General features: G+C 41.5%; 2 protein-coding genes across 5 annotated transcripts in view; both read right to left on the reverse strand.

Annotated features, from left to right (window-relative positions):
* Nucleotides 1-63008: 63008 nt before the first annotated feature.
* On the reverse strand, nt 63009-112648 carry LOC108125262 (BTB/POZ domain-containing protein 7). 4 transcript variants are annotated; one of them, XM_070283033.1, is made up of 5 exons: nt 112495-112648; nt 92757-92798; nt 65925-66487; nt 63371-65866; nt 63009-63317 (listed from the first exon to the last, which is right to left on the reverse strand). In XM_070283033.1, exons 3-5 carry the CDS (start codon nt 66336-66338, stop codon nt 63177-63179), a joined length of 3051 nt encoding a protein of 1016 aa, XP_070139134.1. In that variant the 5' UTR covers nt 66339-66487; nt 92757-92798; nt 112495-112648; the 3' UTR covers nt 63009-63176. The 4 variants fall into 4 exon arrangements, with proteins under 4 accessions (XP_070139134.1, XP_070139136.1, XP_043067257.1 ...); XM_070283035.1 differs by having other exon boundaries at nt 63009-63285; nt 92645-92798; XM_043211322.2 differs by having other exon boundaries at nt 92645-92798.
* A 31486-nt stretch (nt 112649-144134) lies between these two features.
* The window catches only part of LOC138927796 (uncharacterized), a 1089-nt gene continuing 1044 nt past the window's right edge, over nt 144135-144179 (reverse strand). The window contains exon 3 of the mRNA XM_070283126.1: nt 144135-144179. This exon is cut by the window's right edge and continues 55 nt beyond it. Coding sequence (XP_070139227.1) covers nt 144135-144179 — 45 coding nt within the window.

A 144179-nucleotide genomic window follows, 5' to 3' on the forward strand; every position in this document is an offset into this window, starting at 1 on the left:
GGCAGCGGGGTCTAATTTTTTGGATGGCCAAAATTGAGAAAGAAAAATATGAATGTTTAATTAGAATGAATAAATATTGAAAAACATATTGGTTGATCTCACTAACGTCATTTATATAGCGAACAGATTACAATTTTTAGCAATCTGCTCGAGTAATTCAGCGTGATACTCGTGAGAGCATCATGTTGAACATTAATGACCCTGTCATGGCGGCGCTCATGCTCAGCACAATATCGATTCATGGACGCCACCATTAACTAAATTTTCATTGGCTTCGGACAGGGGCCGCCATTTGCATTTTCATATAGTTCTCAGTGGTCGTTACAAGGGAGTTCAGAGTCACCTCCTCAGAGATAATTCACTTGCAACGTTTTCACCATGTGGTTTGCACAGTCTGAATCTAAGTGGCGTTGAAGCCGAGGAATGCTGACCAGAAGTCATAACTTTCTTTGGAAGTATTCAAAAATTATACAACATATTCAGCTCGAGTCCTCAAAGGTGGTCGATTCTGAAAAACAATCGCACAGCATGTCCACCACTCGTTAGTCTGCAGGAGTAGATTGTGTGAAGCCATTTGCTGTTCATATGCCTGGGTTGTTGAAGGCCATTGACGATATTAGCTGTTTAAATCTAACTCCTGAAACAAGGACTGATCTGCAAGGTCTCAGAACATAAATGAAGTCTTTTGAGTGTACTGTTTTGGCTTCCATTTGGTACAAAGACCTAACAGCTTTAAACCATCGAAATCTTGTTCTCCAGGCAAGGAATGCCACATTGGATGTGGAGACTGCAAACATTAAAAGTCTCATTGGTGAAATGAAAGCATTGAGGGATCAGTCATTCTTCGTGAATGTGAAATTGTCGCTGTAAATGGTAATTTTTCGGACACATTTCAAGAGAAGAGACGTAAAATAAGAAAGCGCCAGTTTGATGAGTCGACTTCAGATGTAGCTCTCCCAACTCCAGAGATTCAGTTTAAACAAGGAGTATTTTATGTTCTTTTGGACTGCTTGATAGGCAACATGACCAGACGTTTCGATGCTTTAAACTCCATTGAAGTCAAATTTGGTTTTTTCTGGAGATACCGAGATCTCAATCGACAGGATCTGAGACAACAAGCACGATCATTTTGTGAGACCTATCATGGAGATGTCTCTATCGACTTAATCAAAGAAATCATCCATCGGAAGGCTATTCATGAAGCAAATTTAGGACCCGATATTCTTCCACCCTTACAACTACTGAATGAACTTCATAAAGTAGAGATGAAAGTTCTGTTTCCTAACATCTGCATCTCACTAAGAATGTACTGTACGATTCCCGCTAGTGTAGCTGAAGGTGAACGTTCATTCAGTCTCTTAGCTCGGATAAAAATTTTCTTGCGTTGTACCATGAGTCAAAAACATCTAACAACCCTTGGCACACTAGCACTTGTATCAGGACTTGCCCGTAATCTCAATTTTAATGCAATCATTTCGATGTTCGCTGAACAGAAAGCTCGTAAGGTTTTTTTGGATTAATTAGTTTTCACTACTCTTGTCGTCAGTTAGTCGTTTATATTGAATCAATCTACCAAAGAAGATATTCAACCAAAGTTCAACCAAAATGTACCAAATACGTTCTGATATGTAAATAAACGAACTATATATATCGGAACCACCCAGGTGATTTTATTAGTATCCATCTCAAAATGTCATTTTTATCTTTATCATCCAACTAGCCTGTAATGTGCAACGCTTCAGCGTAATTTAAATAAGAGACGAAAACGAAAAAAGGCCCGTGAAGAATCCCGGCCGATCCCGGTCGTTCCGACATATATACTGCGTACAAAGAAAAGAAGGGTGGGTGCAAAGTTTCAAGTCGATAGCTTTAAAACTCAGAGACTAGTTTGCGTAGAAACAGACAGACGGACGGACGGTCAGACGGACAGACGGGCATGCTTATATCAACTCAGGAAGTGATCCTGTTAAAAAATATATATATACTTTATAGAGTCGGAGATGTCTCCTTCACTGCGTTGCACACTTTTGGACAAAAATATTATACCCTCTGCAAGGGTATACAAATTGGAGAACTAAATTAGAGTAGTAAGTTAGCTTATGGTATTTAAAGATAATAGTTAGGAAACTTCTGGGCTGCTCGCTGTTGTCCAGCAGGGAGATGGCCAACAGGTTCGGGTGATTATGAAGCCTCTGCATATAGCGTGCGCTGCTTCTTTGGATCTCGTCCTTGACCCAAGGAAAATTGAGAACCTCGTGGATGGTGCGATTGTCATGATAGACATGGGCCCCAGTGGCGATTCGAAGGGCTCTATTTTTGAACCTTTGTATAGTTCGGACATGCCGTACGTCCAGATTGGACCTATTATGGCCTTGTAAATGAGAAGTTTCGTGGACGTTCTCAGCTTTGATCTCCTACCCATGAGCCAATAGAAGGATCAAAGTCTTTGATCAGCCTGTTTCCTCTTCCTAATCAGATGGGGCCTCCAGGTGAGCCTCCTGTCTAGGGTGAATCCCAGGTACTTGGGATTGTCTTCCTGCGGGATTGGGGAGCCGTTGAGGTTAACTGGAGGGCAGTTGCCTTTGCAGAGAGAAAATGTTTTGGCAGTGGACTTTTCATTATTGACGGCAATGTTCCATCGCTTTTGCCAGTCGCTGAGCAAGTCAGCTGCAATTGCATGGTTTCGGCTGCCCCCATGGCGCTATCGGCGTTGGTAAGGAAGGCGATGTCGTCTTCATAGGTTGCTTCGAGAAGGTCAGGCCTCTGGAGAACAGGGAGGTCGGCCATGTAAGCGTTGTACATCAACAGGCCAAGAACGCTGCCTTGGGGGACACCAGCGTGAGCTTCTCTTAGACCGGAGATGGCCTCGCTGCATTAAAGACTTAAGAAACTGGAAGTATGGTCGGGGTAGGCAGTCTTTAATTTGTATAGTAGACCGGGATGCCAGACTCCGTCGAACGCCTGCTTCACGTCCAGCATGACGGCCATACAGTACTTCCTGGTTTCAAAAGCGTCCAGGATGTACTGCACCACCCGATGGCACTGCTCTGAGGTACCGTGTCGCCGCCTGAAACCAAACTGGTGGTCAGGGATCAGTCCAGCCTCGTCAAATACTGGCAGTGCTCTGCTCAAAAACACTCGTTCTAGTATTTTGGAGAGCATTGGTAACAAACTTATTGGTCGGCAGGACGAAAGGTTCGCTTCTGGGCTCCAAAAGTGGATGTCCCTGTCAGTGGCTCTTGGGCGGTTAGAGGGCCTTGGTGCTGCTTCAGAAGCTGCCGCCTGGATCTGGGCGGTTAACTCTTCTACAGCGGTGTCGATGTCAATCGGGGAGTCAAGTGTCGGGCTGGGGTCGGTAACGTTGTTCAGGTATGATTGGTACTTGTCAACGTCTGTTGTCTTGTAGATCAGCATTTGCGGGCTGACCTGAGCAAGGCTGGGGTGAAAAGTGACACGGCGAAGGCGCTGTGGTCCGAGAAGAGGTTTTCTTCTCTCTCGCCTGAATTCCGTCAGAATCCAGTCCTCCGGAAATTGCGAAGTCTAGGACATCTGGGATTTTGTGTGGATTCGTAGGCCAGTATGTGGGTGCACCGGTCGCGTGACAGCTCAAGTTTCGGGACTGAATCTGCTTGTATCAAAGGGCCGAGCCCTTTGAGTTCCTATTCCTGGAGCCCCACCAGGGGTGCTTGGCATTAAAGTCCCCTCCGATTATAAACTTGGGCCCGAGGCAATCCAGTAGCAAGCCGAATTCCTGTTCGTGGATGTTGGGCCTGGGGGGGGCAATATGTTGCAGCGATTGTTATGTCACCATTGGTAGTGGAGATTTTAATTTGGGCACCCACTGCAGCACATTGCACCCACTTGATGCAGCTGCGAATAAGGATGGCCGCGCCCCCGCTACCTCTACCGTTCGAGTGGTTAGCGGCAATGAGGTCGTATCCTCTAATAGTCTGTTGGTATGATCTGTCTAATAGTATGATCTGTTGGTAAAATGCGTTTCTGATATGAGGAGAACGTCTGCTTGGTGGGTCCTGCAATACAGCTCGACCTCTGGCCTTCTTTTAACCCGTTAGGCAGTTAGCATTCCATATGGTTATATCTAATCGCGTATGCATAAGGATTTGCAAGACCATCTCCATCATGCGCTTAAACATAGATTCCATCCTAGCCAATAGGGCGTCCATTGGATTACTGGGAAGACTGTGATCGGGATTGGGGTTGGAGTCAGACTGTGGTGCTCCGTTTTTAGCTGCGCTAGCATAGCTGATGTTATGGTTAATTTTGCTGAATTGAGGTTGCTGGCTTCTTGGGGCAGTCTGCTTGGGGGCGAACGTGCTCTTTGTCTTTTTGTAGGCTGGACAGCCCTTGTAAGAGGCCGCGTGTGTTCCGTCGCAGTGGAAGCAGACAGCTGGTTCACTGGAGATTTTGGTGCATTTGGACGATGGGTGCCTATCTTCACACTTCACGCATCTACCGCTTCGTGTTACCAAAGCCCTGGCAGCGATGGCATTGGGGTACATCTTCGAATTTTGTGGGTGGCTCAACCTTAACCACCGTGCTACATAGCCGCTTGACTTGAAAGGCCTCCTTGTTGTTTTTGGCTGCCTCGAGCTTAAAAAAAAAATTTTTATGAAAGGCGGCTTGATGATTGTCGCCGTTTTTCCGCAGATCTCTTGGTCTTCTTGTCATCTTTTTTCTTCATAACGTCAACCTTCATGTCGCTGTCATGATCTTCATCCTCTAAATCAGAAAGAATTGAATAATAGTTCTTTTCAATATTAGCTTTAAATGCAGCTCTGGCTGCTTCGCTGGTGGATGGTTCGTCTTCCATGATGGGCTTCTTAGCAGACTTCCGCTTCTTTTTTCCATGTTCGGAGTCGCTGGAATTGTAATTTTGAAAATTAAAACAGGCCTTCTTTTTCGAAGGCGGCTTGATTTTGATGCAACTGGGGGGGTCTTGCCAGCCCATTTTGTTGGTTTTGCCCGAGATTGGCCGCAAGATTACGTAAATAAGAATGGTTTTATATTTGTTTGGTGTTTGGAACAATTTTTAAATTTTTGTTTTTTATATTTTTTTAAATTTTTATTTTTGTTTTTTATACCCTTGCAGAGGGTATTATAATTTTGTCCAAAAATGTGCAACGCAGTGAAGGAGACATCTCCGACCCTATAAAGTATATATATTCTTGATCAGGATCACCTCCTGAGTTGATATGAGCATGTCCGTCTGTCCGTCTGTCTGTCTGTTTCTACGCGAACTAGTCTCTCAGTTTTAAAACTATCGTCTTGAAACTTTGCACACACCCTTCTTTCCTTTGCACGCAGTATATAAGTCTGAACGGCTTATATCGGCCGGATCGGCCGACTATATCTTATAGCTGCCATATAAGTGATTGATCGGAAATGGTATAACTTTAGTGTTCTTAGAGTTAGAGAGTTCGACATGAGAGCTATATTTGGCAATACATTACGACATGCCAAATTTTTTATAGCTGCCATATAAGTGATTGATCGTAAATGGTATAACTTTAGTGTTCTTAGAGTTAGAGAGTTCGACATGAGAGCTATTTTTGGCAAAACATTACGACATGCCAAATTTCATAAGGATCGGCCGACTATGTCCTATAGCTGCCATATAACTGAACGATCGGAAATGACCCAACTTTCGTGTTTTTCGTGGAATTTAGTACAGATTCTTTGTTTGGTCAGTTGATCCAACCTACCAAATTTCATAAGGATCGGCCGACTATAACCTATTTTTTTTTCTTTTTTGTTGTTGTTTTTTGTGATTAAACAAAAGCCCTTCATTTCGGCGGCGCATTTGATTTCCGCACACTGGAACATTTGAAACCAAAAATTCCAGCGAGATTAGAAAGAGTTCATGTTTGGCTCTGGTATGAACTAGGATTATTAATTTCGCACAAAAATTAAAAAAATGAACCTTTGAAATTTTGTTTTTAAAAATTGCCATTTTTTCAGCCACAAATCAAGTTAAAAAGTAAAGAAGATTTTCACCGATTTGATTTATCCTATTTCATACCAAAGCTATATATGTATGTATAGAATAACGTATAAAAATTTGAAGCCGATTGGATTAATAGATTTTGAGTATCCTCATGCGCCAGTCGCAAAAACACTGTTTCAAGAAAAACGCGTTTAACTTTTAGAGACGGCTCTCGCCGTCGCCTGACGCTTCCACCATAAATCGGCACTATCTTCAAGAGTTTTGGAAATTTTCACTTGAAATTTTAAAGGAACATTCTTGAATAGTTATACAGTGGCGAGCACATGTGGATACATGTTTGTCACTTCTGACTTCAAGCTGTTGTAAAATCCGTAAAAATGAATAAATCCCTTTAATTTTGTTTCCAGTAATATACTTAATATTAAAGGAACTAACATTTAAATAATAAGTTGCTTAAATATACATTTTTTATACCGGCGTATTATAATTTTGTCCAAAAGTGTGCAACGCAGTGAAGGAGACATCTCCGACCCTATAAGTATATATATTCTTGATCAGGATCACCTCCTGAGTTGATATGAGCATGTCCGTCTGTCCGTCTGTCCGTCTGTCTGTCCGTCTGTCTGTCTGTCCGTTTCTACGCGAACTAGTCTCTCAGTTTTGAAGCTATCGTCTTGAAACTTTGCACACACCCTTCTTTCCTTTGCACGCAGTATATAAGTCGGAACGGCCGGGATCGGCCGACTATATCCTATAGCTGCCATATAACTGATTGATCGGAAATGGTATAACTTTGGTGTTTTTAGAGTTAGAGACTTCAAATTTGACATGAGAGCTATTTTTGGCAACAAATTACGACATGTCAAATTTTATAAGGATCGGCCGACTATATCTTATAGCTGCCATATAACTGAACGATCGGAAATGACCCAACTTTCGTGTTTTTGAAGAAATTTGAAGAATCTGGAATTTGGTACAGATTATATTTTTGGTCAGTTTATCCGACCTACCAAATTTCATTAGGATCGGCCAACTATATCCTATAGCTGCCATATAACTGAACGATCGGAAATGGTATTTGGTAGAAATATCAACTTTCTTATTTTTGAAGATAGAAGCTTGGGACTTGTTTTAGATTTTTTATTTTAGTTAATTGGTTTTATTATGATGTGTTCATAAGGATCGGCCAACTATATCCGATGTTTGCGATATATATCCGGTTTTAACTGCAAGGGTATATAAACTTCGGCTCCGCCCGAAGTTAGCTTTCCTTTCTTGTTTTTATTTGAAAGAAGTCAATGTATCCACTTTTGCACGTTTTGGTTTTTCCATGGTTCTAACATTTTTTTTAATGCAAACTTTTTTTAAATGGGGGAGTCCCAAAAATTCCAATGTTATTAACATGTTACATTGTCTTAAACACTGTTAAACTATTTAAACTGAGCGAACTTGCCGTATATCATCATCTTTTGTGCACATAGTACGATGTTTCTCTAATTTCGTTAAAATGAGAAAAATTTCAGCAAGCTTGGAAAATAAAATTGTGAAAATGACTAGTGAGAGCAAGTCAGCTCGGGAAATTGCCAAGGCACTGGGTATTTGTCACCGAACTGTCCTCCAAGTCAGAAAACGTTGCAAGGTTACCGCGCAGCACGTCTTAAATTCTGCAAGGAACACAAGTCCTGGACGGTAGAAGACTGGAAAAAGGTGATATGGTCAGACGAGACCAAAATAAACCGTTTTCAGTCCGATGGTAAGGAGTACTACTGGCACCGGCCCCACGAAAAATTAAAAAAAACATCAGGTTAAGGAAACCATGAAGCATGGAGGAGGAGGCTTGATGGTGTGGGGCTGCTTTACGTGGTGGAACAGTGGCCCGTTGGTGAAAATCGATGGAATAATTAAAAAGGAAGACTATCTTCGTATTTTGGACATCAAAAGTTTTGAACTTATGCAGTGGCCAGCTCAGAGTCCGGATCTTAATCCCATTGAAAATCTATGGGCTCTGCTAAAGAAACGGCTGGCCAAGTATGAGAGTCCACCAAAAGGATTTGATGAACTTTGGGCCAGGATACAAGCGGAATGGAAAAGTATTCCAAATGAAATGTTGCAGAAATTGGTCGAGAGTATGCCCAAACGTATTAAAATGGTAATATTTGAATAAAAACTAAAAAAAAAGCCAAAACGTCCAAAAGTGGATACATTGTTTTTTGTTATATAAAAAAAATATATAAATATAAGCAACTTATTATTTAGTTCCTTTTATATCTAGTAGATATTAATAAAGATTACTGGATAAAGAACAAACATTAAAGAGATAAATTTATTTTTACGAATTTTACTACATCTTGAAATCAGAAAGACATGTATCCACATGTGCTCGCCACATCCGAATTTTGCGATATACCATATATTTGCTTTTAACTGTAAGTCTATATCAACTTCGGCTCCGCCCGAAGTTAGCTTTCCTTTCTTGTTTTAAGGGGGACATCTGAGTAACAGGCGAAAAAAAAGCGGATTTTCTGGAATTTTTTTTGGCCACATAAAAACAGCTAATCGAAAATTTGTAAATGGGGTTTTATTATATTATATTTAAACTACACAATAACATTTTTTTTTAACAAATCGAAAACAAAATGGCGGCCCTGCAGCCCTTTTTCGTAGGCTCTTTTTTTTAAAGGGGGTCCATGGCCGAACACCTAACGTCCCTAATTTTTGATCTAGAACAAAAAATCAAGTTTGGTTAGTTTCTGTATCTCAACGGCTATCGACATACGTAGGATTTTTTCGATATATTCATTTTTTGCAAAATAGTGAGTGATTGAAAAAAATTTTCAATTTTCACGAACAAAAAACGTCACAAAATTGTTGATAAAAAAAAAGGAAGCAAAATAAAAAAAACGTGTGTCGATAGACATAGGTATTTTGAGTATACTGTCAAAATTTGAGATCGATAGGTTAAGAGTTGTTCGAGTTATGTGTTCGGCCAACTCAAAAAAAGTGGTTTCGAGAAAAACGCGTTTAAAGTTTTAAGTACTGTGGGATATACGTGTGAGGCATCGCCGCAGAATGGAAAATTTCGACACTTAGATACTTTGGCCGGACTCTATCTTTAGATATGTTATTTTTAAGACCCAAAAGAATTTTTTAAGCGAAAATAAAATTTTCGATTTTTTCAAAACTCTACTCAGATGTCCCCCCTTAAGTATTATTTTACATCACTTAAAATAATTTTTGACCTTTATAATTCAATTGCTTCTCTTCCGCTTTTTAATACGCCGTTGCATTTTTTCTCCAAAACATATGACTCTATCAGCGGATTAGCTTTTTAGCCACATATACAGCCAAATCCTAAAGTTCCATATTTTTTTTAAGATTTTTTTAAACCTAATTTTCTTTATAGATTTAGCTATTTAAAAAAATTTAAGATTTTGTGTACAATTAATTATTCCCCCTTATAAATTTTTTTTAAATCGAGATCAAATCGGCGACTAGTGTAATATTGGGATAAATAACTAAAAAGACACAAAATTTATAAGTAACATTCTTTTATGTTGTTCTCAGTATTATTTATTTAACTATGTTTGGGATTTCTTAGTACGGTAAGGTCTTAATCTTATATTTTTTACATAACTAACAGTCAAATTGACTGATACGGAGTTAGACAGCCCTAAAAATCGATTGCTGGGTTGGGAGGTCGTTGCGTCTAAGGCGGGATATGCTAGAAACCCGAGTCAATCCCCGAGCGAGAAAATTTGGATGCGAAGACAGTTTTTCTTTGTATGACTCTTTTTGCTTCTGGATTTCGTCTTTCACTGCGAGGATACCCAGACCCCGGTGGATGTTTTCGTTACGAACATACCAAGGTGCCCCTGTAATAGTTCTTAAGATTTTTGATTGTTCGCGCTGTATGATGTCTATGTTGCTGCTGCTCGCGTTCCCCCATAGCTGGGAGCCATACGTCCAGATTGGCTTTAGGACTGAATTATGCAGAGTTACTTGTAGTCCAGGCACAGTGGCGATCGTGAGTTTATGATCCAGTGGAGGCTGCTGGCTTTCAGTTTTAGGTGCATCTTTTTGCATTCGATGTGCTTACGCCAGGTAAGTCGTCTATTAAGGTGGACGCCAAGGTACTGTAACGAACTGTTTTTTCTGCTTCCGCTCGCCACAATTTGCCGCGGCTAGCTCACAGAGTTTCGCGGATCCGTTCCACCGAATTTATAGATTCGACGTGATTGCCCAAGCCTAGAAAATAATACAAGTAGCTTTCCGTTGTGCAGTCTCTTTATTTTCTGCTCTCTCTGTTTACAATTGTGATTTGTGCGGGTTCCCGGGAATGACCCTTGGTGCGTCCTTGGTGACCCTTGGTGTGTCCGTCCTGGAAATCTCCTCCGTTGCTGGTGTTTCCGCTGTTGCTCTCGTTGCCGGGGTTCCTCCTCGTTGATCCGTCGTCAAACCTTCCACCTCTTCGACTCGGTCTGGCCTTCGGCTATGTACTGAAAAGCCTCCACTACGCCGTCGGGGATACGCGCCTACGCGCTGTACCGCCGGGCTCGGGAGTTGGCGGGCTGTAGCCTCCGCTACACCAGGATGAGCGCCGTGCTCTGCGCGCCGGCGACACTGGTTCGGGAGATAGCTACTGACTGTCGCCTCTGCACCACCAGGGAGATGCGCCGTGCATGCGCACCGGCGGACCTGGCTCGGGGTGTGCGGCCTGCAGTAGGCTCCGCTACGCCAGGAGCACGCCGTGCTTTTCGCACCGGCGAGTCCGGTTTGGGAGATGGCTACTGGTGGTCGTCCCCGCAACCCGCTGTGCATGCGCACCAGCGGCTCTGGTTCAGAGTTTGCTGTCTACAGCCGGCTCCGCTACGCCAGGAGACGCCGTGCCTTTTCGCACCGGCGGGCCTGGATTGGGAGTCGCCGAAGTCTTGTCAGTTTCCGACAGGGTCGGAAGTCGCCTGTCCAGGACCGTACGTCACACTTCTCTTTCGGCCGGGCGACCACCTCGCGTACGCGCCAATGGGCCCGGGTCAAGAGCTGCTTGGTGGGTGATCGAAGCCTCCCCGATCGCGTTCCAAAGCGGGCGTGAGTTCCCGAGTTGGCTTATCCGCGTCCTGCAGGACCACGCCTGTTGGTTGCGAGTCAAGAACCCGCGTGGCGTACGCCAGACTTGTTCTTTCCTCACTTCCTTGCAAGGCTACCTGCTTTGACTTGGAATAGCCCACACTCAACTCTGTTACCCTGTAGCTTTTGAGGAAACCAACCGACGCCGATCCTCTCTCGTCCTGTCCTTTTCGTCCTCCGGAGCGAAACCGGGCTCGGGATCTTGAGTTGGCCTGTCCTTTCCGGTGCAGGACCACGCCTGTTGGTTGTGAGTCAGGAGTCCGAGTGGCGTGCGCCAGACTTATCCTTTCTGCACTTCCTAGCAAGGCTACCTGCCGTGGCCAGGAACTGGTCCAACCCGTCTCCTGTCGCCTAGGTCGTTCCCCGTAACTGTCCTCGTACCGTTCTTTCCTTGTCTCGTTCGTTCTCCTTACGTTTGGCTGTCGGACTCTCCAAAGGCGGTCCTTCAACTCAAACAACCGAATCCTTTTTAGAAACGCTCTAACACTTGACTGGCGGACTCTCTACAGGCGGTCCTCCAACTCAACGCTACAAGCTTCCTAAAAAGACTCGTCCCGAGCCGCTCCAATGGGCCTCCTTTTATACCCTCTGGAGCGCCCGTTAATCCTCCTGGATTCTGCTCCACAGATCATGCCACTTTCCCGTTGTCAGGCTGCCGTTACTCCTGCTTCCAAGATCACGCCACTTTCCCGTTGGCGGGCTGCCGTTACTCCTGTTTCCAAGATCACGCCACTTTCCCGTTGGCGGGCTGCCGTTACTCCTTTTCCCGCTGGCAGGTGGCCATCCGTGCGGCCGTTGCCCTTTTCCGTTCGGCCACTGACCCCTGCTGTTGCTATGCGACGTGCCGCTGGCCTCCTCCGCCTCCCCTGTTGCTCCTTTGCTGCTCCCAGTCATGTTGCCCATCCTGACTTTGGTTCATGCTGTTCTGTCGCTCCGGTGGGCCTTGGCGCGGTTCCTCTCTTTGCCACCTCGGTGCCCATTGTGTGTTTTGGACGGCCTGGTGGTGGAACTCGTCCCGTTGTCCTTTCTGGGTCCATTGGTCCCTCTGGTACCTTGCCGCTTCGCTATGCTGCGGTTCTTCTCTCTTCCATCTCTCGTTTGCGGGCGGCTGACTGTGGCTCCACCTTTGTTCTGTGGCCACTTGCCTGTTAAAGGCCTCTTCTTCCTGCGCTAGTTCCTCAAACTCCTCTGCTAGGCCCATCACCTCCTCTAACTACGCGCAGGCGTATGGCCTTATGAACATCTTTATCCTTGGCATGCAGTTCTCGACGAGCCTCTCTATCACTTCTTTCGTGGATTTGCCTAATGGTTTCATTAGTGACTGAAGGTCCACCATGTATTCTTTGAAAGGCTCTCCACGACGCTGCTTCCGTTGGCGAACTTGGTCCGCCAACTTTTCGAAGTATCCTTTCAGCAGGAAGAAATTCTCGAAGCTTGCCTTATACCTCGCCCATGTTGGCCATTCCTCGTCGTTCATGATGAACCATCTTTGGGCCCTGCCCTGCAGTAGCTCTGGCATGGCTCTGGGGATCGTGTTTATGTCCAATCCGTATGTCTTTGCGGACCACGTTACTCGGTCCAGGAACTCTAACGGGTCCCCTGTGCCGTCGAAACGAAACGACCAGTCCCGCACTTGTCTGGCTACTTTGGCGTAATCCACCGGGGCCGGAACATACTTCCTTGACTGCGGCTCTATACTCCTTCCCATCCTTGGATCTGGTACCGCCAGGCTCTCTATAAACTTCTCGGTTTCGCTGGCTGCTCTCTGCCTGGGGGTTGATCTCTGTCCAAATCTTTCCTCTAGGCCGTGCGTTAACGCCAGTACCTCCTCTTCCTTGGATTCGTCGACCCACCTCGCCACTGAGGACCTCATTGCTTCCACAGTCCCGTCTGCTGGTAGACCGAGCTCTCTACACACCTCGCTCAGCTCCTCCTTTCTCAATGTGTAGATCCAATTCTTTCTGCTACGTTATTTTCTAGGCTAAATGCAATCACGAAGTTTGGGCGCCAGGTGTAACGAACTGTTTACTTCGTTAGCTTGAGGGACTTGCATATCGTTTAGTAAAAGCGGAGGGCATGTTTGTCTATTAAGAGTAAACGTTATATGTTAATATGTTAATGCGCCAGTCGGACAGCCACCTTTCCACTATTATAAGATGATTAGCCAGTTGGGCTGTTGCCTGCGTTGAGCATCTGGAGCGACTAAGGATAGCGGTATCATCGGCGAACGTTGACGTTGTTAGTTGTGCGCTCGTAGGAATATCCGCAGTATACAAAACATATAGACACGGGCCGAGTGCGCTTCCTTGTGGAACTCCAACTTCGATGGTGTAGTCGCCCGAAGTAGCTACGTTGCATCTCACTGAGAATACCCTATTGCTGAGGTATGATTCCAGTAGCTGGCGGGTGTATGTTGGCAAATACGTTTTAATTTTGTGCATGAGTCCGATGAGCCAAACTCGGTCGAAAGCTTGGGATACGTCGAGGAAAATAGCACTGCAGTATTCTCGCTGTTCGAAGGCTGAGCGTATTTCGGATTTTAATCTGTTCACTTGTTTGATGGTTCCATGGTTTCTTCGGAAGCCAAATTGCTGTGCCGGGATAATATTGCAAGCTTCCAGATGTGGTATTATGCAGGTTAACAAGCATTTTTCAAACAATTTAGACAAACAAGATAGAAGGCTTATTGGTCTGTATGATGACGGAATTGTGTGGTCTTTTCCAGGCTTCGGTATCATTATAATGATGGATTTCTTCCACTTTTTTGGGAAGTAGCCAAGATTAATGATTTCATTAAATAGTTTGCAGACGACCTCTATAACGCATTTTAGAAGTTCGATCAGCATCTTTGGGTTCAATAGGTCACCACCGGGAGCCTATTTTGGTTTTAGCCCTATTATGACTTTTTCGATTTCGTTCGGCCGGAACGAAGGTGCAAATAATAATAACTTACAATGTTTTCGTCTGGAGAATGTCATGCGTCTATATATTAAATAACACTGGTCCTAATCCCTGAGGTACCCCAGTAAGTATAGTGCGTTGAGTGGACTTCTCTCGGTTTTAAGATATATAAAAACTTCTTTGTGTTATTTAACCATAAAACATTTTTATAAGGTATGTGAGCATTTTCATGTTCTTTAATTAGTGCACCAAGCGATCGTGCCATACTGTGTCGAAAGCCGCTTTTATATCTTAAGTCCAACAGATTTTTTATTACGCATATTTTCTTTTATGTAATTTGTGAGTTTTTCGGAAGGAATTGTGCAGTTTAGTTTGGTCCTGAATCCGTATTGCACGGGAGGAAGTACTTTGGGTGTAACTAAATAATTTACTATTCGGGCTTTGGTTATTTTATCAAATATTTTGGATATGCCTCAAAATATCGGTATTCAAACAATCGGCATTATTTTGCAAAAACAATGATTAAAGATTTTTCATAGAAAACTAATGGAAAAAACCGGGAGGTTTTTTAAACTTATGTAGAGAAAGGTGTTGAAGGGGGGCGTTGTTGTCGCAAAAGACTCCAGGAGTAAGAATTAAATGAGAAGTCGGGGGCTTCTTTTGTAAAATCAAAACAACGCGTTCAGCTTTATTTGGCTGCTTACATGGTACTGCACTTAACTTAGAAAGCATAAACGCTAAACGTAAATATAAACCAGAGCGGACGATCGACGACGGCCGACGAGAGAGGGAGAATGCATAGAGGGGCGAGCGCGGATGCACTCTTCAGCACGGATGAGCTTCTAAGCGCGGGTGCGCTTTTCAGCGCGGATGCGCTCTTAAAATCAGCTGAGCGGCACAACGGCCCCTCACCTAAGCATCCTGCCCCCCTTGCATCCGTTCGGGTTGCAACAGATCCCTCGTCGCTAGCTATGTCGACGAGAGAGCGAGACATCCCGTGTACTCTCTCCCGTGCTCCGTGACAGGTGCTCCTTGGTTACGGGGTGCAGCAGCGTGTGGTGATCCTGACCACACGTCTTACAGCCGTCCCCACGCCGACAGGATCCGTCGGAGTGCTCGTGGGCCAGGCAGCTCGAGCAATACCGGTTCACGAGAACCGCTCGGAGCCGCTTCTCGGCACTAAGGCGTAGGAAGCGCCGACACTTCTTCAATGGATGGATCCCATTGCAGACTCGGCATCGGTAGGATTGTGTACCTCAAGTACATCTGCTCTCCAGTGACTGGGCGTTGCGTGGGCGTGGCGATATCGCGCTGAATATGATCTTGGAATCCAGAATTTGGCCCGGATGAGACGGATCATCAGCTGATTGCCGCCGTGCAGCGTGATGCGATGCGTAAATTAAAGCAGGACTCGAGACAGAATTGTGCTCGCAACCTGAATCCGATTCCAAGCTGATCCGTGTGGGCACCTTTCCCTGATCCAGTGAGTCACCGAGACTGCGGGCAACTCGTGCGGAAAAAACAGACACGCTGCGGGGGTTGGCTGGAGGTAATGGGCCTGTCAGCACCAATCCGAAAATGGTCTCCTGACCGAGAAGCGACCCGCAGATGTTAGCCTTGGAATTACCGAGGAGAATGGACGGAAGAATGTCAGCTCCTAATAACACATCAACTTGGGAGCTCTCAAAGAAGTTGGGGTCCGCCAGGGGAATGTTGGGCAGCCCCTTGAGGCGATCTCGTGAAATCGGATATGATGGCAGATTTCCTGTCAGCTGCGGAAGAACGTAAGCCGCAGTCTCTAATTGTAGCCCTGGTCTAGACGGCGACCGAATGGAGAAATGGCACAATTTAGTAGACTGCGCGGAAATGGTTTGATTAAGGCCGGAAACTTGGGCGTGAATCGTTTTGAAGGGAAATTTGACAAGGTTGAACAGTCGTTCCGTTATGAAAGTCGCTTCGGACCCTGAGTCTATCAGTGCTCGTGCCTGGACGGTGCACTCCAAATGGCACACGTTGATAAGGGTCGTGCCCAGTAGGACGGCTCCTGACCCGGAAGCGAAACACACCTGCACATTCGACTGATCCTCTGAGCCGTTTGCTGGCGTAGGCGGACTTGGAGCGGTGTCGAACGGATTGCCGCGGTGCAGGAGAGTGTGGTGTCGGTTGTGGCAGGTGAAGCAGGTATGAGCTCGTGCATTCTCGCTGCTGGTGCCCTCGGGCAGACCAGTTTAAACATAACTGCTTCCTCCTTATGTAGTCAGAGCGCCCATTTACATCCATTTATAGGAAACGCGGACATAAGCGAATGGGGTGGTTCTCCCTCGAACAGAGATCGCAGCCCTTTTGGCCCGGAACCACTCGAGTCTCGTGTGAAGTGAGCCTCCGAGCAGGGGCAGTAGGATGTCCCGACCATGGCGGAAATTGCACGGATCCACTAGGCCTGACGTCGTCGATGGCCTCCAGAGTGCGATGGCGCTCTGTCAGGAGCTGTCAGTTATCTAATTCCTTCCATGTTGGAATCTCGGCCTTATTATGTACGGATTGCTCCCACATAGAAAGTGTGACCTTGGGGAGCTTTGACGAAACCATAAATACCAGGAGACAGTCCCAAGCCTCAACATTTATGGAGGACATTTCTAGGGCTGTCAAACAACTCTGAATGGTAGCTTGCAGCTCCTTCAGCGCGACCCCGGACTCTTGAGAAATAGCCTGGATGTTGAAAAGGATCTTCAACTGGCTGTTGACTAATAGCCGTCGATTCTCAAAGCGGTCTGTGAGGCTTTGCCATGTGACGACAAACCCCTCATGGGTAAGCGGAGCCTTAGAAACAATGGCGTGGTCGTCACCTTTTGTTTTGGACAGTAAGTGGAACAACTTCTCTACCGGGGTGAGCCGCGAGTTTTGGATGTAAATGGCCGTAAACAAGTCTCTGAAGGTGGGCCACCGAAGATAATCACCCGCAAAGACCTCGGTATCCACTGGAGGTAACCGGCAGCCTGTAGACGCGGGCGTGTGGATATTGACGGAAGCCTGAGTGGATTGGGAGGCAATTTTCTTCCGAAGCTGGGCAATACACCTCGAATAGACGGAGTAACAGTAGCTGTACTTCACTTCCAGCACTGTCGAGGCGGCCGCATTGTCGTCGGACACGGCTAGCAAATCGGAGCAGCTCTCATAGCTCTTCTCCACCTTCTCCCATAGTGCCCGAATTTGGTCATGATGGACTTCGCACATGTATTGGGAGCCTATTTCCGTTTCTGGGCGCCCGGAGTACTTATGTTAGCTTCAAATTGGCTAATTCGATCTGTTGTGGCGATGAACTTTTTCAACGACACTTCGACCGCACTTGGAGCCATTTTTGCAACGGAGCAAGTCTGCCTCTGTGAAGGACCAGGGATTGTATTGATGGATTCGTCACTCTTTGCCCTTGGACTGGCACTGGTAGCCTTAGGCTTCAAAAGAGGCGTCCGCGGAGATGATATTGAGGTCTGTCCAAACGGATGGCTGGGATCGAACGCGGTTTTTTGTCGTCTCCCGTTAGCATTCTCAGAGTCCAATTCGCTGGTCAGCGCTTGTCGACTGACTTGCGCAACAGGTGCCTCGTACGAAGTGGTGGCCGGTCGCACTAATGTGATGAGAACGGTGAGATCGCGGATGAAATGCAATTACAAGGAGCAAGTGCGATCTAGTGGCGCCGATGTCGAAACAAAAGTCGTGTGCGGCACAATTCGAATGTGGAAAGATAACTTCAGGAACCAGAAAAAACCCAAAAGGAGACGAGGTTTGCTCAGATTGTAGGCAGATGTTGCCTGATGCGGAGTAGAAGCGGCACAAGTCGAATGTGGAAAGAAGAACTTCAGGAACTAGAAAAAATCCCAAAAGGAGACGAGGTTTGCTCAGATTGTAGGCGGATGTTGCCTGATGCGGAGTAGAAGCAGCGTTGGAGACACGAAAAAATGGACAAGTACCGAAAAATTTGTGCTCGTTCGAAAAACAAATTGATGACGAACTATCAATGTATATGTATACAAGTGTGGTTCCTACGTAGATATTGAATCCTTAACTCTTTTCGAACTTGCGGAGTCGGACTTAACCTTGGCTTGTATTTAACACAAAAAAAATAAATAATCATAAATAATTAATTTTTGGATAACTGTCGGATTTAATTATTATGGAAGGGTGGAGTTGAAACCTTAATCTTTAATTAATTGGATTTAATTATCCCGAAGCCGGAAAGGTGGAATTAAAACCGCGGCTCTATTCGGACAGAAGGTTGATAATTAAATTTTTAATAATTTTCGATTATTAATTTTTTTTGTTAAAATAATTTTAATTTTTGAGTGGCCGGAACGGTGACTTAAAACAAACCTGGCCCTTTGCTCGAACAGAAGTAATAATTAATTAATTTTGGTGGTTAAAATTATAAATATAAATTTATAATTAATTGATTCCTTTTTTTGAAGGTAGTTGTTACGCAGCCGGTTATGCCGTCGGCACCCTGTACGCACCCCAAGGAAAAAAAACCAGCACCAAAAAAACACACACGGCTTCTAAGGCGGCTAGCTCGAGAATTTACGCGACACAATCACGGGTTTTAGGGTTTTAGAAACTTAACGTTTTTTTTTTTTTTAATTTTATCGGTTATATATTTCCTGAAATTGGAGGCAGAAAATGTTTGGAAATATATGGACATGCATGCAATTAGGGCAAGGGCATGTGGGGCATATGATGGCACAGTGAAACGTCGATAAGTGGACTGTATATGTTAAATTTTATTGGTTATATATTTCCTGAAATTGGAGGCAGAAAAAATATGGACATACATGCAGGTACGGATATAAGTAAGGGCATGTGGGCATATGTTGGCACAGTGGAGCGTTGATAAGTGGACTGTATAATTAGGGGAACAGAAAAGTTATGTGGTGTAAAAAATGACACTGATTGGGGAAAATAAAAACTTCCGGAACTAATTCACACCGGCTGGCCAATATTAATTATGCCTTATTTTTGTCACCACACAATTTCACTGTTCACTTGCGAATTTTTCGCGGATTATTTGCACCAAAAAAAATATATGTAAGTGTGTTTGTATGTATGTGGATGCACATATGCCTCGACCGTTGGCAAGCGAATGGATAACGGGGAGGCCGAAAACGGCGAGGAATATGGGCAGCACACAAAGCGGAGGCGGATGGAAAAATTTGAAGAAAATCTCAAACTGCCGTTGTGTTGGAAAACTCGGGCTTGGAGTTGACACGGAGGGAAAAACAATCTTGCAGCAGTGTGAACGAAATTTAACGAGATTTAACGGTCGGACGATCGACGACGGCCGACGAGAGAGGGAGAATGCATAGAGGGGCGAGCGCGGATGCACTCTTCAGCACGGATAAGCTTTTAAGCGCGGGTGCGCTTTTCAGCGCGGATGCGCTCTTAAGTTCAGCTGAGCGGCACAACGGCCCCTCACCTAAACAAAAGGCTTCCGTTGACTTCATTAAATTATTAGACACGATTTATTCTTCGATGAATATAGCTTAGTTTACTTAGTTAGTTTACAGTTTACTTAGCTTAACATTTTAAATATACTGGAGATACACGCGACTTTCCTCTGCTGATGCTCAATTTCTACCCCTTCTCATTTTCCACGCTTTGTAAGAAAAGTGAGGACGACCACAACTTCATATATTCGGCGACAGTGTTTGTTTTATTTGGACCTTCATTATCTACTACTTTTTCGACAAGGTATCGACCATGTCTCAACTTACGGGTCACGGCGTACGGCCCTAAGTACTTTTTCTTCAACTTCAACCCTGCACCAAACTGCGTTATTTTAATAGTTACTAAATCTCCGAGTTTGTACTCAAACTCTGGCTTCCTTGATTTGTTGAATGACTTGCGATTCTCGTCCTGAATCTTTGCGATGTTCTCCTTAGCTTCCTCTCGAATCATCTCCTTCTCTTTCTGTAACTCATTTAGGAAATCTTCCTCTAACAGCTTTTCTAACTCTTTATCGTACTTGGTCTTCATATTGATCCCAGTAAGAATCTTGAATGGAGCTATCTTGGTACTTCTAGGAGGAGAGGAATTAATAAACTGTTGAACCCTGTCTACATGCTTATACCAAGCTTTCGGGCCTTCCGCACAAAGTTTTGTCAATAGAGTGGTGACAATCAAATTGAGTTTTGTCAATATAGTGATGACAATCCTATTGATCCGTGATTATACGACTTGGGTTACCGAAAACTTTAGCCTGCCTTTCCATTCTATCCACTACTTCGTCAGCGCCAGTACTATTAGTGGGGTAAAGCCACACAAATTTAGAGAAAGCATCGACTACTACTAAAACATGATTGTATTGTTTTTTTGTCATGTCCATGGGGCCAATGTGGTCAATATGATAGGTCTGTAGCGGCTCGTCTGCCTTGTTTATTGCGTTTAAGAATCCCTATTTTTTCCATACTTAGCCTCGCCAACTATGCACTCTACACACGACTTCACTATAGTTTGAGCCTTCTTCTCTAAATCTGGGATGTAATAATCGCGCTGCACCAAGTCAATTGTCTTTTTTACACCAAAGTGTCCTTGTCGGTGAGCTGCGTTGATAATTTCGTTCTCCATGACTGATGGGATCACTATGAGCTCTTTTATAGAATCCTTGTGGAGAACTTCGTGCTTCAGATAGAAGTCATCGTAGGTCTTGTTTCCTCGACCGAATGAATGCAGCATAGACGCTGAGGCTCGAGTATGGACTTTTGAACTGGTTCACGTGCCTCTTAACAAAGCCCAGCATAGCATACGCTTTAGGTAAAATATAGTCTAAGTGACCAGAAAATTTAAATTTGCTGTCGAATAAGACATCAAGGTTTTACACCTCCTCTTTAGCTGATAAATTATAATTACTAAAAAATGAGCCGGGGTCAGAACATCAAGGTCTGCAGGATTTTCTGAAAGAGACAATAAGGGTCGTGAATTTATAACAGCCCCAATATGGCACAGCAGCGTTCGCAGCTCCTCGAATCCAAGAACTGCAGATCCGACAGCTCGGTAAAAATGGCGCTTGGCGGTTTTAACAGCCGCTTCCCACAGACCACCAAAATGCGGAGATCGAGGAGGAATAAAATGCCATTCGATGGACTCCATAGAGCAAAACTCCAGCAGTGCCCGTTGATGCTCTTCGCTTAGAAATAATCGGCGCAGCTCCTTTAGCTCGTTTTTGGCTCCAACAATGTTGGTTGCGTTGTCAGACCAAATATGTTAAGGCCTTCGGCGGGTGCATATAATACGCTTCAAAGCCTGCAAAAAAGACATTGTGGACAGATCCCTTACAAGCTCCAGGTGGACGGCTTTGGTAGCAAAACAAATGAAAATTCTAATGTAACATTTTACTGGAGCCTTATTACGCACTTCCGGCTTATAATAGAACGGTCCACAACAATCCACACCAGTGACTCCAAAGACCTGGGAGCCGCTAACTCTTTGCTCCGGGAGATCAGCCATAATGTGCTCCAACAACCGAGGCTTAGTGCGGAAGCATCGGATGCATTTGTGTATTGCCTTCGTCACGGTTTTTCTCCCCCCAATTGGCCAATATTGGGACCGAATAATTGCCAACAGTGCGCGAGGTCCCGTATGTAAATTTCGCTCATGGAAGTCAACAATTATAGCCTGCGTAACTGGATGGCTTCTTGGAAGTATAATTGGATGCTGACTATCAAAATCCAACGACGAATTTTTTAGCCGACCGTCTACGCGCAAAAGTCCAAATTTGTCCAAGAAGGGAGAGGATGAGGCAAGGGCACTGGATACCGCTATATCTTTTCCATTTTTAAGAGCCTTTATGTCCTCCCAAAAATGCACACGCTGCACTAGCCGCAATAACAGCTGTGTTCCAGATTTTATATCGCTAGCCGTAACATCGTTGTGGTGAATTCGTTGAGAAAACTTGTATACGTAAGCGAAGACCCTCTGCAGTGCTGGAAACGAATTAGCGTACTTAGAAACCGCTGATATATCCACGTACGGAGACTGAATGAGCAGGACTCTTGCACGTAACTCCAGGGTTGATCTCTCAGATGGGACCGCGGTTGGCCACGCCTCTTGGGCTCCAATGAGAAACGGAGGACCGTGAGACCACAGCTTATTCTCAACCAATTCATTGGGAAGAGCACCACGCGACAGGATATATGCTGGGTTCAAAGAAGTGGGAACATACCGCCACTCCATTTTTATACCCTTGCAGAGGGTATTATAATTTTGGTCAAAAGTGTGCATCGCAGTGAAGGAGACATCTCCGACCCTATAAAGTATATATATTCTTGATCAGGATCACCTCCTGAGTTGATATGAGCATGTCCGTCTGTCCGTCTGTCTGTCTGTTTCTACGCGAACTAGTCTCTCAGTTTTAAAGCTATCGTCTTGAAACTTTGCACACACCCTTCTTTCCTTTGCACGCATAAGTCGGAACGGCCCGGATCGGCCGACTATATCCTATAGCTGCCATATAACTGATTGATCGGAAATGGTATAACTTTGACATTTTTAAAGTTAGAGAGTTCAAATTCGAGAGAGCATTTTTTGGCAAAACATTACGACATGCCAAATTTCATAAGGATCGGCCGACTATATCCTATAGCTGCCATATAACTGAACGATCGGAAATGACCCAACTTTCGTGTTTTTGAAGATAGAAAGGTGGAATTTAGTACAGATTCTATTTTTGGTTAGTTGATCCAACCTACCAAATTTCATTAGGATCGGACGACTATATCCTATAGCTGCCATATAACTGAACGATCGGAAATGACCCAACTTTTGTGTTTTTGAAGATAGAAGTTTGGGACATTTTTAGGTTTTGTATTATAATAAATTGGGTTATATTATCATATTCTTATAAGAATCGGCCAACTATATCCGATGTTTGCGATATATATCCGGTTTTATCTGCAAGGGTATATAAACTTCGGCTCCGCCCGAAGTTAGCTTTCCTTTCTTGTTCTAGTTAACTTCTGAATGGTCGAAACTCGATTGGCGACGAAAACATTAAACCGAGAGGGTTCTTCTCGAATCCAAGACAGAGCCACAGCAGAATGGCAACAGCAAAAATACTTTCCAACGTAGACTTTCAACTGCTCTACTTCCGACATAAGTCGAGCCAACAACTCGGCTCCCGATAACTCCAGCTTAGGCACCGTAACAGTCTTTAACGGCGCAACTCGGGACTTCGAACAGAGTAATTAGCTTGCAGATCCTGCGCCCTTGGACACGACATAAACGCATGCCCCATACGCCTCAATGCTGGCATCACAGAATCCATGGACCTCCACCTCGGATTTCGATGTCAGCACCCATCTAGGGAATTCGGCGCGCTGCGTACTAACAAAGCTGCTACAAATCATATTCCAGTCGCAGTGAAGAGCTTGAGGAAGACTTTCAACCCAGGACAACTTCTCACGGCACAGTTTCTGGAGAAAGATCTTTGCCTTTGAAATTACAGGACCAACAAGGCCTAAGGGGTCATAAAGCCGAGCGACTGAAGAAAGCACAATGCGCCTAGTGGGCTTTGAGATTGACTGCATCCCTTCAAAAGAAATTAGCAAGCGGTCAGTTGCAGGATCCCAAGCTAGACCCAGTGTCTTTGTGAAGTTACTGCCATCATCAAACTTTAGGAAAGACTCCCGATCTTCTTTAGGCACCTTATCCAGCACGTCAGCAACATTGGAGCACCACTTCCTTAACCGAAAATGGCCTTTGGCAAGGATCGCGGATGTTTGCTGCATTATGCTAATCTATAGAGTCGCCTCCGGAAAGCAGATCATCCACATAAAAGTCGCGACGCAAAATTTCGGCCCCCTTTGGAAACATTATTTGCTCATCATCTGCCAATTGATGCATTGTCCGAACTGCTAAAAATGAGGCAGGCTTCGTTCCATAGGTGACCGTTTCAAGCTTAAAAACCTGTAACTCATCCTGGGTGGAATCCCGCCAAAGAATACACTGCAGATAGCTGTCCTCAGGAAAAACCCTGACGCAACGATACATTTTAAAAATATCTCCAGTAATGGCCACCCGATGGCATCGGAACCTTAACAGAATATGCAGTAACTTTGGCTGAATAACTGGGCCAGACATCAACACGTCATTCAATGAATATCCAGAAGTTGTGACAGCAGATCCATCAAAGACAACCCTGAGCTTGGTTGTTGAACTGTCCTCCTTTAAAACACAATGGTGTGGAAGAAAGTATTGACCAGTGACGCTCGCATCAGCAGGGACTGGAGACATATGACCCAATGCAGCATATTGCTCCTTTAATTGAGGACGGCGACAGAGCTTCCTTTCGAGGGAAAGAAATCGTCGAACGGCTTGGGGGTAGGACTCTCCCAGCAACTCAGAACCGCATTTTAACGGAAGCTTCACAGCGTAAGCGCCGGTATCCATCCGAGCAACATGTTGCACGAAATGCGCATCGCAATCTAGCTCTTCCTTCGTCCGCTTCACAATAGGCTCGGGGCAGTCTTCGATTTCCCAAAACCGGCGGAGCAGAGAATCCAGCTGATCATCCAGCATTGTTGCGCTCTTCGGAACATCCTTGTGGGCAGTGGAAACGAGTGATCTTCTCTGGACATGTGAACCGCCTCCACACACGACCCATCCAAGTCGAGTTTTCTGCAGCAATGGCAGGCCGGCTAAGAGCTTAATTTGCCCAACACACAACAGCTCATAAAACAGACTGGCTCCGATAAGAAGGTCGATGCGGTGTGGGCGGAAAAATTCAGGATCAGCCAAAGAAAGATTGCCAGGAATATTCCAACTGGAGACATCCAAACTGAAGCTAGGCTGCAGGTCCGTGATATTGGCGGCGATGACGGCGTTAACTAGGGCCGAGTACTCGGAACAGTGGGAACGTAGGAGAACATCAACAGAGAATCCATCTGTCGCAAAGCCGGTATCTCCAATACCAAACACCGATTTTAATGATTTTTACCTCCGGAGCTGCAGCTGACTTGCCAGCAGGGAAGTGATCACGTGCACCTGAGATCCAGAATCCAACAGAGCTCGGCATGGAACAAGGGATCCAGCGCGACTACGAACAAAAATTTTAGCTGTAGCAAGCAACGATATAGCGCCGCTGTGACCTTGAGCAACTAGTGCATTAGCAGTGGACGGCGAAGAGGCTATAGGCTCGGTGACCTCGGTTATGGCTGACGTGGGAGGACCAACCAACGGCTGGCCGCTAGATGCCGGCGGCTCCAGGAAATGCAGCAGGCCGTGATGCCTCCTTCCACAACTGCGACAATTAGCAGCGAGGCACTCACGCATGTGATGGCCCGTTTGCAGACACTTCCGACAAAGACCGAGTCGCCTGGCCTCACCAAGGCGAATCTCAGGGGGCATTGATAGAAATCGGGGGTATGCAGATATTATATGGGACCATCCCCCGCATAGCGCACAGGTAGCGGGAAGCGAATTAGTAACAACCTTTGCAGCAGAACTTGGACGATGATGCAGCTGGCGATCTGAACTGAAGTACCCAAATTCTGTAAGGCTCGCATATGGGCATTGAATTTGTCCGAAAGACCTCGAAGAGCTGCTATTGAGCCACTTTCCAACAGACTGAGGCCCAGAATCTCGTTCACGTGTGCCTGAAATATTAAGCGACGGTTATTAAATCGTTTCTCCAATAAATTCAGCGCAACATCATAGTTCTCGTCGGAGACTTCCAAGGAACGAACTGCTTCGAAAGCGGACTCCCGAAGGCAAGATCGCAACCTTTGCAACTTTTCCACCTTACTAATACGAGGATTGCTGCCGACGATGGTAGAGAAGATCGAGTAAAATTCAGCCCATTCCGAGTATCCACCGCTGAACGTAGGGAGCGCCAAAGGAGGCAGCACTTGAAAACTTTGACCTAACCCTGGGTCAGCCTGCATGGTGGACATTCCGTTGGCAAGGGTGGAGTGGGCAGCAATTCGAGATGAGCGAAGGGTCGTCTCGTGCTCAATTTCCGCCTGCATCGTCGCTACGAGCTCCGAAACAGTCCATCGAAGGTCACTGCTGATCTGCAAAATGTCCAAATCCTCAAGCTCCCCGTGGATGGCCTTGAAGTCGCTGAACATGGTGGCTATCTGACCATGTCGCACGTGTAGCATGGTATCATCCACCTTGGAAATAGGCTGAAGAGCTCCTTGGATCCTCTGTAAGTCCTGGAGCATACCCAGGGCCTTGCACTTTAAAATACCACTCCGGGTTGGGGTGGGTGCTCCTGTGACGGCGGCGCTGGAGTTCATGATTTATTATATTGAGTTCCGAACAACCCGAAAAAATTTTTTTTTTTTTTGCTCGCGGCGAACACGATCTGTCCCACTGTGCGCTCAGAACCGTAGCGGAATTGTGGAGTATATGTATATATGAAGCTATGTGCGAGCGAATGCACTTGCGTTGTGGATCGTATGTTTGTATGAAGTCTATGCGCGGGCGAATGCACTCGCGTTGTGGATCGTAAATATTTATGTGTGCTTGTTAACTAACGTTTATGTTTAATAATATATATTATAATTTGTTTATTATTGTAAACTCCGGACAGATTTGAAATATAACTATTAATTGATGGATAATAAAAAAAAACAATAAAAAATTTTGTAAAAGCGTCTATTTGTACAATGATAATCTTTCTATACAAGACATTTGATCTAATTTCATAAGTGGCAACTAATGCCAGTGGTAAAACGTCAAATGGTGAGTAACTAGGTCTGATAACTTTATATTCGATCAATTCTTTAATTTTAGCACGTACTAACTCCCGTTCGCGTGGGCTAAATCTGTATGGTCGCCTTTGCACAGTCTTTGTCGATTCAATAAAACGAATATGCATTTCTTCAGTATTCACACGAGTTTGCGGAGTGCCTTCGATAAAAGATAGAGAATGTTGCTTTAGCAATGATATTAACATTTCTTTTTCATTTTCGACCATCTCCGTTTCAATTTTATCAAAATTAGTAGGCTGAATGGTTTCACAAATGTTTTCAACTTTAGATTGAACAACTTTAAAATTATCATAGGAGACTTCTACTAAAAACCCTTGAGCCAATATTTCTCTGCCGATTACTATATTATTTTTCATACATTCGTCTGGTACTATATGAAACAAAACAACCAAGGAGTTGCCATCAATCATGATGTTTAATTCGACTTGTGCTGTACTGTAGGTATTGGCATTACCTATCCCCTTTAAGGAAATAACGTTATGAATTCTCTTACCAACTAACTTATTAGAAACGCTTTCCTTAATTAATGAGCACTCAGCTCCCGAATCAAATGTAATTGGAAATCTCTCACCATTGACCAGCATACTCGATTGAGGCTCCACTATAGCGCATAGCTCCACTCTTTTTTCCGTTCTCACCCCCAATCCAGCATTCTGTACTTTTTTTTGACAATTTGTGGCTATGTGTCCCGGCTCCTGACATCTGTAACACGTTACGTTTGTCCTTCCTTGACGAGGCTGCACTGCCCGCCACTCCTTTCCATTTGTCGAACCCTGAGATCCAGATCTACAGTCTTGCTTTTTGTGGCCTAGTTTTCCACACTGATAACATTTGATTTCCGAAGATTTAGCTCGCTTCGTCTCTGGTTCCCAGTTTGTTGAATTTGGGCGCTCCCTTAGCGCTGAGAATGCTTGCAGTTCACGTCGATTTTTAACATGCGTTGTGTGTATCATTCGCTTCAAACGCCGATCGAAATTAGCCATGTGCCCAAGAACCAGCGCGATGCAAATTTGTTCAGGATTCAAATTACGCAGTTTTGTTCACAGTGACGTCACACTGCGACTTGCGAAAACAGACAGACTTTTACCGTTGCCTGGACGACTATTAAGAAAATGTACAATAACGGCGGCTGGCGTCTCTGAAGTCTTGTATCGCTGCTCAAACAATTGCCGGAACTGTTGCCAAGTTATTCCCGGGTAACATATTTGAGATAAACATTGCGCCGCTGTGCCTTCCAAAGCTTTACTTAACGCTAATATAAGAGCGCTGTCACTTAATGGTTTTTCATGTAAGATGATGTCGATCGTAGCGCACCACTGCGTTGCATCCATACCAACAACGTCCGGATTAAATTTCGGCAGGAAAATCTCGCTAGTCTGTTGCAACTCACTCGCCGGCGTCTGTAGCTTCTTAACCAGTTCCAGAAAGTTCCGATTTTGTTGTTCCAACAGCGCGAATACGTCTCTAGAAAAATTTTGGTTAGGGCCGAATCCCACTTCTGATGTCGGAGAATTGAAGTCTTCTCCACGTCGACTCTCAGCTTGCTGCTCCTCCATTCCAAGTCCTGGATGATGTCCCCAATAGGATACCACGCTAAAGCTCGGGACGAATAGAAGTAACGAGTGAAAATTAGAAAGACCAGATCCAGCAACACAACGAAGCCACACACAGCCTCAGTTCATCAACTGAGTCCCCATCATACCAGAAATGGTATATCCTTGCACGACCTATGGTCACACCATAGAGTTTACTTAACGAGAGACTGAATTATCTCCTCTCCGAAATATTATTAATGCAACAAAGCCTATCAATTCCTCAGGGTTTTCAGTTTTTTGATTTGTGGGTCATTTTAACAGTTTGGCATCAAAACATTTTCCAAAAACATTCATAAACGGGAGGGCGGTAATGGACGTGGAAAAATGATGACACAAACTTGATCTGCGTGGATACCATACAAGTCCAAGTTTCAAATCGGACAGCTCTTTATCTTATAGTTTTCGAGAGCCACGTCTTGGAAAACAAGTACAATTGAAAATTGTATCCCCTTTGTATGGAAAATGGTAACCAAATATGTATATTGGTATGTCTTGTTATATATGTATATACAGTACTACTGTATATACAGAATTTTTGGGAGCTTTGCAGTTAAGACGAATGAAGCGGAGATAGAACAACTTAAAAAGGTGAGTAGGCTAAATTTATTAAGCACATAAATAAACATATACTTTTTAAAGTAACATAATTTTCTATTATATTTTTCACATACAGATGCAACAAAAAACCTCATACCGATGGCAGAATATAAAAAAGCCTAAAATATATTCAGTATTTTAAGCCTAAAATAGAATCTGTACGAAGTTGGGTCATTTCCGATTGTTCAGTTATATGGCAGCTATAGGATGTAGTCGGCCGATCCTTAAGAAATTTGGTATGTCGTATTGTTTGACCAAAAATAGCATTTATACGAAATCTGAACTCCAAAGTTATAGCATTTCCGATCAATCAGTTATATGCCAGCTAAAGGATATAGTCGGCCGATCCCGGCCGTTCCGCCTTATGTACTGCGTGCAGTAAAGGGTCGAAGGGAAAAAAGGGGGTGTGCAAAGTTTCAAGTCGATAGCTTCAAAACTGAGAAACTAGTTCGCGTAGAAACAGACAGACAGACGGACATACTCACGTCAACTCAGGAGGTGATCCTGATCAAGAATATATAAGTTAACTGAAGTTAACGGAGCAGCGGCAATGTCCGGTTATTTAAGAACTCGCTCTGGCCAAACTGCTGACATAGCGTCTGGCCGGATGCCCATACATAGCGGCGAGCACTGCATATTTGCGTGGCCGCTTTGAAATACATTTTGTTAGCTTTAAGTTTCAGTTTTTATCAGAGCCTCAAAGAATAAAGAGCATTGAAATCAAATCTCCGGCACAGCCGTTAAATAGTAAACTCATTTTAGTGAATTGGTCACCGCGCCTGAAGGGCCGTGATAACAGAGCAAGTGCTCCCATCGTAATTCCTATTAAGAAGGAAGAAACGCCTCGGCAACCGCCAGGCTCCATACGCATCCCCTACGCCTGTGACGACTCCGCCATCAGCGAGGGATAATCCAAACACATTATTACACACCCATAACTCAATCACTCCCTACACCTGCGACGACTCCTCCATCAGCGAGGGATAACCCAAGCATACCATTACACACCCATATTTTAATTTACTTATATATGTCAGAGATAAGTTAAATTTAATGATTAATTATAAGTTCTCAGTATATAGTTAAATAAGAAATAAATTAGCTTTCCAAATGAAAATATTGAAGCTTTTGGAATAGAGCGCGGTGGGGAAAGAGAGTAAAGCCCTGCTGAGTGTAGCGAAAATTATTACGACTCGCTGCGCGTTGTGAAATAGAAAAATGACCGATGAAATTAGCCATCACTCCCCGACATCAGAAGTGGGATCACCGCCCCTACAAGATAACTCGGAAAATAGCTAGCTTGCGTCAGCTATTAGAATCGCAAAATATAGTAGAACCCATTTACAACTTAAACTAAGAATGAATAACGTATTATTAATGCAACAAAGCCTATCAATTCCTCAGGGTTTTCAGTTTTTTGATTTGTGGGTCATTTTAACAGTTTGGCATCAAAACATTTTCCAAAAACATTCATAAACGGGAGGGCGGTAATGGACATTGAAAAATGTTGACACAAACTTGATCTGCGCGGATACCATACGAGTCCATGTTTCAAATCGGACAGCTCTTTATCTTATAGTTTTCGAGAGCCACGTCTTGGAAAACAAGTACAATTGAAAATTGTATCCTCTTTGTATGGGAAATGGTAACCAAATATGTATATGTATATGTATGTCTTGTTATATATGTATATACAGTAGCGGACAATGAAATCCGGACACCTAAGTACTTGCACTAAATGTGAACTTTGCATTAGTGTGGTAGGAGCGCGTGTTATTATATCCAGTTGAAATTTTTTTCTTATATCCGGAAGGTATTTAGTTTTCATGATCTGAAAGCTTTTTTTAAATTATTGGGCATTTGTAGGAGACTCCATGCCAAATCCTATTGCTCTATCCCTTATAGTCTCTGAGATTCACACGTTCATACGGACTGACAGACGATCATTTTTATATCTGTAGGATTTATATTGGGTGTAAAGATTAGTGGGCATTTGTTGGTCGACTTTGCTGCTTGATCTGCTAGTTCGTTTCCCGCCTGCAAGGCCAGGTATCCAAATTAATTTTATTTTTGGGGCTAACTGTGTTATTAATGATCTTACTTTATTTGGATAAATGTTATTATTGTTTGTATTTTTAATTGAGTCTATTGCTGCGAGGGAGTCGGGGCAGATTACATATTTGCCTCTTTTGTTTTTTTTAATTTTGATAGCTTCGAGAATGGCGATGTATTGTAATTGTATTTTTTGGCAAGAACAAAATTGCACAAACTTTGTGCCCGTGAAGCTGCGCCCCTGATCGGCAATTAAACGTGTTGGCACGCCAAAAATGGCAATCGAAGATTTCATTGCATATAAACATGTATTAGCATCCAAGGAAAAGGTATGAAATAGATAAACGTATTTTGTAAAAGCTGTTGTAAAACCAACAAGGCCCACTAAAGGGCCCGACAATAAATAACTTGAATTCCATCGCTAAGGTTTACTGTTAAAATTAGTTTCCTAGGATAAGCAAACATTGTTGTTTGGTCATCGAGCGTTTTCGATGCCGTAAATAAAAAATCAGAATTTAATTAATTTCAACGTTATAAACTTTATTCAGGCCGCATATGAAATTAGGATTTATGAACAATATTTGAAATCCGATTTAGGATGCGAGCGCAGTAAGAAGACGAACGAGAGTGGCGCCAACCTTGCAGAATAGGCTGAGGCACAGCTTAGTCAAGGCACAGCTTAGTCACTGCTCGCTTGGTAATTCCAGATGAGGTTTTTATCGCCGCCACTCGAAAGATACCATCCCGACCAGGGATTAACTCCATTATTCTCGCAAGCGGCCATTTCATCGGAGGTAGATTCTCGTCCTTTACTAGCACCACATCGTTCGGGGCCAAGGCAGGACCGGAGGCGCGCCATTTGGAGCGCTGCTGGAGAAGGCTTAGGTACTCCTCCTTCCATCGGGACCAGAAAGACTGCTGCAGGAAAGACACGCGCTGCCAACTGTCCAACCGGTTGAAGTTCAGCTTTGCGACATCAGGCTCGATAAAGCTGACTGACGGACCACCAGTCACCGACTTCATCCGACTCAACGACTTCATTGTTCCAAAAAGATAAAACTGCAAGTTTACGCCGATCCTCCAATATGCAAACATTGAGAAGAAGGCAGCGGATTGGTATGAAGGTAGAGGATCCTGAAAGCATACGCTTTAGGCAGAATATAGTCTAATTGACCAGAAAATTTAAATTTGCTGTCGAATAAGACATCAAGGTTTTACACCTCCTCTTTAGCTGATAAATTATAATTACTAAAAAATGAGCCGGGGTCAGAACATCAAGGTCTGCAGGATTTTCTGAAAGAGACAATAAGGGTCGTGAATTTATAACAGCCCCAATATGGCACAGCAGCGTTCGCAGCTCCTCGAATCCAAGAACTGCAGATCCGACAGCTCGGTAAAAATGGCGCTTGGCGGTTTTAACAGCCGCTTCCCACAGACCACCAAAATGCGGAGATCGAGGAGGAATAAAATGCCATTCGATGGACTCCATAGAGCAAAACTCCAGCAGTGCCCGTTGATGCTCTTCGCTTAGAAATAATCGGCGCAGCTCCTTTAGCTCGTTTTTGGCTCCAACAATGTTGGTTACGTTGTCAGACCAAATATGTTGAGGCCTTCGGCGGGTGCATATAATACGCTTCAAAGCCTGCAAAAAAGACATTGTGGACAGATCCCTTACAAGCTCCAGGTGGACGGCTTTGGTAGCAAAACAAATGAAAATTCTAATGTAACATTTTACTGGAGCCTTATTACGCACTTCCGGCTTATAATAGAACGGTCCACAACAATCCACACCAGTGACTCCAAAGACCTGGGAGCCGCTAACTCTTTGCTCCGGGAGATCAGCCATAATGTGCTCCAACAACCGAGGCTTAGTGCGGAAGCATCGGATGCATTTGTGTATTGCCTTCGTCACGGTTTTTCTCCCCCCAATTGGCCAAAATTAAATTTCGCTCATGGAAGTCAACAATTATAGCCTGCGTAACTGGATGGCTTCTTGGAAGTATAATTGGATGCTGACTATCAAAATCCAACGACGAATTTTTTAGCCGACCGTCTACGCACAAAAGTCCAAATTTGTCCAAGAAGGGAGAGGATGAGGCAAGGGCACTGGATACCGCTATATCTTTTCCATTTTTAAGAGCCTTTATGTCCTCCCAAAAATGCACACGCTGCACTAGCCGCAATAACAGCTGTGTTCCAGATTTTATATCGCTAGCCGTAACATCGTTGTGGTGAATTCGTTGAGAAAACTTGTATACGTAAGCGAAGACCCTCTGCAGTGCTGGAAACGAATTAGCGTACTTAGAAACCGCTGATATATCCACGTACGGAGACTGAATGAGCAGGACTCTTGCACGTAACTCCAGGGTTGATCTCTCAGATGGGACCGCGGTTGGCCACGCCTCTTGGGATCCAATGAGAAACGGAGGACCGTGAGACCACAGCTTATTCTCAACCAATTCATTGGGAAGAGCACCACGCGACAGGATATATGCTGGGTTCAATGAAGTGGGAACATACCGCCACTCCATTTTTATACCCTTGCAGAGGGTATTATAATTTTGGTCAAAAGTGTGCATCGCAGTGAAGGAGACATCTCCGACCCTATAAAGTATATATATTCTTGATCAGGATCACCTCCTGAGTTGATATGAGCATGTCCGTCTGTCCGTCTGTCTGTCTGTTTCTACGCGAACTAGTCTCTCAGTTTTAAAGCTATCGTCTTGAAACTTTGCACACACCCTTCTTTCCTTTGCACGCATAAGTCGGAACGGCCCGGATCGGCCGACTATATCCTATAGCTGCCATATAACTGATTGATCGGAAATGGTATAACTTTGACATGTTTAAAGTTAGAGAGTTCAAATTCGAGAGAGCATTTTTTGGCAAAACATTACGACATGCCAAATTTCATAAGGATCGGCCGACTATATCCTGTAGCTGCCATATAACTGAACGATCGGAAATGACCCAACTTTCGTGTTTTTGAAGATAGAAAGGTGGAATTTAGTACAGATTCTATTTTTGGTTAGTTGATCCAACCTACCAAATTTCATTAGGATCGGACGACTATATCCTATAGCTGCCATATAACTGAACGATCGGAAATGACCCAACTTTTGTGTTTTTGAAGATAGAAGTTTGGGACATTTTTAGGTTTTGTATTATAATAAATTGGGTTATATTATCATATTCTTATAAGAATCGGCCAACTATATCCGATGTTTGCGATATATATCCGGTTTTATCTGCAAGGGTATATAAACTTCGGCTCCGCCCGAAGTTAGCTTTCCTTTCTTGTTCTAGTTAACTTCTGAATGGTCGAAACTCGATTGGCGACGAAAACATTAAACCGAGAGGGTTCTTCTCGAATCCAAGACAGAGCCACAGCAGAATGGCAACAGCAAAAATACTTTCCAACGTAGACTTTCAACTGCTCTACTTCCGACATAAGTCGAGCCAACAACTCGGCTCCCGATAACTCCAGCTTAGGCACCGTAACAGTCTTTAACGGCGCAACTCGGGACTTCGAACAGAGTAAATAGCTTGCAGATCCTGCGCCCTTGGACACGACATAAACGCATGCCCCATACGCCTCAATGCTGGCATCACAGAATCCATGGACCTCCACCTCGGATTTCGATGTCAGCACCCATCTAGGGAATTCGGCGCGCTGCGTACTAACAAAGCTGCTACAAATCATATTCCAGTCGCAGTGAAGAGCTTGAGGAAGACTTTCAACCCAGGACAACTTCTCACGGCACAGTTTCTGGAGAAAGATCTTTGCCTTTGAAATTACAGGACCAACAAGGCCTAAGGGGTCATAAAGCCGAGCGACTGAAGAAAGCACAATGCGCCTAGTGGGCTTTGAGATTGACTGCATCCCTTCAAAAGAAATTAGCAAGCGGTCAGTTGCAGGATCCCAAGCTAGACCCAGTGTCTTTGTGAAGTTACTGCCATCATCAAACTTTAGGAAAGACTCCCGATCTTCTTTAGGCACCTTATCCAGCACGTCAGCAACATTGGAGCACCACTTCCTTAACCGAAAATGGCCTTTGGCAAGGATCGCGGATGTTTGCTGCATTATGCTAATCTATAGAGTCGCCTCCGGAAAGCAGATCATCCACATAAAAGTCGCGACGCAAAATTTCGGCCCCCTTTGGAAACATTATTTGCTCATCATCTGCCAATTGATGCATTGTCCGAACTGCTAAAAATGAGGCAGGCTTCGTTCCATAGGTGACCGTTTCAAGCTTAAAAACCTGTAACTCATCCTGGGTGGAATCCCGCCAAAGAATACACTGCAGATAGCTGTCCTCAGGAAAAACCCTGACGCAACGATACATTTTAAAAATATCTCCAGTAATGGCCACCCGATGGCATCGGAACCTTAACAGAATATGCAGTAACTTTGGCTGAATAACTGGGCCAGACATCAACACGTCATTCAATGAATATCCAGAAGTTGTGACAGCAGATCCATCAAAGACAACCCTGAGCTTGGTTGTTGAACTGTCCTCCTTTAAAACACAATGGTGTGGAAGAAAGTATTGACCAGTGACGCTCGCATCAGCAGGGACTGGAGACATATGACCCAATGCAGCATATTGCTCCTTTAATTGAGGACGGCGACAGAGCTTCCTTTCGAGGGAAAGAAATCGTCGAACGGCTTGGGGGTAGGACTCTCCCAGCAACTCAGAACCGCATTTTAACGGAAGCTTCACAGCGTAAGCGCCGGTATCCATCCGAGCAACATGTTGCACGAAATGCGCATCGCAATCTAGCTCTTCCTTCGTCCGCTTCACAATAGGCTCGGGGCAGTCTTCAATTTCCCAAAACCGGCGGAGCAGAGAATCCAACTGATCATCCAGCATTGTTGCGCTCTCCGGAACATCCTTGTGGGCAGTGGAAACGAGTGATCTTCTCTGGACATGTGAACCGCCTCCACACACGACCCATCCAAGTCGAGTTTTCTGCAGCAATGGCAGGCCGGCTGAGAGCTTAATTTGCCCAACACACAACAGCTCATAAAACAGACTGGCTCCGATAAGAAGGTCGATGCGGTGTGGGCGGAAAAATTCAGGATCAGCCAAAGAAAGATTGCCAGGAATATTCCAACTGGAGACATCCAAACTGAAGCTAGGCTGCAGGTCCGTGATATTGGCGGCGATGACGGCGTTAACTAGGGCCGAGTACTCGGAACAGTGGGAACGTAGGAGAACATCAACAGAGAATCCATCTGTCGCAAAGCCGGTATCTCCAATACCAAACACCGATTTTAATGATTTTTACCTCCGGAGCTGCAGCTGACTTGCCAGCAGGGAAGTGATCACGTGCACCTGAGATCCAGAATCCAACAGAGCTCGGCATGGAACAAGGGATCCAGCGCGACTACGAACAAAAATTTTAGCTGTAGCAAGCAACGATATAGCGCCGCTGTGACCTTGAGCAACTAGTGCATTAGCAGTGGACGGCGAAGAGGCTATAGGCTCGGTGACCTCGGTTATGGCTGACGTGGGAGGACCAACCAACGGCTGGCCGCTAGATGCCGGCGGCTCCAGGAAATGCAGCAGGCCGTGATGCCTCCTTCCACAACTCCTTCCACGACAATTAGCAGCGAGGCACTCACGCATGTGATGGCCCGTTTGCAGACACTTCCGACAAAGACCGAGTCGCCTGGCCTCACCAAGGCGAATCTTAGGGGGCATTGATAGAAATCGGGGGTATGCAGATATTATATGGGACCATCCCCCGCATAGCGCACAGGTAGCGGGAAGCGAATTAGTAACAACCTTTGCAGCAGAACTTGGACGATGATGCAGCTGGCGATCTGAACTGAAGTACCCAAATTCTGTAAGGCTCGCATATGGGCATTGAATTTGTCCGAAAGACCTCGAAGAGCTGCTATTGAGCCACTTTCCAACAGACTGAGGCCCAGAATCTCGTTCACGTGTGCCTGAAATATTAAGCGACGGTTATTAAATCGTTTCTCCAATAAATTCAGCGCAACATCATAGTTCTCGTCGGAGACTTCCAAGGAACGAACTGCTTCGAAAGCGGACTCCCGAAGGCAAGATCGCAACCTTTGCAACTTTTCCACCTTACTAATACGAGGATTGCTGCCGACGATGGTAGAGAAGATCGAGTAAAATTCAGCCCATTCCGAGTATCCACCGCTGAACGTAGGGAGCGCCAAAGGAGGCAGCACTTGAAAACTTTGACCTAACCCTGGGTCAGCCTGCATGGTGGACATTCCGTTGGCAAGGGTGGAGTGGGCAGCAATTCGAGATGAGCGAAGGGTCGTCTCGTGCTCAATTTCCGCCTGCATCGTCGCTACGAGCTCCGAAACAGTCCATCGAAGGTCACTGCTGATCTGCAAAATGTCCAAATCCTCAAGCTCCCCGTGGATGGCCTTGAAGTCGCTGAACATGGTGGCTATCTGACCATGTCGCACGTGTAGCATGGCATCATCCACCTTGGAAATAGGCTGAAGAGCTCCTTGGATCCTCTGTAAGTCCTGGAGCATACCCAGGGCCTTGCACTTTAAAATAGCACTCCGGGTTGGGGTGGGTGCTCCTGTGACGGCGGCGCTGGAGTTCATGATTTATTATATTGAGTTCCGAACAACCCGAAAAATTTTTTTTTTTTTTTTGCTCGCGGCGAACACGATCTGTCCCACTGTGCGCTCAGAACCGTAGCGGAATTGTGGAGTATATGTATATATGAAGCTATGTGCGAGCGAATGCACTTGCGTTGTGGATCATATGTTTGTATGAAGTCTATGCGCGGGCGAATGCACTCGCGTTGTGGATCGTAAATATTTATGTGTGCTTGTTAACTAACGTTTATGTTTAATAATATATATTATAATTTGTTTATTATTGTAAACAAACTTATTAGCCACGTATGATAATTTTTCACATAACACTGTTTACAAAATTGTTTTGTTTTTGTTTTAGTAATTTTTTTATGTGTATATAAATATATTAACTATCACGTCGGGGTCACCAATGTTTGGTCATCGAGCGTTTTCGATGCCGTAAATAAAAGACGATTTTGTATTTAAATTGAACGTTATAAAAAATGTTTATTTCTGCATGCAGATCAAGCCGGATGATCCGCAGATAGACCAGCTATGGTGCGTGCAGGGACTCAAGTAAAATACAGAGAGAAGGCGGCCCGACCTAGACATTGCCGAGCTGAAGCTCTCGAAAGTGGAGAGGGCGGCCCGAACTAGACATTGCCGAGCTAAAACTCTCTATGGAAAGCTTGTTGAGTCGAGCGGTCGAGAAAGAGTCGGCTTGCGATCAACAAAGCCTTTGTACAAACTTAAGCCTAATAAATAAACATTACACTAATAATTACACTAAACATTACATAAACATTATTTAAACATGAATATTAAACGCCGTGCTGCTGCTTGACCCGACAATTGTACTACTCAATATTTTATTAAGTTAAGGTCCCATTATAAAATTTAATTATTGTCCATAACTCCGGACAGATTTGAAATATAACTATTAATTGATGGATAATAAAAAAAAAAAAAAATTTTTAAAAGCGTCTATTTGTACAATGATAATCTTTCTATACAAGACATTTGATCTAATTTCATAAGTGGCAACTAATGCCAGTGGTAAAACGTCATTCTTCACTTAATTAGTTAGGATTTCTGATATTTCTGGATCCTTTTGTTGTTCTACCATTATCCAGTTCTCTGATATTTCTGTTAGGTCAATTCGTTTTTCTTCTATTTTATTTGATACTAACTTATTCTTTAGACACACCGGGTTTCTGGATAGAAAGTCGACGTGTGCCATACGTTTACCTTCCCTGTATTCAATTTCGAATTCAAATGTTTGTAGAGACTCCCACCAACGATAAATCCTAGGTGACAACTCGACTTTATTTATTTACGAATTTTCTCCCATGCAGATAGTCACGAAAATGTTTTACAGCATTCACGACAGCCAACGTTTCCAATTCATATGATGTATATCTGGACTCACAGGGGCTAGTTGCTCTGCTGAAGTATTCAACCACATGGGGCTTAGAGTTTATGCGGTGCAGAAGGATAGCACCATACCCGATAGAGCTGGCGTCGGTATGCAGTTCTATGGGAAATTGAGGGTCAAAAATAATCAAAACAGGCTTATTTGTTAATACACTTATGATTTTACTTCGAATTTGTTCATGTTGTGTTTGCCAATCAAAACTAGTCTTTTCAGATGTGAGAAAATATAAAGGCTTCATCAGCTGAGAAAACCCCTGAATGAATTGACGAAAATATGACGCTAACCCAATGAACTGTCTTAAAGAAGCAACTGACTTTGGTGGAGGCAATGCCACTAGTGATTCTATTTTGTTAGAATTTGGACGTATCTCCCCCGCTTGTATCTCATAGCCCAGATAGCGCACTGTAGTTCTCATGAAAAAGCACTTTGAAATGTTAAAGGAGAATCCTGCCTTCACCAAAACGTCTAATACAAGTTTCAAACGTTCATACGCTTCTTCCTTCGTTTCTGAAACAATTAATAAATCATCCATATAAACAATTGCAAACGAATGAGCAAGACTGCGCCTTTAATACAGCTCTCTGAAACACTGAAGGTGCGTTTTTTAATCCAAAAGGCATCGCAAGAAATTCGTATTGTCCATCAGGGGTAACAAAAGCAGTATATTCAATTGATTCAGGGTGCATTGAAATCTGGTATTACTAGCTAGCCATGTCAAGAAAAGTAAAATATTTGGCTCCCCTAAGTCTAGCTATTTGATCTGATATTAACGGTAATGGGAACTTATCAGCTACGGTATTTCTATTTAATTCCCTTTAATCAACGCAAAGTCTCGCTGAGCCGTCTTTCTTCTTTACTAACAATGCAGGGCTCGCAAATGGTGAGTTACTAGGTCTGATAACTTTATATTCAATCAATTCTTTAATTTTAGCACGTACTAACTCCCGTTCGCGTGGACTAAATCTGTATGGTCGCCTTTGCACAGTCTTTGTCAATTCAATAAAACGAATATGCATTTCCCCAGTATTCACACGAGTTTGCGGAGTGCCTTCGATAAAAGATAGAGAATGTTGCTTTAGCAATGATATTAACATTTCTTTTTCATTTTCGACCATCTCCGTTTCAATTTTATCAAAATTAGTAGGCTGAATGGTTTCACAAATGTTTTCAACTTTAGATTGAACAACTTTAAAATTATCATAGGAGACTTCTACTAAAAACCCTTGAGCCAATATTTCTCTGCCGATTACTGTATTATTTTTCATACATTCGTCTGGTACTATATGAAACAAAACAACCAAGGAGTTGCCATCAATCATGATGTTTAATTCGACTTGTGCTGTACTGTAGGTATTGGCATTACCTATCCCCTTTAAGGAAATAACGTTATGAATTCTCTTACCAACTAACTTATTAGAAACGCTTTCCTTAATTAATGAGCATTCAGCTCCCGAATCAAATGTAATTGGAAATCTCTCACCATTGACCAGCATACTCGATTGAGGCTCCACTATAGCGCATAGCTCCACTCTTTTTTCCGTTCTCACCCCCAATCCAGCATTCTGTACTTTTTTTTGACAATTTGTGGCTATGTGTCCCGGCTCCTGACATCTGTAACACGTTACGTTTGTCCTTCCTTGACGAGGCTGCACTGACCGCCACTCCTTTCCATTTGTCGAACCCTGAGATCCAGATCTACAGTCTTGCTTTTTGTGGCCTAGTTTTCCACACTGATAACATTTGATTTCCGAAGATTTAGCTCGCTTCGTCTCTGGTTCCCAGTTTGTTGAATTTGGGCGCTCCCTTAGCGCTGAGAATGCTTGCAGTTCACGTCGATTTTTAACATGCGTTGTGTGTATCATTCGCTTCAAACGCCGATCGAAATTAGCCTTGTGCCCAAGAACCAGCGCGATGCAAATTTGTTCAGGATTCAAATTACGCAGTTTAGTTCACAGTGACGTCACACTGCGACTTGCGAAAACAGACAGACTTTTACCGTTGCCTGGACGACTATTAAGAAAATGTACAATAACGGCGGCTGGCGTCTCTGAAGTCTTGTATCGCTGCTCAAACAATTGCCGGAACTGTTGCCAAGTTATTCCCGGGTAACATATTTGAGATAAACATTGCGCCGCTGTGCCTTCCAAAGCTTTACTTAACGCTAATATAAGAGCGCTGTCACTTAATGGTTTTTCATGTAAGATGATGTCGATCGTAGCGCACCACTGCGTGGCATCCATACCAACAACGTCCGGATTAAATTTCGGCAGGAAAATCTCGCTAGTCTGTTGCAACTCACTCGCCGGCGTCTGTAGCTTCTTAACCAGTTCCAGAAAGTTCCGATTTTGTTGTTCCAACAGCGCGAATACGTCTCTAGTAAAATTTTGGTTAGGGCCGAATCCCACTTCTGATGTCGGAGAATTGAAGTCTTCTCCACGTCGACTCTCAGCTTGCTGCTCCTCCATTCCAAGTCCTGGATGATGCTGCGAGTCTTCGCTGCCTTTGTTTCTCGTAGCCACCACTTATTCAACAGTCCTCAATAGGATAACACGCTAAAGCTCGGGACGAATAGAAGTAACGAGTGAAAATTAGAAAGACCAGATCCAGCAATACAACGAAGCCACACACAGCCTCAGTTCATCAACTGAGTCCCCATCATACCAGAAATGGTATATCCTTGCACGACTTATGGTCACACCATAGAGTTTACTTAACGAGAGACTGAATTATCTCCTCTCCGACATATTATTAATGCAACAAAGCCTATCAATTCCTCAGGGTTTTCAGTTTTTTGATTTGTGGGTCATTTTAACAGTTTGGCATCAAAACATTTTCCAAAAACATTCATAAACGGGAGGGCGGTAATGGACGTGGAAAAATGATGACACAAACTTGATCTGCGTGGATACCATACAAGTCCAAGTTTCAAATCGGACAGCTCTTTATCTTTTAGTTTTCGAGAGCCACGTCTTGGAAAACAAGTACAATTGAAAATTGTATCCCCTTTGTATGGAAAATGGTAACCAAATATGTATATTGGTATGTCTTGTTATATATGTATATACAGTAGCGGACAATGAAATCCGGACACCTAAGTACTTGCACTAAATGTGAACTTTGCATTAGTGTGGTAGGAGCGCGTGTTATTATATCCAGTTGAAATTTTTTTCTTATATCCGGAAGGTATTTAGTTTTCATGATCTGAAAGCTTTTTTCAAATTATTGGGCATTTGTGGGAGACTCCATGCCAAATCCTATTGCTCTATCCCTTATAGTCTCTGAGATTCACACGTTCATACGGACTGACAGACGATCATGACTATATCGACTCGGGTGTTGATGCTGATTAAAAATATATATACTTTATGGGGTCGGATGTGAATTCATTCCTATGTTACACACATTCACACCACTCTACGAGTACGAGTGTATAAAAACTTCGATTACGCGTTCCGTTGCTGTTTATTTACATGTCTAGTAGTCGCTGTTTATTAACATTTCTAGACTGTTTAAGAACTAACAAAAATAATTGTAATGCAATAAGCATTTAACGCAGGTGCCTTGGAGTCTGACGGAATTTTTGGGAGCTTTGCAGTTAAGACGAATGAAGCGGAGATAGAACAACTTAAAAAGGTGAGTAGGCTAAATTTATTAAGCACATAAATAAACATATACTTTTTAAAGTAACATAATTTTCTATTATATTTTTCACATACAGATGCAACAAAAAACCTCATACCGATGGCAGAATATAAAAAAGCCTAAAATATATTCAGTATTTTAAGGGGAGGGTAAGGTCAAATCATGCGAAAAAAGCCATGTTTTTGTGATTTTTTTCCTGACGACACAGTTAAAATTTATTTATTCAACCAACGCTATATTAAAGTATGACATTAGAAGAATGTTTAATAAAATTTTTACAAAAAAATATTTAAAAAATATGGCAATGGTAGCAATTGTCCGGACGAGTCGCAAAAAAAAGTTGAATTGCGGTGCCCCTCATAACTCGGTGCTGGATCGTTTGTAATCAAAAAATGAAAATTCATTCGTTAGATAATAGTTCGCCCCAGGTAACGCTGTAAAGGTTTTTTGAAAATTGCAATTTTTTAATTTTTTCGAAGACTTTGAAGTGAAAAACTCAATTTTTTGGGAAAAAATCGGTTAATTTGTCATTGCAAAATCAAAATTATGAACAAAAAAAAAAAAACTCGACAGCGTTACCTCGTAAAATATGTACAGAAATGGTGTTTAAAATTTCAAAAGGATCGGTGCAGTAGTTTTGAAGTTATGAGGGGCACCGACTTTGAAAACGTGAGTTGTGGGAAAAACGCTTTAAAGTTTTAAACACAAAAAAATCCAGTGTAAAACGTTTGCAAGCAACTTCGTCAATAACTAATAACTTCGTCAATTTTGTTTAATTTGACTTGAAATTTTGACACAATATTCTTCAGATATTATGCATTCAATTTAAAAAATAAAAAAAAAATGAAAAAAATAAAAATTTAATACCTTACCCTCCCCTTAAGCCTAAAATAGAATCTGTACGAAGTTGGGTCATTTCCGATTGTTCAGTTATATGGCAGCTATAGGATGTAGTCGGCCGATCCTTAAGAAATTTGGTATGTCGTATTGTTTGACCAAAAATAGCATTTATACGAAATCTGAACTCCAAAGTTATAGCATTTCCGATCAATCAGTTATATGGCAGCTAAAGGATATAGTCGGCCGATCCCGGCCGTTCCGCCTTATGTACTGCGTGCAGTAAAGGGTCGAAGGGAAAAAAGGGGGTGTGCAAAGTTTCAAGTCGATAGCTTCAAAACTGAGAAACTAGTTCGCGTAGAAACAGACAGACAGACGGACATACTCACGTCAACTCAGGAGGTGATCCTGATCAAGAATATATAAATTAACTGAAGTTAACGGAGCAGCGGCAATGTCCGGTTATTTAAGAACTCGCTCTGGCCAAACTGCTGACATAGCGTCTGGCCGGATGCCCATACATAGCGGCGAGCACTGCATATTTGCGTGGCCGCTTTGAAATACATTTTGTTAGCTTTAAGTTTCAGTTTTTATCAGAGCCTCAAAGAATAAAGAGCATTGAAATCAAATCTCCGGCACAGCCGTTAAATAGTAAACTCATTTTAGTGAATTGGTCACCGCGCCTGAAGGGCCGTGATAACAGAGCAAGTGCTCCCATCGTAATTCCTATTAAGAAGGAAGAAACGCCTCGGCAACCGCCAGGGTCCATACGCATCCCCTACGCATCCGACTCCGCCATCAGCGAGGGATAATCCAAACACATTATTACACACCCATAACTCAATCACTCCCTACACCTGCGACGACTCCTCCATCAGCGAGGGATAACCCAAGCATACCATTACACACCCATATTTTAATTTACTTATATATGTCAGAGATAAGTTAAATTTAATGATTAATTATAAGTTCTCAGTATATAGTTAAATAAGAAATAAATTAGCTTTCCAAATGAAAATATTGAAGCTTTTGGAATAGAGCGCGGTGGGGAAAGAGAGTAAAGCCCTGCTGAGTGTAGCGAAAATTATTACGACTCGCTGCGCGTTGTGAAATAGAAAAATGACCGATGAAATTAGCCATCACTCCCCGACATCAGAAGTGGGATCACCGCCCCTACAAGATAACTCGGAAAATAGCTGGCTTGCGTCAGCTATTATAATCGCAAAATATAGTAGAACCCATTCACAACTTAAACTAAGAATGAATAACGTATTATTAATGCAACAAAGCCTATCAATTCCTCAGGGTTTTCAGTTTTTTGATTTGTGGGTCATTTTAACAGTTTGGCATCAAAACATTTTCCAAAAACATTCATAAACGGGAGGGCGGTAATGAACGTTGAAAAATGTTGACACAAACTTGATCTTCGCGGATACCATACGAGTCCATGTTTCAAATCGGACAGCTCTTTATCTTATAGTTTTCGAGAGCCACGTCTTGGAAAACAAGTACAATTGAAAATTGTATCCCCTTTGTATGGGAAATGGTAACCAAATATGTATATGTATATGTATGTCTTGTTATATATGTATATACAGACGCGGACAATGAAATCCGGACACTTAAGTACTTGCACTAAATGTGAACTTTGCATTAGTGTGATAGGAGCGAGTGTTATTATATCCAGTTGAAATTTTTTTCTTATATCCGGAAGGTATTTAGTTTTCATGATCTGAAAGCTTTTTTTAAATTATTGGGCATTTGTAGGAGACTCCATGCCAAATCCTATTGCTCTATCCCTTATAGTCTCTGAGATTCACACGTTCATACGGACTGACAGACGATCATGGCTATATCGACTCGGGTGTTGATGCTGATTAAAAATATATATTATTATTTTTAAAGGTAGAAAAGTTTACAAAACTAGACTAGCTTAATGATATAGCGCTGGCTACTGTGGCCTTCGGCTTTGTGAGTTGTAGGTGCTTAAGTCTTAAGGGATGATATATATACATGTTGTGTCTTAACTTAATATTTAACCGTTATATATGTATTCTGTACATTATTTTTCTTAAAGTTAGGCAACTAGTCTTGTTAAATGTTTGTATTTAGATGTTGTGGTATAATTGTGTTTATTTTAAGAAAAGTAGTATTTTTTCAATGTTTTCTGAGTTTAGGTCATTGAGGAGATGTAGCGGGTTGGAGTTCTGGAAGATATTTTGTTTTGTTTGCAAGAGAGGTGGACATGTGTTGAGTATGTGGTGTAGGGAGAGGTTGCCTTAACAGAAAGGGCAAGGTGGTGTTGGAGTTTGGTTCAGATAGTGTTGGTGGGTGAGGCTGGTGTGTCCTAGACGTAGTCGGGTAATTTTGGTTTGGTCGAGTCTATTGCAGTTTTGGTGGGTTTGTTTAAAATGTTCGCTAATATGGTGGCTATTGGTGTTGATGGATTGGTACCATTGGCTACAGTGTATTAATTTTTGGCTTTGTCTTGCCTTGAGTTCGGTTTTAAGTTGTCTTTTTATATCTGTAGGATTTATATTGGGTGTAAAGATTAGTGGGCATTTGTTGGTCGACTTTGCTGCTTGATCTGCTAGTTCGTTTCCCGCAATGCCTGCAAGGCCAGGTATCCAAATTAATTTTATTTTTGGGGCTAACTGTGTTATTAATGATCTTACTTTATTTGGATAAATCTTATTATTGTTTGTATTTTTAATTGAGTCTATTGCTGCGAGGAAGTCTGAGCAGATTACATATTTGCCTCTTTTGTTTTTTATAATTTTGATAGCTTCGAGAATGGCGATGATTTCGGCTGTTAAAACAGAGGAGTATGGTGGTAGGATTCCACATTTTAGGATGCTTATTTCCGTTGTAATGGCGTATATTATAATGTCGGTTATTTTTGATCCGTCAGTGAATAAAAAGTTTTGTGATTTAAGGTTTGATTTTATGTCTTCGTATATTTTCTGGTATATTTCTTTGGGTGTATTGCTTTTTTTATGTAGTCGTATGGATGTGTCTATAAGGTTGGGTAGGTCCCAGGGTGGCTTGAGTTTGTTTTGTCCGCTGTCCGGTTAAGTCCGCAGAAGCGTCTTATATTCGCCCATATTTTGGATGAAGGGGTTGACGGTTGGACCGTTGAAGTAAAAGATCTAGAGGCTTCATTTTTACTATTTTTTAAGGTGTATCTAAATTTTGCATTTTTACGTCTGTAGTCCATGATGTTTTCTAGTGTTATATGGCATTTGAGTGTTTTCCAAGCTTTTTGTTTTTCTTTTTGTAGCTGGTCGAGATTTTTGCTCCACCATGGAACTCTGTAGGGGTGGGTATTTGGTGTGGTTTTTGGGATGGAAAGGTTTGATAGATAGAATGATAGAATGAGATAGAATGATTCTGTTAATTTGGGCTGCTTCTTTGTTTACGTTTTGAGAGGTTGGGTATTTTTCGTTTGATTGTTGCGTAAGAAAATTGTATTTTTCCCAGTTGGCCTCTTTTAGCTTAAAGAAGGGTCTGCTGAATTTTTGTGAATTAGTTGATGGGAATAAGGTGATGATAATAGGAAAATGATCGCTTCCATGAAGGTCGTTCAGTATTTCCCACTTAGTGTAGGGGGCCAAAATTGGAGAGCAGAGTGTGAGATCTATGTGTGTGTAAGTATTGTGAGTTGAAAAATGAGTAGGAGATTTGTCGTTCTGTAAAATAAGGTGTGCATTGCCAATAAATCTTTGAGTTATTTTTCCTCGTGTGTTTGTTGTTGGTGAGCCCCAGGAAGGATGCCATCCATTGAAGTCCCCCATAATTAGTGAGGGTGCTTGTTGTGTGTTAAATGTGTTTTGAAGTGTCTGGGTAGTAATGTTTTTGGTGGGAGATATATATGTTGAAGATTGGTTTAATTTTAGTTTAGATTGTATATTTATGGCTATTATTTCTAGATCGTCTGTGGTGTTAGGGGTAGTGTGTTGAATTGACTTATGAACTAAAAGTGCTACGCCGCCAAATCTATTGGTTGCTATGTTTGTTAATAGTTTGTAGTTTATTGGGATTGGTATATTATTAGTGTATTAAATGTGGGTTTCTTGGAGGGAAATTATATGCGGTGAATATTTTTTGATGAGGATAAGAAGTTATAGTTATTTACATATCCTTTTAAATTCCATTGAATTATTGTTAATGCCATTTTAGTGAAGACGAAAGTTTGTAACTTAACTTTATTAGTAGTATTAACGGTTTAAGTTTAAGTCTTACTTAGAGTTTAAGGTTCTTTATGGATTCGCTATCGCTGTTGTTAGTGTGTTTGTTTTTGTTTAGCGCTTTGGTCTTAGTCTTAGATGCTTTAAGATTAGTTGTTAGGTTTTTAGACTTATCTTTAGGGAAGATTTTTATTTTTAGTGAGTCTTCTGTGAGTTGTGACGAGTATGGTGAAGTTAGTATGGTATGTGGTATGTGTGATGAAGTCAGTATCCATGTCTTCTAGTTTGTCGTAATCGTGGTGGTGATGGCGTTGAAGAGTGTGGCTTGATGGTAGAGTTGTTGTGACTAAACTGGTAGCTGTTTTTTTTTATGGAGGAATTTTGGTTCCTGATGTGGTTGTGATGTGTTTGTTTGTGTATTTATATTAGTATTCGCTGATTGAGGATTAGTTGTCATCTGAGTTGTGGCGTTTGCAAGTGTTTTGGCATAAGTGTTCCTCAATTGAGATCCGTGTCGTTCGAAATAAATACGTTGGGCAGTTTTGTGATCAACTTTTTGTGTGGTTTTAATAGCTGTTAATTCTTTGTTTTTTTATGAAAGTGGGGAATTTGCGGTCGATTGGGCTGTGCTGATGGTCAAGTTCTGGGTTGTTTTTGCAGTTTAGTCATTTTTTTTTTGTTTTTGCATGTTTCACCGTCGTTTGTGTGTTTTGTTTCTGGGCAATTAGTGCAGGATTCGGAGCTTTTGCATATTGGTGCTGGGTGACCAAAGCGGAGGCATTTTCTGCATCGGAGAGGAAGTGGGATATACTCTCTTACACGCACTGTTTCGTACCCAATTCGCAATATTTCTGGGAGTTTATGTGTTTCAAATGTAATAATGATCAATCCGGTTTCAACTAGAGTGGTGTTGCTGCTAACCCTGATAGTGTTGGGGTTTTGTCGTTTCATTATTTTTTTAACTTCGCTTACTTTTTGTGGTTTAAGTTCTTGTAAAATAGTGTCTTTGTCAATATATCGAAGGTCGTTACAATAAATAACTCCCTTAGAGAAGTTCAATGTTTTATGTTCGCTTGTTGTCACTTCCATTTCTACGATTGCTGTAAGTTTAAGGAGCTTTCTGGCTTGCAGTTCATTTTTAGTTTATATTACCAATGTTCCGTCTCTTATTTGTTTGCATCCGTCAACTTCTCCTCCACAGGCAAAGTCTACGGATTTTTTAATTATGAATAGTGATATTTCGAACGAGCCGTTGTCCTTCCTTTTAATTACAATAAATTTTGGGTCGCCTAATTGGGAATGATACGATTTTGAGGTGGTTTTGAAAATGTCAGGTGGGTCCGTCATGATTGGATACGGGCTCAAGTATTAGAGGTTCCGTGTGTTTGGTGTTGTTGGGTTTTTTGTTTTCTTTTTGTGGTTAATTGTTTGTGCAAAAAATTATGCTGATAACTTGTTTGGTTTGCGCGATGCTAGGCTTTACGCTGTTTTGGCACGACTTATCTCTTGGGAGGTTGAAGTTGTACTGTAAAAATATATATACTTTATGGGGTCGGATGTGATTCCTTTCCTATGTTACACACATTCACACCACTCCAATACACACTTGTACTCTACGAGTACGAGGGTATAAAAACTTCGATTACGCGTTCCGTTGCTGTTTATTAACATGTCTAGTAGTCGCTGCTTATTAACATTTCTAGACTGTTTAAGAACTAACAAAAATAATTTTAATGCAATAACCATTTAACGCAGGTGCCTTGGAGTCTGACGGAATTTTTGGGAGCTTTGCAGTTAAGACGAATGAAGCGGAGATAGAACAACTTAAAAAGGTGAGTAGGCTAAATTTATTAAGCACATAAATAAACATATACTTTTTAAAGTAACATAATTTTCTATTATTTTTTTCACATACAGATGCAACAAAAAACCTCATACCGATGGCAGAATATTAAAAAGCCTAAAATATATTATGGTCGAATCAGTATATTTAGCCTAAAATAGAATGCACGAAGTTGGGTCATTTCCGATTATTCAGTTATATGGCAGCTATAGGATATAGTCGGCCGATCCTTAAGAAATTTGGTATTTCGTATTGTTTGACCAAAAATAGCATTTATACGAAATCTGAACTCCAAAGTTATAGCATTTCCGATCAATCAGTTATATGGCAGCTATAAGATATAGTCGGCCGATCCCGGCCGTTCCGACTTATGTACTGCGTGCAGTAAAGGAGCGATGGGAAAAAGGGGGTGTGCAAAGTTTCAAGTCGATAGCTTCAAAACTGAGAAACTAGTGCGCGTAGAAACAGACAGACAGACGGACATGCTCACATCAACTCAGGAGGTGATCCTTATCAAGAATTTATAAGTTGACAGAAGTTAACGGAGCAGCGGCAATGTCCGGTTATTTAAGAACTCACTCTGGCCAAACTGCTGACATAGCGTCTGGCCGGATGCCCATACAGAGGGGCGAGCACTGCATATTTGCGTGGCCGCTATGAAATACATTTTGTTAGCTTTAAGTTTCAGTTTTTATCAGAGCCTCAAAAAATCAAGAGCATTGAATCAAATCTCCGGCACAGCCGTTAAATAGTCCACTCATTTTATTGAATTGGTCACCGCGCCTCAAGGGCCGTGATAACGGAGCAAGCTCTCTCATCGTAATTCCTGCGACGACTCCTCCATCAGCGAGGAATAACCCAAGCATACCATTACACACCCATATTTTAATTTGCTGGCGCACAACGAAAACATCATGTAAGTTAGCTGTTTTATCCGCATACATAAATACCCTTTACGTCTGCATCATAATGTTCATTCAATAAAAAAACTGACTGATCCTTACACTGACAGCAGAAAAAAAACTGAAACCCCATAAACCTTTTTTTAATTTAATTAATTCCCATTAATTGGTTGACGGTTTAGCGTTGACATTTTTTATCTCGATATAAAACCACCTTTTTTTATAAACCAATTTTGTTTGCATTTCTTTTTTGTGTGAATAAAGAAATAAATATTATAATATAATACAAAAGTGCGGAATAAAAATTCTTTGCCATAGCGAAAAAATCAGTGGCAAAAAATTTAAATTTCGCTCCGAAATATTTCATATAATCGCGTGTATTTAATTCAGCTTTTATATGTCTCTTTTGTTACACAAGAATTCTTGGTATTAGCCGCGCAGTTTTGGTTATTTATTTTTCTTTTCCGTTTTTTCCCCACTCCGATTTCAGAAATACGATACAGTCGCACATGCAGTGTATGGCACTTTGTTGCTTTTATTCTTATTTGTTTGTCATAAGCGGAGGCTCAGTTCTCGCGCACCCCTCACCCTGCCACTATTTGGCACAGCAATAGCGCAATTTGACGAGCCCGCACATATAACTAAAGCGGCAGCTCAGCCCCCGCGGCCCCCTTACCAGACCAATTGCCCCTGTCGGCATATAATTCATGCATGAATTAATTTTATTTTCGGGCGATTTTATAGCTACAGCTCCACATGAACAATTCCTTTCAGCAATATAGGAACACAAGGCAATTCTCTAGTGATTCTGAGTCCGAGACCGAAGGGCCGGCCGATTTTCCACCCCGAAAAGCGCTAACGCCAGCGCTCCCAAACTCGCGAACATGGCTTTCAACATGGAGCAAATGACTGCCACCATACAGGCGGCCGTTCAACGTGCTGTTCAAAAAGCCAACACTGAAAGCCAGCGTAGGGAAAACAAAATGCGCCTGGCTATACACCGGTTGACCGAGCGGGTCGAAGCAAAAGAAATCGCCCCCACACGAGCAGAAGATTTAGAAATTCGCCCTATTTTTGTCTTCAACGGCACCGCACCATAAAATTTAGGGTACATTTTTCTAAAATTAATGGCATTCCCTTTCTAAAATCAAGGGCAAATTTCCCTAAAAAAAGGAAAAAATTCCTAAAAAATAGAAAAAAATTTCCTAAATTTAGGGTTTCTGTTTCTAGGTTTTAGAAAGAACCTTTCTAAAACTAAGGAAAAAAGTCTTGATTTCATGGCGACTTTTTTCTAAGCCCCAGGGCAAGGCGCCCTAAAATTAGGAAAACCCTTTCTACAATATAAACAATTGAGGGTAAACTAGACTAGAAATTTTATTTCTACATTTTACATTACTTATTACATATTACATTTACATATTCTTACATTATTTTTACATTTACATTTGTTTCCTTTGAGCTCTCTTCAGTTCTTCCTTTATAATAAATATAATAAATTTGACCCTCGAATCTTGAATTGTATACTTGACTTTCAAATTTCCAGAAGCACCACGTTTTCCCCTTTTGGTGGGGACTAGAATAGCGTGAATAATGTGCGTACTTTTTATCTGTGGAAAAATCACGTCAATTAATATTGCGATGTAAATATATCAATATACTATTTAATCGTGAATGTTTTAAAACATGTTTTAAGGTAGTGTAATTATGGCCTTTTTACCTTCGCTTTGTTGAGGGAATGTTTTTAGCAAGATAATTAATGTATAAAAAACATTACCAATTTGTGTTCAAAATTCTGCTTAAGAATGGGCAATTTCTCGATAAGCTAAGTGTAGCTCAGTGTAGCGTCCGAGAAAAAGAAACTTTTGCGCCACTCAAAAGTAAGATACAATTTTTCGTTGACCTCTTCACAAGGCTAGGCTTCACCTTTTCACTATTGAACATCAGCCATATTACCTGAAAATGTATTTGGGAAATTATTTTCAACCTTTGAAGAGTGACGTTGATAACTTACCAGTTACCTGAATTTACCAGTTGATAACTTTTTCTCCTTAGCCTTCAAATTATAAATTTTGCCATATACAACAGACCTTCTGGCTTTTTGCCGATGTTAAGATCTATCATGCACTTCCACAATTAGCTCTAGTTTAATTAAATTAGTAATTTAGTTAAACTTACCTGTAACTTACCAGTGAAAAAAAAGCAAACGCTTCTCAGTTTATCTTGTTCAGTAAGGAATCCATTAACACTTGTTAAATAAACTTGTAATGTCAACATCTTAGAGAAGGAAGACTCCGTTGTTTGTGCGATACTTGATAGTTCAAATATCGTTACATTATTTCTTAACATGATTTTTTGTATTTAACATGTTAAAACTTTATATATAAAATATAATATAGATCAGTCTGCATTTATCTGCGCGTGCTCTGCCAAACACACAGTATAAGTGTGTGAAACGTCATGACGCGTCATGCTCAGAGCCTACTTTCCGCTTTCTGCTATACTAATACTAATGCGTTAAAATCATATCAATGTATTGGGTGCCGACCACTGACAGAGATAAAATATAAAACATAATTCTATATGAAACAAAATATTTATATTTTCTAGGGTTACCTAAAATTTTAAAAAATTTCTATATTGTAGAAACAGCTTTTTATTTTTTAGGGTCAGTTTCTTTTATGGTGAGTTTCACCACCTTTAGTCAGAAAAGCATTTTCAAAAATGCTAAGCGACAGGAAAAATGCCTTCGCGAACCCAAATGAGGCGTTACCTTACAACACGTCTGTGGTAGCCACAATCAGGACAGTTGATGAGGAGCCCATTTATGCCAGACCCTATCCGTACCCGATGGAAGCGGCAGATTTCGTCAATGGCGAAATTCAAGACCTACTAAAAAACGGCATAATTCAGAAGTCGAGATCCCCTTACAATAACCCAATATGGGTAGTAGACAAAAAGGGCACCGACGAATCTGGCAACCGTAAAATGCGGCTGGTATTAGACTTTCGAAAGCTAAACGAGAGGACAATACCGGATCGCTATCCCAGGCCAATTATCTCTATGATACTAAGGAATTTAGGCAACGCAAAATACTTCACAACACTCGATTTGAAGTCTGGCTACCACCAAATCACACTGGCAGTGCGTGACCGTGAAAAAAGTTCATTTTCCGTAAACGGGGAAAAACACGAGTTTCGTCGACTGCCATTCGGGTTGAGGAATGCTGCCAGCATCTTCCAAAAAACCATCGACGACGTACTGCGAGAGCAGATTGGCAAATTTTGCAACGTCTATGTCGATGATGTGATCTTCTTCTCAGAAGACGAAAACGCCCACAGACGAAAACGACTGGGTTCTAAAGAGCCTGCATGACGCGCCTGACATGAGAGTGTCAGCGCAAAAAACGGTCTTCTTCAAAAAAAGCGTTAACTTTTTGGGGTTTATAGTCAGTTTATAGGGTTAAAAGTCAGGGCCATCAAGGAATTCCCAGAGCCCAAAAACGTTTTCGAAGTAAGGTCGTTCTTGGGCTTGGCGGATTATTATAGGTTCTTTATGAAAGATTTTGGATCAATAGCTAAGCCCATTTCGAACATTATAAAAGGGGAACTTGGAAACGTCAGCAGACACAGATCCAGAAGTCAAAGGGGTCAAAGATTTAAACGTCTACACTGATCACCAACCGCTGACCTACGCGGTATCGGATTCTAATCCGGACACCTGGATTCTGGAGGAAGCAAGCTCTCCGTCGAACCGCAGCTTCGTTCTCTTTGGAAACAAAAGACGGCATATTACTGACTTCACTTGCGAGGAGTCATTGCTGGAGGAGCTCGCGGACATAATAGTTCTTAAAGGCGTAAACGCCATTCATTGCGATTTGCAAACGCTAGCAGTGATACAGGACGAACTGAATCGGCAATTCCCTGCCACCAAATTTTGCCACTGCAAAAAACGGGTAACGGAGATATTTTCAATTGATGAAAGACGGGAAATTCTCACTGTCGTGCACAACAGAGCTCACAGATCTGCCCAAGAGATCGTGAAGCAAGTACTCTCCGAGTACTACTTCCCTAAAATGGCCAAGCTAGCGAACGAAATATTCGTTTCGTGCAAGACTTGCGCCAAGGCTGAATACGATAGACATCCAAAAAAACATGAGCTTGACGAAACACCAATCCCATCTCAAGTAGGAGAAATTCTGCACATAGACATCTTCTTCACGGATAAAAAGTATTTCCTCACGTGCATCGACAAATTCTCGAAATTTGCCGTTGTCCAACCAGTTTCCTCTAGAACTATAGAGGATTTCAAACCAGCGCTATTACAGCTGATGAATATTTTCCCCAAGGCCAGGGTTATATATTGCGACAACGAACCATCATTAAACTCGCACACCATCGTGGCCATCCTGGAAAACCACTTCAACTTTAGCATCTCAAATGCTCCGCCTCTACACAGTGTCTCCAACGGACAAGTAGAGCGCTTCCACATCACTTTTGTAGAGCTTGCAAGATGCCTTAAATCGATAAAGGCATCAGCAATACCGTAGAGCTGATCCTTCTAGCTACGGCCAGATATAACAAGTCTATCCATTCGGTCATCAAGAAGAGGCTGTGATGTGGTTCAGACACAATCAAATGAGCCACAATACGAAATACAGGATAGGATAAAACTCGCCCAAGACAAGCTCTGGGACAGGGAAAACGCTTCCCGCCAAAATAGAGTATTCGAGGTTGGCGAAAAAGTCCTAGTGAAGTCCAACAACGCCTAGGGAACAAACTCTCACTGTTATGTGAAGAGAAGACCGTTGAAGCGGACATGGGGACCACAGTCCTCATTAAGGGGAGGGTGGTCCAAAAAGACAATCTTAGGTAGGCCAAGCGTGACTATATTATCGCTCGCCTGATAATTTTTCATTTTTTATTATCTTTTTCCTAGCCACTTGGCATAAGTTTCGTTTCCATTATCATTTTAATCATGCTTTGGTGGTGGGCTACCCAATCTCAACAAAATTCACAACATATCCTAATTACAGGTTTCAACCATATCCCTGATTTTCCTTTTGGCCGCAACATCGGCACGCGTCACGGACTGTTCCAAAGCCAAATACATTCGCATCGTTGATGGCCAAATTCTGATATGGGAGGAATTCGCATTTATAAAACACTCAGCGAATCTCTCCGAATATAGGCGCGTCATCGTGGAAACTAATGGGACGATTGACATGTTCCCTCAATCTCACATGCAGAAACTCCTAGCTGTTGATGTCGCCCACCTACGCGACCTGCTCGACTCGTTGAGCATCCATCATAGGGTAGCAAGAAGCTTAGACTTCTTAGAGACCGCGTTAAAAGTAGTGGCAGGAACGCCAGACGCAGACGACTTTGAAAAAATTAAATTTAAAGAATTCCACCTAATTAATGCAAGGAATAGGCAAATTGACATTAACAATAAAGTACACAACCAAAAAAGTCCCAAATTCGTGCGGCAGCTATTCGAGATGCTTTTAACTCGGAACAGGATGAAAGCAATGGAGCTGCAGGGTTTGATGCTAGCAGTGGTGCCTGCCAAGGTTAATGTTGTTAGCCCCAGCATCCTAGATCATGCAGACCTAGAAGGTCTGTGGATGGGAGAGCCCACCGAGATCGCGATTAGAGATGTTTTGTCCGTATCGTCCGTAAAAATTTTGCAGTCCGATAACATCTTACATTTTATCATTAAGTTTCCGAAAATAAAGTCGGCCTGCAGCAAGATCACCGTTTTCCCGTTGTCACATCACGACAACATACTCAGGCTGGAGGACAACGTCATTGCCGAATGCGACGGTGACATCCACACTGTGGAAAAGTGCTCCTTGACATCAGGAGCTACATTTTGCCGGCTGGCTCGAAGAAGATCATGCGCCCAAGAGCTTCACGCTGGAGGCACGGCGCATTGCGAGACCCAACAAAGCGATTTAAACCCTATGACTTATGTTGATGAAGGGATATTAATTGTAAATGATCGCCCGGCTCGCGTGTGTGTGGATAATGGCACCTCTGTCCATATAAGGGGCACATATCTCGTCACCTTTGAAAAGAGTGCCACTGTCAATAAAACCAGATGGGTCAATCATGACACTACCCGGAAGAGGACTCTAGGAGTGGCCAGCTCACCCTCCCTGAACGTTACTATGGAACGTAAAGTTTTTAGTCTCCCTTACCTTCACCTGTTGAGTGAACGTAACCTGGAACATAATAAGGAGTTCGGGGAGAAGATTAACCACCATCAGTTACATCAGATGGTGTTCATAGCGGGAGCAATATGCTGCGCTTTAATTTGCATCGGCTTGACCTATCTGCGAGTCACTCAGGCCCGAAGAACCGCGGCCAAACTAAAGGATATGATCACCCAAATAGGGTCGGCCGAGGGCGGCCTCATTCTTGAAGGGGGAGTAGTTAACTGACGTTAACGGAGCAGCGGCAATGTCCGGTTATTTAAGAACTCGCTCTGGCCAAACTGCTGACACAGCGTCTGGCCGGATGCCCATACATAGCGGCGAGCACTGCATATTTGCATATTTGGCGGTCGTACAGTGCGGACGCACCGCAGCGGAGCTCCTTGTAAATTGTGAGTTTACCCGGTCGGGCTGCAAGATAAAGTGTAAACAAGACGTCAGGTGGCTATTGCGAGTCGCAAACTTTGCTCACCTGCTGAAGGCGGTAAGTTCCTAGAACGCTGGTGGCATATGCTCCGATCCTGACTCCTAGGACAGGGGCGCAAGGGGTAAGCAGTGCCTCTCTTGGCTCTTCTCCGCTATGCTCTTTCCTGTGGCTTCCTTTTTTCTTTTTCTTCCGCGGGAAAATCCGCGGCAAACACGCTGTGCTGGTAGAGGTTGTGGATCTCTATAGCAGCTGATCTACAGTGCTGGGCAACGAACGTCCGCCACGGACCTCCCCCCCCTGGTAGAGGGCGCCAGCTAGCGTAAGCCGACGCCGGCAGAGGGCGCCTATACTAGCTCCTTCTCTCCCCTAGAGCTAGGAGGAGCATACACCAAGGCGCGGCGCACGCATCACCAGCGCTGGACGCAAGTCGAGGGTGGTGACAACGATGGTCCCGGAGCAGACTAAATGCCAACCCCACCGCCTCGGCGGTACACTCGTGAAACGGGGCACTGGCGACCGAGCAGGGGCGGTATAACCCCCATCGTAGCTTCGATGGATGTCCCTCTTCTTCTTCGTCCCTCTCCCCCATCCAAATAAACCCACGCTGCGTCTGACCCACAATAGGCGGCGGCGTGGTCTGCGTCTGCGCCACATTGGCCGGCAGCAATGATACCTGGCAGAAGGTATAAACTGCAAAAAACCTGGCAGCAGGTATAAAATGCGACTTTTATTAAAACGGAATGAAAGAATTAAACGTAACTACTCCAGGTGGCACCCACAATAGTGGAAATCCACCCGCGGGATCCCCCGCGGTCAGGGCAAGGATTCTGGAGGCCCTATCTTACGTTCCAAAACAAACTGCTCCACCGGCGGCACACTTGGCCGGTGACCAAGCTTTAGCTACAAGTGAGACCCTAGAGGAGCTCCAGGCGTTCGGGCGGGGTAACAAGATAAAGAGAACTCCCACCAAGCAGACGGCAAGCGAACATACCCCGAAGAGGCATCGGGACGAGCTATCTCCGCCAGGAAATTCCCAACCGGGGAAAAAATCAAAAATGCCGCAAACCCCCATCGATGAGATGGGTGCGATCCTGGAAGACCTATTGGTTAAGGTGAACGACCAAAAGGTTAGAAGCATAAACCAGGCCATGAAGAACTCTTTCGCGAGACTAGGTGAGGCCTAGGTGCGGTTGTAGCGGGGAAGCACCGGGCTGCGGCAGTTCACGGGTAGAGGAAGCTACCCAGACAACACCGGAGCGAGCCCCGTACAGCCAAGTTGCTAGAACGAAGCGCCCACGGGTAATGCCACCCTGTGCCGAGTGGAGCAAGTGAACCTGCAGGCTCTACGCCAGTCCAGGAAATATGCCCCCAGGAAATAGTGGAAATCGCTAAAGCTATACAAGTCGGAAAAGCTCCCGGACCAGATGGAATCCCAGACAGCGCGATTAAACTGGCGATGACTGCGAGCCCTGACCGGTTCGCCAGCGCCTTCAACGCAAGCTTAACTGAGGGCATATTCCCTAAAAGGTGGAAAATACAAAGCCTGGTGTTGCTCCCAAAGCCAGGCAAGCCGCTGGAAATACCGTCGTCCTTAAGGCCGATTTGCCTCATCGACCACGCCGGCAAAGCCCTAGGGCGCTGCATATGCCGGAGGCTCCAGGAGGCAGTAATCCGCGCGGGAGATCTCTCCCCACTACAATATGGGTTCAGGGAACACCGCTCCACGGTCGACGCAATATCCCTGGTCAAGAGGATAGCAGCCAAGGCAATCGAGGGGACCAGATGGGCGGGCGGAAGCAAGGAGTACTGCCTGATCGCCACTTTGGACATCAAAAATGCCTTTAATACTGCCAGATGGGACGCTGCGAAATCTCCGTGTGCCGACTGGCATAGTGGAGGTCATAAGGTCGTACCTCAGCGACCGCACTATTAGGTATGAGACGACCTCAGGCATCAGAGAACACGCGGCCACCTGCGACGTCCCCCAAGGCTCAGTCTTAGGCCCAGCCCTTTGGAACGTGATGTACGACGGAGTTCTCAGGCTAGAGCTCCCGGAACGGACACACCTTGTCGGTTTCGCGGATGACATCGCGGTAGTGGTCGTCGCCAAGACCATCAAGGAAGCTGAGGATTGCAATGCTGCAATCGTGAAGGTCATCGGCTGGCTCAATCAGGCAGGGCTAAGCCTTGCCCACCACAAGACGGAGGCTGTCCTGATTTCAAGCAGGAAGCGGGTGGAGACGGCCACAATCAATATAGGCGGACATGTGGTCATGTGGGAGTAACGCTGGACACGAGGCTTAGCTTCAAGGAGCACCTTGTAGAAGCAAATCGCAAGGCAGCGAATGTCGCCAGAGCACTATCGAGGATTATGCTCAATTGTAGGGGCCGAAGCAAGGTCGGAGACTACTGCTTCAGACCGTCTGCAGCGCAACAATGCTATACGCAGCCCCAGTGTGGGCGGAGGCAGCCACAAAAAGGTCGTACACCAAAGGATTGACCAGCACTTACAGGCTTTGCGCCTTAAGGGTGTGCTCGGGCTTCCGCACGATATCGTAGGATGCAGCGCTCGTCATCGCAGGCATGGTACCAATCGACGTGCTCGCGGCGGAGCGGCAAGAATTACACCAGGCCCTAGCAGCGCTAAACGGGCAAGCCCCGGCAGCGATACGCCGCCGGCAAAAAGAGGCCTCGAGAGCCATGACCGTACAGAAGTGGCAACAACGATGGGACGAGTCGACCAAGGGACGCTGGACCAACCAACTATTCCCCGACCTTAAGAAATGGCTCAAAAGAAGTCACGGGGAGGTAAACTTCTGGCTCACGCAGGTTATCAGCGGCCACGGATGCTTCAGGAGCTACCTGTTCAAATTTGGACACGACGACGACCCAAGATGCCCGGAATGCGGGGTGGACGAGACGGCAGAACACGTGGTTCTGGACTGCCCACGCTTTTCAGTCCCCAGGAGGAGACTCCTGGCGGACTGATCGACGGTGGACCTCATTGGAAGGAGGTTGCTGGAGGACGCCCAGTTCTGGGCAGGCATGAGCAGCTTTGCCGCCTTAATGATGAAGGAGCTGAGACGGCTAGAAAGGAACCGAGCGGAGGCTAGGCTAGCCTAGACAAACAAAAGCAGTTGGGCGCTTAGGCACGCCAATCCTGGCCCTGCGACGCAAAGCCTAGCGGCATTACCGCAGGGTTACAGGAACTTAGGAGACACCTCATTGTTAGAGCTTAGTTTCAAGTTATTTTTTGTTAATAAACGATTTAAAAAAAAAAAATATTTGCATGGCCGCTATGAAATACATTTTGTTAGCTTTAAGTTTCAGTTTTTATCAGAACCTCAAAGAATAAAGAGCATTGAAATCAAATCTCCGTCACAGCCATTAAATAGTAAACTCATTTTAGTGAATTGGTCACCGCGCCTTAAGGGCCGTGATAACAGAGCAAGTGCTCCCATCGTAATTCCTATTAAGAAGGAAGAAACGCCTCGGCAACCGCCAGGGTCCATACGCATCCCCTACGCCTGTGACGACTCCGCCATCAGCGAGGGATAATCCAAACACATTATTACACACCCATAACTCAATCACTCCCTACACCTGCGACGACTCCTCCATCAGCGAGGGATAACCCAAGCATACCATTACACACCCATATTTTAATTTACTTATATATGTCAGAGATAAGTTAAATTTAATGATTAATTATAAGTTCTCAGTATATAGTTAAATAAGAAATAAATTAGCTTTCCAAATGAAAACATTGAAGCTTTTGGAATAGAGCGCGGTGGGGAAAGAGAGTAAAGCCCTGCTGAGTGTGGCGAAAATTATTACGACTCGCTGCGCGTTGTGAAATAGAAAAATTACCGATTGGAAAACAAGTACAATTGAAAATTAAATCCCGTTTGTATGGGAAATGGTAACCGAATATGTATATTGGTATATCTGGTTCGTGTATATTGTATATCACCTAAGTACTTGCACTAAATGTGAACTTTGCATTAGTGTGGTAGGAACGCGTGTTATTATATCCAGTTGAAATTTTTTCGTTATATCCGGCAAAATGTTGGCAAACAAACTTTACCTACATACGTGGGCATTGTAGGAGACTCCATGCCAAATCCTATTGCTCTATCCCTTATAGTCTCTGAGATTCACACGTTCATACGGACTGACAGACGATCATGGCTATATCGACTCGGGTGTTGATGCTGATTAAAAATATATATATCTTAAGGGGTCGGATGTGATTCCTTTCCTATGTTACACACATTCACACCACTACAATATACACTTGTACTCTACGAGTATGAGGCTATAAAAACTTCGATTAAGCTTTCCGTTGCTGTTTATTAACATGTCTAGTAGTCTAAAATAGAATCTGTACGAAGTTGGGTCATTTCCGATTGTTCAGTTGTATGGCAGCTATACGATATAGTCGGCCGATCCTTATGTTGGAATTTGGTATGTCGTATTGTTTGACCAAAAATAGCATTTATACGAAATCTGAACTCCAAAGTTATAGCCATTTCGATCAATCAGTTATATGGCAGCTATAAGATATAGTCGGCCGATCCCGGCCGTTCCGACTTACGTACTGCGTGCAGTAAAGGGTCGAAGGGAAAAAAGGGGGTGTGCAAAGTTTCAAGTCGATAGCTTCAAAACTGAGAAACTAGTTCGCGTAGAAACAGACAGACAGACGGACATGCTCACATCAACTCAGGAGGTGATCCTGATCAAGAATTTATAAGTTGACAGAAGTTAACGGAGCAGCGGCAATGTCAGGTTATTTAAGAACTCGCTCTGGCCAAACTGCTGACACAGCGTCTGGCCGGATGCCCATACAGAGCGGCGAGCACTGCATATTTGCGTGGCCGCTATGAAATATGAAATCAAATCTCCGGCACAGCAATTCGGTGACCGAATTGGTCACCGCGCCTTAAGGGCCGTGATAATGGAGCAAGTGCTCCCATCGTAATTCCTATTAAGAAGGAGGAAACCCTCGGCAACTGCCAGGGTACATACGCATCCCCTCCGCCTGTGACGACTCCGCCATCAGCGAGGGATAATCCAAACACACCATTACACACCCATAACTCAATCACTCCCTACACCTGCGACGACTCTTCATCAGCGAGGAATAACCCAAGAATTCCATTACACACCCATATTTTAATTTATTTATATATGTCAGAGACAAGTTGAATTTAATGATTAACTATAAGTTTTCAGTATATAGTTTAATAAGAAATTAATGAGCTTTCCAAATGAAGAGAGAGAAGCTTTTGAATGAGAGCGCGGTGGGGTAAGAGTAAAGCCCTGCTGAGTGTGGCGCAATGATGGAGAGGAGGAAGAGGAGCAAAGCAATCAAGAACAGCGCTCAGGAGTGAACGGACGTAAAGAAAATCATTGCGACTCGCTGCGCGTTGTAAAATGGAAAAATGACAGATGAAATCGCTCAACATTCCCCGACATATATGTACTTTATAGGGTCGGAAATGTCTGTTTCACTGCGTTGCACACTTTTGGACAAAATTATACTACCCTATGAAATGGTATAAAAATATAATGATAAATAAATTAACATTTATGGGTGTTCTCTCTACTGGGCCATACATGGGATATAAAGTAAGTAGTTTGTTTGATGACCCATACATAGTGTGTGTGGTACTTTTTCAATAGTAATATAGGAGACAAATAGACAAATTCGGCATTTAAACCCATTTTTGGACATTTCATACAAAATTGAAAATGCATTGCGAACCATAGTTGGTGGTCTGTTAGTAGTCGCTTTTCATCAGTTCTTAACTAATGCCATTAGTTACTTAAGGAACTATTAATTGTTCAATAATTTTTATACAATACTCAATAATAATGTATTTTTTTTAAATGCGTAAGGGACGTAGGACTTACGAATCTAGCAAAAAATATAAGCATTTAAAACACGAGTTAACAAATTCACATATATTTCAATATACATACAATGATAAAAAGAAAATGATTATATTATATAAGTATTTAATATTAATTATCTAAACTTTTAAACGGATAGTTATATTGGATTCTACTCAGAAAGGCATGCTTTTCCCATGTCGGACCAATTTGCAGCCTCTATAAAAATCTGGGTGGACCGGAATTAAACATTCCGGAATGTTCGCGGTGCAATGTTGGTGACGGTTGTCCTTGTCGGAGGATTTCAAAAGGTGAATTTGAACGATGTCTGAAATGGTGATAGTTGTTTTGAGGCAGTTGCTGAAAATAATACCATTATTTACATTTACAATTAAAAGCTACGAAAAATCTACCTGAATATTACGTAAAGTAACACTGCTTGTTGCAGTACCTACGACATGAGGACTCGGACCATCGCCTAAATCCAATTGCAAGCTTTCTGGTACCTCGTTATTAATAATTGAAGCGCGAGTGCTTGTGGAAATACACCCAGATCCACTATTTGTCAAATGAAGTTGGCCCAATGATGCAGTAGCCATAGCTACATCCGGCATCACTTCGGAAAGATGACTGTTACCGGAATCTAACGCAGATGCTCCACCCTCAGCTTCCACGTCTGACCCCAGGCAGAAATCTCCTTCAGTTATCAAGGCTGGCAAATCGTTGCGATGCTGACTGGAATTTGAGAGTCGTGCGTAACTGTACTGTGCTGCAGGACCAGAGCTACATGCCAAAAAATTAGCTGCACCTATAATTCCATTTGATTGAAGTCTTGGAAAAGTAAGATTACGATTGTTACATGGGTGGACCACCTCAGTATTATATGAAGACAGTGATGATGCCATGGTAGCTGTCGATAAAAATGGAGATGCAGCGTTTGTGAATTGTTGAATTGAACCATGAGCAGCTGGCGAAGGAGGGGGACTCTGGTTAACATCTTCAAGTGCACTAACTTCATTTTGGGCAGATGATGGTGTACTAGTTGCTTCCGTAGCAATGTCATTAAATCCTTTATTGACTTGGAGGGAGTTTCCCAATATATCAGATACTTCATCGGGAAGATTAAACTCTCTAACAACTCGAAGTCTAATTTGCCTGTCGATTTCATTTTTGGATGAAAGAGGGAGCAGCAATGCACGTTGGCACATTGGTGATTGACGCAATTTATGTTCACGCTTCCGCATAGCTAATAACGTTTGGGTGTCCGGTGGCGGTATTGCAACTGCTCCCCCAAAAAAACCAAAATTTTCTTCATCATTGTTTCTTTCTGACCCAATACCCCGGTTCGAGGAAGAATTTAAATGTGATACCATATACAATGTGTCTGGAATATTTGTAGGATGCCTAGTCGTGCGCATTCGTAATAGTTCTACATGATTGTGCGTTGGCATTCGATCTTCTAAAAGTGTTTTTACTTCTTCAAAATATGGCATAAATAAACGCGGCCTAACATACAGTCCCTGGTTTTTGCCTCCACGAATCCAAGCGTTAATACGTAGATTTTCTCTTTCATCTCCAATCATATGTGATGGAGGTGTACTTACGAGACCTCTTCGAATAGCTTGACATAAAACGTCACAATGAGGAGGTAAGACATGGTCCATCCGCACTAAAGGTAGTAGTTCTGAAAGAATTTCTCTTAGTTCTATATCACTTATGTCGCGTTTCTTTACGCCTTTGCGCGTTACTGAGTGAGCTGTATGTGACAACAAATTTGGTTCTCTATCTTCCATACGACGTATAAGCTCTTGCTCGCCCCATTTTAAAACTGCTTGTAAAATCTCTAACTCCGACGCTTGTAAGAAGTTACTATGCAATACGTGTTTTAACTGTGATTTATCTAATTGATGCAGAACTGGCGAGGCACTAACAGCCGCAAATTCTTCGCGCAAATACTGACAAGCTTGTCGAAAAACCCATGCAGAACCATAAGGCTGGCAGCCCCACCTTAAAATTGTGGGCAAAGTGTCTAAAGATAACCATTCTAAAATCAAATCCTCACATCCTTGAGCTAAAATATCAAGTTCCAAAAAACGTCCGATCTGATATAGCTCCATAGCTTCCTCCAGAGTTGTTGGACGCACTCGGCCAGTGTTGGTTAAAGCATGGACTTCTCCAAGGGAGCCCGTTGTTGTACTTGATCCAACACCACGCAAGATCAATGTCAAATCTACTGTGTCTAAATAAATAGCTTGTAGCAATACACGTGCATATCTTTTCGGAATTACAGATTCGTCTAACACAATACGAGTCGGAACGTGTAAAGATCGTTCAACATACTCATCTATCTTACGTGTACGTCGTGCAATTAAATTACGGAAAAATGGTGACCGCGCGCTTAATATTGCTTTATGACAAGGAAGTTCGATTTTAGGACGAAATCCATACTCCGAGGATCCTGAGTCTTGTCTTAAATGATCGTTTGTTCCATCTGCTGTGAACACTAGCGCAGCATCTGCGTAGTCACCTGTTTCCAACAAATATCGTAAATCATGTTCCAGAGGGTTCGGAGTGCCAAAATGTTCACCCAGCTGACACAACACGCTTATGTCAACATTTGGATTATGAGAACATAGGTCACCAGTGTACAGGTAACGTAATAATGAAGAAAACATTTGAACATCAATAGGCGACGATGGGAGTTCAAGGCATACACGCGCTCCGAATCCTGGACATCCAATAAGTAAGTCTCGAAAATATGCACAACGGGCCGATAATATTGAACGATGAACAGGAAAGACTGCTCCACGAAAAACAAGATCACAATCTGCACACAAATTTTGGTCATAAAGAGCTGCTAAGTCTTGTTTGTATGTCGCTGCAGGTGGTCGAGCCAGTTCCGCTTGTACCTAAAATTAAAAAAATTATGTAATGTCACATATAAACTATTATAATTATATTGCTAACCGACAAGTCCCTCAGAGCTGACAAAGCTTCAAACTCTTCGCAAAGTGCAGCCAATTCCAATGGTGTCCAATCAGATACAAAATCTCTTAAAACTCGAGCATGATCGCAAGCTTTAGACGAACGGCGCCGTCGAATTAATTTACGTTTTAGTGTAGCAAACCCTGTAGTACGTTTTCGTCTTTGCTCACGATGGAATTGAGCACTACATATTATATTATCAGGATTTTCTCTCATACTTCCGTTTGAAACCCTAACACCTCCACTTGCCACATCTTCAGAACCTGAAGTTACCATTCCTGTCATGCTGATAGGCATAACAACAGAAAAGTTTCCATTAGAGTTGCCCGTATTATTGTTCACGCTTCCTGATGATGCGACGTTAGAACAACTATTGCTAGAGGTGTTGGCTCCCATTGTATTCAATAAAGTCTTTAAAAGCCATAAACAGAATAGGATACAGTATTTACTTTTCACCTTTATTTTTATTCAGGGCATTCGAACAGTAAGTCACACTTGCCCATACTCATGCTTTTTTTCTTTTAATAACATTTTAAACGTTGTATCTGGAAAAAAAAATAAATTTAAAAAGGCAATATAATAATAATAGGAAAGAAAAACTGAATATAAGTTAATAAACCCTAGCAGTAGATATCGGATAAATACGAAAAATATCGGTTATAATTATCCGATTATTATGCAAATTTTATTATAAAACTTATTAGAATACAAAATTTAAAAAAAGTCCCAAGCTTCTATCTTCAAAAATACCAAAGTCGGTATTTAAACCAAATACCACTTCCGAGCCTTCAGTTATATGGCAAATTTATTAGAAATGTGGTAGGTTATAGTGACCTTAATGACATATCCGACCGAGTATATACACAAAATACTCGTATATATAGGAGTATTCTTAATCAGGATCCCCTCCCAAGTCGAGATAAGTATGTCAAAACAAGAAAGCAAAGCCCGTGCAGTTAAAGCCGGAATATATCGCAAACATCGGATATAGTTGGCCGATTCTTATGATTACATCATAATAAAACCAATTAATTACAATAAAAAATATAAAACAAGAAACGAAAGCTAAGTTTATATACCCTTGCAGTTAAAACCGGATATATATCGCAAACATCGGATATAGATGGCCGATCCTTATGGGAATAGGAATATATAACCCAATTTATTACAATACAAAATCTAAAAAAAGTCCCAAACTTCTATCTTCAAAAATACGAAAGTTGATATTTCTACCAAATACCATTTCCGATCGTTCAGGTATATGTAAGCTATGGGATATAGTCGGCCGATCCTAATGAAATTTGGTAGGTTGGATCAACTGACCAAAAATAGAATCTGTATTAAATTCCAGCTTTCTATCTTCAAAAACACGAAAGTTTGGTCATTTCCGATCGTTCAGTTATATGGCAGCTATAGGATATAGTCGGCCGATCCTTATGAAATTCGGCATGACGTAATGTTTTGCCAAAAATAGCTCTCGTCCGTTGCACACTTTTGGACAAAATGTGCGTTCCTCCCTCACCAACAAGCTCGACGAAAAAAGACCGTTTTGGGCCCTGATGTCCCATCTATGTACTTTATAGTCTTTGATACTATGATAAATATATATATATATATTATATTATATATATATAATATATTTAGGCAGTTTTCAGCTCATTTTAATGGGCTTTCGAAAGAAAGACTACTTTTCGAAGGAAATAAAAAGATTCTTGGAATTGTAGTATCGATTTGAAAGAAGAGTGTTTGAAGAAGAAAACCAATTTTGGCCAAAAAACGTTTTTGATTTTCATTTTAACTCATGGAGTTTCAAGACATTAGCTGCACCCGTTTTGTGAAATATCCAAATCGGATTAATTGATGCTTACTTTGGACAGAAGAGAATTTATAATGAAGAAGAATCATAATATAATTTAAGCACATAAGTACACGAGAGTTTCTAAAGCAAGTAAAGTGTAACGGCCCGTGAGCTTTTTGAGAGACTGTTATAGCCCGAACGAGGCGAGAGTATACATCTTTCAAAAAGGATGATTTTAAAAAGTATGAAGGTATATAAAAAATCCCAAAAAGTTAAGTTAATGCATGTACTCAAAAAAAGAGTGATAAACTTGACAACTGCTTTAGTCTAGTAAGGGCTTTTGTCAAAAGTTGTGGGGCTGTCATTTAATTTTTAGGAATGTTAATGCTACATCCAAGATAAAGTTCGCGTTAAATAAAAAAATGTAATTTGTTATGTTATTATTATTTTGAAACAAATAGTAGGCTGTGGTGTTTACTTTTACGAAGTGAAGTGAAGACATTTTACGAAGTGGAACATACATACATGCATTAAGATTGAGAATCAGCATTATTTTCGTTTTTGAGATAGCCGCAGCATTCTGAATCGTGACTTACCGAACACCAATTACATATTATTGGCCGAACCTTATGAAATTTGGTTCCGATCAGTTGTCGAAAAATAAATATAACACAAAAGTTTTGGCATTTCCGATCAATAAGGTATGTTGCAGCTTAAGGATTAAGCCGACCGATCTCAGCCGTTTCGACTTATATACTGAGTGCAAAAAATAGAAGGTAACCCTCGAAGTCGATAGCTTTCAAAACAGTGGTCGGCACCCCAATACATTGATAGGATTTTAACGCATTCGTATTAGTAACGAATAGCAGAAAGTAGGCTGTGAGCATGACGTTTCACACATTTAACCTGTGTGTGTGTGGCAGAGCTTTGGCAGAGAAATTTCCTATGCCCTCGGCATAAAGCAGTGGGGGGGCAAAACTAACACATGTTCAAAATTTGAGTGTGTGCGTAGCAGACAAAAACAATATGAGCAGAGAATTCACTGAGCGAAAAAAACGTAATTTTTTATTTCATTTTTCGTTAATTCAAAAGTTGGAATGGGCACTAAAATTGAGTATTTTATTTAAAAAAAAAAAAAGCTTTGCTAGCAACATTTCTTAAATTCTATAACATTTCTATCTATATTCTCCATGAAGAAAACTTTTTACAACCCAACTTCTGAGAAAATTTTTCTCAGTGGAAAAATTTTGATTAATAGTTTGGGCTGTCAAATGAATCAAAATGAGAGCAAATGAGAGCTTCTAAAAAAAATTTGAGAGTGCTCACTATTAGAAATACAATTGGCAGCACTACCCGATATATATCGGGAGCTTTGGTATTTTTATAAGTATCTCCTCTAAGGCCTCTTCTTTTGTTCTGTCACCTCTTTTGCCAACAACCTTGTTCTACAACACCTTCATTATAATAAATAAATAGAACTATTGCTCAGCCTAAAATACAACAGGTTATGGGCCCAGCACGCTTCCACTGCGACAGAGAATAGTTCAAAGAAGGATAGTGAACAAATAGTGAGTTCAAATGGCAAATCTCAATTTGTGGTGAAATTGCCGGCACACACATATATACATCACGTATGCATGTAAAAGTCTTATTGGCAACAGAGGAAAGAAGCGTGTTCGTTGCTTGTGTAGCTACGTGAAATGTTAGCTTGTGTAGCATAACTAAACGCAGATCAAAAAGCAAAATGAGTATTGCTAGTATACGCATAGAGCCTTTGGGCAAAGACAATTTCGACACCTGGAAAATACAAATGCAGGCCCTTTTGATAAAAAATGACTCGTGGAAATAAGTCAACGGGACTCTTTTAAAACCCGAAGATAATTTCGCACAACGGATAAACGAAGATGCAAAGGCTAAGTCCGATCTCATTTTGGCCATGTCAACATCGGAACTTAGGCATACGAAGAACTGCGAAACTGCAAATTATATATGGGAGATACAGGGCCAGCCCGTAAAGCAGCACTGTTGAAATCGCTGATCTTACTGAAAATGAATGCAGGCGGAGATATGAGAAGCCACATAGATAAGTTTTCCGATTTAGTTGACAAAATAAACGAAGTTAATCTGCTGAATATTGACGATCTGTTAACCATCTTGCTACTATACAGTATACCAGAGGAGTACGAACAGTTTCGAATTGCGATTGAAACTCAGGAAAACTTAATATCAACAGAAGCACTAAAAATTAAGTTACTAGACGAATACGAGGCAAGAAACAGAAATCCAAGCGAGTCGACGCCTGGAGCATTATTGGTGCACAAGAAGTATAATCCCAGCAAGCCGAAACAACCAAGCACCAATCAAAAATTTAAGTTTAAATGTTACAGCTGTGGAAAAGTCGGTCACCGTGCAGCTGAGTGCAGATCAAAGCCAATGAAGAACCTGAGCGAAAGCATGTACATCAACATAGCAAATTATACAAACATTTATTGCAGTAACTGGTGTCTAGACTCTGGAGGAACGTCACACATGTGCTCACAGAAAAATATGTTCGAGGAAGGAAGTGAAGGTAGAACGAGACGGACGTGGTCGTGCCGCGTCCCGCTTTTCGCGCTGTTTCCCGGCCCCGCGGGGGGTAAAAAACAAGTCGGTGTACCCCTAGGCACATAACGTGGCTCACCTGGGATGCAGGAACGAAGGGTTCCCCGTGGCTCCGTTTTCCCGGCTTGCTGGCCCCGTAGCACTAATCTGACGTCGCTGGACAGGGGGGGGGGGGGGGGGGTGGGCGGGGGAAGCTTTCACCCTCTCTTTTGGTGGCATCGCTTTTCCCGCGTTGCAAATTCGCCCAATTTGGGTTGTGCTGGTCAGTGATGCGGATCGCAGTACCAGCTGATCGCAGCTGACCGGCAGTGTGACCAGCCCTGATCGAAACGGAGGTACCTGAAGAGGGCGCCACTTGGCGCCGTATCGTCGCTGCTAACGCCACCCACAGAGGGCGGCACCAAGAGAAATTTCTATAGTGCTCTTATGAGGGCGGGCGAGATCTTAGGAGCGGTGCACAAGGTCACGGACCCGACCATAGTCCAACCCCTCCGCCGCGGCGGTGCACTCTGGAAACGAGGCCCTGGCGACCGAGCAGGGGCGGTATATCCCCCATCGTAGCCCTGATGATCACGCCCACCCTCCCCCTTCTTCCCACTACAAATCCTCGTAGCGTCTGTCCCATAATGGACGGCTACGGGGTCTGCGTCTGAGCCATAGTGGCCGGCAGCGAACCCCAACCTGGCAGAAGGTATAAAATGCAAACCTGGCAGTAAGTATAAAAAGCACAACTGGAAGAATGATGGTTAACAACATAAATACTCCAGGTGGCAACCACTCAAGTGGAAATCCACCCGTGGGGAAACCCACGGTCGGGGCACGGATTCTGGAGGCCCCAAACACCATTCAACCCACGACTGACGAGGCGGTGGCTAGCTTGGCCGCCCCGGCAGGAAGAGCGACAAGCCAACAAAGTGCGGAGCAATCCTCAGCGTTTCTGAGCAGCTCCAAGATCCTGCGGTCACCCATTCTGCAGGCAACGCGGAGCACAGCAATGCCAACAGGCGGTGTTCCCGCGGGTGAAGACAAGGAGACCCCAAAAAGGACGAGGGAATAATCCAGTCCATCAGAGCCCCAGAGATCGACTCCAGCCAAGAGGACGAGAGCGACAACAGAGCAGCCTTGCTCCAGCATGCTGGCGGAGTTAGAGGCGATATTGGAAAACATAATCCAGCAAACGCACGAGAAACAGGTGAGGAGCATCAATCTCAAAATGAAGAGGATGTTCTGCAGGATGAAGGAGCTACAGGAAGGCCTTAGCGGGATCCTCTCCAACCCCAGCGATGTAGGGACAACGGCGGTAGCGACGGAGGTCGTCTGTACGAGGTGCGGTCAGGCAGATATTGCGAAGACAGACCAGAGAACGAAAACCCTCCCAACCCGGCGTAAGGAAGCGGCAGCCCAGACCGACCCGTGGCGACGGCTTAGCCAGGATAGGCTCCACCACCAAGAGGCGCGCCACCGGCCTCGGCAAAGGCCCCGAAAATCCGAGCAAGAGAAGGGCCCACCCAGCGGACTTCAAGCCACCCCGACGCCAGGACCGCGGGAGTAGGGGGCCTGAGCATGGCCGCACAGACCGCAGCGTCAGGACCAGGATGGGAAACAGCGTCACGGAGGAAGCCAAGGACGTCCACCCGACCCGACGCGCTAGTCGTGGAAGCCAAGGGAATGAAGTACAGCGAGGTGCTTGCCTTGGTCACCAGACGGCAGGACGGCCAGCTGAAGGAATTCAGCCAGAATGTTCACAAGGTGCGCCGCACCGCTACGGGGAACCTTCTGCTCGAGCTGGCAAAAAACCGTGTAGATAGCACGGACGCCATGAGGGAGAACCTCGAAAAGGTACTACAAGGGGCTGCCGAAGTGCGGGCACTGTCTGAGGACAGCAAAATGACGTACCTAGAGATCAGGGACCTCGATCCGCTAGCGACGGAAGTGGACATTCGAAGTGGATGGGAAGGCGGTCAGGTTAAGGAGCCTTCGTGCGAAATCCTGGGACACACAGACCGCTATCATCGGTCTACCCAGCAAAATTGCGACCGCAGTTGCGAGCAAAGGGAGGGTGAGGATCGGGTGGACTGTGTGTCGGATTCGGGAGAGGCAGAGTCAACCGAGGTGCTACCGATGCCTGGAAGTTGGCCACATTGCGAGCCAGTGTCGAAGCCCCACGGATAGGAGCGGATGCTGCATCCGCTGTGGCAAAAGCGGGCATAAGATCGCCAATTGCCCCAACGAGAGCACCTGCTTCGTTTGCACATCAAAAGGCGAGAAGGAGGCAAAACACCTAGCAGGAAGTCGACGGTGCCCGCTTTCCAATGGAGCAATAAAAGATAAGACAGGATGCAAGTGATCCAGCTCAACCTGAATCACTGCAGAGTGGCGCAGGACCTTCTGCGACACACCGTAGGCGAGGTGAATGCTGACATAGCTATACTCAGCGAGCCGTACAGCGTCGGGCCAGGCGAGGAGTGGGCGACCAACAATCAGGGCAAGGCGACCATCTGGATCTGCAACAGTTCCGCGGAAGGGCCATGTCAAGTAAGGAGAGGCGAAGGGTTCGTGAGAATCCAGTGGGGAGGCACATGGGTGTATAGCTGCTACCTAGCCCCAAGCCTCTCACTCGATGCTTACTGCAAGGCTCTAGAGGAGCTTGCGGTAGATGCCAGAGGCAAATACCCAGTGCTAATAGCAGGTGATTTCAACGCGTGGGCACAGGAGTGGGGGAGTACCACCACGAATGCTAGAGGCAGAGCCTTGCTGTAGATCCTAGCACCCCTGGACCTCGCCCTTCTCAACGAGGGCAACCAGGAAACCTACAACAGAGCAGGCGCCGGTTCCATAATCGACCTGACTTTCGTCAGCAGTAGTCTGGCACGGACATCAAAGTGGGAAATCGCCGACTTCTACACGGCCAGTGACCACGAGGCCATACTTTGCTCGCTTGGGACCAGCCAGGCGATCTCGAGCATTTCCCCCTGCGGCAAAGCGTTTCGGCAGGATACGCTAGACGTCCAACAATTGGAAACCCATATGCGAACGGCGGAGCTTGATCTCCACGAGACAGCCAACGAATCGGCGGAGGCGCTTGCTGCGGTCCTTGATGCGGCCTGCAAGACAAGCATGAAGGAGCGCACGAACTTTGCTCGGCATCACAAGCCGGCCCCGTGGTGGACAAGCCAAATCTCGTCTCTCCGCAAAGAGTGCCTAAGGTCCAGACGATCCCTGCAGCGAGCTCGAGGCACCGACGCGCAGGAGCAAAGGCACCTTGAGTTTAAGGCAGCTAGGAAAGCGCTGAAAACAGCCATACGGGACAGCAAGCGAGAGTTGTTTCTCAAGCTATGCGATAAAGCGGAACACGACCCATGGGGACAGGCGTACAGAATGGTGCCAAAAAAGGACAAGGCGGGGAGCCAGCCCCCCTCCGACCCGGTAGCACTGAGGGCAATAATTGACGTCCTGTTCCCAAGCAGTAGAGCGGAGGGAATCCGCCAGGCTATTGAGAATTTGGAAGACGAGTCGGTGGAAGCAGTCACAGCAGAGGAGGTGCTAGTGGCCGCTCGGAACCTAGCCTCTAAGAAAGCTCCCGGTCCGGACGCGGTGCCAAATCGAGCGCTAAAAGTGGTTCTGGCCCAAATACCAGAAAAGGTAGCAGCCATTTACAATCAGTGCCTGTATGAAGGATCCTTCCCGAAGGTGTGGAAGAAGCAGAGGCTCCTTCTGCTAATGAAGCCAGGTAAGCCACCCGGAGAGGCCGCATCTTACCGACCAATCTGCCTTCTAGACACGGTAGGCAAGGTACTGGAGAAGATCCTGGCGATAAGCAGGAAAGGTGGATTGGCAGAGGAGCAGTACGGGTTCCGGAAAGGGAAGTCAACGGTGGAGGCCATTATGAGGGTAAAGAATCTGGCAGCAAGCGCCATCCAAGGCACCAGATGGAATGGGGGTGCCAAGCAATACTGCCTGGTTACCACCCTGGACGTGAAGAACACCTTCAACACGGCGAACTGGCCGCGGACTCTCCAAGCCCTGAAGGAGCTGAGGATCCCGGCATATCTGCTAAGGATGGTGGACAGCTACCTTAGCGATAGAGTACTCCTGTACGACACGCGGGAAGGGCAGAAGGAACGAGTGATCTCCGCGGGAGTGCCCCATGGCTCTGTACTGGGGCCGCTCTTGTGGAACACTATGTACGATGGAGTACTCCGATTACCTATGGAGGAGGGTACTACCATCGTTGGATTCGCCGACGATATAGCCCTAGTGGTGGTGGCGAAGACAGTTCGTGGGGTGGAAACCCTAACAAACTCCGCGGTGGCGAAAGTGGAGGCATGGATGTCTAGCGCCGGCCTTCTCCTCGCCCCACATAAGACGGAAGCAGTGCTAATTTCGAGCCGGAAGAAGGTCGAGACTGCGACAGTACTCGTAGGAGGAGTGGCCGTAACCTCGAGGAGAGCCATAAAATACCTAGGGGTCTGGCTGGATACAAGGCTCTCGTTCCGGGAGCACCTCGAGTACGCCCACAGGAGGGCGAGCGAGACGACGAGAGCCCTCTCGCGGATGCTCCTCAACATCAGAGGCAGGAAAGGCGAAAGCTCATCACTAGCGTGGTGAGCTTCCGAAGCTACTTAAAGCGCTTTGGCCACGAAAGAGAGGACTTTTGCCCGTCGTGCGGCAGTGGAGTTACAGAGGACCCTCTCCACGTCCTCTTCGAATGCAGGAGATTTGTGGAGGATCGCCTAACCATGGAGGAGATCCTGGAAGAGCCCTTCACACCCAGCAGCATGGTGCCTCTAATGCTGCAGACGCCGGGGAAGTGGGAAGCCATAGCCGTATATGTGGCCAAGACTATGATGGAGCTGAGAGCCCTGAAGAGGGCACGTAACGGGCGGGAGGAGTAGGGCGTCAGAGTTGTGCGAAGCATTGCTTCACGGCCGTACCGCACAACTTAGGTCCAAGATCTTGCAGCCCAGTCAGGGAAAAGTAAATGTACAGTAGGTCTATAAGATAGTTTGTAAGGAGCAAATAAATACGAATATAAAAAAAAAAAAAAAAAATATGTTCGAGACCCTGGAGCCAGCTGAAGGCCCGAAGCTCAGACTGGCAAACGATGAGGCCACAGATATAAAAGGATGTGGATCCGTGCAGTTCTCCCCAAACAACAAGTTCACCGCCAGCCTGAAAAACGCACTCTATGTGCCGGATTTAAGAACCAATCTCTTATCGGTCTCAAAAATATGTGATCACGGCTTCAATGTAATATTCGAGAAAGAGAAAGCTGTGGTAGTTAGAGCCAAAGGAGGAGAATTAGTTTTTACCGCTCCTCGCAAGTTGGACTTGTACCAGATCGAGGAAACACACGAAAGCAGCCAGATCGCTATAAGTAAGCAAAACAGCATCAAAGAATGGCATGAGGGTTTCGGCCATCTAAATGAGCCGGATCTGAAAGAACTGATCGGAAAAGGCAAAGTTCAAGGAGCTAAGGTAAACCTAAAGGAGAGTCTCCCAATTTGTGAAATATGCATCAATGGGAAGCAGTCCCAGAAGCCGTTCCCAGTATCGAATTCAAGGGCAAGGGATGTACTAGAATTAATCCACAGCGACGTATGCGGGGCCCATGCGAGTAAACAGCCACGGAGGCAGCCGTTATTTTCTGACATTTACAGATGACTTCTCGAAATGGTGCGAGCTCTACACTATCAAAAGTAAATCAGAAGTGTTCCAAAAATTTAAAGAATTCAAGAACTACGTAGAACGACGAACTGCAAAGAAGCTAAAAATAATCAGGTTAGATAACGGCACAGAATACACCAATAATGAGTTCAAAAATTACCTTGCAGCTCAAGGAATAAAGCATGAGTATTCCGTTGAATATACACCTCAACAAAACGGCACAGCCGAACGTAAAAACCGAACCATTGTAAAAATGGCTCGCTGTCTCATGTTACAGGCTGCTCTGCCTGCGAGCTACTGGGCCGAAGCAGTAAACACAGCTAACTACATAAGAAACAGATGTCCTTCAAGAAGCCTATGTGGAGAAACGCCTTTCAAGCTGTGGAACAATCGCATCCCAGTTGTAAAGCATATGCAGAAGTTTGGTCAAATTGCTTACTCACTGGACAAACGATCGAAGAGTAAGTTCAGCTCAAAATCCAGGAAATGTGTTTTCGTTGAATACTGCAGAGATGCCAAAGCTTATAGGCTGTATGATGTAGAAACCAAAACTTTAATTAAAAGCCGAGATGTTGTTTTTACACACTTATTTGGGCACGACTATAAGTACGAGGATTTTATGGAATTCCCAATCAATATCGACATTGAACCAGTAGCAGTTGATTGACCAGAAAATGACGACCCAGATGACAACGACGGCAGCCAAACAGAAGATCCCGAGCCAGAGGACCCTGAACCAGATGATGAACAACCAGAACCGGAAATATTGATGAAACGTGGACGCGGAAGACCAAAGAAGATATTAACAGGCAAACCAGGAAGGCCCAAGTTAATGTACAATCAAATAATTGCAGACCGAATCGACACATCAAACCAGCAGCTCGAGTCCGATCAAGAAGACATATTCTATGAAGCCACCTCACTTGCAATGAACTCAAAGGAGCTAACTGCGAGTGCAGCTCTTAAAGGCACGAACGCCATCGAATGGAAGGAGGCATTGATAAACGAGTACAAGTCATTGAAAAAGAACAATACATGGGAGGTTGTCGATCGTCAGAAAAACCATAAGGTTATCGAAACGAATTGGGTGCTACGAACAAAATATTCGCCCGACGGAAAGATAAATTGTCGAAAAGCTCGATTGGTCGCAAAAGGATTTACACAACGCGAAGGTATTGATTACGACGAGACCTTTTTCTTCAGTATCCCGAATGAGCTCAATAAGGACATTAATAGCTTTAGCCACGGAACTCGGATTGGATGTTCACCAATTCAATTTCAACAGCGCCTATTTAAATGGGGACATCGAGGAAGAACTTTATGTCAGCGTCCCACCTGAGTTCCAGGAAATATTGACAGCAAATGAGAAGAAGATGTATGGCCCCGAGAAAGTTTGTAAGTTAAGAAAGGCACTATATCTAAAGCAGAGCGGTCGCCAATGGTACAAAAAGCTAGACTGCCAACTCCAAGAACTGAATCTTAAACCACTCGCAGCCGATCAGTGCGTGTACTTAAAACGTGAACGAAATGGAATCCTGATAGTATTGCTTTACGTAGACGACCTCATAATAGCAACAAATAACGTCCAAATGCTTTCGCAGTTGAAGCATAAATTGTCTAAAAAATTCCAGATGAAAGATTTGGGCAAGATATCGTATTGTTTGGGCATAGAATTTAAACAAAGCGAAGACAAGACAGATTTCACCATGGCCCAACCAAAGTATATAGCAGACATCCTGAAACGTTTCAACATGGAAAACTGCAAGCCTGTAAATACTCCAATTAATACAAGCGAAAAATTTTCTACGGAAATGTGTCCAACCACAGAAAGTGAAAAGGAAGAAATGTCTAGTGTGCCATATCAGAGTTTGGTAGGAGCCTTAATGTGGTTGGCAGTATCAACGCGCCCTGATATAGCGTTCGCAGTGAGTGCACTAAGCCAATATAACACAAATTTTGGGAAACAGCACTGGATGGCTGCAAAAAGGGAATTACGCTTCTTAAAAGAAACCCGAAACCATGGCTTGTTTTATAAACGAAGTGGCCAAAACCTAGTAGGCTACGCAGATGCTGACTGGGCCGCAAACATTGACGATCGCAGATCTTTCACAGGTTTTGCCTTCAAGTTCGCAAGTGCAGCAATATCCTGGGAAAGTAGAAAGCAACGGACGGTTGCATTGTCAAGCACAGAGGCGGAGTACATGGCCCTATCAGACTTATCAAAAGAAGCGGTTCACCTTAGAAGATTCCTTAGCGAAGTTTTGGGGAAACTGGAGACAACTGTCATTCACAACGACAATCAAGGAGCCGCTCAACTTGCTTGCAACCCCGTATTTCACAAACGCACCAAGCATGTTGACATCCGCCACCATTTCATCCGAGAGCTGGTTGAAGAGGGAACTATATCTGTGAATTACATCTCAACGACCGAGATGCCAGCAGACATATTAACAAAAGGACTTGGGGCCTCAAAACACAACACCTGTAAGACATCCTTGGGTGTATGTCCAGTCGATTAGCAGCTTACCAATTGAGGGGAAGTATTAGAAATACAATTGGCAGCACTACCCGATATATATTGGGAGCTTTGTTATTTTTATAAGTATCTCCTCTAAGGCCTCTTCTTCTGTTTCTGTCACCTCTATTGCCAACAACCTTGTTCTACAACACCTTCATTATAATAAATAAATAGAACTATTGCTCAGCCTAAAATACAACACTCACACTGTCAGTGTGTCTGCAGCGCTGCGGCAGAATAAAACAAGAAAGGAAAGCTAACTTCGGGCGGAGCCGAAGTTTATATACCCTTGCAGTTAAAACCGGATATATATCGCAAACATCGGATATAGTTGGCCGATCCTTATGAAAATATGATAATATAACCCAATTTAATATAATACAAAAACCAAACCTAAAAATATCCCAAACTTCTATCTTCAAAAACACAAAAGTTTGGTAATTTCCGATCGTTCAGTTATATGGCAGCTATAGGATATAGTGGGCCGATCCTTATGAAATTTAGTAGGTTGGATCAACTGACCAAAAATAGAATCTGTACTAAATTCCACCTTTCTATCTTCAAAAACGCGAAAGTTGGGTCATTTCCGATCGTTCAGTTATATGCCAGCTATAGGATATAGTCGGCCGATCCTTATGATATTTGGCATGTCGTAATGTTTTGCCAAAAATAGCTCTCATGTGAAATTTAAACTCTCTAACTCTGAAAACACCAAAGTTATACCATTTCCGATCAATCAGTTATATGGCAGCTATAGGATATAGTCGGCCGATCCGGGCCGTTCCGACTTATATACTGCGTGCAAAGGAAAGAAGGGTGTGTGCAAAATTTCAAGACGATAGCTTTAAAACTGAGAGACTAGTTCGCGTAGAAACAGACAGACAGACGGACAGACAGACGGACAGACGGACAGACGGACAGACGGACAGACGGACAGACGGACATGCTCATATCAACTCAGGAGGTGATCCTGATCAAGAATATATATACTTTATAGGGTCGGAGATGTCTCCTTCACTGCGTTGCACACTTTTGACCAAAATTATAATACCCTCTGCAAGGGTATAATGAGACTTTGCCCACCACTGGCATAGAGACGTTGAGAGCACCAGAGCAGCCAACCACTTTTTTGTGGCTAAATCCAGCTACTTATAGATTTTAATTGTTTATTATGCCTATAAAAAAACAGGTTAGCTTTTTATACCCTTGCAGAGGGTATTATAATTTTGTCCAAAAGTGTGCAACGCAGTGAAGGAGACATCTCCGACCCTATAAAGTATATATATTCTTGATCAGGATCACCTCCTGAGTTGATATGAGCATGTCCGTCTGTCCGTCTGTATGTCCGTCTGTCTGTCCGTCTGTCTGTCCGTCTGTCTGTCCGTCTGTCTGTCTGTTTCTACGCGAACTAGTCTCTCAGTTTCAAAGCTATCGACTTGAAACTTTGCACACACCCTTCTTTCCTTTGCACGCAGTATATAAGTCGGAACGACCGGGATCGGTCGACTATACCTTATAGCTGCCATATAACTGATTGATCGGAAATGGTATAACTTTGAAGTTTTTAGAGCTAGAGAGTCAAATTTGACATGAGTGCTATTTTTGGCAAAACATTACGACATGCCAAATTTCATAAGGATTGGCCGACTATATCCTATAGCTGCCATATAACTGAACGATCGGAAATGACCCAACTTTCGTGTTTTTGAAGATAGAAAGGTGGAATTTAGTACAGATTCTATTTTTGGTTATTTGATCCAACCTACCAAATTTCATTAGGATTGGCCGACTATATCCTATAGCTGCCATATAACTGAACGATCGGAAATGACCCAACTTTCGTGTTTTTGAAGATAGAAAGCTGGAACTTGGTACAGATTCTATTTTTGGTCACCTACCAAATTTCATAACGATCGGCCGACTATATCTTATAGCTGCCATATAACTGAACGATCGGAAATGTTTTTGGTAAAAATACCAAATTTGGTATGTTTGATGATAAAAGTTTTGGGTTTTTTTTTAGATTTTGTATTATAATAAATTGGGTTATAGTATCATATTCTCATAAGGATCGGACAACTATATCCGATGTTTGCGATATATCCGGTTTTTACTGCAAGTGTATATCAACTTCGGCTCCGCCCGAAATTAGCTTTCCTTTCTTGTTTATTTCTCATATCTGGTAACTTGGCTTGAAATTTTCTCAAAGACGAAAGGTTAATACCACCGGTGCACAACAAACTTAATTACTTGGTCTTGGGATGCAAACTGAACAAAACAGCGAGCAAAAATTCTTACTGGAAAAAATGTTTAATGAAGTTTGGGAAAATAAATTTTTTGTATAGAAAATATTGATGGGGAGCTATATGCAATGTTTTATATGCGATTTAATTATTTCATCATGTACACATTATAAAATTGGACGCCATTATAGAACCAGTCATTCTAGTTTTAATTTATTAATTGAGGATCGCACTCAAAAACTATTGGAGCTAAAAGCGAAATATTTTTTAAATTGTGTTGCAGTAAATATGCCCCCACAAGAACCCCTCATTTGCAGTAAGCCTCATTTGCAGTAGCTTTAGCATTGGCAAAGCAATGTCGCCCATATTCTGAAGGGTTGTTTTTAAAAAATTTAATTTCGGATGTGGCTACTTGTGACGAAGGGAAAGATGTATTGGAATTATGCGAACAAGTTCCATTATCTCCCCGTACTATAACGCAAAGGACAGAGCAAATAAGCAATTTTATTTTTTCTGAAACAAAAAAGAGGCAATTGAATTGTAAATATTTTTCAATTTGCTTGGATGAAAGCACGGACGTTAATAATATTTGTCAACTTGTTATATATTTGTAACCCGTAGATGAGAATTTATCTTTTTTTGAGAAAATTTATGCGGTTTTAACTGCAAGGGTATATCAACTTCGACGCCGCCCGAAGCTAGCTTTTCTTTCTTGTTTGAATACTTGCGTTAAAATAATAAATATAATAAGTGGGGGGAATAATTCTTTAACACAGAAAATTTAGGTTATTTCTAGATGAGCTTAAAGCAGAATATGGGGATTTACTAATGTACACGGAAGTTAGGTGATTAAGTCGGGGAAAATGTTTGGAACGCCTTTTTGAGGATGTTGATGATCTCATTACTTCATTTGAAAACAAAGGTTTTTTAATAGATTTCGCCTTTTTCTGTGATATAACACGTATTTTTAATGATCTCAATTTATGTCTACAAGGAAAAAATAAAGAAATTTTAGATTTAATAAATTCTATAGATATGTTTAAAAGAAAACTTAGAATACTTATAAATCAATTAAAGAATAATATATATGTAAATTTAAAAAAAAAAAAACTTTTTTTTTTTTTTATTATAGCTTTGCTTTTATTTATTGAATCTACTCTTAATTTTTAGACTAACAATAAGTTGACGAATCTCAACATTAAAATTTAACTAACAGTATACTAAGACTGCATTCTGGTTGCGCGTCCCTCAGGTCGGTCGCTGGGTGGGTAAGTCATTGCGACGAAGGCGTGATTGGTTGCTCAACCTTGTTAGACCTCTCGCCAGGTGGTTAGGGTGCACCGATAGCTTGGTTAAGTACTTTACCTTCTGTTCTGCGATCGCTTCTTTGACTGGTAGAATGTTTAAGTCGCGGTGTATGTTTTCGTTGCGAACGTACCACGGTGCCCCGGTGATTGTTCTCAAGATCTTCGACTGAACTCTTTGAACTATGTCAATGTTGCTATTGCTGGCGTTCCCCCATAACTGGGAGCCGTACATCCATATAGGTTTAAGTACCGAGTTGTACAGCAGGACTTTATATTCAAGGCTATGAGGTGACCGAGCGTTGATAAGCCAATGAAGGCCGCTGGCGTTTAGCTTTAGGTGTGTTCTTTTGGCTTCAATGTGCCGGCGCCATGTGAGTCTTCTGTCGAGATGTACTCGTAGGTATGTTACTTCGTTTGCTTGTGGGAGTAGTGTTGTTTAATGTTATCGGAGGGCAGTTTTGCCTGTTCAGAGTGAACGTAACATGCTTGCATTTTAGCTCGTTCACTTTAATTCGCCAATCTGACAACCATTTTTCGACATCGACCATATGATGAGCTAGCTGCGCAGTTGCTTGAATCGGGAATTTTTTTTTTTTTTTTTTTTTTTTTTTTTTTTTTTTTTTTTTACGTTGCTTTTATTTCTTGAGTCTTCTCTTTGCGATACTAACAAGAGGTGTATAAAATCTTATATTTTTAACTTAACTAACCGTCATATTGACTGATACGGAGTTAGACGGCCCTCGGTCATTTTGAGCGGCTAAGAATAGCTGTGTCATCGGCAAACGTGGATGTTGTTAGACGTGTGCTTGTCGGGATATCTGCTGTGTAGAGGACATATAATATTGGCCCTAGAACGCTGCCTTGAGGAACTCCAGCTCCAACAGTGTAATCATCGGATATAGCGGTGTTGCACCTCACGACAAATTTTCTGTCGTGAAGGTAAGACTCTAAAATCTTGTGGGTGCTGTAGGGGAGCATTGTCTTGATCTTGTACATTAGACCTTCCAGCCAGACTCTATCGAATGCTTGAGAGACATCTAAAAATATGGCAGTACAGTACTCTCGTTTTTCGAACGCGTTCCGAATTTTGGATGTTATCCGGTTGACCTGCTCAATTGTTCCATGCTTTTCACGAAACCCAAATAGGTGTGACGGGATTCCTTCCTGGATTCTCAGGTATGTGTTTAACCGAGTCATTAGGCATTTTTCAAAGAGTTTAGATAGGCAAGAGAGTAGGCTTACAGGTCTATACGACGTGAGGATAGTGTGGTCTTTTCCCGGCTTTGCTATCATTACTATAATTGACTTTTTCCATCTCACTGGAAAGTTTTGCGATGGCATTAACTAGCTGGGTGAGAGTGCAAACGGCGCAGTATGGGAGCTCAATGATCATTTTGGGAGTTATGAGGTCGCAGCCCGGGGATTTTTCGTTTGATGATGTTAACGATTTCGTTTTTTGCGAAACTCAATCGGCTCATGTTGAGGCTGGGGCTCATCTGATAGAGTCGGCAAAGTAAACGCATTAGTGGCAGGATTTGGTTGGAAGACATTTTTAAGGTGTTTGGCCAACGTGCTGGCTCTGTCTGCGTCGCTGCGCGCCCACCCGCATGTGGAATTTTTAATAGGCATCACGGTTTTTTTCGGTGAGCTCAGGGTTGGGTGAGCTCTCCATAGTGAGTGTTTCGTACTGTTAGTTGACAATTGCTCTATGTAGCGGTGGTGGACATACGTTTCTTCTTGCTGTAGAGCTTGATCAAGTTGACGTGAGGCATGTTTCAAGCGTTGCTTAGCAGATGGCGATCTGTGACAATGCCATTCTCGACGTAAGCGTCGCTTTTCGAGAACGAGCTGTTCGATTTGTAGATCTGTCTTCTTTTGATTGCGTTGTGTGTTTATAATCTGAGGTGTTGAAACTCGAGCTGCAGAGACGAGTACAGACTCCAGCGAATTAACAAAACTGTCTACATTGGCTTCGTCGCTGAGGTGAGGACTCAGCTCAATGTGTGAGCTAATGTACTTCCTTTACTTAACCCAATTGGTTTTATGTGAGGTCAGATTTGATGATTGATCCCATGTTCCTGGGTGTTGGAGTAGAGTAACAAGGACAGGCGAGTGATCAGATGAAAAATCAATTAAATCGGGAAGTTTCTTTGGGTCTGCCGGCCAGTATGTTGGTGTGCCAGAAGAAACATAGTCTAGCTTGTTCTTAGCTTTGATAATTGCATTATAGAGCTGCTTTCCTTTTGGGCTCACGAGGCGAGATCACAGTGTGTGTGCTTGGCATTGTAGTCTCCTGCTGCTATGAAGTGGTCTCCGAGTGAGTTGAAAAACTCCATAAACTCATCTTCGGCTATGGTGAAGCGTGGGGGGCAGTATACGGCAGCTAGAGTTAATTGCTTGCCAGTAATTAGGTGTATATTTATTGATGTGGCCTGTAGGTAGTTTTTTGCAAATTTCGTATGATAATGGTGCTTGATACGGCTTCTGATTCAAATTCCAGTCCCGCCGTGTGCTTTACCGTCTGGATGATTTTTTCCATAGAATGAATATCCTTGAAGTTGGAAATTGTATCTGTTCGTAAGATGTGTTTCTGAAAGCAGCATTACGTCGATTTGATTGTCTAGTAAGAATTGCGCTAACTCGAGTTTATGCTGCGAAACGCCGTTAGCGTTCCATGTAGATATTCGCAGGGAAGTCATTATTTGGATTGTTGTGAAACCAGCATTTGTATTAATAGATTTTGGTTTCGCATTAGATTTTGCATAGTTGTACGCATAAACGACATGAACTCCGTAAGGCTTTGTTGTAGACTGCATATCATAGCTTCAAAGTTACTTTTTGGCTGCTCCGGCGGTTGATGCTGCTGAGCCGTGTTCGGTTCTTGGTGTGCTGATTGCGGCAGTGAGCTTTTTGAGGCTGGGGTAGCCAGTCCTGATTTTAAAGCGCTTGCGTATGTGACATTTATGTCAGAGTTTATAAGTCCTAGTGAGGATCTGCAGTCGAGAAGAAGACTTCAGGGTTTGACCTGGAGGCTATGAACTGATTATTTTGGGTGCGGGCAGTAAATCCCCTCTGGTGGATGCGACCTCTATAGTTAACAGTGTGATTTCCACCGCAGTTGCCGCACTTTTCGAGTTGTGGTCATCTTTGCTCGGTGGGCAGTGTGCGGAGTCATGAAGCTCACCACAAACTACACAAACTAGGCGCAGTTTACAGTAAGACCTTGTATGGCCATATTCTTGGCAGTTCGCACATTGTACCGGGCCATTGCGTTTTTGCGGCTCCTCAACTGGAATTCTGCGGTGCAGCAGGAACTGAAGATTGTATATAGGGTGCACTTTTTATTTCTTGAGGGGCTTAATTTGTGGTTCGAGTTCAACCTTAAGGAGTGGCTGCGGCTTTCTATCCCTGTTAGAGATATTGAACATTGTCTTAGCGCTAAATCACTTCTCTTGTAGCGCCTTTTTTATCTCTGCAGGCGATACTTCGGGCTCTATGCCCTTAATGACGACTTGCAAGCCCTGCTTTTTAGCTGATAGGTATAAAAGTTCTTTTTTTTGTCGGTGAGGTATTTCGATAATACTCTGTAATTATCTTCAGACTTTGTTTTGAACTTTTGTTTCCTGGATGTTGCCCTTTTTTTTTTTTTTTTCCTTATTACTCCTCTCGGTAGCTTAGGGCCTCTACAAGGGCTCTCCACCTAACTTTATTTGCCGCTGTTTGCTTTATTGTGTCCCAGCTGATGTTCTTCCGGGATATTCCTAGGAGTGCTGTACGGCGCCAGGTCATCTTTGGGCGACCCACTCTTCTCCTTCCTTGTGGGTTCCATTCCAGAGCCATCCTTACGATGCTTCCTGGTTCCTTCCTCAGAGCGTGGCCAATCCATTTCCATTTCCGTTTCTTTATTTGTTCCTGGATTGGGACCTCTCCTGTGCAGTGCCATAAGTCCTCATTGGATATTCTATCTGGCCAGAATACCCCAAGTATTATTCTTAGGCACTTATTGATGTAAGCCTGCAACTTCATCAATATAATATCAATATTTGAGTGGTCAGCCACGTCTCCGATCCGTATAGCAGTATGGATTTTACACACGAGTTGAATATGCGCAGCTTTGTTTTTCTGTTTATCTGCTGGTTTCTCCATACTCGGTGTAGTCTTCCAAATGCAGACCTCGCTTTGCGCAGTCGGTTCTCCACATCACTTTCCACTCCACCATTTGATGTTATGATAGTACCGAGGTAGGTGAAGCTGTCCACGAAGTCGATGGTATTATCTCCGATTGTGATGTTGTTTGTGTTGGAGTTGTTGATCCGCATAGCTTTCGTTTTTGATGCGTTGATCTTTAAGCCTACTGCGCTTGCTCGGATCTCGAGGTCCCTAGCTTTGGCTTGAATGTCTTCGAATTTGTGAGCCAAGAGACATATGTCATCCGCGTAGTCTAAGTCTTCTAGATGTCGGGTGAAGTTCCAGGTGATTCCGCGTCTGTTCATGCATACTTCTCTCATAATTTCGTCGACTACCAAGTTGATCAGAAGTGGTGATAGAGGACATCCTTGCTTGACGCCTGTGTTCGTCTGGAAGGGTGCACTAATTTTCCCGTTGTGCAGTACCGCCAGCTCAGCATCATCATACATAGCTTTCACTATGTTTATGATTTTCACTGGCACTCCCTTTCTTGCAAGTGCCCTCCATATCGCTGCTCTGTCTACCGAATCGAATGCCTTCTGGAAATCTATGAACAGGAGGTACAGCGGCGAGCGCCATTCCACAGTTTGTTCGGTTATTGCACGTAGTGTGTTTGCCTGGTCTACGCAGCTCCTATGTGGTCTGAAACCTCCTTGTTCATCTCGTATTGTTGGCTCTATTTTTTCCTGAAGACTTTCGTTTAGTAGAGTGGCTAGTACCTTGTAACTTGTGTTCAACAGGGTAATGCCTCGCCAGTTGTTGCAGTCACTGAGGTCTCCTTTCTTCGGTAGCTTAATGATGATTCCTTTTTCCCAGGATGTTGGGATCCGCTCACTTTCCCATATATTATTGAAATGTGGATGCAGTGTTTCGGCCATTAGTTGCGTGTTAATCTGGAGAAGTTCGGCCGGTATGCTGTCATCTCCAGCCGCTTTGTTGCGTTTTAATTTCCTGATTGCATCCTTTATTTCTCTAATTGATGGTGCCGTGGGTGATACTCTGAGGTTATTGCTCGGTACAATACTCCTGAAGTTATCTTGCGTGCTGCTCGGTTGTTCTGTGCAGCTGATCTCCATAAAGTGCTGTCGCCATCTCTGGAGTTGTGCCTCATCATCAGTAAGGAGTCCTCCATCTGTGTCCCGCACTGGTTGGGTTCGTCTATGGCAGCTTCCGGTCAGTTGAGTAATTATCTGTTACAGTGAGCGCATGTTGTTCGTGTTCGCTGCGCTTTCTGCATTTTCAGCGAGCCTGTCCAGAAATTTCCTTTTGTCGTTTCGTGCTGATTTCTTCACCATCTTGCACAGCTCTTTGTGTTCGTCGCGAGCTCTGCAGTCATGATCTGCTTTCGACTTTAGGCTGTTCCGTTTGCTGATAAGTTCCCAAGTGTGCGCCGATATCCAATCCGTGTGCCTGCGTTGTCGGGTGCCAAGCATCTCCTCCGCGGTGCTCCTCAGTATACTGCATGTTTGTTCCCATGAGTGATTCAACGGTTGTGTTGTCATCTGTTCACGCAATTCACAACGTTCACAACGTCCCGTTGTGGCCATTCTGGTGGATAGGTTGGGGTCACTCGGCCGTTGTACGTTAATGGGAGGCGGTCATCTTGTGGTCCTGTTGACAGTGTTGCTATTTCGTCTGAGCTTGATTAAAAGCTCTCCGATTATCAGCTCTTGGTCACTGTCGATAGACGCACTTCTCCTATTTCTAACATCCATTATCGAGCGTCTCCATTCCTACTTATGCAGATGTGGACGATTTGGTTGCGAGTATGCCCATTCGGAGAGGTCCATGTGTATTTATGGATTTCCTTGTGGGGGAATACAGTGCCACCAATAACCAGTTGGAAGGTCTGACATAAGTCGATTAGCCTGTCACCATTATTGCTGCGTGTGCCAACACCATGTCGGCCCATGGTTGTTTCCAATCCGTTGTTGTTGGGTCCGATTTTCGCATTGAAGTCTCCCATAAGAATTTTTATGTCACCTCTTTCGATCCTACACTCCTGCCCAAAATTATACGACACCTTTAAATTTTTTGTTTCGGCGCTCGTAGCAGAATGCGAAATCGAAAACGATCAAAACTAAGTATGAGGGATGATAGCACAATGTTTAATGCACAAAATGAGATATTTTTGACTTTTTTTGCATCTCCCGTTTTCGAGTAACGATAAAAAAAGGACACACGCTTCAATTTTAGCTACGCTGCACGTGTATCAAAATTATACGACACATTTCAATATTTATAGATACAATGAATATTTTATTTTATTTGTGATTATTTATGAAAGATTAATAGTTAATAACACATCCTTGAGCTTTTCCAACCTCAAACATTCTTTTAGTCATTGTTTTTATTAATGTTTTTAGCATATTTTGGTCTAGGAGGGCCCATTGTGCCAAAATTTCCTGTTTAAGACTATTGACGGTGTCAAATTTAGTGTTGTTGGCGTAAACTCGTCTGGCTAGAATACCCCATAGGTTCTCTATAGGATTAAGGTCCGGAGAGCAAGCTGTCCAATCCAAAACCTTCACGGAATCCTCGTTTAAAAATCGTTGGGTTTCTTTGCTTTTATGGATTGATGCATTATCCTGCATAAAAACATATTTTCTTTCCTCATTTTGGTTAAAAATGGCAGAAAACGATCCTCTAATACTTTTTTGTAGTCTGTGCTATTCATGCGAGAGCTCGTAAAGCACAGAGTAAGCGTTCCAGATGCATGAAAGGCTTCCCAAACCATTGCGGATCCACCTCCGAAATTGCGTCTTGAAAACATGAGGGGATCCTTACGCAAATCTAGCCAATAATGACGAAACCCATCTGGGCCATCAAGATTAAATTTTTTCTCATCAGAAAAAATTATCTAAGTGAGAAATATTGATTAAATTCGTATAAACAAACTGGAGTTGAAATTCCATACCGAGGCCCAGTTGATTTTCAAATTTTTTTCAGCAAACTGAAGGCGTGCTTCTTTGTGTTGGGGCTTTAGGAATGGAGCCTTTTTTAAAACTCCCCTTACAACAAATTCCGTGGCTTGCAAAATTCGCCAGATAGTCATCCGAGGTACGGGAAGACTGCAAGACGCTGCAATTGAGGCGCATGATAGAAAAGAATTGCTTACTTTTTTCAATATGCTTCGTTTAACACGATCGGAAAGCTTGGGTTTTCTGTCGGAGCTACGTTTAAGACCATGTCCATCCGCGCCGTTTAAAAATTAAATGATAACACAGCGTGTTTGACCCATAATCCGCGATATTTTGGTAATATTGAATCCGGCATCGTTGTAAGCTCTTATTCGTCCCTTTTCTTCTTCTCTTAATAAGCAACCATGCGGCATTTTATTAAAAACTAATTAAATACTTAGCAGAACTTTAAAAAAAAAAATTGGCACCAAATCTTTCGCGCCAACAGCAAAAATCTAAATGTGTCGTATAATTTTGATACACGTGCAGCGTAGCTAAAATTGAAGCGTGTGTCCTTTTTTTATCGTTACTCGAAAACGGGAGATGCAAAAAAAGTCAAAAATATCTCATTTTGTGCATTAAACATTGTGCTATCATCCCTCATACTTAGTTTTGATCGTTTTCGATTTCGCATTCTGCTACGAGCGCCGAAACAAAAAATTTAAAGGTGTCGTATAATTTTGGGCAGGAGTGTAGTAAGTGAGGATGTGAGGGCGTTGTAGAAGTCGTCTTTGATGTCATCGCTGGCGTCTTCTGTTGGGCATAGCACTGCACGATGGTGATGTGTCTAGCATTGCATCGGAATCTGGCAATGATGATTCTGTCGGATACTGGGCTCCAGGAAATTAGTGTCTGTTTGTACTGTTTGGACACATATATCCCGACTCCGCTCCTGCCTCCATCATTGGTCCCGCTGTGCATCACTAGATTGCCGCTTGATGTTGTTGTTGTCCCGTTGCCTCTCCATCTCATCTCACTGATGCCTGCGATTGCGATCTGCATTTTCTCCATTTCTCCTTCAAACTGCGCCAGTCTGGTTGGTTCCATTAAAGTCCTCACGTTCCATTGTCCAATTCGTGTCCGTTTCGATATGCGAATGGTCGTCAACGGGTTGGGGGGGTGGTTGGTTTATTCTCTTCTTGTATTAGTTTCGTTAATCAATTGTTATTCGGTTCATCTGGTAATTAGCCAGGTGCAACCTATCCCAGAGGTGGGGCTGCCACCTATCGATATCTGGGAATACCGTTTTTCGACCTCACATGTTTACTAGCATCGGAAAAGAAACCACTAAGCATAATGAAGCCGAAAAACTTTGGAGGACATGATTGCCATGAGTGGGTTTCGAACCCACGACCCAACGCTTAGCGTGCAGCTACACTACCTACTAAGCTATGGGCCCCCCCTGCCCTTTACGAGTGGTATTATGTGGAAGTTGTCCTTGCCAATAAGCTCTATAATTTTGTTGACAAGAACGTTGGAACTTTTTTATCGTATGTAAATTGGCGGGGGCTTAGGCTTCCTTTTTTCGACTTCTGATTCGGCGTCATCGTCATAGTCTGCCAAGATTTTAAAACGGTTCGAGTTCGTGGGCGTTTCTATTGCGGCTATGTTAGCATTGCCACGGGTTATTTTGCGTTGAGAGTTTAGAGGGCTCAGCTTCCTTTTGATTTGGATGTAGCGATCCATACCAGTCTGCACAGCCGGCTTAATATTTTCTTTGTTTTTGTTCTCTTTTTCGGGCAGCACAGCGGCAGAAGTATCAATGTTTGCGCTGCTAGCTGATGACGTCGTTAAACGCGCTGTCGTTACAGAAGCGGTTGTTGTTGTTGTTACGGTTGACGTTGTCAAAGAGGTTGCGGTGCTAGTTACTGCGTTCTTTGGCTGCAAAGACATCGATGGTAGCGAGGGGGAGCAAGAACGCGCTCTCACGCTCTCTACGTTTAAGAATTCGGCCAAGTTTGGGGTAATTGACCGTGTTTGGGATGAGCTTGAATTACTTTCGGTTGCTTTGAAAGTAAAGTAAGCGTTGTTTTTTTGTACTGAGAGCCGTCTCTCATCTTGCTCACGTTAACGTCGTGCTAACGTCGTTTAGACTCATTGCAATCGAGGTTGATATTGTTCGAGTTTTAAATGTTATGTTTTATATTAATTAATTAATTAATCAATATAAACATTAGCGATTTCATCGCTGAAAGCGTCTTTTCGCGTTGTTGTTGATTTACGAAACCAGTCACTGCACTTTTTTGATATTATTGAATAGTTTTTTTTTTTTTTTTTTCCGACGACGATTCGCGAGAAGCTATGAGAAAAAAAAACTAAGGAATTATTATTTAAATTTAATATAAAAAACTGAAAAAATATAAGAACTTGTAAATACAATAAAGACATTATTACAAAACATTGACAACCGGTTTCAGGATCTTAATTCTAACTGCTCTTTTCGACTTAAATAATTTTAAACTTTCCTGTGATATTAGTAATTTAGATAGCATAATAATAATAATAATAATAATAATAATAATAATAATAATAATAATAAAAATAAAAATAAAAATAATAATAAAAATAATAATAATAATAATAAGTATAATTAATAATTTAAGATATGATTTTGGAATTCCGTTAGAAACAAGTTTTTTTTTTGGTTTCACATTCGAGAATGTAAATATCCCAAGCTAAAGAATAAAATTAATAAAATTTACTCCATGTTTGGAACTACTTATAATTGTGAAGTACCATTTTCAAGTATGATAAATATTTTATGTAACACAATCTCCGATATTCATTTAGCAGATTTATTGCGAATTAAAGAATTTAATGGAAAAATTAATTTAGACGATCTTTTGGATGTTGTCAAAGCTGAATAATTTTTATAACCTTGCAGAGGGTAATATAATTTTGGTCAAAAGTGTGCAACACAGTGAAGGAGACATCTCCGACTCTATAAAGTATATATATTCTTGATCAGGATCACCTCCTGAGTTGATATGAGCACGTCCGTCTGTCTGTTTCTACGCAAACTAGTCTCTCAGTTTTAAAGCTATCGTCTTGAAACATTGCACACACCCTTCTTTCCTTTGCACGCAGTATATAAGTCGGAACGGCCCGGATCGGCCGACTATATTTTATAGCTGCCATATAACTGATTGATCGGAAATGCTATAACTTTTGTGTTTTTAGATGCTAGAACTTTGGATGCTTAAATGCTGTGAAGATTTTGACAAAATAATATTTTGTAATAATACAAAATAATAAAAGCTGCCATATAACTGAACGATCGGAAATTGTATTTGGTATTTCTGAAGATAAAAATTTGGCATTTTTTTTTATGTATTATATTGTAATCAATTTGTTATATTATGATATTCTCATAAGGATCGACCAACTACACCGATGTTTGTGATAGAAATCCAGTTTTACCTGCAAGGGTATATCAACTTCGGCTCCGCCCGTAGTTAGCGTAGTCCTTTCTTGTTGATATGAAGTTGATCCAATACGGTAAATCTTTATTCAAATTTGTACATATGCTTACCACTATATATCCTGTGGCAACCTTCGACAAAAATAATTTACCCTGCAAAAAAAATTTAGTGGGTTCATACAGTGATGGGAAAAACAATGAAAAGCGAAATTACTATTTTATTTTAAGATTAAGTTAAGCTTAAGTTTGTTAAGTTATAATTATATGAACCCTACTCTGTCAAGGTGTATAACGGTACTAAGTAGAGCTGGCAAAAAATCGATGTTTGCCACTATCGAATTTAGCGACGTTTTTAAATAAAAAACGTCGATAGTATAGATTTTTCATAATAATTAAATAAATAATATTGTTATTGTTATTTATTAATATTTAAAAAATTTCCACAATTCCGATTTGCTCAATTTTTTTTGCTGTCTTCTTGATCGGAATCGTTCGCCATGTGGTTTTCTGCAAACACACCTACACATACACAACAGTAAATTTCCAATTCATAAACAAAAGCGTTGCCATCTTTGCAATCCAGCACCAACACCAAGCAACTATACCAATAATTTATAAATTAATTAGTGGTATAATAAGGGCCGATGCTAGAGCCTCGGGGGCCCTGGGGAACAAGTAAATTTGGGGCCCCCTATTACTTCCGTATACTACTTCAGGGGCCCTGGGGCACCGCCCCACCTGCCCCATGCTAGCTACGGCCCTGGGTATAATTTCCTAATATATTATGTATCAAGAAAAAAAAAAAAAAAAAAGCCATCGATAGTGCAAAAAAAAACTCAATGTTTTCAAAAATGGTTCACACAATCGACAGTATCGATAGCACTCCGATGTTTTGCCAGCACTAGTACTAAGCAACAATGTCCTTTTTGAATGAAAATGGGTTGCGAAGAGCCGAATTTCTATTATAAAAAATAAAAACCACCGAATCCCATGCGGTAAAAATTTCCGATGATTCATCTCATATATTTTAATCTAATCCAAATTACGATTTAATCCAAATTACGGGCGATTTTAACATACCCCCTTATTTCCTGTATTCCATGTCAAATGTAAAAGAATTCATTTTTCTCCGGTATGAATTCCTGAAGACTTACTTCATCCTACACTTTTAGCTTCCGTGTTAATCGATGTGCCTCATAATCATGCCAGAACAGGAAATCGAGAGCTTACAAAAAGTTTCTTAAATCTGGATCCTTAATTCATCAGTCAAACTCTGTATATATTCGTAACCAGTTTTTCATTTTAAACCAGATTTAAACCATAAATACATTTTCTGCAGGGCAGAAAATTCCCAACTTTGTGTGATAGGTTTTGGGCACCACTGTTCTAAACAATTAATTTTATAAACGCTATATCATAAATTGTAAGGTAAACTTTCGTTATGATCCCACTATGACTACTTCCACTACCACTTTCTAAATATCAATTTCATAAATCCAATCTTTTTCCTACTTCCCTATCATATGTAAATATCTCAGATTCTTCTGAGATAGGTATTGCTAATCTCTTTGCGTCATTTTTTTCAATAAACTTATTTGTCCGATTCATATGATCTCAATTCTTTTTATCTCTATAAACTATTTTACATAAACAACATTTATTAGTCAAAATTTCAATTACATGATCAAGGATTTTCAAGGCTGTCTCAACAATGGATAACTTGTTTTCTGCTGGTCTTGACAATGTCCCCAGCGGCATTCTTAGGCACTACTCAGATATCCTTTGCTATCCTTTTACTATCTTATTCAATATATACTTAGAGCTTGCACATCTTTCCAAAAGATGAAAGGAATCTTTTTATATTCCGCTTCATACGAAGGGTTCCAAAGCACTTTTATGCACCAATTAGTGTACCAGCTAACATTTCTGCATTCATCACAAAGATGGGAGTCCAAACCGAACCAACACCGAAAAATTTAAAATATATTTTTTAAGTATATACTTTTAATATGTTTTGAGATGAGATGATATTGAGAGTGAGATAAGTGAGTGAGATGATATGGTAGAGGACCAATGTTGTTTGAAAATAAGACCCTAAGAGGGTCGTATTGTGCATACGAACTACAATGGCTAAGGAATAAAGGTATAAAGTTTCTAGTCCTTCTATTAAGAATATTGCAATTTAAGCGTGTTAGTAAAGGCTGACTATCTACATCACCATTAATAAGGCTTTGTAGAAAAACTGCAACCAGTATTGCTACTACATGTGCTTATTCTTGGACATGTGGATTCAAAATTACTTCTCGAAAAACTAAAAATCCTTCGCTCACCAACTTGTAGATCTAATTTTGCCGAAAGCGGTCCGTTTCGTAATGCTTGTCAAAAATTACAACATATTTACCCAATTATTATCCTTAATTTATCCTTACCTTCAATTATAATTACCGTTAGATTTGAGTTGATTTTATTATTTTACGAAGGTCTTTTTAATGTGCTATTTTGGTTACCTTTTTTTATTCGAGCTAAGCTACTGTGCTATATTATCAGTAATGATATTGTCGAACGATCGAAATGAAATTCTGTGTAACGAATCAATTGACTGATTGTATCATTGTATACTTATTAAAATAACATATAATTTATGTCATTTACGATCGTTGTTATATGACAGCTGTAAGATAAAGTCGGCCGATTCTTTTAAAAGTAGGTGGGATATGTCACCAAAAAAGTGTGCATTGTTCAATAACCTTAAAATAATTGTTTTTTAAAAGTTTAATTATTATTTATTGGTTTTTGTATTGACAATATAATTAATTAAAAAAATTCAAGTTATATTCTGAAGTATGTTAAGAAATGATTTTATCGCATTCTATTTCATACATACATAAATATTTGGTAATATATGCGTAAAGCCAAGCCAATTTAAATAGTATTCCTCTACTATACAAAGTATGTTGATAAACTATTAGGACAATAGATGAAGTGTACTTATTTTTGTCGCCTTCCTTCATGCAAGTCCGACCATTACCACGGTCCCACCTAATCTAGTATTACTTTGGGCGGCAGTTCACGGGTCCACGCGACGAACCGCAACTTCTGTGTGGATTTTATCTGAATGAGTGATATACCAAATGCGGAATTGCTTTCATTAGTTCATTAAGTGAAAGTGAAATGGTTTGGATTCACAAATGTGGAGCTACTATGGTAAGGACATTGAAGTCTTTAGTCAAAAAAATGTTCTTCAAAAACATTTTGTTCTTGAATTTCGTTAAAGTTCTAAACAAAATTTTAGTTTTTTGAAAAAGTAAAGAAATTTTTCTCCTTTTTCCAAATGAAAATTTTTATACCCTTGCAGAGGGTATTATAATTTTGTCCAAAAGTGTGCAACGCAGTGAAGGAGACATCTCCGACCGTATAAAGTATATATATTCTTGATCAGGATCACCTCCTGAGTTGATATGAGCATGTCCGTCTGTCCGTCTGTCCGTCTGTCTGTCCGTCTGTCTGTCTGTCCGTTTCTACGCGAACTAGTCTCTCAGTTTTGAAGCTATCGTCTATCGTAACTTTGCACACACCCTTCTTTCCTTTGCACGCAGTATATAAGTCGGAACGACCGGGATCGGCCGACTATATCCTATAGCTGCCATATAACTGATTGATCGGAAATGGTATAACTTTGGTGATTTTAAAGTTAGAGAGTTCAAATTTGACATGAGTGCTATTTTTGGCAAAACATTACGACATGCCAAATTTCATAAGGATCGGCCGACTATATCCTATAGCTGCCATATAACTGAACGATCGGAAATGACCCAACTTTCGTGTTTTTGAAGATAGAAAGCTGAAATTTAATACAATATATACAATACAATAATAATATTCTATTTTTGGTCAGTTGATCCAACCTAACAAATTTCATAAGGATCGGCCGACTATATCTTATAGCTGCCATATAACTGAACGATCGGAAATGACCCAACTTTCGTGTTTTTGAAGATAGAAAGCTGGAACTTGGTACAGATTCTATTCTATATTCCGGTTTTAACTGCAAGGGTATATCAACATCGGCTCCGCCCGAAGTTAGCTTTCCTTTCTTGTTTCTGTTTGTTTTCATATATTCTTCGGTTTGTTTGCTTGTTTCCGCACATTATTTTGATACCCAAAAAATCTGAAAAAATAAGTTTGTTTAACTTTTAAACATTTTTTTAATTTGTACAATTAACGTAAAAAATAAACAAAATAAAATAAATAAATAAAAAATAACCACAGTTGTTCCATTTTTCTTAAGGGGGACATCTGAGTAACAGGCGAAAAAAAGCGGATTTTCTGGAATTTTTTTGGCCCAATGGAAAAGCCAATCGAAAATTTGTAAATAAGGTTTTACTATATTATATTTAAAGTACAAAATAATTTTTTTTTTAATAAATCGAAAACAAAATGGCGGCTATGTAGCCTTCATTCGTAGGCTTTTTTTTAAAGGGGTTCCATGGCCGGAAAGCTAACGTCCTTTATTTTTGATGTAGAAGAAAAAATCAAGTTTGGTTAGTTTTTATACATCAACAGCTATCGACACACGTAGGATTTTTGCGATATATTAATTTGTTGGTGAAAATTTAGGTGAGTGATTGAAAAAAAAATTAACATTTTTACGAAAAAAAACGTCACAAAATTGTTGATAAAAAAAAAGTAAGCAATATAAATAAATTTCAATATACTGTCGAAATCTCAGATCGAGTTATTCGAGTTATGTTTCCGGCCGTCTCAAAAAAAACGGTTTCGATAAAAACGCGTTTAATGTTTTAAGTACTGTGGGATATACCTGTGAGGCATCGCCGTAGAATGGAAAATTTCGACACTTAGACAATTTTGCCGGACTCTATCTTCTTTGACTCTATGTTATTTTTAAGAACCTAAAGAATTTTTTAAGCGAAAAAAAAAATTTTCCATTTTTTCAAAACTCTACTCAGATGTCCCTCCTTAAGCGAATGGTCTTTTTTTCTGCATTGCGTTTTCCTAAAACTTTTGTTGGAAACAGGTGCAGTGCGGTAATCTTACAATTTAGCTGTACGAAAGTACATTTTTAAACTTCTGCCAAAATTCTCCCAAATAATTTTTTTGAATACTTTATTAAATGTACTTAATTATTATATAAACTAGTTTTCTAGTCGTCGGTAGACATTTAAAAAAAAAAAAATTTATGGGTGCTGCAAAAAAAATTATTTAAACTGAATGTAATATCCAGCACTGCACTCAACTTATTCTGAAAGTTTTGAGATCAAATTTTAATAAGAAACAAAATTTATTCTCCTTTAAACACAAAAGTCAATTGAAAACAAGAAAGAAAAGCTAACTTCGGGCGGAGCCGAAGTTGATTTACTTTTGCAGTTAAAACCAGATATATATCGCAAACTTCGGATATATTTGGCCGATCTTTATATAAAATAAAATATAATACGATATGCCAAATTTCATAACGATCGGTCGACAATATCCTATAGCTGCCATATAGCTGAACGATCGGAAATAGTTTTTGGTAGAAATACCAACTTTGGTATTTTTGAAGATAGAAGCTTGGGATTTTTTTTAGATATTTTATTGTAATTTATTGGTTTTATTATGATATTATAAAAGGCTCTGAAAAAGACTAAAGGCTTTTCTAAAAAATCTTTGTTTACAATTTAAAATAAAATGGTATCAATGTTATCTGTTTGGTTATTGAGGGTTTTCAATGCCGTAAAAAAACGCAGAATTGAATTAATTTTGAACGTTATAACCCTGCATGCAGATGAAGCCGGATGATCCGCAGATAGACCAGGTTATGGTGCATGCAGGGACGAAAGTAATATACACAGAGAGGGCGGCCCGACAAGTCACCTCGAGCTAAAGCTCTCGAAAGTGGAGAGGGCGGCCCGACCTAGACATTGCCGAGCTAAAACTCTCTATGGAAAGCTTGTTGAGTCGAGCGGCCGAGAGAGAGTCGGCTTGCGATCAACAAAGCTTTTGTACACACTTAAGTCTAATAAATAAACATTAAACTAATCATTACACTAAACAATACATCATTATTTAAACATAAACATTAAACGCCGTGCTGCTGCCTGACTCGACATTATCGTTATGAGGAAAGGGTTTAAAAAAAAAAATAAAATCTGGTTGAATGGTAATTTGAATTTACCATACTTGGTATTGGAAGAAATTTCTTCATCTAAGCCAGGGAGACCACAAAAAAAATTTGCGGATAGATGCGATCGCACAAAAGAAGAAAAGTACAAAATCTTATTGATTAGTTAACCTATTTTAGGAAGGTAAACGCAACTCTGCTGCCATTGTTAAGGATTGACATTGAATTCTCCAAACAAAGGAACCCAAATAAAAAAGGTTCAAAATCAAAATTTTACTGAATCATCTATAGCTACTGAAGAAGCGTTGAGTTGATTCAAGATGATAATTTATCAGTTCTTCAATATAACACAATACGTCAAAAGAATTTTAAAATATATAGAAAGCTCGTTTGCCGTTTGCCTATAGTTAAAAATCGTTTGCCTTCCAACGTATGATAAAATTAAGGAGTGTGAAAAATAGTGTAATGCAGAAGTGACTGTAACAGAGTCCTTAGCAGCGTGTAACGTTAAATCCTTGATTGATAATACTATCCAGTGATTAGGCCTAGCTCAAAGAGAAGTACTGAACTCAATATCTTAAAATGGTAAATTGTAAATGTAAATTATGACATCCTAAAATGGGTGGAAAGGAGCTATAGTCGTTAATAAAATGGGGTTGTGATGGATCGCATCAAAAAAAGTATGAACAGAATGTTTTATCATCAGACGGTATTGATTAATAAATAAATAAATAAATTATTTTATGGAGGTAAAAAAATTATAGTTTGCCAAATCCAGCACCTTCATCTACAAGATACTGCCGCCCAATTATGCTGAACTTTAAAAAAGAAATCACGGAATTGAAAAACTAAGAAGTGGTTTGGTGAAAAAATAAATTGAAATGCTTCAACCTGTTAAAATTAAAGTAAACAATTTCTATGTAATGGTGAAACCAGTGTTTATGCTGACCATGATAGACGGCAAAATTTTCAGTACTTTATCTAACGTAGCGTCAACTCAAACATATTACATATGTGCCGCCAAACCTTCGAAAATGAATAGGCCAGTATTAATTTTAAATAAGCCTTTAAATGATCAAACCATGAGCTTTGGATTATCTCCTTTGCAGTCACTTTATCTTTATCTAACGTAGCGTCAACTCAAACATGTTACATATGTGCCGCCAAACCTTCGAAAATGAATAGGCCAGTATTAATTTTAAATAAGCCTTTAAATGATCAAACCATGAGCTTTGGATTATCTCCTTTGCAGCCATAGATTCGATTCATGGAATTTTGACTTCATATAACGTACAGGCTCGATATAAAAGTGTGGGAAGCCATAGGGTACGAAATACAACTAAAGCCAGAAAGGAAAAAATTCAAAATAAATTCAAAGAAAAACTAGGTTTTTTTTATAGACGTCCCTGCCCCACAGAAAGGTTAAACTAATGACAGGAATACCGCAAGACGTTTTTTTTTCAGAAATTCAGAGATTACTGCTGAGGTAAAAGGTCTTAATATGGAACTGACTCACAGGTTTTACACAATTTTAGTAACTTTAGGGTCAGGGTTTCCTATAAATTTAGCGGCTTTTGATGAATACACGAAAGAAACCACGAAATTGTACCTACTATTTGCGTTCCAAAGTAAACAGTACTTCAATAAAAAAGACAGAACAAATAGTTTTTTCGGCAAAATCAATTTAGTTTTATTCAAAATAGTCTCATTTTGCTTTAATACAGGTTTTTTTACACGGTCCAAAAGCATGTCCAACGAGTGTTTTAGCTCGTTGCCCGGTATGGCCTCCAGTATGCCGGTGCAAGCCTTTTGAATGGCCTCTACATCTGCATAACGCTTTCCTTTCATCGGCAAATGCATTTTTCCAAAAAGGTAGAAGTCCCACGGTGCCATATCAGGTGAATACGGGGAGTGGTTAATGCTTAAAATGTGATTTTTGGTCAAATAGTCGGTCAAAAGCGTCGATCGATAGGACGGCGCATTATCGTGCAACAAACGCCAACTTCTATCTTCGCGATATTCGGGGCGAACACGTCGAATACGGCGCACCAAAACGCTTTAAACGCTTTAAAACACCAAGGTAGAATACCGCATTAACTTTTTAGATCAAATTCTTTGTGGACAATACCCTTAGAATCACAAAAAACAAATCAGCATTGTCTTCACTTTTGTTTTTTCCAGGCGCGATTTTTTGGGTATCGGCTCCTTCCATTCAGCACTCTGGCGTTTCGGGATCATATTGAAAACACCACGTTTCGCCACCAGTCACAATCTTGTAAAGGAACTTCGAGTCTTTTTTTGCCTCTTTAATGATGTCTTTTGCCGTAGCCATTTTTGGACGTCAGTCAATTTGTGGGGAACAAACCGTGTACACACCTTTTGTAAGCCCAAATGTTCGGTCCAAATGCAATAAATCGAAGTTTTGGAGATGTTCAATTCTATTTCCATCAATTTCAATGATGATTTCGGCTGATTGTTTTATGAATTCACGCACAGTTTCGATGGAATTTTCGGTGATCACGGATTTTGGTTGGCCCACATTTTCATCGTCATTTATGTCTTCACGACCACTTTGACACTCGGGTACTCTTCTACAGGATAGGCAATCATCGCCATAAACTTGTTTCATCGATTGAAACGTTTCGGTAAAAGTTTTACCAATTTTAAAACCAAATGTAATGTTGGCTCTTTGTTCGAAGATCAGTTTCGCACCAATGACAAAAACATACGGTGACTTAAAACGCAATAACCTCACTTCCAATAGATGAAATGTCATGCAATTTTTACTGGAAGTCGATAAAGGATAGCAGATTCTATCGCACCAGTTGACTTATAGATGGCGTTACTAGAGGTCGCTAGATTCAAAAAGTCCTGTTTACTTTGGAACGCATCTTGTATTATACCATGATATAATCATACATTCTTCCAATTGGACAGCTATCGGAAGAAGCACAAGAGGCAAGGAATAAGGATATTAAAAGATACCTGGATATGTTCACCCGGAAAACACCAAGAATAGATACCAATAACGATTTTATAAAGTATCTTCCGATTTTATAAAATACATATCTTCGTTAGTATCTTCGGATTCATTCGTTGCCAGCTTGAGAAATGTTTCCAAAAAAAGTCAGAGTTCACCAGAATACGACGTTTTAGTATTATTGGCCCTACTAATTGAAAATAAATAAATACTTTTTATTTTTTATATTTTATATTTCATTGTATATTATTTATTTTATATATTTTTTTAGTTTTAGTTATTTTGGATTCAATCGTATTTTTCAATATGATTCCAATATAATAATTTTGTAAATCCAATGTTTAAGTTAAAAAATGATGTATTTCATTCAAATAAGTATCGAAACATTTAAGTCCCGCTAATTCTTAATGTTCCCACACTGTGCGGTGTTCACTAACTTAAGATTCAAGTTAAAGAAGCTGTTCACTCAATAAAACAAAAACTGTATCGCGTGTGCTGTGATATATTTGAAGACGATTAAATAAATTTTTTAATTTTAATCCTAGAATAGCTCAGCACTGATTTTTCCATTCTTTGTGTTGCGACGTTTTTTTTTCTCTTCTGATGTTCTTATCTCTACTTCTCCATTTTTCTTTGCGTACTCCAATCGGTCTCTTCACAGCTCCCGCTTTGTCTCTATTTTAACCAGTGGTTTAAGAAAAGATTATAAAGTACATAGATGAGGCATCAGGGGCCCAAAAAGGTCAACTTTTTTCGTCGAGCTTGTTGGTGAGGGGGGAACGCACATGCATACGATTCTATTTTTAGAACTCTTTACATCAGGGGTGGGCAAGCCCATGGCTCCTCGGGCTCTCAAGGCTCCCCCCGTTATTCGTAATTTTTGGCGCCAGCAAATCGGGCCAGACGATCGAGTCGCGCGGTCAGTGAGCCGTGAAGATTTACAAAAACAATGCCAAACAAAGGGTCCGTTTGCGCACAAAGTAATTGTTGTTGTTGTTGTAATTTATTGTTTGGCCGAGCTGTGGCTCCGACCGTTAGATTTCGTGCCCACCACTGCTTTACATGAATGCGTTAAAAAAAAATGTGTGCCTTTGTATTTATGTGTTACTGCTCGCACGACGACGTAAAAATGTTTTGGCTTCCAAATTTCCATTTCTCATCATTTCTTTTTACAATGCGCCAATGTGGTAGTAGAACAAATAGGGCTTTTGTTCAAAACCGATTGAGTCAGGATGGTAGTCTAATAAATTGAGTATATGATCTTTGAACAATTTACTAAGGTTCGAATCCTGCTTAGCACTTCGATGTTTTTTTTTAATTACACAGTGCGACAGAGATTTAGAAATTGAAAAGACCTAGTAGGAATGGTTTATTAGGTCGAATATAGTACAAAACCGGGTTTGAAATATTTCTAACACCCTCAAAATCTTCGATTTCTTTAGAAAAAACTGTTTTTGGGGACTGTTTTGCTCTTAAAAATTCGTTAACGCGTAATTTTAAGCGGATTTTAAAACTTCCGACGTTTTTTAATAAGTAAATGTTGTAGCTTTTGCAAATTTGTTCTTTGGCTCCTGCGTGCCATAGAAGTATCCGTCCGTTTCCACAAGCCTGCCATAGTAAAAAGGCATCTATTCCATTTAAAGAACATTAAAGTAAGACTATTGATGTGAAATGAAACGTGTCTTTATTTCATTCCCAAGATAGTTTATTTTACAAGCTGAGTGTTCTCGGATTCACTGCTAAAGAATAATTGGCTTATGTTTTAAATGCAACGCAGCGCCAAAATGCGTAAAAAAAAGTAAGAAAAATTAATTAATATAAAAAGCTGAAGACGCGTCGATCTGCGTTTCCGTGGTAACTTAGTATTCATATCTTAGGTAGAAACATTGCATGTTTCCAACATTTCTGCAATATAGCCAATTAGCCACATTAAATATCAGCAACGTTGCCAGAATGGATTCCGTTCCTCAACAACTTTTAAGGGGGGACGTCTTAGTAGAATTTTAAAGAAATCGAAATTTTTTTTCACTTAAAAAATTATTTAGGGTTTTAAAAATAACATATCAATAGATAGAGTCCGGCAAAGGTGTCTAAGTGTCGAAATTTTCCATTCTACGGCAATGCCTCACAGGTATATCCCACAGTACTTAAAATTTTAAACGCGTTTTTCTCGAAACCGCTTTTTTTGAGTTGGCCGAACACATAACTCGAACAACTCGAACAACAACTCTTAACCTATCGATCTAAAATTTTGACAGTATACTCAGAATACCTATATATGTCTATCGACACACGTAGGATTTTTTGTTATATTACTTTTACTATATGCTTACTTTTTTTTATCAACAATTTTGTAACGTTTTTTTTCCTGAAAAATTAAATTTTTTTCAATTACTCACCATTTTGCAAAAAATCAATATATCGAAAAAATCCTACGTGTATCGATAGCCGTCGATGTACAGAAACAAATCAAACTTGATTTTTTGTTCTTGATCAAAAAATAAGGACGTTAGGTGTTCGGCCATGGACCCCCTTTAAAAAAAAAGCCTACGAATAAAGGCTGCAAAGCCGCCATTTTGTTTTCGATTTATTAAAAAAAAAAATTATTTTGTACTTTAAATATAATATAATAAAACCTCATTTACAAATTTTCGATTGGCTTTTTCATTTGGCCAAAAAAATTCCTGAAAATCCTTTTTTTTTTCGCCTGTTACTCAGATGTCCCCCCTAAATAAACATAAAAAACTGGCTGTGCACTCAAGACATACTCAGTTACTCAAAATTTTTAGTAGATCGGCTTTACTTGACCGTGCATAACGTGACTCTTATACCAGAGTATAACGTGACTGCTTAAGTTTGAAACCCATCGGCGAATACCAATAAGGTGGTAATTACCGATATTTTTGCATAGTTTTTTTTAAACAAAGTATTCATCTTCCACCACTCCCGCTCAGCCTTACACTTATAATATCCAAGCAGCCGACCTTATTCTTTGCCCATCTTTTTCTTTTCTAAGAGGAATCTTACTTTATTTCTCTCCATAAAAAAGATACAAAATCAGACGCTGCCAATTATTGAGGCATATCTAAATTTTAAGCCATCATTTACACTGACTGCTGTAAAGCAATTGACTGATCTCCTCAATTTTAATTTTATTTGTCCATTTCACTTAAGACAAAACGTCTAAATAGTAGGAAACAAAGCATAGACTAAAAAGAAATTTGTTGGCCGATCCCTATGAGAATATCACAATATAACCAATTAATTACAATAAAATATCTAATAAAAAAGCCCCAAGCTTCTATCTTCACAAATACAAAAGTTGGTATTTCAACCAAAAACCATTTCCGACCATTCAGTTATATGGCAGCTATAAGATATAATCGGCCGATCGTTATGAAATTTGATAGGTCAAATTAGAGGAAACTCCCATACCAATGCAAAAAATCACCAATATATTGGTGCTAACATTTTTATATCCTTGCAGAGGGTATTATAATTTTGTCCAAAAGTGTGCAACGCAGTGAAGGAGACATCTCATCAGGATCACCTCCTGAGTTAATATGAGCATGTCCGTCTGTCCGTCTTTCTGTCTGTTTCTACGCGCACTAGTCTCTCAGTTTTAAAGCTATCGACTTGAAACTTGTCACACTCCCTTCTTTTCATTCACCCTTACTGTACACAGTATATAAGTCGGAACGGCCGGGATCGGCCGACTATATCCTATAGCTGCCATATAACTGATTGATCGGAAATGCTATAACTTTGGAGTTCAGATTTTGTATAAATGCTATTTTTTGCCAAACAATCTGACGTACCAAATTTCATAAGAATCGGCCGACTACATCCTATAGCTGCCTTATAACTATACGATCGGAATTTGGTAAAAATACCAACTATGGTATTTTTGAAGATAGAAGCTTAGGACTTTTTTTTAGCTTTATTTTAATAAATTGGTTATATTAGATATTTTCATAAGGATCGACCAACTATATCCTATGTATCCGAACTATATCCGAGGGTATATCAACTTCGGCTCCGCCCGAATTTAACTTTCTTTTCTTTTATTTCATATAACACCGTGAGGCCAGGTTTTACGAACCGCAAGACGAAACTTTTTTGAAGCGACTCGGTTTCGAGCTACTGTCGTCACGGATAAAATAATAATTATTTTTTGACAAAAAAATTTTTAGATACTCTCCAAATATAGCCATTTATCATGTACAAAACTGGAGTAATTATATTCACTCAAAAAGGAGAAAAAATTCGCATAACCCTTGTTTTTTTTCGGCTTTGGAAAGCATCCTGCCCTCTTAAAGGGACCACCCCATTCTCGGTTTCAAAAAATCGATTTTTTTTTATTTAATTCGAACTTATAACTATTCAAGAATGTTCCTTCAAAATTTCAAGTAAAAATTTCCAAAAATCTTGAATATATAGCCGATTTATGGTGGAAGCGTCAGGCAACGGCGAGAGCCGTCTCAAAATTTTAAACGCGATTTTCTCGAAGCAGCATTTTTACGTCTGGCACATGGGGTTACTCAAAACCTATTAATCCAATCGGTTCCAAATTTTAATACGTTATTCTATACATATATACATAGCTCCGGTATGAACTAGGATAAATCAAATCGGTATAGACCTTAATTTCAATTAGATTGTGGCTGAAAAAAGGCAATTTTCAAAAAATAAATTTCAAAGGCCTGCGAGCGGAAATCCCATGCGCTGACGAAAAAATGGATTTTTTTAAACTCAAAAACATTACGAAAATAAGAAAAAATTTCATTTATTTCAAACTTTTCTTTGGCACTACTATTATTATGACCGCGTCGTCGAGATTTTTCATAGCAAATAAGGGCGAAAAAAATAGAAAGAAATGGAATAAGACGATGAAACTGCATATTCTAGTAGTACAGGTATTAATAGTTAATAATATGAAAAAAATAATTTGATTTTCCAAAGCATATAGTATGCTCGAAAAACTTTTTACTCGACCAGCACTACTATTATTTTGACCGGAACTGTATGTAAACATATGACTTGCATTTCCCATATGAAAAAGCTTTTTAAACAATAAAGGAGAAACGAGAGCAATGGGAATTCAAGATCTCTTCATAAGAATATTTAAAAAATTCGGATTTTTGGGTCGTGCAACTGTGTATGACCCCTTAATGTGGAGGATTAGTTTTTTTTGTAAACGAAAAATGTTTTATTTGCCTTACTCTTAACTTTATTATCATAGAAAATAGTTACATATGTACATGTATGAACATGTATTTGAGGGATATACTGTATGCATTCATGAACATACACAAGTCGGCATAAATATTTTGACGAACCCTACTTTTGACTACCAGACTTTGCTATCCTTAATACCGTTAAATAGAGGTGCCAAAATGAGGTGCAAAGCAAAGAATCTATTTTTAGCTATGTGCATGCCAAATTTTATTTCGTTTACCTTTTGCATTCTCTTTCTACTGATAAGAATGCATGCAGACAATGGCTTTTTGCGTGGCATAAGTATTTTGACAGCATCGTTATGGAAATATTTTCTCTTATTTAAGCACGCGACAATTAAAGAACTTCTGTGTTTAACTTTCAGCAATATTAAACGTTGTTATTTAAATAAAAAGTTATTAAGAATTATTAAATAACATGGGTAAAACTGCTGAACTAAGTTTGGTTACCAGATCCTCAATGGTAGCAAAGTTTAACGCTGGAATAGCAGTCAAAGACATTGCCGATGAGTTTAAGGTGTCGCGCCAAACTGTGCACTACCAAATTAAAAAATTTAAAAAGCATAATGACCTGCGTAATTTAAGGATGTAGTCTCATGTGTGAGGTTGAAAAAATCGATTTTTTTTTTTCACACATTTCGATAGTATTGTTTATTAAGAATGTACTGTTAAAGTTTCAAATAAAAATATCAAATAATGACAGAGATACAGCCCATAATCGAGAGCGCGCCTACACCGAAAAGTATGAGTTTCTCGGTAGCGTCTAAACTTTAAACGCGTTTTTCTCGGAACGACATTTTTGTGTGCGGCGCAGGTGATTCACAAAATTCTATGGTACCGATCTAGCTGAAATTTGGATATGTTGTTCTAAAAAGTAACACCTCTGTCCCGTACTAGAATCATTTATTTTTAATGATTAGTTTTTTTTTATCATTAATTTAAGATGAATTTTTTAAATTTTTTAAAATTTTTTTTTTTGGGGGTTCGCCATTTTGTTGTTTATTGTTGAAAATATTTCATTCTAGTACGGGACAGAGCCATAAGCTTACAAAACAATAATCTATTCAAATTTTTTGTTTCGGATTACTCTAGCAGTCGAAATCACCTGCGCCAGGGACCTACCTTTTTTTTTATATGCATACTTTGGCATGCTATAAATGTATTAAGCTACACAAGAATAAATTAAACAAAATATTTTCAAATAGTTTATGATGCCTATAAAAACATATGTGAAAATTGGAACGATCGCATTATTTTTTATTACAAAAAAAATTTTTTTAAATAACCTCTAAAAAGTAGGTTGGAACATGAGACTACATCCTTAAGATCAGGTCCAAAGCGCAAAACAGATCTTAGTAAAGACCGAGTTCTTGTACGGGAATTAAAAAAAAATATTTTTCTAAAGCCCCAATCCGCAGCAGATCAATTTAATTTTACAGCTAAAACACCAATTAGTGGGCGCACAGTCCGTCGACGTTTAAGGGGTTATATACCTTCTTTGTCGAAGAAAAAGAGCAAAGTTCGGATTTTTTTTTAGGTATGTAGCAATTATTTAATTACAGGGATGTTTTAATTTTTTGATAGTACACTTTATTAACAATGTTTGTGCAAAATTTGGTGAAAAAATATTAAATAGTTTTTAAGGGGTGGCTGTTTCTCTTAGAGGCTTTTTTTTGTAGAGCCTTGCGGTGACAGTTCCCCAGGTCAAACAGGTCAACTTAAACCATAAAAGTAAAAAAATTTCATTAGTTTAGTGTAATTCCTTGTGCTTGAACGATCGATTTTAAAATTTTTTTGTTTTTATGCATACGGGAACGTTTTATGCTAAAAATGAACTTTTTGGTCTCTAGAAATTTCACTAAAAAATTCATTTCGGCGAAAAAAAAGTTTGTGCGTGAAAAGTCGATCGTTCAAGCACAGAAGAATTTCATTACGAACATTTAAAAAAAAATTTGAAGTAAATCGGTTCAGTAGTTTTCCGCCAATCCATGTCACCGCAAAGTCATTTTTTAAAGAAACACCATTTCGAGATATTCGCGTTTAAAGTTTTAAGTTCAGTTCAAGGCCGCAACGAGGCGCGCGGTTAGGAGCGCTGTAACTTTTTTTCTACTGCTCCAATCTCTATGGGAAAATGTTCTTAAGGAGTTTTTCTTCAAGATAAAGCAATAACAAAATTTTCGATTTTTTGAAAATAAAAAAGGTATATAACCCCTTAAAAGAAAGTCATTTCAAGACTTATAAAGTCAAGGAAGTACCATACATAACAAAAGCAAACAAGCTCAAAAGACTGGCTTTCGCAAAGGAATATGTCCAAAAGCCAAAGGAGTTCTGAAGGAGCGTTCTATGGACAGATGAAAGCTCCTTTGAGTATAACTCATCAAAAAATAAGTTTGTTGTGAGATTACCAATGGAACAAAGGCAGAAAAGGCGGCCCGTTTTCCAAAAAGTAAGCCATGGTGGAGGCTGTGTGATGTTCCGGGGATGTGTTGCGTATAATGGACTGGGTGACTTCGTCCCTCTCACTGGCTCGATGAACCAAGGCCAATATTTACGGATTCTGAATGATAACGCATTTACTTCTGGAGACAGGCTTATTGGTCAATCCTTCATTCTGCAACAGGATAACGCCCCATGCCACAAAGCCAAGATGATTACATCATTTTTGAAGGATGTTGGTGTTACCACTTTGGACTGGCCACCTCAAAGTCCAGATTTAAATATACAGCTGTGTTCATAAAAATAGCGGTGCTCGTGACACAAATGTTTAAGATCGAATAATTGTAGTACAAACGCCAAAATGGGACAAAATTGGTATACATACACATAATATATTTATTTTTAATTATGTTAACATTTGTTTCAGTCTAGTTACTCCATTTATTTCGAAAATATAGATAATATCAAAATAATATCGACAAAATGGGGTGTTCATAATAATAGCAGTGTTACCAAAAAAAACTAATAAATTCATCAAATCTTAAAAAAAACTTAGAACAAATAACAAAAATGATAAATATAAACTAATATTTTGTCGTAAAGCCTTTATTGGCTTAAACAGCTTCACCCCTACGTGGCATGGAGTCCACCAAGTCCTGGCAACGCTTGAGGGGAATCTGGGCTCACGCGTCCTGTACAAATTGCCAAAGATGCGGTGTTGAAGTCGGGTATTTCTTTGCCACATATCCCTTGATATTCCCCCATAAATTTTCAATCGGATTTAAATCCGGGGAAGGTGCTGGCTACGACATTGCATCAATGTTTGGTTGACCAACCCAACTCTTAGCCAATTTGCTGGTATGTTTTGGATCGTTATCCTGCTAGAAAGTCCATTTTAAGGACATATCTCACTATGCATAAGAAAGCACTACTTTTTTGAGTATGTCGACATAGACGTCTTGGTCCATGATCCCATCGATCATATGTATGGGACCACGCCGCTGTACGAAAAACAAGCCCATATCAATATTTTAGGGCCACCGTGCATAACGGTCTTAAAAGTGTGGTTTGGGTGGTTCTCAGTGTTTGGGGGTCGTCGGACATACTGTCTGGAGCCTGTCCCACAAAATAAGACCAGTATGGACTCATCTATCCAAAGAATATTGCGCCATTTCGTCACTGGCCAGTTCAAATGGCTTTTGGCAAACTCCAATCGAGCTTGGATATGCCTTTTACCAAGTAATGGCACCTTTTGGGGGCTTCTCTCATTTAAATTTTCATTTACTAATCGACGGCGAATGGTGACGTCGCTGATCTAAAACTTTAGCTCCTTTTTTACATCCCTAGAAGATTCAAAAGGATTCGCTTTGCTGAAGCGCGCTTTCATTTGGCCCTCAATATCGGTGGTTTTTCGTTTGCGCCCACGTGTTTCGGCCTTCCCTCATAATTAATGGCATTGGATACCATTTTGGCAGAACAATTTACCAAATCTTGGATTTTATATGGGGTTTTCCCAGCTTCCTAAGCTGAACTATGACATTCCTCTCTTCCTTGGAACAGTGGCGTCCTTTACCCACTAAAAACCGAATTTTTACATGGTTATTGTGTATTTTCATTTAAATTATATTAACAAACTTAAGCAAACTCACTTTTCGTCAAATTTTTAATGTTTTTGGCACTTTTTGTAGATCAAAATGAAAAACTGCTATTTTTATGAACAGCCAAAAACATGTGATTTTGTGAATGCTCAGAAAACGAAAATAAATAGTAAATCTAACGAAATTTTTGTACTTTTCCTATTTCTATATTCCATTTAACAAAAATAATGACCAAGCGATCAACTAACTAAAAGGAAAATGCAAAAATTACCGTTCTTTTACTTCGTTGCTACTGCACTGCTATTATTATGAACACAGCTGTAATTGAAAACGTCTGTTCTCTTATTAAACGTAAAAGAACAGTATCGTTGAATAAAACCAGAGAGGAGACAATTTCTGAGGTCAGTTCTCTTTGGGAACAGATATCTCCAGAGATCATCCAAAATTTAATCGATTCAGTACCGGGACGCCTGGAAAATGTTATTAAAACTAAAGGAAATTATATATTTTACTAAATTCCTATTTTTGCCTTAGTTTTTTTGAGTTTATACTTTGTTACTCACATTAAAAGGTACTTGTCAAAATAATTATGCCACGACATAAAAATTACTTTAGCTTATATTTTTGCAAGTTCATATGACAAAATGTTGAATTCATTATTTTTAACTTTATATTAGCACTAAGTAATACAGAAAAAAAAATCATTGAGTTATAATAAACCATTGCAAAGTTACATACAAACTTGAACCATTTGTTTTTCGTCAAAATAATTATGCCGACTAGTGTACATACGTATGTGTACATATATATTTACTTTTATAATTTTTTGAATCCTATTACCCAAATCTTTTGCAACCCTTGGTTTATTTAATTGGTCCTTAAAAAATTATTTTTGTGTTGTTTTTAAACAAAAATTGAAAAAACTGGAACTCAATTAATTTCTTCTAACCATAACACATCGCTTACAGAAAAGCTTACATAGATACATATGTATAACATACGTATAAACAGGATATTCACATATGTATGAATTGACATACATACAGATGTACAAATATTGATGGTTAAAAAAAATTATTCCTATATGCATGAGTATGCCTGCATATGTAAGTATGGACACATATGTTTTAATAAAACTTTTCATATTTTGTGTGTATAGTGCGCTAACCTTGACCTACATACATATACATAGGTAACTTTTCCATAATTTTGTATATCCATATATATTTATGTGAGTGAATAAAAACTAACAAATTTTAGTTTTTGCACACTATGAAACCCATTTTCTTAAGATTTGAAGCTTGAAGGCTTAATGAATTCCTTTTATTTTCTTTGATTAATCAAATCAATGACAATCTTCATATTTATTTCCAGTTCACGATGAAATATGTACACATAAGTTTGAAGTTGCTGACGAGAAATATGTATATATGAGTGCAGCGTTTTTAACTTATTCAATTTCTAAAGCTTAACTTACAAAAACTGTATATTTGTTGTTGATATTTAAGAAGATAATTGAAACTGTAAAACTGTCAATTGTATTTTAAAATAGTGCTTAACTGTTTTATTTACACCATAATATTAATTTCAGAAAAAAGAGTGACCAAAATTTGTTTATATCATTTAATGTTGCTATGATAAGTAGTAAACGGTTATGACCACATACGTATTCACCTTTTTTTTATAAATTTCATTATAAAGTATTCACACTATGGCACAAAATGCCAACATGATTTAGGAAAGACGCAAAGATAATAGTGACGTTAAATTTGTTTTTTTTCATATATTTTTAATAAAAATAATTTTAAAATATATTATAATCCTAGATAATAATCATAAAAAAAAACGAAACTAAGGACTTACACATTCTTATAAATTAATATACAATATGAATCACTGTGAAGTCCACGCGTCGCGAAGCCAGCAAGCCTTAGCGTGCGCGTGCAGACACTATATATAGCACTATATATATATAAATGATATACCAATCGAAAGGTATTTCTTTAATTAGATTATATTTGTCAAAACATATGCCAAAGGTCTATAGGTTTGGAAGCAATTTTCGTAAGAGTAAAACGATTTTGATTCACTAAATGTGGTACGAGTCTCCAGACAACATACGCGTCGATTGTTACCTCAATCCGATAGCCCGATCCGTTTATACATTCGAAAGTTATTTAAGAAAATTAATTTTTCTTCTTCTTAAGGGGTTATATACCTTCTTTGTCGAAGAGAAAGAGCAAAGTTCGGATTTTTTTTTTAAGGTATGTAGCAATTATTTAATTACAGGGATTTTTTAATTTTTTGATAGTACACTTTATTAACAATGTTTGTGCAAAATTTGGTGAAAAAATATTAAATAGTTTTTAAGGGGTGGCTGTTTCCCTTAGAGGCTTTTTTTTGTAGAGCCTTGCGGTGACAGTTCCCCAGGTCAAACAGGTCAACTTAAACCATAAAAAATTTTTTCGTTAGTTTAGTGTATTTCCTTGTGCTTGAACGATCGATTTCAAAATTTTTATTTATTTTATTCATACGGGAAAGTTTTATGCTAAAAATTAACTTTTTGGTCTCTAGAAATTTCACTAAAAAATTCATTTCGGCGAAAAAAAAGTTTGTGCGTGAAAAGTCGATCGTTCAAGCACAGAAGAATTTCATTACGAACATTTAAAAAAAAATTTGAAGTAAATCGGTTCAGTAGTTTTCCGCCAATCCATGTCACCGCAAAGTCATTTTTTAAAGAAACACCATTTCGAGATATTCGCCTTTAAAGTTCAGTTCAAGGCCGCAACGAGGCGCGCGGTTAGGAGCGCTGTAACTTTTTTTCTACTGCTCCAATCTCTATGAAAATTGTTCTTAAGGAGTTTTTCTTCAAGATAAAGCAATAAAAAAATTTTCGATTTTTTGAAAATAAAAAAGGTATATAACCCCTTAAAAGAAAGTCATTTCAAGACTTATAAAGTCAAGGAAGTACCATACATAACAAAAGCAAACAAGCTCAAAAGACTGGCTTTCGCAAAGGAATATGTCCAAAAGCCAAAGGAGTTCTGAAGGAGCGTTCTATGGACAGATGAAAGCTCCTTTGAGTATAACTCATCAAAAAATAAGTTTGTTGTGAGATTACCAATGGAACAAAGGCAGAAAAGGCGGCCCGTTTTCCAAAAAGTAAGCCATGGTGGAGGCTGTGTGATGTTCCGGGGATGTGTTGCGTATAATGGACTGGGTGACTTCGTCCCTCTCACTGGCTCGATGAACCAAGGCCAATATTTACGGATTCTGAATGATAACGCATTTACTTCTGGAGACAGGCTTATTGGTCAATCCTTCATTCTGCAACAGGATAACGCCCCATGCCACAAAGCCAAGATGATTACATCATTAAATAATGAATTTTTGGCTAGTTTGTCCGTTTGTGGGTTTGTCTGTGTGTTTCCCCAAATTAAACATATATAAAGTTTATTATAAACATATTTATTATCATTTCGATAAAAATGATAATAACCTACCTTTTAAAACGATTGAGAGCCAGAAGCAATATAAGGCTTATTAAGCGTTGTGCTCACCAAAGCTTGAAGGGCTGAGTGTGCTAAGGAGTTCCGAATGTGTTTCTCAACGCGTCAAAAATGAGACCTACGTTCAAAGCAACCATCGATCATTAACTAAACGGACTTTCTTGTTTTTTTTCTTTTGTTAAGGGGTTATATACAGTTGTGATAGATTAAAACATCGATTTTTATTGCATATTCCTTAAGTATATAATATTGAGAATTTCCTCACAAAAATTCATAACGATCGGAGCAGTAGAACCGAAGTTGTAGCTATTTATAGCGCACTACCTGCACATCAAACTTGAACAAACTGGAACCTTTAAACGCGATTATCTCAGAATATTAATTTTTCGAAATTACCTTTGCGGTGGACACGATTACTAAAAAACTACTAATCGGATCAACACCAAATGTTGACCACTAATTAATTATGATATTAGCTAGTCCGTGAACGAGGGATCAATCAATTTTTTGGTCTTTTGGTGTCTCAAAAATGTGGAATGGGCATAAAAACGTGCTCACACAAAATGGCATGACGCCAAAGTCCTCAGCCCCAAAAACAGGTGCAAAAAAGAAGCAACCAAAAAGGAAACTATCCCAGGACGCGTCGTAAGGACCTATGACAAAGCGTTCACAAACGCAGCTAAAAAGATATTTTTTGGCGTTATCAACCGATTTTTTACTACAACCGTCCCCAGAACAGCCACAAAGAAAATCAGGAACTATGTTGTTTACCCTCCAACAAAGTTTAATGGAGTTACTGTCATTCATTAAAACGACCATGAAAACAATTTTTCGAAACCAGAACATGGTAACACAGTTGCTCATAGCACAGCGGTCTAAATAATCTATGCAAAGTCCACGGATATTAATGTGGAACGCCAATGATGTCTAACGGCTGAAACTAAAACTGACAACTTCTGTACGAAAATCAAATTGACTTTTTAATCAGAGAATGGGGTGGTACTAGACAGAAGCTAAACTGGAATATAAATATAAGGGAAAGGTCGAAGAAAACCGCGAAAGCTCTTTTCGCCTTCTCTTCCCAATCCACAACTAGCTTGTGAGGAACAGGCAAAATTGGCGGCAGTCAGGAAAAAAAATTCACACCAATGGAATCCCAAAAACACCGAACATTCCACTCTATTACTAAACGACCCTCTAGTTTCTATCGGCACAAACTACTGTACTCATTGGGATCATACAAAAACTGCATTCTGCATCATCATTCCCGGAATGGAGGAATGGAACGCTCAAGGCCCCCTGGCCCCAAGATGGCGTTGTGCTTTTACACAGATAGCTCAAAATTAGAAAAACAACATAGCGAGAAGAGTATACTCTATACAAATAGGCAAATGAGCCTCCGTCAGACACTGCAGCGTCTTCTAGGCCAAACTACTATAAGGTAGTATCACTAGCCACTAGCTACTAGGTATGGCTACCACTATCACTACCAGCTAGCTACCACTATGAAGGAAGCACTCAACCTCCTTAATCCATAAAACTTTCCACACATTGAAGCCAATATATATATAGTCGATCAGCTCGATCAAAAACTCGAACTCAATTAGGAAACTCAAAAACAGTATTAGACTGTAGAACATCTCTTCACGAGATGGCCAATCGGTGTGACATAAGCCTCTTCTGGGTCCTTGGTCACAAGGACATCATGGGCAACTGCATAGCAGACAAATTGGCTCGCATAGGTACCACCGTATTTCATCAGGTTAACATGGAGGGTTCTGGATTACTAATAGCCTCTTACAAACTCCAACTTACGGAAGATATTTAAGGAAACACCAATTCAGCTGGAAATCTGTTTTAAATTGTAAGTTGACACAACAACTCTGGCCCAATATTGCAAAAAAAAGAACATTCCAATTATTAAAGATGGATGGGATCCGAATAAGCACTGCTATTAGAGTCATCACGGGACACTGGCTAGTAGGAATAAATGCTAGGCGAATTAATTCATGAACGACTACTGCCGTAGCTGTAAGGATACAGAGAAGGAAGAAACTGCCAAGCCCTGCATTATCTTAGACTATCACATCTCAGCTTGATCAGCTCGATCACAAACTCGAGCTCGATTAGAGTAGATTCCTTACCGACATCATGGAGGTGTTGATTTAAATATGATACAAAATCTTACCAAAGCCCTAGGGTGGGAAAATTGTTAGACTTTGAGTCCCTCATACGGGGAAGGGAAGTTTTTGCTTCGCCTTCTATTTCAACACATAAAATTCACTGTGCAAGATTACAACACAGTAGCTCCTCTATTACAAACTCGCTTGCAAAAATCGATGTAAGTCATTGTTACTGTTGGTCGAGATTATTTTATCTCTCACAAAAAAATGATAAAAAATAAAAAAAATTATGGTGGCTGGTTAATGTAAAAAAAATAACGAAAACGACTCGATCTATATTTGCTGTAATCTTAAGCCTAACTTATCTATTGCGGCGAAGCGGCGCGAATTCGCACCAGAGCGAATATAAGCTTTAGCTCGCACTCCGCCCTAAGCTATCTTATACTAGATTTAGATAATTAACAATTCAACTACAAATTTTTTTTTTTATTTTTTTTTGCAATAGAAGGATGACGTTTATTTAAAACTGTCCTTTAGGGACAACCATTAAATGTTTTCACATAAACTTCACTTATAGATAATTTTACATATTAATATAGTAGAAATAAATTAGAGTAGTAAGGGGAGGTCCAGCAGGTGTGTCCTTTTTTAGTCTTCTGGGCTGCTCGCTGTTGTCCAGCAGGGAGCTGGCCAACAGGTTCGGGTGATTATGAAGCCTCTGCATGTAACGTGCGCTGCTTCTTTGGATCTCGTCCTTGACCCAAGGGAAATTGAGAGCCTCGTGGATGGTGCGATTGTCATGATAGACGTGGGCCCCAGTGACAACTAAAAAAAAATAACAAGAAAGGAAAGCTAACTTCGGGACGAGTCGAAGTTGATATACCCTTGCAGTTAAACTGGATTTCTATCACAAACAACGGGTGTAGTTGGTCGATCCTTATGAGAATATCATAATATAACAAATTTATTACAATATAATACATAAAAAAAATTCCAAATTTCTATCTTCAGAAATACCAAATACAATTTCCGATCGTTCAGTTATATGGAAGCTATAAGATATAGTCAGCGGATCGTTATGAAATTTGGTGGGTCGGATTAACTAACTAAAAATGGAATCTGTACGAAGTTCTTTTCTATCTTCAAAAACACGAAAGTTGGGTCATTTCCGATCGTTCGGAACTGACAGCCGCGCCAGCTTGTGGACTGCTATCCTATACACCGCTCCAGACCTAGTCCTGCCTACGGCGATCCTGAACCTTCCGTCCGCTCCGGCGTGCGTTTCTACGACCCTTCCGGTGAGCCACTGTTGTGGTGGCTGGTGATCCTCTGCGATCAGGACTAGCTCGCCCGTACGGATGTCGTCCTCCTGGTGCTGCCACTTCGACCGCGCCTGTAGGACCAAGACGTACTCCCGGGACCATTGCTGCCAAATCGTTTGCTTGATTGACGAGATAAGCCGCCATCGCCGCTAGCACGTTAGACCCTGCTGGTTCGGGGTCCGCGGTGCTTGTGGAGCGATGAGCGCCCCACCCGTCAACAGATGCCCGGGAGTAAGCGTCTATCGCATGGGTCCTGACTCGGAGCGCCCAGGGGTCATGCGTTAGAGACGGCCTCGACTCCATCGAGGACAGTATGCAGGTCCTCGGCGGTCAGCTTCGTGTCGCCTACCACTCGTAGAAGTAGGTGTTTTGCGGATTTTACACCTGCCTCCCATAGTCCGCCCATGTGCGGAGCCCGCGGGGGTATGAACGCAAATACGCATCCGTTTCTTTATTGTGTAACCGCGTCGATCTCATCCTTGATTCTCCGACGAAGCCCCGCGAAGTGGGAACTCGCTCCGAAAAAAGTCGTCGCGTTGTCGCAGGGCACTATCTGCGGACATCCTCGGCGCCCAACGAACCTTTGAAAAGACAACCAAAAGGAATCAGTTGAAAGGTCGGAAACTACTTCTAAATGAACTGTTTTGGACGCAAAACAAACAAATGAGGCAATGTAGGACTTATAGGGTGGCCTACCACGAATTTTCAATGTCGTATCAATAGGGCCACAAAAATCAACACCACATATGGAATGGGCGGAGAGCACGAATTCTATCTAAGGGTAAATCACCCATGATTTGAGTCATCAGACGATGCTTGCATTTAAAGCAGCGTATGCATGACTGTTCTGTTTGACTGCAGACTTCCTGCACATTTACGATCTATATGCGCTGTCGCAAAAGACTCACAAGTGCTCGTGGACCCACATGAAAATTCGACTCGTGCAAGTATTGGACGTAGCTCTGAACAAATTGAGAGCGCATTGTCAACAATACTGCAAAAATGGCATCGTACGAAATAGGAGCATTTACTAATTAATTTAAAATTTAAACATATCATCAGGAATGGGGCTGGCGCAGTGCCATATGTTACGGTGTTGAGCTTGCACAGTTTTAAGGACTCTGATGGGTTCCTCCACAGGTTTCGCCTATCGGCTTCATTTACCATTGCTTGGCGTTACATCCTTTTATGTCGGCTATCAGAGCGAATCTGTTTAGCCGGAACCTAAGAACCTAACCTCTATAGCCGGACGTTTAAAACACGACTCGTAATTTTGTCGATGTGCTTTGTGCGATGTGCTATGTGTAACACACTGATGGGGTAAGACATAGCGTGGAGTGGCAAGAACATCATTGCTTGTAAGGGACATATGACCTAAGGAATCATATTCTTGCAAAAATTCCAAATAAATTTTCTTTAAATTCAGATATTGAGATAATTTCCTCTTGAGCGACAAAAAACGGCGTTTGGATACCTCGAACGACTTTCCCAAAACTTTTGGATCCGATTTAAATGGAAGCCTGACTTCAAATCGACCTAAAGGCCGTACAACAGTATTTTTCTGATAATGTTCCTTACATAACTTTTGTTCCGGTGACAAAAGCGTTTAAGAAGTTGGTACTTCTTCCAACGACCAGAATTTTTTTCAAATTGCTTTCTATCGACACGAGTAATTTTTCTTGGCAATTCAGGCTAGAGACAGGCTGTTGAAGAGTTGAGATTACGCCTTGTATTTTCCAGATACTATCCATCCAAGGATAGTTATTTGGAGGATGAAATGGTTCGGACCTTGTTTTATTTGGCCAACGGACAACAGTTCGTAAAATGACTAAGTTCCAATTATATTGTCTATCCGCTGAGGTTTATAAAAATATGGGTCTGCTAAAGGCAAGTTTTTTGGTAGGTTCCAACCTTCCACGTTCACTGACTAACCCAAAATTGTTCTCAAAATCCAAAAGTTGAACTGAAACTCACTAGCATTAATTACTGACTTCACCACAGTGTGTTTATTTTTCTTAACCTGTGAATTAGTTTGGTCAATTCCAAGCAAGTTGATACACGAATCCTCCCTAAGGATCTGTAAGCGTTGAGCAAGATCGTTAGTAATGAAGTAAATTTGTGACTCGGGCCAAGTACTGCTCGGACCAATATGTGCTCGCCATTTTTTCGCCAGAGAGACAAGAAATTAAATGGTTAAATTTCTCAATAACAGGAATGTTCACATCCTTGTCTGCTAATGTCTCGAAAAGACTCATAAATTTTTTAAACTCCGAATAGTTTCCACTAAATTTTGGCAATGTCAAACTGGGAAGTTGAGCTCGAGTTGAGGCTGCTGAAATTGCAGTAGCTGATGGGGAATCTTCAGCTACAGTGAAGGCATTTAATAATAATTTTGTCTCCAATTCTTCTAACTCGGCTAAAATTGTCTCTTTTAAAACCGGAAGCGTGCATTCTAGTTCGGTCTTTACCGAACGTTCCTCTAACCGGCGAATACTTTTTACTCTGACATTTAATCTTCTTCGTCGGTCATCAAGAGTCGTGGATTTTTATTTCTGTTTATTGTTATCCATTTTCTAATTTTATTTATTTTTTTTATAAATAGACTATAACAATACATTTTAAAATGTATCATTATTATTATACCCTTGCAGAGGGTATTATAATTTTGTCCAAAAGTGTGCAACGCAGTGAAGGAGACATCTCCGACCCTATAAAGTATATATATTCTTGATCAGGATCACCTCCTGAGTTGATATGAGCATGTCCGTCTGTCTGTCCGTTTCTACGCGAACTAGTCTCTCAGTTTTGAAGCTATCGTCTTGAAACTTTGCACACACAATTCTTTCCTTTGCACGCAGTATATAAGTCGGAACGGCCCGGATCGGCCGACTATATCCTATAGCTGCCATATAACTGATTGATCGGAAATGGAATAACTTTGTTTTTTTTAAGAGTTAGAAAGTTCAAATTTGACATGAGAGCTATTTTTGGCAAAATAATACGACATGCCAAATTTCATAAGGATCGGTCGACTATATCCTATAGCTGTCATATAACTGAACGATCGGAAATGACCCAACTTTCGTGTTTTTGAGGATAGAAAGCTGGAATTTAGTACAGATTCTATGTTTGGTCAGTTGATCCAACCTATCAAATTTCATAAGGATCGGCCAACTATATCCGATGTTTGCGATATATATCTTGTTTTAGCTACAAGGGTATATAAACTTCGGCTCCGCCCGAAGTTAGCTTTTCTTTCTTGTTTTAAAATAAAATTTTTTTATTTTATTTTATTAGTAAGTTAAACAAGAAAAGAAAGCTAACTTCGGGCGGAGCCGAAGTTGATATACCCTTGCAGTTAAAACCGGATATATATCGCAAACATCGGATATAGTTGGCCGATCCTTATGAAAATATGATTATATAACTCAATTTATTATAATACAAAATTTAAAACAAGTCCCAAACTTCTATCTTTAACAATACCAAAGTTGGTATTTCTACCAAAAACCATTTCCGATCGTTCAGTTATATGGCAGCTATAGGATATAGTCGACCGATCCTAATGCAATTTGGTAAGTTGGATCAACTGATCAAAAATAGAATCTGTACTAAGTTTCAGCTTTCTATCGTCAAAAACACGAAAGTTGGGTCATTTTCGATCGTTCAGTTATATGGCAGCTATAGGATATAGTCGACCGATCCTTATAAAATTTGGCACGTCGTATTATTTTGCCAAAAATAGCTTTTTTGTCAAATTTGAACTCTAAAACACCAAAGTTATACCATTTCCGATCAATCAGTTATATGGCAGCTATAGGATATAGTCGGCCAATCCGGGCCGTTCCGATTTGTATACTGCGTGCAAAGGAAAGAAGGGTGTGTGCAAAGTTTCAAGACGATAGCTTCAAAACTGAGAGACTAGTTCGCGTAGAAACAGACAGACAGACGGACAGACGGACAGACGGACATGCTCATATCAACTCAGGAGGTGATCCTGATCAAGAATATATATACTTTATAGGGTCGGAGATGTCTCCTTCACTGCATTGCACACTTTTGACCAAAATTATAATACCCTCTGCAAGGGTATAAAAATAAAATATTTTATAATATAAAATATTTTTTTTTAAATTATTTTTTAGGTGTTAATTAAATTAAATAACAATGGCGAAAAAAGAAAAAAAGATATTTAATATAATATCTGGCTAAAAACGAGAAAATAATTATTTCATATATGGCGAAAAAATGACAAAATTAATTAATTAATTAATAGTTGAATAATGTTTATAGTCGAGTCACTAAGTATGAGGCTTTTCTCGACAATTTTTTGCACAACTACCTGCGGTTTTGCCTTACGATCCTTTAATCCCGCTGCCACTTCCTTCGTGCAAATAATGCAGGTGCAGGACATGGAGCTCGATGGTGATCCTGGTGATGATGCGATGATCTTGGATCCTGAAATTTACGACGTGGTTAATTTATTTAAATGAGTTTAACTTAACACACACGTCGTAAGCAACATTTTCTGTTAAAATTTTTAATTTTATTACCTAATGTTTTTAACTAATTTAAAGCCCACCCTGGGCTCAAAAATGTGGGCGAGATTATTTTATCTCTCACAAAAAACGATAAAAAAAAAAAATAAAAAATAAAGGGGCCTGCTAAATTTAAAAAAATAACGAAAACAAAAGATAAGATGTGGACCGATAAATCGTTCTGTATTTTGCTCTAATCTTAAGCCTAACTTATCTATTGCGGCGGGGCGAATTCGCACAACAGCGAATATAAGCTTTCGCTCCCGTTCCGCTCTTAGCTATCTTATACTAGATTTAGATAACTAACAAATTCAAGTACCAATAACAACTCAATTTAAAAACCAAATTAAAAATTAATAACCAAAACAATTTTAAAACGGCGAATCCGTTTGTAACGAACCAGCTATAGAACTGACTAATATAAAAAGGCTAAATAATAAAAATAATAACAATGATAATAACAATGACTAATAATAAAAAGTTAAGAAAAACGCTTACTTGACAATGTTATAATACTTTCGGGACAAAAATGTATTTTTTCATATTTGAACTCAACAATTTTTTGAATTGCTGTCTTCATACGCACAAAAAATTATGTTCGAAAAAATAGAAAGCTTTTTTGGTTGTTATGATTTTTATAAATTTATTTTTAATTTTATATTTTATTTTTTTATTTATTTTATATTTTATATAACCACTTAAAAAACTGAAAGCTTCCTCGCATTTTTGTTCAATTCCATGAATTTAAATAAGTCTAATCGGAGCATGTAAAATAAGTTTATACTTGGTGTTTTTATCATTAGATGTACATAATTCCTTATTTTTTCTTTTGGAAATATTCTTTCAGTATTCTGTTCTGTTGAAATAGATTTTATTTTTTTATCCCAAATCGATGGGCCGTCAGACAACGGGTACAACAGGGGGACGGACCTACACGCAAACAATTGCTATACTTTCCACGTGAGGGCGGCTGGAAATTGGTCCCGGTAAGGTCATGTCTCTGCCGAGGATGCTGGCAAATTGTAGTCGGGCAGGGAGAGGAACACTCCCTTCCTTAAATCACCCCAATCCAAGGTGGAACAGCATATGCCGAATGATGCGTATCCGAGGGGGGGCTCGGACGCTAATATGTGAACTCTGGGGGACCGGCTGACCTCCCTGTTTTAACCAGACTTATTATAGTCCGCTTTGTCTCGATGGACAAACCCCTTCCCGCCTACTCGTGAGACCAAACATGAATAACATCTTACCTAACAAAAACGAAAGCGGAGAACAGAACTCCCTAAAAAAGTCCGGAAATGGGGTCAGTGACCCGTCAAACTCCAAGGCCTTCAAAAGCCTAGGAGTTGCTGAGATGGAGAAGCCCCCCACAGAGGGGCAACATCTGGAGGCGGGACGCGCCGGTGCGGAGGAGGATGCCAAGGCATCTTCTTCAAAAGCGGTGCTAGACTGGCGCCACCGAACGGCGAGGAGAGGAAGACCCCAGGGTCAACCTCTAAACCAACCGGCGGTTCCTCCTAAGGCAAGCCCTGGTCCGGGAGCATCTCACTCGACGCAGCGGAAGGGCTCTTATAAGAACCTTATAGGGCTCTTATACGGGAAGAACCCTCATTGAAGTCCTGGGCAAAGGATCCAAAGAAAGGCTCATCCCCTTTTGGCGACCTGATGAGCCCTTTGGTGATGAGTGGTTAACGAGTTGCATGGGCACTTCGTGGAGGAGATGCTACAGAGTGGGGGACTCTCACCACAATGTGAAGACGCTGGATGGTATCAAGATAGCGTCAAGGTAATTGCCTGCCAAGACGTGCGATCTGTAGAAACCTACAAGCGAATGGTAGCATCGCTTGGAGAGACCAAGGGGCAAAGCTGGAGTGGGTTGACTGGGAAGAGATCCCGAGTAAGCCGAGGGCGCGAGTATGGCACACCGAAAAGCCAGCTGACCCTAAAACCATCCTGACGATGCTTAGGATGTGCAATCCGACGCTTCCGACGGCAGACTGGAGAGTCGCTAATGTCAAGGAGGACTGCGGAAGCAGGTCGTCCTCATACTCAACGAGGAGACCGTGAAAGTCCTGGAAAGGTCAGAGCACCGGATAAAGTACGGGTTCGAGCATGGGACGGTCCGTATAGATAAATCTGATGCGAAGGCCAAGCCAGGAGGTATCGAGCTGGAGGCAGACGCGTAAGAGCCAGACTTGGAGGAGCCGACTGAATAGAGGCACCCGGAAGGAATGTCAGATGAGGAGGAGGACATCCTGGAAGGGTACACCTCAGAGGAAAGCGACATGGTAAGGGCACTTAGAGGTGTCGGAATGGAGAAGGACTTTCTGTTGGGCCCCGAGACGTTAGAAGGCAGAAGTTACTGTGGCAGATTGTCCCTGACAGTCTTGCAGATAAACCTCCATCACAGTAAAGCGGCGTCAGCTCTAAAGGTGTGTTCGGCGTATATGGGCCACGACCAGGAAGCCCTCCCCCCGCACCCGCTACTCAAACAGCGGGTGGAAGACAGCAGAAAGCATAAGATCGACCCGATCATAGGTTTTGATGCCAACGCCCATCATCTCACGCCGTGGGGAACGAGAGAGGTGAGTCAATCACACGAACGAGAGGGGTGAGTCAATCTTCGATTTTATCCTAGGTTCCAATCTTCTGGTGGGCAACAGGAGTAAAGAACCCACCTTCATAGTCAAGAACGGAAGGGAAGTACTTGACATTGCTCTTTACTCCGACTCCCCAGCTGACAGGATTGTTAGATGGGGAGTCCTAGCGAAACACTCTTTCTCGGACCATTGATACATAGAATAAGTGGTCAATTTCGAGACTTTCCAGCACTAACAGTGCGCAATCCTAGAAAAAAAACCCTGGGAGCTATACAAGAAAAAATTAGAAAGATCCTTGGGGAAACCTCCAACAAAGGACGTTAAATGCAGGGAAGACCTGGATGCCATGGTGGACACACTAACGCCAGGGCGTTTAACAAAGCTTGCCCCAAATGGTGGTCGGAAACATTTGTACCCTTTAAGACCAAGGCCGATTTGGAAAGTAAGGCAAACACATAGGTAGCCTGAAAGAAGTACAAGGAGGACCTCAAGCAGTACAACAAAAATCTGCGTAGGGCAGAGAGGAATGGCTGGACCAAGTTCTGCACGAACATTCAACAGACATCAGAGGCCTCCCGATTCAGGAAAGTCCTCGCAACAACTGCACCAAATGTAGGATACATTAAAACCTCGGAAGGTAGGTGGACCACGTACAGTAACGAAGCCCTGGAGGATCTCACAAATGCACATTTTCCGGGATGCTCTCAAGAAGAAACAACCCCGAAAACGCAGAGACAGGGATACAGTCCCAAGCCAACTGTACAGTACAGTACAGTATCTACAGTATCCCAGTATCAGTACAGTATCCTACAGTATATATCTACAGTAAGCCGGACCCAATCTGAGGTATTGGGTCAAGAAAGCTTTTTCAGCTATTTTCACAATAGGCATCGTGCCCGCAATGTGGTTGCGGACGAAGGTCGTATTCATATCAAAAGCGGGAAAACCATCACACTGCACGCTTAAGGGCTTCAGACCTATAAGCCTGTCGTTTCTCCTCCTCATGACAATGGAGAGACTTATCAGCCTCCACATTAATCTAATCATCAACCCAGATCATATCTCGGGATCACAGCATGCGTATAGGAAAGGCCGATCGACGGAGACGACACTTCATTAGATCATGACGTTCGTCGAGAAGGCACTTAGTGACAAGGAATACGCACTCATTGCGTTTCTAGACATAGAAGGTGCGTTTGACAACATCGTGCCATGCTCGATAATCAATGCGCTGTCAAGACTAGGAATAGACGATGAATCCGTTCGCCTCATAAAGCAGATCTTGGTAAACAGGACTATTGAGGCGTCATTAGGAGGAGAATTAATTCAAAGCTACGTCAAAAGAGGCACTCCCCAAGGAGGTCTACCCTTACCCCTACTGTGGAACGTGGCGGTTAGTGGCCTACTACGATCCCTAGGTGGTTATCGTTTATGCGGATGATGTCGCAATAGCCTTCTTTGGAAAATTTTCCCAGACTCGATGCGACCGCATGACGGAAAAACTTAGGGTCCTCTCAACATGGGCAGTTAAGTACGAACTAGATGTAAACCCATCCAAAACCGAGCTTGTCCTCTTCACTAAGAAGTACAAAATATCAAATTTAAGGCTTCCAAACAATCAGGGGAAATACTCTCCCTCAGCGGTAGCGTCAAGTTCATAGGGATTACGCTAGACAGGAAACTGGACTGGAAGTCAAACACTATGGGTAGAGCAAACAAGGAAACAATCGCGCTCTATACATGCCGAAAGTCCCTTGGACTCAAATGGGGAAGTTGGACACAGCGGTCATGAGACCCATCCTTTTCTACGGGGTGGTGGTCTGGTGGCCTGCTCTCACAAACTTCACATGTAGAGAGAGATTTAGGAAAACGCAAAGGATGGCGGAGGTCTGCATTACAGGCAGACTACGTACCACACCGACAGACGCCCTAGACTTCATACTCGACCTATTACTTGTAGAGATAGTGGGGGCCAAAATAGCCACGCTATCGGCAATTAGGCTACGCGAGACGGATCTATGGAAAAGGACCGACTATGGACATACCAAGTTGGACCTAAACCACTTCACGCCAACGGGGGCTACAAACTACTGTATACCTGTCGATCATCCCACCTTAAAATATAAGGTTTCCATTCCTACAAGAGAGGAATGGCCCACACAAATCCCGGGACCAGCCGGTTCCCTTCAGGTGGGAGGCGGTTTCCACTGCGAGCGGCTGGGTCTATATGAGTCCTTCAGAATCCCCGACCACTGTAGTGTGTTACAAGCAGAAGTAATAGCTATCGAGGAAGCACTTGGATCCCCAGCACTTACTGACAATCAAGCCATCAAGGGGCATTGCTTAATAGGAGCACACACGGCTAGATTAGCGGTGCCACTCTATGATTACTGCAGGAGCTGTGGGGATGTAGAAGAGGAAGAGACAGTCGCACACCTCCTTTGTCATTGCCATGCGCTGAGCCGACTCAAATTCTCGGATGCAGCAGCATAACGGACCTAACACTCCTCGCGGAGATCGCTCCACGCAGACTCGTAGCCTTCATCCGTAAATCTGGATGGAGCTGCGAGCCGCGCCATTAAAGATAGCACATTTTTGGGCACATTGGTAGATAGGAGGGGGGAAGTCTCCTTGTAAGACCTCTTGCCTGTGCGGTATAACAAGGAGCCCCAGCGGCTCAAGTGGATGGGGGTGTCAGTGACTGGCCCCGCATCGCCGCCTCAACCTAACCTAACCTAACCCAAATCGATTGGTTTGCATAATTTTACTTTTTATTGTTTTATAATCCATTGTCAAAACTAAATAAAGTAAGCTGCATAAGCCGTGGAAAAATCTGACAAGATTGATGGATTGAACCAAGGTAGAGAAGTAGAGAGCTTTAGCTCATCCGTTCAGCTAAGCCTTCAGTATGCTCAGCTATCAGTTCCGCTTTCAGGTTTTTAGTCTTTGTTTAGAAAATATTATATTTTGCAAATATTTTTGACTGGCATATTTATCTGGAGAAGGGCCTTCATATCTTTACCAACAAACTGTTTGTTTGTTTTATAAGTGCATACAAAATTGGCTCGCCGTGTTTTTTATTAATAAGGAAGCGAGCATCTATGAGAGAGGCATTATAAAATAGGTATCTCGATAGGAACTAATCATGAAACGAAACGGTAATTTTTTGACATGTATTGCGTGATTGAAACCAATTTTATAAATAATTATAAAAATCCATAATAGTACCCCAAGTCTTTTTTGACAACCTTATATATATTTTTGATCAGCATCTTCTACTGAGTCTGTATGTTCCTCTACGATGTTCATCGCTTTGTTTGTATGTTTCCAGAAGAACAAGCTATCACAAACTTCATGCTTTTCAAGCACTCTCCCTGAAGATTATTCAGGGAGAAGGTGGAGTTATTCGAATCGAATCGTCGTCGCATGCAGACGTGTATTTATTGTACTCCGGGGAAAAAAAAAGTATTCAATAATATCAAAAAAGTGCAGTGACTGGTTTCGTAAATCAACAATAACGTGAAAAGACGCTTTCAGCGACGAAATTGCTAGTGTTTATATTGATTAATCATTTAATAAATATAAAATATAACATTTAAAACTCAAACAAACTCAGCCCCGACTGCAATTATTCTAAACGACGTTTGCACACAACGTCAACGTGGGCAAGACTCAGTACAAAGAAAGAACGCTTACTTCACTTTCAAAGCAACCGAAAGTAATGCAAGCTCATCCCAAACACGGTCAATTACCCCAAACTTGGCCGAATTCTTAAACGTAGAGAGCGTGAGAGCGCGTTCTTGCTCCCCCTCGCTACCATCGATGTCTGTGCAGCCAAAGATCGCAGTAACTAGCACCGCAACCTCTTTGACAACGTCAACCGTCAAAATATTAAGCCGACTGTGCAGAATGGTATGGATCGCTACATCCAAATCAAAAGGAAGCTGAGCCCCCTAACCTCTCAACGCAAAATAACCCGTGGCAATGCTAACAAAGCCGCAATAGAAACGCCCACGAACTCGAACCGTTTTAAAATCTTGGCAGACTATGACGATGACGCCGAATCAGAAGTCGAAAAAAGGAAGCCTAAGCCCCCGCCAATTTACATACGATAAAAAAGTTCCAACGTTCTTGTCAACAAAATTATAGAGCTTATTGGCAAGGACAACTTTCACATAATACCAATCGTAAAGGGCAACATCCAGGAATCAAAAGTTCAAACAAAGTCTGAAGATAATTACAGAGTATTATCGAAATACCTCACCGACAAAAAAAGAACTTTTTCACGTATCAGCTAAAAAGCAGCAAGGGCCTGCAAGTCGTACTTAAGGGCATAGAGTCCGAAGTATCGCCTGCAGAGATAACAAAGGCGCTACAAGAGAAAGGATTTATCGCTAAGACAGTCTTCAATATCCTTAACAGGGATAGAAAGCCGCAGCCACTCTTTAAGGTTGAACTCGAACCACGAATTATGCCCCTAAAGAAATAAAAAGTGCACCCTATATACAATCTTCAGTTCCTGCTACACCGAAGAATTACAGTTGAGAAGCCGCACAAACGCAATGGCCCGGTACAATGTGCGAACTCCCAAGAATATGGCCATACAAGGTCTTACTGTAAACTGCGCCAGGTGTGTGTAGTTTGTGGTGAGATTCATGACTCCGCACACTGCCCACCGAGCAAAGATAACCACAACTCGAAAAGTGCGGCAACTGCGGTGGAAATCACACTGCTAACTATAGAGGTTGTCCAGTTTATAAGGAGCTAAAAAGGCGCATCCACCAGAGGGGATTTACTGCCCGCACCCAAAATAATCAGTTCATAGCCCCCAGGTCAAACGCTGAAGTCTTCTTCTCGACTGCAGCCAGATCCTCACTAGGACCCATAAGCGCAGCTAAAAATGTCGTATACGCAAGCGCTTTCAAATCAGGACTGGCTACCCCAGCCTCAAAAAGCTCACTGCCGCAATCAGCACACCAAGAACCGAACACGGCTCAGCAGCATCAACCGGCGGAGCAGCCAAAAAGTAATTTTGAAGCTATGATAAGCAGTCTACAACAAAGCCTTACGGAGTTCATGTCGTTTATGCGTACAACTATGCAAGATATAAGGCGAAACCAAAATCTATTAATACAAATGCTGGTTTCACAACAATCCAAATAATGACTTCCCTACGAATATTTACGTGGAACGCTAACGGCGTTTCGCAGCATAAACTCGACTTATCGCAATATCGAGTTATGCTTTTAGCAACACATCTTACAAACAGATACAATTTCCAACTACGAGGATATTCATTCTATGGAACAAATCATCCAGATGGTAAAGCACACAGCGGGACTGGAATTTTAATCAGAAGCCGTTTTAAGCACCATTATCATACGAAATTTGCTAAAAACTACCTACAGGCCACATCAATAAATATAAACCTAAATACTGGCAAGCAATTAACACTAGCCACCGTATACTGCCCCCACGCTTCACCATAGCCGAAGATGAGTTTCTGCAGTTTTTCAATTCACTGGGAGACCACTTCATAGCAGCAGGAGACTACAATGCCAAGCACAAACTGGGGATCTCGCCTTGTGAGCCCAAAAGGAAAGCAGCTCTATAATGCAATTATCAAAGCTAAGAACAAGCTAGACTATGTTTCTTATGGCACACCAACATACTGGCCGGCAGACCCAAAGGAACTTCCCGATTTAATACACTTTGCGATTACCATAAACATTCCTAAGAATGATCCTTTTGGATCTTTCATCTGATAATTCGCCTGCCCTTTTACTCTTCTCCGACACCCAGGAACATGGGATCACTCATCAAAACTGACCTCACATAAAACCCAATGGGTTAAGTACAGGAAGTATATCAGTAAATGTGTCTTCCAACCAAATCCTGCCACCAATGCGTTTTCTTTGCCGACTCTATCATCCCCAGCCTCAACATGAGCCTCATAACTCCCAAAATGATCATTGAGCTCCCATACTGCGCCGTTTGAACTCTCACCCAGCTCTTTCATGCCATCGCAAAACTTGGCCACCTTCCAGTAAGATGGAAAAAGTCAATTATAATAATGATAGCAAAGCCGGGGAAAGACCAAACTATCCCCACGTCGTATAGACCTATAAACCTACTCTCTTGCCTATCTAAACTCTTTGAAAAATGCCTAATGACTCGGATAAACACATACCTGAGAAGGTCTAATGTACAAGATCAAGACAATGCTCCCCTACAGCACCCACAAGATTTTAGAGTCTTACCTTCACGACAGCCAGCAGCCTCCGTTGTCACCTCTTAGCCTTGAATATAAAGTCCTGCTGTACAACTCGGTCCTAAAACCTATATGGATGTACGGCTCCCAGTTATGGGGAAACGCCAGCAATAGCAACATTGACAAAGTTCAAAGAGTTCAGTCGAAGAATCTTGAGAACAATCACCGGGGCACCGTGGTACGTTCACAACAAAAACATACACCGCGACTTAAACATTCTACCAGTCGAAGAAGCGATCGCAGAACAAAAGGTAAAGTACTTAACTAAGCTATCGTTGCACCCTAACCACCTGGCGAGAGGTCTAACAAGGTTGAGCAACCAATCACGCCTTCGTCGCAATGAATTACCCACCCAGCGACCGACCTGAACGACGCGCAACCAGAATGCAGTCTTTGTATACTGTTAGTTAAATTTTAATGTTAAGATTTAATGTTAACTTATTGTTAGTCTCAAAATTAAGAGTAGATTCAATAAATAAAAGCAAAGCTATAATAAAAAAAAAAAAAAAGGTGGACTTTGACGTGGACCAGTCGAGATGCAGAATCGTCGATGAATGCGGATATCTTTAAATAAATATGCCTATTAATAGTCTTATAGCCCATTCCCATTAAGCACCATCCACCGTTTCCCATTCGTATGTACGGATGGTCCATAAGGTTTCACCCCATTTCCCAAAACATTCCTAGTTATTCCGTCATCCAAAATTGACGGATTTTTCTAAGCGATGGTTTGCCGATGTTTTTGCAACTCGAAATCATAAAAAAACATTACCACTCATCTCCAAATTTAAATAAAATAATAACTAGTCGTTTGCCAGAAACAATTAAAAATGAAAGGAACCTAAATTAAATCGCTACATTAAAATAAAGCGCAAGTTTAGCCCGCAGATTAATCAGACATAAAACAAAAATAAACCGCGTTTAGAAGATCGACGAAGAACCAGGCAGACTCACTAACAACAGATTTTCCCTAATGGCGAAGGTTGAGGAAAACCAACCAGCGCAAGACGCTACAAAACCCAAGGCCCGTCCAATTTATATCAGAGAAAAACAAGAAAGGAAAGCTAACTTCGGGCGGAGCCGAAGTTGATATACCCTTGCAGTTAAAACCGGATATATATCGCAAACATCGGATATAGTTGGCCGATCCTTATGAGAATATGATTATATAACCCAATTTATTATAATACAAAATTTAAAACAAGTCCCAAACTTCTATCTTTAACAATATCTTTAACAGGATATAATCGGCCGATCCTAATGAAATTTGGCACCTCGTAATGTTTTGCCAAAAATAGCCAAAAGTAGTAAAAGTATTTAAACTCTCTATCACTAAAAACACCAAAGTTATACCATTTCCGATCAATCAGTTATATGGCAGCTATAGGATATAGTCGACCGATCCCGGTCGTTCCGACTTATATACTGCGTGCAAAGAAAAGAAGGGTGTGTGCAAAGTTTCAAAACGATAGCTTCAAAACGAAATTGCTAGTGTTTATATTGATTAATCATTTAATAAATATAAAATATAACATTTAAAACTCAAACAAACTCAACCCCGACTGCAATTATTCTAAACGACGTTTGCACACAACGTCAACGTGGGCAAGACTCAGTACAAAGAAAGAACGCTTACTTCACTTTCAAAGCAACCGAAAGTAATGCAAGCTCATCCCAAACACGGTCAATTACCCCAAACTTGGCCGAATTCCTAAACGTAGAGAGCGTGAGAGCGCGTTCTTGCTCCCCCTCGCTACCATCGATGTCTGTGCAGCCAAAGATCGCAGTAACTAGCACCGCAACCTCTTTGACAACGTCAACCGTCAAAATATTAAGCCGACTGTGCAGAATGGTATGGATCGCTACATCCAAATCAAAAGGAAGCTGAGCCCCCTAACCTCTCAACGCAAAATAACCCGTGGCAATGCTAACAAAGCCGCAATAGAAACGCCCACGAACTCGAACCGTTTTAAAATCTTGGCAGACTATGACGATGACGCCGAATCAGAAGTCGAAAAAAGGAAGCCTAAGCCCCCGCCAATTTACATACGATAAAAAAGTTCCAACGTTCTTGTCAACAAAATTATAGAGCTTATTGGCAAGGACAACTTTCACATAATACCAATCGTAAAGGGCAACATCCAGGAATCAAAAGTTCAAACAAAGTCTGAAGATAATTACAGAGTATTATCGAAATACCTCACCGACAAAAAAAGAACTTTTTCACGTATCAGCTAAAAAGCAGCAAGGGCATGCAAGTCGTACTTAAGGGCATAGAGTCCGAAGTATCGCCTGCAGAGATAACAAAGGCGCTACAAGAGAAAGGATTTATCGCTAAGACAGTCTTCAATATCCTTAACAGGGATAGAAAGCCGCAGCCACTCTTTAAGGTTGAACTCGAACCACGAATTATGCCCCTAAAGAAATAAAAAGTGCACCCTATATACAATCTTCAGTTCCTGCTACACCGAAGAATTACAGTTGAGAAGCCGCACAAACGCAATGGCCCGGTACAATGTGCGAACTCCCAAGAATATGGCCATACAAGGTCTTACTGTAAACTGCGCCAGGTGTGTGTAGTTTTTGGTGAGATTCATGACTCCGCACACTGCCCACCGAGCAAAGATGACCACAACTCGAAAAGTGCGGCAACTGCGGTGGAAATCACACTGCTAACTATAGAGGTTGTCCAGTTTATAAGGAGCTAAAAAGGCGCATCCACCAGAGGGGATTTACTGCCCGCACCCAAAATAATCAGTTCATAGCCCCCAGGTCAAACCCTGAAGTCTTCTTCTCGACTGCAGCCAGATCCTCACTAGGACCCATAAGCGCAGCTAAAAATGTCGTATACGCAAGCGCTTTAAAATCAGGACTGGCTACCCCAGCCTCAAAAAGCTCACTGCCGCAATCAGCACACCAAGAACCGAACACGGCTCAGCAGCATCAACCGGCGGAGCAGCCAAAAAGTAATTTTGAAGCTATGATAAGCAGTCTACAACAAAGCCTTACGGAGTTCATGTCGTTTATGCGTACAACTATGCAAGATATAAGGCGAAACCAAAATCTATTAATACAAATGCTGGTTTCACAACAATCCAAATAATGACTTCCCTACGAATATTTACGTGGAACGCTAACGGCGTTTCGCAGCATAAACTCGACTTATCGCAATATCGAGTTATGCTTTTAGCAACACATCTTACAAACAGATACAATTTCCAACTACGAGGATATTCATTCTATGGAACAAATCATCCAGATGGTAAAGCACACAGCGGGACTGGAATTTTAATCAGAAGCCGTTTTAAGCACCATTATCATACGAAATTTGCTAAAAACTACCTACAGGCCACATCAATAAATATAAACCTAAATACTGGCAAGCAATTAACACTAGCCACCGTATACTGCCCCCCACGCTTCACCATAGCCGAAGGTGAGTTTCTGCAGTTTTTCAATTCACTGGGAGACCACTTCATAGCAGCAGGAGACTACAATGCCAAGCACACACTGGGGATCTCGCCTTGTGAGCCCAAAAGGAAAGCAGCTCTATAATGCAATTATCAAAGCTAAGAACAAGCTAGACTATGTTTCTTATGGCACACCAACATACTGGCCGGCAGACCCAAAGGAACTTCCCGATTTAATACACTTTGCGATTACCATAAACATTCCTAAGAATGATCCTTTTGGATCTTTCATCTGATAATTCGCCTGCCCTTTTACTCTTCTCCGACACCCAGGAACATGGGATCACTCATCAAAACTGACCTCACATAAAACCCAATGGGTTAAGTACAGGAAGTATATCAGTAAATGTGTCTTCCAACCAAATCCTGCCACCAATGCGTTTTCTTTGCCGACTCTATCATCCCCAGCCTCAACATGAGCCTCATAACTCCCAAAATGATCATTGAGCTCCCATACTGCGCCGTTTGAACTCTCACCCAGCTCTTTCATGCCATCGCAAAACTTGGCCACCTTCCAGTAAGATGGAAAAAGTCAATTATAATAATGATAGCAAAGCCGGGGAAAGACCAAACTATCCCCACGTCGTATAGACCTATAAACCTACTCTCTTGCCTATCTAAACTCTTTGAAAAATGCCTAATGACTCGGATAAACACATACCTGAGAAGGTCTAATGTACAAGATCAAGACAATGCTCCCCTACAGCACCCACAAGATTTTAGAGTCTTACCTTCACGACAGCCAGCAGCCTCCGTTGTCACCTCTTAGCCTTGAATATAAAGTCCTGCTGTACAACTCGGTCCTAAAACCTATATGGATGTACGGCTCCCAGTTATGGGGAAACGCCAGCAATAGCAACATTGACAAAGTTCAAAGAGTTCAGTCGAAGAATCTTGAGAACAATCACCGGGGCACCGTGGTACGTTCACAACAAAAACATACACCGCGACTTAAACATTCTACCAGTCGAAGAAGCGATCGCAGAACAAAAGGTAAAGTACTTAACTAAGCTATCGTTGCACCCTAACCACCTGGCGAGAGGTCTAACAAGGTTGAGCAACCAATCACGCCTTCGTCGCAATGAATTACCCACCCAGCGACCGACCTGAACGACGCGCAACCAGAATGCAGTCTTTGTATACTGTTAGTTAAATTTTAATGTTAAGATTTAATGTTAACTTATTGTTAGTCTCAAAATTAAGAGTAGATTCAATAAATAAAAGCAAAGCTATAATAAAAAAAAAAAAAAAGGTGGACTTTGACGTGGACCAGTCGAGATGCAGAATCGTCGATGAATGCGGATATCTTTAAATAAATATGCCTATTAATAGTCTTATAGCCCATTCCCATTAAGCACCATCCACCGTTTCCCATTCGTATGTACGGATGGTCCATAAGGTTTCACCCCATTTCCCAAAACATTCCTAGTTATTCCGTCATCCAAAATTGACGGATTTTTCTAAGCGATGGTTTGCCGATGTTTTTGCAACTCGAAATCATAAAAAAACATTACCACTCATCTCCAAATTTAAATAAAATAATAACTAGTCGTTTGCCAGAAACAATTAAAAATGAAAGGAACCTAAATTAAATCGCTACATTAAAATAAAGCGCAAGTTTAGCCCGCAGATTAATCAGACATAAAACAAAAATAAACCGCGTTTAGAAGATCGACGAAGAACCAGGCAGACTCACTAACAACAGATTTTCCCTAATGGCGAAGGTTGAGGAAAACCAACCAGCGCAAGACGCTACAAAACCCAAGGCCCGTCCAATTTATATCAGAGAAAAACAAGAAAGGAAAGCTAACTTCGGGCGGAGCCGAAGTTGATATACCCTTGCAGTTAAAACCGGATATATATCGCAAACATCGGATATAGTTGGCCGATCCTTATGAGAATATGATTATATAACCCAATTTATTATAATACAAAATTTAAAACAAGTCCCAAACTTCTATCTTTAACAATATCTTTAACAGGATATAATCGGCCGATCCTAATGAAATTTGGCACCTCGTAATGTTTTGCCAAAAATAGCCAAAAGTAGTAAAAGTATTTAAACTCTCTATCACTAAAAACACCAAAGTTATACCATTTCCGATCAATCAGTTATATGGCAGCTATAGGATATAGTCGACCGATCCCGGTCATTCCGACTTATATACTGCGTGCAAAGAAAAGAAGGGTGTGTGCAAAGTTTCAAGACGATAGCTTCAAAACGAAATTGCTAGTGTTTATATTGATTAATCATTTAATAAATATAAAATATAACCCTAATATACATATTTACTTTGTGCGGTCGAAGATAATCCCTTCTCTATGTTACATAAACTCATACGAATCAAATATACACTTTTACTCTACGAGTACTGGGTATAAATAGCCTTTTATCAACTATCAAAAAAATTTTCAACAATGTCTAAAACTAAGCAAGAATTTGTATGGTTGGGCCAAAAGCCAATATATAGGGTTGTTGTTGTCTTTCCGTATTTTTATGGAATTTTCCATTACTTCCCGCCTACTCATGGTTCCAAAATATGAATTCTCGCACACACTGAATTCTCGTGTTATTGCCCTGCGCTTGGGCGCAGCCGACTCAAATTTCTGGGTGCAGCAACACTAATGAACCTAACAGACCTCGCGGAGATCGCTCCACGCAGACTCGTTGCCTTCATCCGGAAAGCTGGATGGGACCGCAAGCCGCCGCAGGAAGGATAGTACTCCATCCATCCCGGCAGCGCAAGTATCTGTTCAGATACCATTTTCAGCTTTACCATTTATTCTAAGCAAGTTCAATAAATACCCAAAGCCTTATCTCTTTATTAGTTGTGAGGCTGAGCTGAAATATATTTTTTTCGTTAAAAAAGTTACACATTTAACCACTGTGCATTAAACAGAATTTAAAGTGTCGAAAAGACTTTTTGAATTGACTTTTTCGGTTAATCGGTCATTTAATGAGGGTCTCTGTGCAAACGTCAATCATTTCTTTCAGTGAGCGATGTGCAGTAGGCGAGCATTTCACGAATCTCTCAACGTAAATGTTGGAGTCAATTTCAATTAGCCGAAAACCAAAATCTAAAGGAAGTACGTCTCCTGCTCTGAGAGAGAGTGATTGTCAAAATTAGTTTCGGTTGTTCTCATAAACTGAACATAAGGAAAAATAAGGTTACCAGTTATGATTCTACCAGATAACATCGTTTTGCTCTACTTTTAACTATAAATTTTCTAATTTTAACGCCTTCTTAATCCTCTACAATTTTCTTTACTCTTGGATCTATCCCCACGGCTCAAGCCATACTTCATACGGCAAGCATCCTTTGTGCCGGGAGGACGAAAGTTGGCCTAACAAAATTGATCGGATCTACCAAATTTTAAAAGGATCGACCCACTATATTCTATAGCTGCCATATAACTGAAATAACGATCTTAACGAATAACGATCTGAAATAACACAACAAACAAACAGTTTTAGATAAGACTAACACAAAAAACCAATATGATATACTCACTCAAGAATATGATGAAAGTGAACTACTCATCAAAAATGGGACAGAAACTTTTTTTATTGTATGACGAAACTACACGTCGAATCCGAGGATTCTAAATGCGATTCGGGTTCCCTGCTTGAGTAATATGCGCCGTTAAACACAACACTACCAAACTGCATTAATAGCTCCATTCCTTAAAACCCAAATAAATCAATGAAAAAGAAACCAACATCAAACAAAATGGAAAATGGTGTGAGCAGAACGGCAACCAAATAGATTTACCAAAAAAACAAGAAAGGAAAACTAACTTCGGTCGAAGCCGAAGTTGATATACCTTATGGGAATATGAATATATAATCCAATTTATTACAATACAAAATCTAAAAAAAGTCTCAAACTTCTATCTTCAAAAATACCAAAGTTGATATTTCTACCAAAAACCATTTCCGATCGTTCAGTTATATGGCAGCTATAAGATATAAGCCGATCGTTATGAAATTTGGTAGGTCGGATTAACTGACCAAAAATATAATCTGTACCAAGTTCCAGCTTTCTATCTTCAAAAAACACGAAAGTTGGGTCATTTCCGATCGTAGAAACAGACAGACGGACAGACAGACGGACATGCTCATATCAACTTTATAGGGTCGGAGATGTCTCCTTCACTGCGTTGCACACTTTTGACCAAAATTATAATACCCTCTGCAAAGGTATAAAAAATATACCCAAAACACCAAACCACCCCGACAACAAAGCTTATGGTAGTACTGTCATAATAATGAAAGGAAAAACAAAGTGCGTGAAACTGGACACTTTTAGAACCAACCATATAAGCTGAACCATCATATATCTCTGCCGTCTATGGCCCGCTCAAATCAAACTGATAAGCAGAAAATCACCGGGATATGAGCAAACTTATATACAAAAAGATAATCTATATATATAAAAGAAGGTCGTGTTTGTTACACCACTTACATATTACTCAAGAACGGCAGAACAGATTTGGGTGAAAATTGGAAGGGAGGTAGCTTAGAGCCAGGAAACAAAGGATACTTTTTATCCCGTTCGATGGAGTACCAGTGTTAGTCATGCTCGACCAAAATGGCTCGACCGATTTCCGTGAAATTTTGTGTACATATCCGTTAGGACTGAGAATCGGACACCGCCTATTTTTCATCTCCCTATGAGCGGGACTTAATAATTAATTAAATTATAATCATCCGAAATGTCTGCACCTTTAGTAATGAATAACAGTAAGTTGGCTGTAAGCGAACGTATCATACATTTATGTGTGTGTCATATGCCCATGAAATAGGGACCTGACGACCCATGCTCTACATTCAGCAGTGTCAGGTGGAATTGTCAAAACATTTCTTATTTCGCTACTTCTTGCCGATACGATTCTTGCTTGAGATACGATCACAAAATTGCATCGCATTGGCCATTGCATTTTCTGGCATTGCAGCAACTTTATTAGATGGAAGCAGAATTGCTCATTCAGCACTTAAGCTGCCATTGAACATTCAAAATAATCCAGATGCAGTGTGCAACTTAAAAAAAAAATCAATGTTTTATAATTATTTGGGATGAATGCACTAATGCACGTAAGCATTCGCTTGAGGCATTGTATAGGACATTGAGGGATATAAAAAACAATGATAAACTATTTGGCGGCTCTTTTTTTCTCCTTTCAGGTGATTTCAGACGAACTATTCCCGTTATTCAACTGTGGAGTAATGTTGAATAAGTACAACTGACGAAGGTTATGCGCGTTCAAATGTTTCCATCCGACGAAACTTTCCCTGAACAACTGTTAGATATTGGCGATGGACGAGTACTGGAAAATATTTATTAACCAAAATAAATTTAAAAAAAAACCACCTAGCCCTTCTAGAAATCAAAAGGACAAAACAACGTTTGCCGGGGTTGCTTGTATATAATATATAAAACAAAAAAGGAAAGCTACCCTTGCAGTTAAAACCGGATATTTATCGCAAACATCGGATATAGTTGTCTGATCCTTATGAGAATATCATAATAAAACAAATTAATTACAATAAAAAATCTAAAAAAAAGTCCCAAGCTTCTATATTCAAAAATACCAAAGTTAGTATTTCTACCAAATACCATTTCCGATCGTTCAGTTATATGGCAGCTATAAGAGGTCGAATTAACTGACCAAATATATACTCTGTACTAAGTTCCAGCTTTCTATCTTCAAAAACACAAAAGTTGGGTCATTTCCGATCGTTCAGTTATATGGCAGCTATGGGATATAGTCGATCTTATGAAATTTGGCATATCGTTTTTTTTGCCCAAAAATAGATCTTGTGTGAAATGTGAACTCTCTAACTTTAAAAACACCAAAGATATACCATTTCCGATTAATCAGTTATATGGCAGATATAAGATACAGTCGGCCGATCCCTGTCATTCCGACTTATATACTGCGTGCAAAGGAAAGAAAGGTGTGTGCAAAGTTTGAAGTCGATAGCTTTAAAACTGAGAGACTAGTTTGCGTAGAAACAGACAGACGGACAAGCGTCTTGGTTACAAGCGGACAGTTCTAGTTGTTTTCATCGCAACAGGTAATACTATATCTTGTAGGAAACGTCTTTTTATGCGATGAAACACAAGAAACCGTACAAACAAACTTTAAAAGTTAGTATTTCGCTTAGTTGTTCGTAAGCTATAGCGTCGAAAGCATGGAGCAAAATAAAGAAAACCTACAGAATTTTTTATGATACAGTAACGAACTGTTATTTCTGCTTCCGCTCGCCACAATTTTCCGCGGCTAGCTCACAGAGTTTCGTGAATCCTTTCCACCGAATTTATAGATTCGACGTGATTACCCAAGCCCACAAAATAATACAAACAGCTTGAGATTTCCACACTCTTTATTAAGAGATCTCTTCAAAGTACAAAAAGGTTTCTTTCTTTTTTTTCGTTGCTCCTCCCGTTTCTGTCGGCTCCGTCGTTGGCGTCCTTTGCGGGCTATTTGGGACACGCCGCCACTACTCCGTCGCCGATGCTACTCCTCTTGCTGCGCTGCTGGCGACTCCGCTAACCGTCGCCCTTTCGCTGGCCACACGCGGGCCTTCCACGCGGGCCTACCTCTGAGAATCACCCCCTTGGGTCGACTGCGACTCCAGGAATTTAGCGCGCAAACGCGCTAGCTGGCCGGGATTTGAAGTTGGCTGCGGACTGTCGCCTCCGCATACGCACCAGTGCCATGTTTGGGAGTGCCTGTGCTTGTCGCCTTCGCTACACTGGGACACCGTCCATACGCGCCAGTGCCAGGTTTGCAAGTTGCCGTGTTACTGAACGTGCGTCGCGCTCCCGCTACACCGGGACACCATGCGTACGCGCCGGCGAGCCCGAATTGGTAGTGGGGGGGCTGGTGACCGGGGTGCTCTCACTCGGTCTATGACATGGGCGTGAGTTCCAGGTCGGCCTATCCTTGTGTCGCAGGACCACGCCTTTTGGTTGCGATTCCAGGAGTCTTTAAGACGTACGCCAGACTTATCCTTTCCTCACTTCCTTGCAAGGCTACCTGCCGTATTTGGGAATGGCCCAACTCCATTTATTGCCCTGGGTTTGTAGAAGAACGTCCAGCAATGGATCCTTTCCTCACTTGTCTTTTCGCTCTCCTTGCGTTTGGCTGTCGGACTCTCCAAAGGCGGTTCTTCAACTCAAACTAACCGAATCCATTTTGGAAACGCTCTAACACTTGAATGGCGGACTCTCCACAGGCGGTCCTCCAACTCAACGCTAGAAGTTTCCTAAAAAGACTCGTCCCGTTCCGCTCCAATGGGCCTCCTTTTATACTGACTGGAGCGCCCGTTAATCCTCCCAGATTCTGCTCCTGTCGTTAATCCTACTTCCAGAATCACGCCACTTTCCCGTTGGCGGGTCGCCGTCCATGGCCCCTCGTTTCTCCTGGCCATGAATATCTGCTGCTGCTATGTGGTGCACCGGTGGGCTTCCAGGGCCCGCTGCACCCTGTGTCGAAACCCCCCGTTGCTTCTTGCTCCACCTTTGCTGCTCACCCCGCCACACTTTCTAAAGCACGCCTGCGCGGCGTGCTGATTCCCCCTCCCCCCTTCGACTACCTTTCCATCGTCGTCCGGGAACCGTTACGTTCCACGTCGATTTCGTCTTCGCCCGGGTGGCGGTGTTTAACGCTTCGCCGGAACCCGTTACGTTCCACGTAGATTCCGTCTTCCCACGGGTAGCATTGTTTCGCCCTTCGCCGGAACCCGTTACGTTCCACGTAGATTCCGTCTTCCCACGGGTGGCGGTGTTTCGCCCCCCGCCACCCCCTTCGCTCCTTGACCCAAGATACGTGGCTTTCACGTACCCCCCTCCACCCCCCGTACTGATCCTGGCGACATTTCACTTGGCCGCCAGGTTGATGACCGGTGCTTGACCCCCTTTTGCCAGGTGTCGTGCTGAACATCCCAAAAAAAAATTATATTCTCCTGTTCCCTCTCGCATTTGTGTGGATGCCCATCCACTTCCCGCCTCCTTCGGAAAACGACCGAGCGCTCCTTTCGGCCATTCTTAGATGTTTAATTTTTTCTTTTCATATATATTTTATATTTTATTTATTATACTCTTGCAGAGAGTATTATAATTTAGTCCAAAAGTGTGCAACGCAGTGAAGGAGACATCTCCGACCCTATAAAGTATATATATTTTTGATCAGGATCACCTCCTGAGTTGATAGGAGCATGTCCGTCTGTCCGTCTGTCTGTCTGTCCGTTTCTACGCGAACTAGTCACTCAGTTTTAAAGCTATCGTCTTGAAACTTTGCACACACCCTTCTTTTTTTTGCGTGCAGTATATAAGTCGGAACGACCGGAATCGGCCGACTATATCCAATAGCTGCCATATAACTAATTGATCGGAAATGGTATAACTTCGGTGTTTTTAGAGTAAGAGAGTTAAAATTTTAAATGAGAGCTGTTTTTGGCAAAATAATGCGACAAATTTCGTAAGGATCGGCAGACTATATCCAAAGCTGCCATATAACTAAACGATCGGAAATGACCCAACTTTTGTGTTTTTGAAGATAAAAAAGTGGAACTTGGTACAGATTATATTTTTGGTCAGGTAATCCGACCTACCAAATTTTAGAACGATCGGCCGACTATATCTTATAGCTGCCATATAACTGATTGATCGGAAATGGTATTTGGTAGAAATACCAACTTTGGTATTTTTGAAGATAGAAGTTTGGGACTTTTTTTAGATTTTGTATTGTAATAAATTGGATTATATATTCATATTCCTATAAGGATCGGCCATCTATATCCGATGTTTGCGATATATGTCCGGTTTTAACTGCAAAAGTATATAAACTTCGGTTCCGCCCGAAGTTAGCTTTCCTTTCTTGTTTTTTTATCTTTTTTCCCCCTTTTTTTTAAATGTAATAATTTTTTTTGTTTTATTTTATACCCCCCTTTTTAGTACTCGTATACATTTTTTTTAAACTAGACCTTTTATCTATATGCTGTTTTCATTTGTTTTTTTCTTTTTGTTTGTTTTTTTCTTTTCGTTTTTTTTTGTTTTAATCTTTTTTTTACCGCCCTCACGCCGCTGCCACCTCCTCGTACCCGGAAACACGCCGCTGCCACTTGCGCCATAACGCACCATCTTCCGGCCCGTCAGCCGCAACCCTCGCGCCGAGCTCCGGCGGCCAGCTCGCCTTTGGGACCTCCCCACATCTCTCCATGCTCCTTCCTTGGGCGTTGCGTTGGAGGTGTCGTCTCCTGCTGCTCCCTCCTTTCATTAGTCGCCACCTCCTGCTCCTCCAGATCGCTCCTCCTGGTCGCT

Source organism: Drosophila bipectinata, chromosome XR (genome assembly GCF_030179905.1).
Source record: "Drosophila bipectinata strain 14024-0381.07 chromosome XR, DbipHiC1v2, whole genome shotgun sequence".
Taxonomy (NCBI): domain Eukaryota; kingdom Metazoa; phylum Arthropoda; class Insecta; order Diptera; family Drosophilidae; genus Drosophila; species Drosophila bipectinata.

Bases quoted from the DNA above. Each gene is read 5' to 3' on its own strand.
- LOC108125262 (XM_070283033.1), bottom strand. From the start codon at position 66,338: ATGGGAGCCAACACCTCTAGCAATAGTTGTTCTAACGTCGCATCATCA. The intron at 65,867-65,924 runs GTTAGCAATATA...TTTTAATTTTAG, and splicing joins CAGCTCTGAGGGACTTGTCG to GTACAAGCGGAACTGGCTCG. The intron at 63,318-63,370 runs GTAGATTTTTCG...TATTATTTTCAG, and splicing joins TTACTTTACGTAATATTCAG to CAACTGCCTCAAAACAACTA.